Source organism: Anser cygnoides, chromosome 21 (assembly GCF_040182565.1).
Source record: "Anser cygnoides isolate HZ-2024a breed goose chromosome 21, Taihu_goose_T2T_genome, whole genome shotgun sequence".
Taxonomy (NCBI): Eukaryota; Metazoa; Chordata; class Aves; order Anseriformes; family Anatidae; genus Anser; species Anser cygnoides.
In genome coordinates this window covers 9389321-9528795 of record NC_089893.1, presented here as the reverse complement: position 1 = coordinate 9528795, position 139475 = coordinate 9389321, and the positions used below count along the sequence as shown (strand labels likewise).

Below are 139475 nucleotides of genomic sequence, written 5' to 3'. Positions count from 1 at the left end.
CACCCTCTTCTGCCTGCTCCACCTGAGCAGCACAGGGGCAACGGGGGCTGCGGTCAGTCCCTGAGGCTTCTGAGGCTTCGTCTCCGCCGCTCCTCGGTCCCTCTCTGCCCCTGCTCCCCGTGGGGTCCCTCCCACGGGATGCCGTCCTTCCCGAACTGAGCCTGCGGGGGCTGCCCACAGGCGGCAGCTCTTCAAGACCTGCTCCTTACCACAGGGTCTGTCAGGAGCAAACTGCTCCAGCACAGGTCCCCCACGGGCAGCAGCCCCCGCAGATCCCCTGCTCTTGGGTGGGCTCCTCCCCGGGCTGCAGCGTGGGGATCTGCTCCGTGGTGCCCGTGGGCTGCAGGGGGACAGCCTGCTGCACCGGGGGCCTCTACGGGGGAACTTCTGCCCCAGCGCCTGGAGCACCTCCTGCCCTCCTGCCGCACTGCCCTTGGTGGCTGCAGGGTTCTTTCTCTCGCACTTCTCGCTCCCCTCTCCCAGCTGCAGTTTTTTAGCACAGCAGTTTTCCTCCCCTTCCCCTCCCCCTCCTTAATTCTCCTCTCCCAGAGGCCCAACCAGCATTGCTCATGGCTCAGCTCTGGCCAGTGGCGGGTCCTTCTTGGAGCTGTCTGGAGCTGGCTCTGCTCTGACATGGGGCAGCTGCTGGGCTCTGCTCACAGAGGCCACCCCTGTAGCCCCCCCCCCCCCCAATAAAACCTTACCGTGTACGCCTAATGCACACATCCTGGAAACGTGCAGCTTGTGTTAGGTGGGTTACCCTGGTGAGGACTGACTCACCTCCAGCTTGGAGGACTTTGCTGAGGGAAGGTGAGAAACTTGGCTGTGAAGATGCTGATGCTGCTCTCTTGTACTGTCTTTCAGTTCTGTGATGGATCAGTGAAGGACTTGAGCCTGCCCAAGTCTCCCCAGAGACTGAACCCCACTTGTCAAGCTCCCCTTGTACTCTGGGCTGGCATAGACCAAGAGGAAACCAAGAAGCAGGTTTGTCTGCTACAGCCAAGCTCACTGTTTTGTCTCCATTTCGGGAGTGAAAGGTATTGAGCCTAGGGAATGCTGCTGGCTCAGATAAGCCTTGGGAGCAGCATCTGCTGGGTTTGTAAGTGCTGATGGTCTCCTGGGTTTTCAGCAAACCTACACAGTAGGTAGAAACCTACACAGTATCTGAGATCCAAATTAACACTGAAGTGTTTTAGAAGGAAAGAGCTTGGTTCATTTTGCCTTGCAAAACAAAAGCTGAAAGGTGTTGTGATTTGTTCTCTGTAGTTGCACGGGGAGGGGGCGGAAGACCTGCCAAAAATGTTATTTAAAAAATATGCTGGGGGGGAAAAAAAAAAGAAAAGAAAAAGAACAAAACCCTACTTTATCTTGTTTGGATATAAGGCTGGAATATAAAGGTTCCTACCATATCAGTACCTAGCAGGAGGGATAATGGCTTTCAGGCACAGACTGCGAGCCTGACACTTGCAGAAGCTTGGCTGTGCTCTCAGCTTGAGCCGCTCCATTTGGTCAGTGCAAGGCATGAAGTTACGTCCCTCTTGGCTGGCTCATGGGCCCTTTACTTGAGCACAGTAACTTTGCCTAACTTGATTCAGGAGTGGTCTAAGCTTGCTGGGGTTTGTTTGTGTTGTTAATGGGGTTTCGTATCTTACTGTAGCACGCTGAGGGTCTGATTTAATCACAGGGGCCAATCAGTCTGTGTCCAACAGTTTGGCTCATGCTAATGCAGGAGATGCAAAGGGATTGTTTCTCTGGGATGCCTAAAGAAAGTGGCTTCTTTTTTTCCTGCTTCTTTCTGACTTGAACATTTCTCTCATCTTTTGTCAGCTTCCTTGCAGTCTACAGCATAAAACTTGAAAGGACTTTGAACAAATTGTTTTTGTTCTTTATGTGTGTTTTTCTAACAAACTGATCCAAAAATCCGGTTGTGGTTTCTAGAAGGCATGACAGCAGCTGGGGCTTGTCAGGCTGTTGCTTCCCCCATCAGTTCCCTCTGCCCCTTGCTTTGTATCTCCTTGGCTCTGATCCACCTTGAGATAACTGGGTTTGCAGCAGGCTCTTCCGTATGGTTTTTTTCCACCCAGCTTTCTACACTTTCAGCCTGCCAATCTCTCCTGCGCCTTTATCTCCAGCTGTGCAAGGCTGTTTCCAGTGAACAGGACAGACATTCAGCCCAGAGCTCTTGGTATTGATGAGAAAATCCATGCCTTCCACTTTCTGGCATCGTGGAGCTCGAATAAACTGAATGCTGACTGTTCCCCATTCAGGTGGCAGGATCAGATGTGAGATTGAGCCAGGAGGTTTCCCCACCCTTGCTGCATCTTTGGGTTTAAGCTGAAGCCCAAACACTGAACCTCTCCGTGTGGTCCAGCTGTGTGAGAGCTGTGTTCCATGTGGGGCTCTCGGGTTTGTCTCAGCAATGAGTTTGCCGCCTCTGCAGTTCTGCATGTGATGGGTTCAGCTTGATGTCGTGCATTATTTATTGATTGATTTCTTTTGGAGATAACAGGATTTTGTGTAAGGCCTGCAAGTGGACCGTGGTGGATAGAAATTCATGCACTGTTGCTTGTAGCACTCTCCTCTATTGGAATGAAGTGGGGGGAGCTGTTTTTTTTTCTCGCCAGGAAAGTAAGAATTTAGGAATTTGTCAGGCGTCCCGTATCCATAAGAGATTCAGTCAAAGGGTGCTGGTACTAAGCTCTGTGATGCTCTGAGATGCCTTGGACTCCCTTCATCTCTCCAGCTTCTCCTTAGTCCTGGGATATTAAGGGACTTTTAAGGATCGTTTGGGGAAGGAGTGAGGCTTCTATCCAGACAACTATGAGCTCCAAAAGTCAAGCCGAGCATTGATATTACCTGACATTAGATAAGTCTCCTACAAGACATCCTTCTTAAAGTTGCATCTTCATTCCTACAGCGTCAGAATGAGTACCTGAGGTGCAAGCGCCTCTTCATGAATGTTGAGCGAGAGCAAGTGAAGGAGCAGCGGAGGCAGAAAGAGCAGCAGAAGAGGATTGCTAAGTGAGTATGTGCAGATGAGCAACACGCTCTCACTTTCCTTTTGCAGCCCAGTAAACAAAACACAAAGGCTTTGAGAAGACTGTCTTGATAGGAGGAAAAAAAAAATGTGATGAGTCACATTCTGACTCCTTTGCCACTTTATCTACTTTAAAAAAAATTGATTTTTTTTTTTAATTACGCAGTAAGAAATGGGAGTTAGAAATGTCAGGCTGAGAGAGGTATGGTTTACCAAACCACAGCCCTCTGGGGCACTGATCCCAAGACCCTGTGCCCATGTTCAGAAACTTTGGGGTGAGATCACGTTCTCATTAAACTACTTTTCTCTGGGATGTTTATGTCAGACCCTTTACCCTCATAACTATAAACATATATATGGCATAATAAAAAGATTTCTTAGCACTTGTTCCAGAGTTGAAAACTCCTTATCTATGTAAAAAAAAAAAAAAAAATCCTTATCTATGTAAAAGTACCTGTTCGCGTTTTGGTTGTTTCGTCTCCACTTAAGGAGGAGCTCTGCAATTTCAGACCAAAAGAAGAAAGATGCTCTACGCTTTTGTCTTTGACTCGCTATGCAAGAGCATCTAAAAATTGCATCTAAAATGATCCAATTCCACACCGTAATCACCTTGTTTTCTGACACTGGGTTTGCAGTGAGCAGGCTCTGTGGGAGCAGCACCGGTTTGTGAGGGCAGGATTTGGACCTCCCGTTTGATTTGATTTGAAGTGCCATTTCAAAAAAGCAGCGTAACCCAGATGCCACCTGCAACCAGCTCCAGCCGATCCAAGTGGACAAACCAGCAAGTAGAATAAATGAGTGAGCCTTTAAATGAAGGGCTCAGCATGCTGTGATGCATTGTTCCTGGGGCACAAGATCCTGGTGGTTGGTTTTTTTTGTGGCCATTTTTCAGAGAGAAATTGCAAATCTGAGGAAATTCTTCAGCCACATTCCTGAAACTTAAATTGGCGCTCAGAGCTTTGGAGACCCTTTCCTGCCCTGCAAGTGCTGGCGAGACACCAGGGACTTTCTAGTTAGTGATATCTTCTCCCCCCCTCGCCCCTTCCAGTCCCAGGGTCTCTGCTAGACTTGCAAGCTGCTCAGAGCATGTGCAAAAAAAAAGCTGGTTTTGCAATTACTTAGTGTAAAGCTAAGTTGGCCTTGGCCTTAGCTTCTACAGTAGAAGATTTATGGTGGTGTAGTTAAGGCTCTATTACCACTTCATTTAAAAGATGTTTTGGAGTTTATAACTTGACGAGAAGTTTGGCTTCGGTACTTTCCTTCTCAATGTGTGAGTACTTCATTCTCATATCTGACCCACCAAATGGAGTAACATCCTAAAAGTCCCATTCTATTACGCTTTCTTTCCCTGGCTTCTACCCAGCCTTGACTTTTATGAATGCCTTTTGGCAGTGATCAGTGTGTAACATATTATTGCATTTGTTACTCATCAGCAGGAATAAAATGGCAGATGCTTCGGTTTAAAGTCTTTGTGTTTTGTAATTGCCACTTGTCAAGGGAATGTGCTTTGCATTTTTGTGAATTATACAGTCCAGATTCCATGGAAGGGCTGGAGTGCCATTTAGGTGCAATGGAAATTGAGGCAATGGAGGAAGATTTGGTTAAAAAATAAAAAAAAAAAAAAAATTAAAAAAATCACCTCTTCAAGTCTATTTAGAGTAGACATGGGATCCTTGGAGTTTTTCTGCTGTACCCTGCACTCTTCTGCAGTCCTGTTAAGTTCCTTGTCATGGAAATTTTGCAAGGACAGCTTATGGTAGGATCCAAGCTGCCCTATAATCAGAAGATATCACAAGTGGGGTGGCTGGGTAGTTGGCCCCATGGACTGTTGTCCTTTGGGTGGATATAAAAGAGCCCAGGCACCGTTCTTGGTTTCAAAAGAATGGAAGAGAGCATCTCAGGAGCTTTTTTGGAGCAGTGGAGGTGCCACTTCAGAACAGGAACATGTAAATGTGGTGGGTGTAAATGTGGTCCAGCACATGTCAGGAAATGGGGCTCACGTGGGGAAGCTCCTTCCTCCTCTAAGGAAGCCCAGTGACAGTTGTCCGTGCCTGCAGGATTAAGAGCAAGAAGGAGAACCAGCGCCAAGTGGAAGAGCAAAAGATGCAGGAGATGGCTGAGCAGCAAGAACCCTGCTTGGGGGAAAGTGTCTGTGAAATCCTGGCCCACCTTGAACTGGAGGAGAGAAGGCTGAAGAAGATTAAGGAAAAGCAGCAGCGAAATAAGGAGTATGTGAGGTGAGCTGCCAACAACTGAGTCCTGGCTCCTTGTACAGAGCAAAAGTGAATGCTTTGTCCCTTGCAGGTATGTAGAAGCTCTAAGAGCTCAGGTGAAGGAGAAGATGAAGCTGTACAACATCGAATTGCCTCCCTTGTGCTCCTGCAGCTCTGATTTCTGGGAGTCCCACCCAGATACCTGTGCCAACAACTGTGTCTTCTACAAAAACCACAAAGGTAGGAGCTCCTGCTCTTCAAGAGGACTTAGCACAGACCTAGCAGAGGGCGTATGTCTGACTGCACTGGGAGAAATCAATCCTGGCCAGAAGTTCCTGTTGGTCCTGGGCTACTGTTTGCTGATACTGTGCAGAAAAGCTCATGGCTGCCAGGACTGCAAGCATACTCCAAAAAGAAAAGGGCCCTGCTGCTGGTAGACTGAACATTGTGTTTAACTAGATCTTCCTGTGCTGCAGGTACATCTTGTAATACTGCGCAGATGTGCCCAGCTGCTAGCTTGCATAGTGTAAGACTAGGGCAACTCAAACATGTTGCTCAGGGAAAAATCAGGTGTTCAGCTGCTCATTTTTAATCCCCTCTTCCTTTCTCTCTCCAGGGAGCTTAGTGGCATCCTCAGCAAAATGCCAGCCTCTGTGTCAAAGTGTTGAAAAATGCTGCTGTAAATATGTAGATGTGTTGACAGGGGGAGAGCCATGAGGAAAATACTGCAGAACGGGCTTGTTAAGGGCATGGGAAACCAGTGGCTTTTGGAGCTCTTTGCTTAAATGCTAGATCTGCACTTGGGGAGGTTGGTTGAAAAAAGGTGATAGAAATCATTATCTTTACACGAAAAGTGCTCTGATCTAGGAAAAATACCTGCCTGAGTAATTGGGAGTTATCTTCTAGGTGGCTTTGCAAAGTGGAGAAATGGAGGCCTTAAAAAAATCTCTGGGTTTCCTGCTTTGGCTGACGTACCACTCTGTAATTGGGAGTGTACAGACTGCCATACAGCCTGCAGGGTGCAAAAAAAGAATGTGGAAAACTACAGGCATGTTGATTAATCTTAAAAAACAGGTCTTCTCTCTTTGCTTTGCAGTAAAAGACAGAAGCTGCCCCCAGCTTTGGGCCATAGGTGAAACTCTCATCTCCTAACGCTGCTTCTCGGTTCTTTCCCTACTCAGCCTACAGCCATGCTCTGCAGTCTGTTGTCCTGTCCTGTGACCCCACAGATGGAAGGATTAAACTGCCCATCCGTGACCTCGCTGCTCTCTGCACACACCCTGTAAAGCACCAGTGAAGAGGGTGGCTCTGTGCCCCTGTGGCTCAGGGACTGGCGTAAGTAGGCATCGTGTCCCAGCATGAGAGCCGTGCCGTGCCAGAGCACTTGCTGCTCCTTGTGCTCAGGTTTAAGTCATGCATCTTTGGTTTTGCTCCCTTGGTGCGGTTGGCCAGACCAGGAGCACAGGGCGGCTGGCAAGTGTGAAGGGGCTGGTTGTTCTTGTGGGCTTGTTTAGAGGCAAGCATTTGAATTTTGGTGTTCAGCTGCTCAATAAACTTTGCAGCATGTGTGATGCTCTGTAGTCTTGTCTGCAGTGAGAAATGAGGAGAAACAAGGTGCCCAGGGTTGAGTATCGCATCGCCTCATCTACCGCTTTAAGCCACACTTCTGGGATCACTTGCAGAGTGTTTTGCCGTGGGTGCTTGGCCCCAGCTCCTGGCAAAGGGTGCGCATGCCTGCCGCCAAACCTTTGCCCGCCCTGATCGGTTCACAGAGGAGTGATCTTGGGCATGCGGCCAGCCCGTGCTGCAGGCACTAGCAGTGCTTGGGAAGCACTATGTGTGATCCAGCTGCTTTGAATGAAACCCTCCCCATCCTGAACTTCTTCCTTCCCACTCCCTTCTATAGATTTCCGTATCATGCACTCTGGCCCCTGCTTCTCAGGTCACGGGGCAGAGTAAGGTATGTATTGCTCATTTGCTTTCTTCCTGGAGAGGACCTAATTGCCCCCACCCAGAGTAGCACCCAATCCACGCTCCCGTGGCCTGTTTTCCTCTGGAAAGGAGCTTTGCCCTGGGAAAAGTCTGTTTAAACTCTTGGTGAGCATAGTGCTTTTCTGGGTGCTGCTGTTCTTGGGATGCTGGGATGGATTTGCTTTGACAAGGAGTCTAGTCATGGGGATGCTGCTCTGTGGTACCAGCATCGCAGGCTGCTCCTGTTGCTTCACTGGGGTTCTGAGCATCCCAAAACCCAGAGCATCCCAAAGAGAAACCTCGTGCCTGGGTGCTGTCAAAGCCACTGGTGCCCCTGGCACCTTCTGCTTGGTATCCTGCAGCCAGTGGGGAACATTCAGGTGCCAGGATGCAGGTGGGTGACCCCATCCGTCTCCACACAGTGCAGAGGAGCCACGGCCGAGCCCAACACTGCCAGACCCACTGATGGCACTGTTTTTCTCCTTTTCTTTGAAATCCAATTCACAGCCCAATTCCCAGGCAAAACCTCCACTATCTTCCTGTGAAAGCGATACTGTGAGTGCGATACTGTCCTGGACAGAGGTTGCACCATAACCCATCATTAATGCTTACTGCTTGCCACATGGGTGCTAGCTGACGGGATGCCAGGGTCATCGCAGCGTGGCCACCGCTGGGCACCCTCCTGCCACCTCTCCAATATTAACCCAGGCAGGAAGGGCAGGCGACCGAGCGCGCAGCCCTGCTTCCATGCTCTTCTCCCCAGGATTTCTGCTTCCGAGCATAACCCTGCACTGGTCAGGCGTGCAACAAACCCACGACCCCAAACCATGGTCCGGAGGTGGCTCATCAGCTTGGGGCTGGTGCTATTTATTAACCATGATTTGCGTCATGGGGAAGATGCCGGAGACATATGGGGCACTGAGAGTGGTTTAATGGGGTGCCAGTGCCTGGAGGGGACTTGTTGCCCTCGGCCGCCCCTGGAGCTGGGCTGAGGACATCACCAGCCCCTTCCTTGCGCCCTGGGGATGGGGAGAGGAAAAGGGACCCCCCATTTTCACCCCTCTGATGGGGTGCAGGGCCCCTGGCCAGGTGCAGGCTGCACTGGGGCTGAACTCAAGGGGATTGAGGTTAAATAAAGCTATCAGTGCAGCATCCTCGTGATCTGCCCCTTCTATCACGCCAGCTGATGCTGAGTGGTTCCACTTGCACCCCCACTGCTGTGAGTGGGAGTCTGGAAATCCCTGCAAATAAACTCAAAGCCAGCCAAGGGCAGGGCTGTAGGGGCCAAAATCAGGCCAGGGAAAGCCTTGCCCCCACAGCCACTTGCAGCCACGTGCTTTCTGGGCAGGATGGAAAGGCAAGTGGAAAAGTTGAAACCAGCATTTTCTGCTGGAAAAATCGCATCCAAGGGAAACTTTCCAGGTGCCTACCCACTGGGGAAAGACTCTGGCCCTAAAACAGCTCCTTGGGGAGCCAGTGGGGCAGCTCATCCTAAAAGGCTGCGAGTGATTCAGCTTCTGAGGGGTCGGGGCTTGGCTCCAGCAGCTTTCCTCGTCCCACGATGCCCAACTCACTTCTCCCTCTTTCCAGCTGCTCCAGCTGCCTGCGGGGCTTGAAGCTGATTTTTTTTTCCTTTGTTGCCAGAAGTTGGGTGGGAGCAGCCGCTGCTTTTGGTATCACCTCCTGCAGCTCCTTGTCGTGGGCATCCGCACCCATCCCAGCTGCTGCTTCCAAGTTGAGGCTCCATTGGACATGGGAAAGGGATCTGAAAACCCCAGTGCCTGGGGGCTGCCTCCTCTGCTGTGGACAGTGACTTTTCTTGGGTTTTTCCTTTGGCCTTTTTTGGTTGTCCTTTTTTTATTTTTTGTCCTTTTTTTGTCCTTTCCCCTCTTACTTTTTTTTTCCCCCTCTTCCATCCTTTTTATCCCATTTCATCCTTTTTTGCTCTTATTTCTCTTTCTTGCCCCCTTTTTTTAAATCGTTTTTTCTTTCTTTTCTTGTCCTTTCTCTTTTTCCCTCTTTCATCCTTATTTTAGTCCTTTTTTTTTCCATTTTCCTTTCCGACCCTTGTCCTCTTTTTCCTTTCTCGCCCTTCTGGCCTGTCTTCTTTCTCACCCTTTGTCCTTTACTTTTCTTTCTCGCCCTTTTGTTCTTTTTCCTTCTTTTTTTTCTTCCCTTTTCGTCCTTTTTTTTTTTTTTTCCCCTTTTTCCCCCTCCTTTTTTCCTCCTCCCCCCTCCCTTCCCCCCCCCCCCCCCCAGTCCCTCAGCCATTTCCCAGCCCTTCAGCCGCCCTGGGGCTGCCCTCTCGGGCCAGGCTCCGAGCGGCCGGCTCCTCGCCTCCCCTTCGCGATGCGCCCGCGGCTGCCGCAGGGCCCCGGGGGCACCGGGGGCAGGCGCGGGGCGGGCGGGGCAGGCCCGGGGGGGCGGCGCCGGGGCGGTGCCGGGCGGGGAGCGGCGGCCCCGGGGGCCGTAAAGCCGCGGGCGCGGGGCCGGGGCAGCTCCGCCGCCGCTCGCCATGAGGGCAGCGCTCGCCCCCGGCGTCCGCCTGCTGCGCGCCCTGCCCCGAGACAGCCGGTGAGCGATGGGGGCTGCGGGGCACCGGGGGACCGGGGCCCGTCGCGCCTCGCCTCGCGCTGCCCGCGGCACGTGCCGGGAGGGGACCGGGCCGGGGGCCGGGGGCCGGGGGGGGGGGCTTGGCCGGCGGCAGGGGGAGCCGCCCCCCGGGGAGCCGCCGCCTCCGGGATGCTGATTTCGTTCCCGGCGTGGACGTGCTCAGCCCTCGCAGCCGTCCCGCCGGTGCCGCGCCGTGCCGTGCCGCCCGGCCGGTGCGGAGCCTGGCCCCGGTCTGGCTCCGTGCCGGGAGCTGCCCCCGCCGCGGCCAGCTCTGCCGCCCCCCGTCCCCCCCCCGGCTCGCTCAGCTGCGGGAGCCGGGACGTGCGCGGAAAGTTTCCCTTCCCCTTTTTCTGCGGCCGCCGGCAGCGCCCCGATTGGCCTTGCGGTGCTGCCCTGCGATTTTTATTCTATTTACAAGCAATATTATTATTAAGCTATTTATTTTTTTTATTTTTGGGGGGTGGGAAACAGCGATTTCTCTGCGTTCCCAACCGCCGCCGGCCCCCCAGAGCAGCGCTGTGCCCCGGCCCTGCGGGGCCGCTGGGTGCTTCTGATTCCTGCCGCCGGCGCTCGGAAGAAGAAGCGAAACTGCGAGGAGGAGCAGCACCAGCAAAAGACCCCCCCAAAAAGCTTTTAGCTGGTTGTTTTTGGGTTTTCCTCTGGGGCTGGAGTGAGCCATAACGCTCCTTGGGCTGGGATCTCCCAGCCGAACCACTTGTTTCCGTTGGCTCTGCTTGGCGCAGCATCCTCCAGAGACCCCCCTGTCTCCGCGTTCACCTGCACACCGGCGCACAAGCCCCGTGTTTCCCCGTTTTCTTACATTTAATTGGAGCAAACAGGAGGGATCAAAACGGGCAGTTCCCCCCCGGCCCCGCTTCCCCCTTCTTTTTTCCATCTCAGCTTCAACAAACGCCGCCGGCAGCAATGTGAGTCAGCCGCTGCTTCCACCCGTGCCCCCGCGTGACACCGGCAGCACTGCCTCACCCCGCGGTGCTGGGGGGAGGCACCAGCCCCAACCCAGGCAGTCGCTGGCGATTAGCTGTAATCCCACTGTTATCTTTAATCCTGATGAAAATCCCAGGGACGGGCTTGGCCATGGGACCGGGTGCTGCTCTACCCTGGGAAATACCTGTTGTGGAGCAGAGCCAGTTCAGCTCACCCATCCTGCGTGAAAGCTCCCACCATCCTTGTGTGGTTCGGGGGGCGGGGGTGGATTGAGGGGGAACTGAGCGGAAAGGACCCTGCTTTTCTTCTTTTCTGTGCATTTCAAAGGAAGACCCCCAGGTCTCCAGTATGGGTTAAATAAGAGCAGCGTGCATATATCCAAAAATTGCATTCACCTGATAGGATTCATCCTGGCACCTCAGTGGTCCAGGTGGCTCTCATCCCCCTCATGTCATGTTTTCTCCAAAACGCATGAGATTTTTTATTTTTTTTTTTGGAGGGGAGGGGAAGCTGGGTTTTGTCAGCTGGGACAGTTCTGGTGTCCCCTGTCCCCATCCCACCAGCCCTGACCCCTCTGCTCGCTCTCTCCTGCAGTTACCGGGGGCTGACGCTGGTGCTGACCTTCCTCTGCTACACCAGCTATCACCTCTCCCGAAAACCCATCAGTATCGTCAAGGTGAGTGATGCAGCATACCCGCCCCCCCAAACCCAGCCATGGCAGGGCTGATCTCGCTCCACTTGCTCTGTGTCCCCCCTCGTAGAGCCAGCTGCATCCCAACTGCTCGGCGCTGGGCACGAACCCCCACAACGGCTCCAACAGCACCACGTGGTGCAGCTGGGCACCCTTTGGTAAGACTTGGCCTCCCTAATCCCCCAAATGCACCTGCATCTCACTGTGCCCCCCCCCCACGCTGGCTCTGTCCCTGAAGCCGGGGGTTGTTTTGGTCATTACTGCGTTGGGCTGGGCGGGCAGGGGGGTGCTCATTAAGCTGGTGGCAATCAAGTGGTGTGCTCATGCCCAGTGCCCTGGGCCAAAGGGCAGGAGCAGTGTAGTGGATGTTGAAATCGGGACTGGACTGGGACCATTCCCCTGTTCCCAGCCCTACTGTGAGACCCCCAGGGAAGAGGATTTTGGGGTGAGGACAAGGACGGGGATGTGCCTGAGCCCTAACATCGTCTCTTTTCCAGACCAGGACAACTACAAGGAGCTTTTTGGTGCACTGGACAATGCCTTCTTGGTGGCCTACGCCATTGGGATGTTTATCAGGTACCCGGGGGTCAGCTCAGCTCCTCTGACTCAGCCCAGTGCCCACCAGTTTGCACCAGTCTGCTTGGAAAGCTGTTTCCCATTGGGATGGAGGTGTGCAAAGAAGAAACCAGCTCTTCCCTCTCTCCACAGTGGCATTTTCGGAGAGCGGCTGCCCCTACGGTACTACCTGTCAGGGGGAATGGTGCTGAGCGGGCTCTTCACGGCGCTCTTTGGCCTTGGCTATTTCTGGGACATCCACGTCCTCTGGTACTTCATCATCGTGCAGGTGTGTCCCAGCCTTGTCTCACTTCAGGAGTGGGAAGCACCCAGGCATTTCCTCCCCGCTCAGCGTAGGCGCCGAAACTGCCGGCCCGGTTTGGTGAGCGCCAGGCACGCCTGGCCACCACTCCCAAATCTGCTCCGGGAAGGATGCAAACGCCCCCAGGATTGTCCCACTGCCTCCTTTGGCCACGGCACAGGGAGAAAAAAACACCCAAACCCGCGTGTTTGCTCTCTCCCTGCCAGGTCTGCAATGGGCTGGTGCAGACGACTGGCTGGCCGTCCGTCGTGGCTTGTGTTGGGAACTGGTTTGGGAAGGGAAAGTGAGTGTTTGTCCCTGTCCCTGTCCTCGCTTGCACCCGCTCGGCGCTGCTGACCCCACCGCCTTGTCCCCACCAGGAGGGGTTTGATCATGGGCATCTGGAACTCACACACCTCTGTGGGCAACATCCTGGGCTCACTCATCGCGGGCGTCTGGGTCTCCTCCGAATGGGGCTTGTCCTTCATCGTGCCCGGCATCATCATCGCTGCTGTGGGCATCGCCTGCTTCTTCTTCCTCGTGGAGCGTGAGTGGTGGCAACGCGCGGACACCCAGCACAGTGCTGAGATCAGTGGCACCGCAGTTTCTGTCTTTGTCTGTCTCCGAGGGTTTTGGTGACCCCAAACAGCGATTTCCCATTGGTGACAAGCAGGGATATATCCTCGCTTCAGCACTAAAAGTGGAGCAAGCACCACAGGGATGCTCAGCATCCTTTGGGGTCACAGCCTGGCCGCCTCAGTGCCATTCGCTCCTCATAGCCTGCCCAGCTCAGAAACATGAAGGAGGACCCCATGCTTTTTACCGGGCTGTTTTGCTGCCAGGGATGCGGGTACCTGGGGGTGCAGCCCAGCACAGGCAAGCAGCTGGTGCAGGGCTGCTCCAGCGCTCCCAGGGATGCCCTTTTCTTCCGGCAGATCCTGAGGACGTCGGCTGCAGCCCACCTCTGCATCACGTGAGTCAAATCGCTTCCAGCCTGCCCTGTCCTGGGCTGGGGGGGTTGGTGGTTCACAGCAAACAGTGCCAGGGAAGTAGGTTCTCGCTGGCCACCAGCTCTGTCATCCAAGCTTGTAAACCCCTTGGTGTTATGTCAGAAATCTGAGCGATGTTTGACTGCCGGGGAGGATGCTCATTGCATTGGTGCAGGCATCCTATGGGCCAGTTCTCGGCCTGAGCCGTTCACATCCCAGCAGCAAATCTTAAGGTTTCAGCCCTGTGCAGCGACCAGAGCTGCATCTGCTTGCTTTTAGGTGATGTCAGATGAGAAGGACCCTGAAGGGGTGACCTCTGATGATGGGCCACTGGGTGCCTCAGGCCACAGCAGCGCTGAGAGCTCGGAGAGCCCCAAAGAGCCGCCTGAGGAGCCCGAAGCCATCAGCTTCCTTGGGGCGCTCCGGATCCCTGTAAGTCCCTTGCTCCATACCCTGGTGGCAAAAAATTGGGGGAAAAAAAAGCTCTCCTGATGTCTTCTTCTCTCCTCCCAGGGCGTGGTGGAGTTCTCCCTTTGCCTGCTGTTTGCTAAGCTGGTGAGCTACACCTTCCTCTACTGGCTGCCCCTCTACATCGTGAATGTCGGTGAGGTTTGGGAGGTGCTGCAACAGAGCCAGGTGGAGGGAAGCCCTTCTCTGCACCCGGCCCCTCACCCAGCTCCTCTTTCTGCAGCGCATTTCGGTGCCAAGGAAGCCGGGGACCTGTCCACCCTCTTTGACGTCGGGGGCATTTTAGGTTTGTGGTATGGCTGGGCAGAGGAGGGTTGGATGGGGATGGGCTGGGGACAGTCCTGCCTTTCCAGGGGCCTGATGGAAAGTCCCCTTCATAGGAGCACCGCAGCGAGGTCTATTCCCTGCCTGTAGCACTCAGTGGGTACAAAACACCCCTGGCTTTAATTTTGTCACCCAAGTGACCATTGCAACACCTTTCCCTGGGTCTCTCTTGCTCAGGCTTGCCTTTTCCTTAAATGAAAAATACATTTCGCAAGCATGGAGGAGAGCTGAGCTGAGTGCGGGGAAACCCTCGGCAGGGAGAAAGAGGCTGTTCATGGATAAAGCAAAGCTCTTCACTCTGATGTTCAGATATTTAACGTTGGGGGATCCCACTCAGAAGATGGGACAAAAGAGCATCCTGACACAGCAACCCATTTGATTTTGGGCTAGCCCGGTGTGCAGCTTTCCGCTGTTTTGCCCTTGGGACTGATGCCAATGACTCCTTTTTCACAGGAGGGATCTTCGCTGGGCTCATCTCCGACTACAGCGGTGGCAGGGCCACCACGTGCTGCGTGATGCTGGTGGTGGCTGCTCCCATGGTTTGTGTCATGTTGGGGACAAAGCCTGGCCACGAGGGCCCCAGGCAGCTCCTCTCCTCTGGCCCCATTGTGTCAGAGCCACTTTTCCCCTTCCTGGCACTGGTCATGCATTTGGCTGGGATTGATCAGTGATTCCCGGGGTGCACATCCAGACCTGGGAGTTGTAGAGTCCTGAACAGCTGGAAAAACATCCTAAAGGGATCTTTTTCCTCCATCCTGCTATAACTGCGCCCTGTCTTAAAGCCCAGGCAATGCTGTGGCAAAGCCTTGGGGGCCAGCTGAGCCAGTCCAGCTTCTGTCGCTTTGCTTTGCACCCCAGAAGCCCGCAAACGCAGCTCCCATGCTGAGAACCAGAGCACCTGCACAGAGCTTACTTGGCTTCGCCTCTGCAAAACGCAGCTCATCAGCTGTAACCGCAGCCCAGCTGGCTCGGGGCTGGGGGCCTGCTCCTTCCCACAGCCCCTCCAAAGCTGGCATGTGCCGAAACACGGCGCAGCCGTGGGACACGATAGCACCAGTGGGGCAGGTCAGCAGCTGGCGAGCCATACCAGGCCATGAATTGCAACAGACCCTCTGTCTAGTGTTCTGTCTGGCAGGCAGACAGCGGGACACGGAGCCAAGCCTGCATCTCTCCGCCCCCACCCCAGCTGATGCTCGCCCCTTCCCACCCCATGTGGCAGCGGGCTGCAAGCTTGGCACGGGGCACAGCCATGATTCTGGTGCCCGGTGGGCTCCTGCCTTCTCCATCCCATGCCCTGGGTGCTGCTCCAGTGAAAACACTCGGGAAAGTGGCTGGGATATTCAGGAGGGGTTTGTCCTGTGTCTGTCTTCCAGCTGTTCCTGTACAACCGCATCGGACAGACCGGCATCGGCACGTCCGTAGGTAGGAAGCTCCTTGGTGCAGTGGCTCCCATCACTGACAGGCAATGGGGCAAGAAGCTGAGGACCCTCCTGGCTTTATTTCTCCCCTGGGGATGGGATTTGGAGAAGGAGGTCCTGGATGGTTGTTTGCTACCATTTGGGGTACCGCTTTGCTACTTCACTGGGGAAAACATGATATAGCGAGCACCGTGTCCGTGCACAGACCAGGGACCGCTGGGGACAATGCGCCCAGTGTCCTGGTGCTCCCTGCACGCAGACTGAGAGCATGCAAAGGCTCAGCTTCCCTCCATGTGCCCTGGCTCTCGGCCTGACCCTGGGGCTGTCTTGTTCCTCACAGCGATGCTGATTGTCTGCGGCGCCCTTGTGAATGGCCCCTACGCTCTCATCACAACGGCGGTGTCAGCAGATTTGGTGAGAGTCACAGGATTTTTGCATTTTTAGCTGTGTTCCCCAATGCTTCCGACTCACGGCAAGGAAGAGCAGGGCTGTCGTGCCATGAGATTTTTTTCCCTTCAGTTCCTCACCTCCTCTGCCACATGACTCCACTCCTGTCCCCTTGCACATCCGTCAAGCACAAACCCAGTGGAAATATTTACTCGTAAATCATCTGGGAGTGCTGCAACGCTGCTCGTGCCAGGAGTCAGCATTCAGTCATCCCGTCCAATGCTGGAAATTGCCAGCACGAACGGCACTCGATCTGCTTTTCTTCCTTATGCCTTGCTCCTCTCTCCCCACAGGGAACCCATGAGTCCCTCAAAGGAAACGCGAAAGCCCTGTCCACCGTCACAGCCATCATCGACGGCACGGGATCCGTGGGTCCGTGTGGCTGAGGGGTGCTGAGTGCCTGTTTCTCCGGGCGCTGTGAGGGGGTCCTTGTCCCCTCTTGCCCTTGTTGGGGGCATCCCCTAATGTGCCTTGTGCCCCCTGGCAGGTGCTGCACTGGGCCCACTGCTGGCGGGGCTTATCTCCCCCACAGGCTGGAACAATGTCTTCTACATGCTGATTGCAGCTGATGGCCTGGCTTGCCTGGTAGGTCCTTCCGAGAAGGTGCTGCAGGGGTCCAGTGCAGGCTTCAGCCCTGCAAACAGGACTTTTCCCAAGGAAAAGCCTTAAAATGCATCTGCCGGTGATGGCACCTCACTTTTCCTCTTGCAGCTTCTTGCTCGTGTGGTGGTCAAAGAGGTACGCGGGTGGTGCGGCTACATGGCAAGGAAGAGAGGGTACGTACGGCAGGGCCTGGCACCTGCGCTGCTCCGGACAGACGTTTGCTACCCCTTGCTGTCGCTGCTGCACCTCCATGCGGGTGCCGTGCCCCAAACAATTCCCAGGGCCATGTCCCATTCCTGTGGGGACAAAGACATTGTGGGGGCATCATGGGGGAACTGCAGCCGGCCGTGTCTCACAAGGCGCTGAGCGCACCCTACTTGTGTCGTTGTAGCTCTAGCGTGCAGCTAACAGAGTCAGTGCTGGATGGGAAGTAGCTTGGTGTGAGTATCGCCAGCCGCCCCCCGCTTAAGCCCCCAGAATTAAATGCAAATGCGAGCCTGATTTGTCCTGATGTCTAGTTTGGCTCGGTGGGGTCACGAACAGCTGCTCTACTGACAGCTTTACAGCCGAGGAGGCAAAGGATCACACTGCAATGGCCAGGGAAGGGAGTGTGGGTGGGCATGCAGCAGGTCCCCATCTCCAGATGACTTGTGACACGTTAGCCCAGACGCCTGATTAGCAAAACATTGATTAATGCACTTGAAATGACCGATTGATAGGCCAGCATGCCCACCTATGCTAATGAGCTAGGTTGTGCAGATTCTGAGCCTGCTAATCAAATCTGTGGCCAAACCACTGTGGGGAGGGTGCACACAATCTCCAAATCAGCACCGGCCATCTCTAATTGCCACCAAAACCTGTTTGTGAGCACCAATGAGGAAGGGGCCCAGGCCCCGCGAATGTTCGGTCCTTTATGTCTTGTGTTTGCAGGTGAAAGAGCAATAGGCTGGGCCATGTGCTACGGTAAGTGTGGCCCAAATCTCCTGCTCCAGCCTCTGGTGGAGGGCTGTCAGGCTGGTGCCAAGGCTGGTCAGGGTGAGGCCAGTCCCAGCCATGCTGGAGCCATCCCTGCCTGCACCGCAGCCCTGCTGTTTCATGCTTCAGGAGCAGCCAGCTCGGCTTGCAGCAACTCTGCGATGCCTTCTGGCCTTTGGAGAGCGCGTTGCCTCCAGAGCAGCTTGCAGATGTGGTTTTTGGGCCACTTGCACTTTGGCTGGAGACAAAATGGTGGCTGGATGCCCTCCTTGTGCCTGCTGCTCCTGGTGGTGCGGACGGGGCAGGGGTTCCCCAGCACAGCTGCTTTTCCCTTCCTTCTCTCCTGATGCCGCGGATGGTGGAGGATGCCTCGGTACCCGGCGAGCAAGGCCAGGCACCACGCTCAGCCACTTGCTTCTCTCCCGCAGGTTCGAGCAGTTTTGATGTGCCCCCGCCAGCAGCCCTGTGCTGACAGAGGGAGGAGAAGCCGGGGCAGGCCGGCAGCGCGCCATTGCCACCACCACGCTGGCCCTGGGCCCGTGCCGCCGCCATTTTGCCTCAGAGGGAGGAGCCAGCCGGCCGCTTTTCCGGGCCAACTCTGCGCCATCGGCCATTTTATCAATAAAGAGGTGCGAAGCCTGTGTTGCTGCTCCATGCCCTTTCCACCCCATGGCAAGGCTTGGCCAGATCTGCCTGGAGCCTGGGGTGGATCACATGTACCAGCGCTCGGTATTTCAGTATGTCGGACCAGGAGGATGGCACCCCAGCACCTAGAGCACCGCCTCACCGACAGTGCCTCTTATTCTTCGTAAAGGACATTCCTAGGTTGTTTGCTGAGCCCACATTAAGCTGGTTTTGCTCCGCGCTGCTCAAACAATTCACAAAAACAACCACAACAAAAAAAAGCATTTTTCTCAATTCTGCCATTTAGCTGACAAAAAGGGACCGGGTAGCCAGGCATCAGGCTCCGACGGGTGGCTCCCCTTGTGCTCTGTGGCTGCTCTCCCTTGCTGCAGTGCAGGAGGCTGTCGGTCTTTGTTAGCCACCTCCTAATTAGAGGAGAAGTGCAATGGGTGCAGGCCTCTGTGTGGAGGCAGGTCCAGGAGGCCTCATCAGTGCTGCCTAATTAGCGCAGGGGCCAGCTGTGCTGCCAGCTGTGTGCTCGGGGGGGCTCCACCTTTGGTACACGAGGGGCGATGGCAACCGGCATCTGCCATGGGCTGACGTTTGCGTGCAGCTGGCGGCTGAACTCCGGTCAACTTCACCTCCTCGGATCTCAACCCAAGGAGAAAACATCTGGGCCCGGTGTTCTTTTATTAAGTGCTGATTTCATCAGCAGAGGGGAAAAAAATGGATAAAAGACGAAAAAAGACCTGCGGGCCAGTTGGACTGGCTCCCCGTAAATCCCTGGTGTGGGAAGCGGCAGCCGGACAGCCATGGCCATCGCTACGCACTGGGCCCCGGGCAGCCGCGCTCACTGCTGGGGCTCTGAATGTTCCCCCCCAGCGGAGAAAATGGGGACGAAAAGTGCTGGGGCTCACAGAGAAAAGCTGCTGCCGAGCCGGGCCAAGAACAGTTGTTTCAGTACACATGGGACTACGCTTTTCCTTAACAGCCAGCCACATTGTGGAGGAGGACAGGGAGGCTCAAAATACAAGCTTTAAACAAGCAAAAATCCCACAAGCAATTCCACAAGCTCTGACATACACAGGGGGGCTATTGCAAAAGCAAGGTTTTTTTCCTTTCTTTTTTTTTTCCTTTTTTTTTTTTTTTTTCCCACCTCCTGCCCTTTCTTGCAGCAGCCTGTAGTTTTTCTGGGATGAATTTAAGTTGGGCTGCGTCCCTCTCCAGCTGGGTTTGGAAAATTTGAGCAGCCTTGGCTGCGGCTCTGGCAGCGCTGCTGAGAGTGAGACGAGAGGGCGGACAGCCTGATGCAGTTTTCAACAGCATTCGTAGAAAACGGAGCCAAATGCCAAAAATAAAACAGATTTCAAAGACCAAGGGGTGGGTGGGAAGCCAGGGGCATCCCCTGGGTTTGTCCTGGCCAAAGCCAATTTCAGCATCACAGCAAGGGCTGTGCAAGCCTGCTGCCATCCTGCAGCTGGGAGGAAATACTGTGCTGCAAGTGAGCTCATTCAGAACCTCCCCGCACCCCCCTTTCTGCTTTCGACCTGGGAAAAGCAGGATTTTATGGCATGAAGGCTCTCTGATGGCGACGTGCTTCAGGCACATGTGGGGAGCAGTCACCATGTGCCCTTCCACAGCTGTCCCCATCCCCGTGTGCTTTCTGTCTGTGCCGCCAGCGTCCCGTGGCGATGCGGAGAGGTGTGCCGGGATGGGGCCACGCGTGCTTCGGAGGGACACCGGCTGCAAAGGTGAGGAGGTGGCTTGGGCAAGGTCCGTAATTACCCATCCAAGGAGCAGCCAGCAGGCGCTGAAGGGCTTTTTAATTAGCAGCCAAAGGCAAAGCGGGATTCAGCAGCAGGAAGCTGAAGTCAGCAAAGTCAAGGTGGAAATAAGAGGCCGGTTTTTACCAGTGAGGGTAATTAAATGCTGGCAGAGCGCAGCACGAGGCATGAGGAATTGCCATCACTCAAGGACCTTAAATCAAGAAGAGCAGATTCTCCAGCAGACACTTGTGCTCCCTTTGGCCTCGTTTGCCGCCCAGCAAGGAGGGAGCAGCCACCCTGAGGATGCCCCTCGGCTCGCATGAGCCCATGGCAGCCAGCTGGGTACCAGCATCCCCACGGCAGAGCATCCCTGCTCATTTCTACTGAGCTGGGCAGACAATTCAGTGGAGGAAAGGGCTGTTTTCCCACCTGACCTGCAAGCAGCTTGGCAGCCCTCCTCTGTGCGCACAGAATCTAATGCAAACATCCTATTTGGCACGGAGGGAGGGCTTCTCTTGGTGGGATTTAGCATGATTCTCCTGGATGGGGCTGGCTCCTGGAACACGGAGCACCCAGTGTAATCAGCCTGCAAGAGGAAAGCCGGGAGCATTTGCTTGCGGTCATGGGAGAAAGCTGGGCTGGAGCAGGGCTTCTTGACTGTAACATCTTCCAGACTCCCAACGTCTTCGCCAATGACTGAGAGGTTAGGATTTAAGCCAAAACCACCCTCCTGCTGCACTCTTAATTGCAAAATAAATAAATAAGTACATAAAAGAGGGTGCTAGACAGAGGTGGCCACGTTTTCAAGCAATTATCCTCCAGGAGCTGGAGGTTTGGGTGGGGAACAGCAGCAAAAGACAGCATTTGAGGCTGCTTGGAAAGCAGCTTCAGTTCATACCAATTCCTTGACATGGTCCTTCCTTTCCCAAAAATAAACAGGAACTGTCTGGAAAGCCCTTGCGCGGGGGTAACAGAATTGTGTTGCTGCGCCCAGAATAAATAAATATGCAGAAGGCACCCGTGCCGAGCTCACCCAGCCCGATCTCCCCCTCCGAAGGGGGCAAGGGGTGAGGATGGAGCTCAGAAAGCCTCACGGGGAGGCTCCCACCAGGAGGTGAGAGGGCATAGGATTGTTTCTCCAATTAGCACAGTTCTGGGGGAAAGCACAGAAATGGCCTCCACAAGTCAGGGCCACCTCGTGCCTCCTGTGCGCAGCTTTCTGGTCCCCCCAAAATACCCCCACAGGATGAGCCTTTCAACCAATTTTAGTTAAACTGGATGATTGAGGCGGGGTGGAAAGCAAATATCTTGCATTTATTTACGCCAAAACTCTAGGAAGCTTCACGCTTCTACTTTTTGGTTTTTTTTTTTAGAGCTCCAGCTGCTTTTGCCACAGCTTTCCCCTTTGTCGGACTCGAAGCCTGGCAAGCACAGTTTGCCCCAGCGCTTTGCCAATCAGCCCCCTGCTCTCAGACAAGCGTGGGGAATAAAGGCACAGCAGGCAGGGAGCTGAGGCGAGCTGTGAGGCTAACTTCATGTTCACAAATGTTATTAAGATGATGAATTAAATATGAATTTTGTTTCAGGTGTAACTTCAAACTCTCCAAGAGACTTGATGTGCTTGTGTTGCATAACTGCTTGGCGTGTTCCTTAACATGATAGCTTGAATACTTTCGACATCATCCTCAGTATAAAAAGGGATCAAGCATTTACAAAACTCAAAAAGTCAAAGCGTAGAGCCCCCTCTCTCCTTTCTTGGGTGTAGGGGCACTTTCTGCAGGTGCAGTGTTGTCCCTGAGCTTGTTAGCCTCAGCTAATTAATCTTTCATGTCCATGTAGCACTTTTTGACAGCAGGCAGGAGACGGCTGCAATGCGGTCAGTTCTTTTATTGTTGTTGACCACCTTGAGTTCAAAACATAAAAAGGCAAAAAAAAATCAAAATGGAAAAAAAAAAAAACAAAAAACCCACAAATGGATAGGGAGCTACGTGTTTCTCACCTTCTGCCCATGTCAGCCCCGAACATAGCATGGGGCTGTGTTTTGTGGCTTCAGCCCTGGGCTGGGAAACGGGAGCACTGAAGGCTCCTCGGCACTGCTGCTGGACACAAAAAGTGGTTCCCTCCCTCCCGCCAGCTACCAGCTTCAGCTGCAAAACATGAGTGGGGTTTTTATGTTGCGGGATAGCAGAAGCTGGGAGCCTCCGGTTCCCAACGCAGGATGACAGCCAGGGCCTGGCAAAGATGCTATTATCAGCACGGGCCCCAAAAAACAACAGGGGTTCTGGTGGACTGTCAGGATTGCTGAGCATGGGCAGGCGAGACCTGGCTTTCCTCTGCATCCTTGTGCAATTTCAATTTGCCCCATTTGGCATTATTTTGCAGGTTGTTCCCGCCCTGTTCCAAAGCCTCGGGTTTTTGGTCAACCAGCAAAACCTTAGCTTGAATTTCACTCGACAGCTGTCATCCCCTTGCACCTGCCATTTCAGAGAGCAGGGATTACTCCCCTGTTTCAAGTCCCTGGCCAAATGAAGCCAGATCGTTTGGCTCCTTCCTCGGGAAGCTGGAATGACGCAGGAATGGTGCCGACTGCAGGGACAGCAGAGGAGTACCCAGCCAAAGGGACCATCCCAAAAGATCCACAACCACACACGGACAAGCTAAGCTTCCCCAAAACCTCGGGAAAGGGCACTCGTTGGAGACACTGACACCAAAAGGCTGTGAAACACGACATTCCTGTGAAATAAATAAAAACTGAGCCAGGGGTTCTTCAGAAAGTTTTATTAGTCTTAACATTAAAAAAGAACAGTAACAAAACAACTTGGGATATTGACTCACTAACTCCCCACCAGTCTCCTATTTTATTGCCATGAAAATTGGATTTCCTCTTCCATGCTACCAAAATAAAACAAAGCAAAGAACCCCAAATCCTAAGTTCTCTTGAAAAGTATTGAAAAGCCAACAAGGAGTTAAAAAATATTGACCGAAACCACCCCAGGCCTCACAAATCCATTGTTCAGGCAGAAACTGGCTGGATCTCTGAGTTCAGTTCTCTTTACCTTCTGCGTTTCCCGGTTTAGGCTGAAAGCAGAGGGAAATTGAGAAGACCGCTCAGTGCTGCGTCCCGCAGCTGGCTGCCACCCGGACCTGCTGCTGTCCTACCCTGAAAAGGTTTCTCACACCATTTCTGCTCTCCAGTGCCGGGGCTTATCTGCCACCACCTGACGCGGCATCTGCGCTGGTGGCCTCACCTCCAGCTGCTGCGCAGCGGCTTGGCGTACACTGGCTCTGCGAGGTGGTGAAGCAGCAGAAAGAACAGGCACCCGAGGAAGACCAGGGCCATCACAGCCAGGAGGATGAGGCGGCCGATGAAGAAGGTGTCCACGATCTGCGGGGAGCGGAAAAGCCACACGTTATGGTCCCGGTCCACCCGTGGGCCTGCGCAGTGGCCTGGGAAAAGAGGTTTGCAGCAGAAGGCTGGCAACCCAGCCCCACACGGAGCTCTCCTTCTGAAAACGGGGAGGAAAAAAAGAGGTTAAGAAAGGAAGGTGCGAGGCAGGGTGAGACGTAAGGAGAAGGCTGGTCACGACATCGGCAAACCAGCTCCTCAGGGTGCCCCCGTGCTTTGCGTCGCCCCCACGGCCCCGTTTTACACGGCCCGGCCTGGAGCTGCTGCGGGAAGCCTCCTGCAGCCGACACAGTGTTTTCCTGCAGCACGTTTCACTCTTTAATTAGCCAACTAGCAGGGTTTCAGTGCAGAGAGCCCAGCTGGTGTATTATCGGTGGTCAGGACGCATCCCGAAGACCCCAAAAACGCCTTTCCATCCTCGCCAGCCAGGCGGGCGGGCACGGCCGCGCCTTCCCTGTCGCAGCCCGTCCGCGCGCCGGTCCTGCGCGCGGCAGAGGGAAAACCACGAGGATTCGTGGCACGGATTGACAGATCGCTGCCTAAGCAGTAATTAATCCGCATTAATAACGGCACAGAGGAAATTCTGCCGAAACTGTCACGGAACCGCGCGCGGCCCAGGCCCTCGGGCAGCAGGGCCGGAGCCTCGCAGGGGGCCGCGTGTCGGGCGAGGCACAACCGTGAAACTCGCCCTTTTTGCCCCAAACCAGCCTCCGCACGGGCTCTGGGCGCCTCCCACGAGAACCGGCAGCGCCCGCAGGCCCGGCGGGGACGGCTCTCCGGGGCCGCTGCTGCCGGAAACCGGCAAAAAGGGGGAAAGGGGCGAAAAGGGAGGGGGGAAGACAGGGGAAAGGGGGAAAAAGAGGGGGGAAGGGGGGCGAGGAGCGGCCGCCGCTCTCCGGGGCAGCGCTGGGGCGGGTCCCGCGGCCCGACTCCGCCTCACCTCGGTGCCGGGGGGCGGCCCCGCGCCTTCCTCCTCCTCCTCCTCCTCCCGCGGGTACAGCAGCAGCGCGGCGCTGAGCAGCGCGGCGACCACCGGCACCGGCAGCGCGGCCAGCCTGCGGGGAGAGACGGCGACGGGCCTCAGCGGGGGCTCCGCTGCGGGCCTCCTCGCCCACCCCGGCTCCCCCGGCTCCCCCCTCCTCCGCCCCTCCTCACCTGGCGGCACCGGGCGCGCGGGCGAGCGCCAAGCAGAGCAGCAGCGCCAGCGCCCAGAGCGCCGCCAGCAGCAGCGCGCCGGGCCCCGCGCCCAGCACCGGCCCCGCCATGCTGCCCCGCCGCCACTTCTGCCTAGCAACCGCCCGCCGCTCGGCCAATCGGCACCGCCCGCCGCTCTGCCGACGCTTGCCATTGGCTGCGGGGCGGGGCGCGGCCGGGGTTTTCCCGCGCGGCCGGGGCCGGGCTGCAGCCGGGTGCCGGTGGCCGAGGCCCGGCGGCTGCCGGGGGGTCCGGGCCCAGCCGGCCTCGCTCGGGGGGCCGCTCGCTGGGCTGAGCGCAGGGCTCGGGTTTACAGCCCCAGGAGGACTCGCTGCTGCCCTGCAATGAGATTTTTTTTCCCCGGGTTTTACCCGCCGGGGCTTAGCCTCGCTGCCTGCTCGCGTCAGGGTCGGGCTGCCCTGAAAAACTGAACAGGGAAAGGGGGAACAGCGGTGCTGAGTGTGAATCTGGGTTAAAAAAGACGCAGAAGTAGCAGAAATCCAGGAGTTCCCTGGGTGACACGTCATACGTGTGGCTGTTTTTGCGTGGGGACGGGTTTTGGCTTTGCATCCAAACCCTCGCACCAGGCAGGACACGCCAACCCGGGGAAATCCTGGCACGCCAGGCACTGCTGACGTACAGGACTGATGGATTCCTGGCCCAGCGTATTGCTTACCAGTAATCAAGGTAACACGAAGCATTTACTCATTAGGCTCTCCAGCGATGCAGCACTTGATGCAGTAAATAAAGGTCTGCTGGAGTCAGACGCAGGATGCTTACAGTCCAGCAAAGCCTGGTGGCGAGGGGAACAAAATAATTCTCCATTACGGTTGCTATTGTGTAAATAGTATATTATTGAATAATTATATAAATATAATTATTATGAATTTGGAAACAGGCAATAGTTCATTCACAGTCTGGGGAAGGCGGTTTCATCGCCACAGGTGGATTTTCTTGAAGGAAATGTGGGGTCGTGGCGCTTCAGCAAAGGCATGAAGCGGTCCTGTGAGCAGCTGCTTGGTTGGGTCAAATGGAGCTTTGCAGAGAAATGCAATTTTCCAGCACTCAGGCTAATTAAACACCAGTCCGGGAGGGTGCAGAGGTCACCTTCCTTCAGAGACTACAAGGCAGGATCAGCTGGATCAAAGCTCATTTGGAAAACACACAAAAATTATTTGCTGGGATATAGGGCAGGTTTGAATCAAGTGGGTCTCTTTTGGGGGTGATAACTGCAAATCCGTGATACTGATCGGCTGCAGAGTGAGCAGCATCCTGCTGCATCCTACATAGCACTCGGGGATGCCTGCCAAAGGTTTTTCACCCGCAAAACTTCGTCCAAGTGAGTGTAAAATACGAAATACATGAAAACCTCTTCCCATGTGGGCCAGCGTGGTTCTACACTGCTTTTTGCCCCAGAACATGAATTTTTTGGTGGGAATATCCCACCCCACTTCATCCCTGGCATGACGGGGCCTCCATCTCCAGAGGAGCAAAATGCCGTCATCCAACCCAAATTACCAGTACCTGGGTGAGACTTAACAGCCTGTGAAATACAAGAGGTCGGACAAGGCGATCGAATGGTTTCCTCTAGCCTCAATGCCGTGGAGCGAGCAGAGCTGAAGGAATTGATTTAAAACTCCTTGCACTGTCATAAAACTTGCAGTTTTACAGCTCCAGCCCCACAATTTGGGCTGGGTTATCAAATATTAGAGTTGTGAGAAACAAGCATTGATGCAAGTAAGAAAATATCCTGCTCCTGATTTAAAGACTGGTGAATTGCTAAATATTTTTATTAGCAGCAAATTTGCGGCTTGCTGGAACTAATTTCACGCCCGGTAGATATGGAGCTTAAGCTGGGGATGGCGTTAAATTACTCTCTGGTGAAGGCGTTTAAGCCCTTGGATGGGGATGCTGCTGGATGGGAGTGGGTGCCAGCGCCCCTTTGGGTGGCTCCGCCGGGGCTGGGGGTGGTGGCCGGGGATCACCGGCGTGATGGGAAGCACGTCAGTGCCGTGAAATGCAAAACCCCATTTGCATGAACCTGGTGGAGGCTGCCCCAAGCCAGGCGTGCCGCAGAGGGAGCGGGGACTGATGCTTCAGGCCGGGAAGGTGCTTTATGTATTTTAGGGGTGAGCTTGGCGTATTTAGGAGCTGAAGTGTGATGCTGCAAGTGATGGCAGCCTCTGGTTCTGCAACGCCTCTGGAGGCAGAGAGGTCTTTGGTGGTGGAAGGACTGATGGCGAGGATGCTCACCCGTAGTCCAGCTTATCGCAGTGTGAACGGGGAGTCAGACCGGTTTAGGAGATGGACAAAGGGTGTGCTGGAGGGTGTTGGTTGCAGCAGGTGCTGAGCACAATGTGGGACAGGTGCTGGGGAGGTGGGGAGGATGCGGCGGGTGGCCCCGGGGAGCCGGGAGCACCGCGGAGGCGGTGGGGATCTGGTTACGTCTATAAATACCCCGGGGCGGTGAACAAGAGCTATTTAAATCCCTGCCCCATGCTCCCCTTGCGTTTCTCCGACTTTGTGGACAACACGTCTCAACCGAGGGATGAGCTGCCCTTTTCCAAAGAGAATCACTAATGAAAGAAAGTTAAAATAATATAGGAGAGTTCATAATGGCTCCGGTGGGGATACAGCTCTCTCTCGCAGGAACCCGTTTCGTATTATCTTTCTCCTGCTCATGGCGGAAATCAATTTTAATAGCAGTGACAGGAAATGAGGATGTAAGACTTCAAACAGAACAAATCCTGCAATGCTCAGAAATAATAAAATGGGATATGAAGTCACTTTTTAAATAAAAATCTGATCCCATCTAGAGAAAACGTGTCTAAAAGCCCCAAAATGTCCTGGTTTATGGGACAGAAAGTGGTTCCTGCGGTTGGGTTGCATGCGTGCCCAACCTGAACCCAGAAGGTGGATGGAGGAGGACGGGGTGTCCTGTCATCTCTCACGATGGCCTGAAAAGTCCCAGGAGGGAGGAATTTGGCCACCTTGTGCCTTTGTTGACTATTTATACTTGATTCAAACTGAACTCCGTGCAGTCAGTTGCTTTTCAAGCACACATCCATACACAAAAGAGCTTCCTGATACTTTGTGCACTGAAGTTAAAGCAGCTGAAGGATCATTTCCCTAAAAAGCCCTGAGCAAGAAAGTCTCTGGGCACGCTTAGATGTCATCTCTCCCACCCTGGGTGATAATTTCCCCTGAAATTAACCAAAATCTGAGCTTGGACCCAAACCTCTTTCTGGCGTCCCTTTTTTTCCAGCTAAACCTCAGCCAGGGCATTGTCCAAGGATGAAGGGGGGAGAAGAGAAAGCCTCAGTCAGTCAGCATTCAGACATCAGCATGGGATGAGCTGCCTCGGCAGTGGCCCTGCAAACCTGGGGCTCTTCTCTGGATGCAGAAGCAGGTGTTCTGGGGCTCTACAGTTGCCACTGATTTGTTTATTAATTGTTATTGATTTTTGTTAATTATTGTTGATTTGATTATCAATCTCTGGTATTCTCTTTCTGCAGTACCCCAGTGGTATTCTTTTAATCCAGGGCTATTTTGTTTTTGGAGGTTTTCCTCCACAAGAAAAGAAGAGCTAAAATTCTAGGGAGCCTTACAAACCAGAATGAGCTTCCTCAGACGTGGCATTCCCCACAGCACTGAAGCACATCACCAGATGTTTGCGTTGCTGATTCCCACCAAGCAGAGAGCAGAAATGTGGTCCCTCCTTCCGTCCTTGCTCCCAGACCCCCTTGCCTTAGCCGGGCTGTTCCCGCAAGCATGAGACGGTGGAACCATCAACACCTGAAACTCCCCACATTTAACTTGAAGTGGCTCGTCATCATTAGTTCTTTTAGTATTCCTCATAACAGCATTAATCATGGGCCACTCATTAGACTTTAATGCACCTGTAATATGTTAATCCACAGTAATTCAATCGCAGTTTGGCATTAGGTGACGTCTGCTTGTTGGGGTCCATTTGCAGCACCGTGCTTTCCACCTGGTTTGTCAGCCAGCGACCAGGCACTTTGGCTGTACCTTCTATCTCCCAAAATTAAATCCTGGCTTTTCACAACCCTCGGGTTCAAAGCAGTGACACGGTGCTTGGCCAGCTCATAGCCGTGTCCCACCACGCATGGGCTACCCAAGGATGGAGGTCACCCACTTCTTGGGGACAGCAGGCTTTTCTCCTCCCCTCCTACCTGCGTTTGTATTGCTGATGGATGGCAAAACAACCATCAAGAAAAAGTAAATAAATCGTTTTTGCCACACTGTGACTCCTTCCAAAAACACACACTGGCTTCCCCATGTTCTCCAAGCACATCATTTTGTTTCAGCCCGGGGTTTTCGCACTTGGACCCAGAGGAAACACGTGGTGCTTTGGTTTTCTCAGATCCATCTGTGAGTCTCTGGGATAACTCCAGCAGCCAGGGTATGCAGCATTTAGGTGGTATTTAGCATACTTTTGCGTAACCTGTGCAAAAAATTAGAAGGTGGCTCATCAAGTGGCCACTCATTATTCCGGTGCGAAGGTGCATGGTCACAGGGGGCTGGGGGGGGCTGTAAAAAAGCAGATTCCAATCCCTGCAAACTTTTGTGGATATAATTTCAGGAGAGATCAAAAATGATACTAACCTAAGGATGTAAAGCTACTCAAAATTCAAAGTTTATAGTCCATCTGTCTCTTTGCTTCAGGGAGCCTGTATTAAATTTATTGCTAAATAAAACAAATAAGCCTAGCAAAAGTCAGCACTGAAATCTGCATACTCAGTTGAGAATTAACAGAAGTCTCTTGCTATGATGGCTGCTTCTCAATTTGCATCTTTAAGGAGTTGTGACCAGTGCGTCTCTCGCGCCGCACCGCGTCGCTGCCCCGGTGCAGAGGGACGCGGGTGGCGGTGAGCTCCCGCCACGGGCCAAACCCAGCCGAGGCGGGGAGGGACCCTGAAACACAGCCAAAAAAACCCTCAGGCTGAGCTAAAATCTGCCAGGCTGCGGCAATGCAAAGCTGGCTGTAGCGTTGCGTGGAGGGGAACCGCGGCCAGGCAGCCAGGAGACCCCGAAGGAGCAGCGAGACTTTATTACGGCTTGAAATTAAACATTAAAAAGGAGCAAGTTGGCAGTGGGGATTTTCTAATAAAAATGATCTCGCCTGCCATTTATCCAGCACTTTCATCCGGAAGGACCCCAAAGTGCTTTCCCAGCTTGACGAGACATCATTAACCCCCGGCCGGCTGGTGCAGGAGCAGGCACGGCGGCCGTTTGAAGCCATTCCTCTTCCTTGTGCCTAGGGGTTATTGATAAAGCTCTTCCTTCTATCCCCCGTGCACTTATCTATTAGTAGCTGTCAGGTTGGAGCAGCCGTATGTTCCGTTAGGAGGCTATTTAAAATGCACCGCGGCTTCTCGTGGTTTGTTTTTCTGCAGCAAACAATGCTGCTGCGTTGGTGCTGTAAATCTTTTTGGTTTACTCTCCCCATATTCCCAGGAAAATCATGAACGGAGATAAAGATAACGTAGTTAAGATGAGTGCTTATTCAGCGGGGAGCTTAAGTATCGCAAACGGAGGGAGATCAGTCTTAACAAAAATCCTCCATGAGCTGAGGTCTGAAAACAGGTGAAAGTTGGGGAATCCCTTCATTTCACCTTGGATAGCGCTGTACAAGAATCGGTTCTGTCCGTGTTCCTGGCAGCACGTTGGTTTTAAGGCTGCACCAGACAGCGATGATTTTTTTCCCCCTTTTCGTGAAACACATAACTGGAGAGAGTTTGGAGAGATGTGGGAAAGTGTGTGTGTCCTGAACGCCTGCATCTCAGAAACCCAGCACAAACCCGGGGAGCTGGGAGGCGGGCAGCACACGGGCAGGGAGCTGGGAGCAGCACCTGCTGTGCAGTGGGGGCTGCGCTCTCCGTCGGGCTCCCTTCAGAGCATCCTTTTACTTATGAATGGGTTTCTGAGCATCCTTTATCTCGCAAGCAGCTTGGCTTGCCCCTGTGCTCAGGAAGCAAGCTTGCAATTTGGGGATGCTCTCGTGTCTCCTTACCCCCCTGCCACACATTACCGGGCTCATCATCAAAACTCGTGTTGTTTTTAACATCTATTGTTTAATAATTTACCCTGCTTTTCTCTTATATATATTTCAGAAGGTTTCAGCAGAGAGCCGTACGCATTCATTTCCCATAGCATCCTGTCACAGTTTTCTTTGAGAAATTCAACACCAGCCCTAATGTAATCTTGGAGAGAGAATTGAATTATTTATGGCGGAGTAGTCAAATGACTGAGAGTAAAATGCTATACTTGGTGTAATTTGTTTTCTCCTGAAGCCAGTTATGTAAAAATGTAAATATTACAAGTTATCTATGTCACTGCTCTTGCCAAATGTTTAATATTTTAGTAAACTTGCTCCAAGTACTCTTGCCACTTTGCAGAAGGAACTTGGTGTGCTCTTGAATAAGTGCTGATTAGTTTGCTCTAATTGCATATTTACAGCTTCAAGTGCACAAAACACAGCCTCAGTGCGGGTACACGGCACAACCTCCCCACTTAGGGTGTCAAAAGAGGGTTTAATTTCAGGGAGGTTTCCACCCCCTGGTGTGGGATGGGGATGGGGAATAAGGCATTTGATCAAGGGTTTTGTGTTTCAGGGGGTTTGGGCTCCTTTTCCAGTAGCAGCAGCATCAGCCTGTGGCGGGGAAGGTGCCTCTGGGTGTATTTGATAAAAAGCTGATGGAAATTTGGGTGGAGGAGAAAAGATCTGGGCTGGGAGCTGGAGAGATGCTGGAGCAGCAGGGAGAAGCGGGGTGCTACCCAGCTTGACATCCCAGCAGGGATGCTGCTGCATATCCCTGTTCTCACCAGGCAAATCTGTGGGTCCCACTGACAACAAGATCAGGGGTGACCTGGTACAGCAGAGAGGCGCTTTCTTAGGGAAAAAAATTAAAAGTTTGAGCACAGGCGCCATTTAATTTACGGGCAAAAAACACGGCAAGACCCAGTGGCTGGAGGTTGAAGCTAAGCCAATTCAAATGGGAAATCAGGCGGGGTTTTTAGCAGGGATGATAATTAACCTCCGGCAAAACTCTCCAGGGAAGATGTGGCTTTTGCATTTGCAGAGGAGAAATCTAGGCCTGGCCACGTTCCTGGAGGTTGCTGTAGCTCAGCAAAATAAAACCAAACCCTCTGCACCCCCGTGGGATGCTCGTGGTGAGTTGCTGATGGCATCAGAAGAAACGTGTCAGGAGCAGCAAATAACCCTGAAATATTGGGCAGTCGGTGAAGGGGCTTAAGAGATGCACAGAGCGGAGCTGCTGGGGAGGAGGGGGGGTCTGGAGGACCACAGGGGTGGGAGGACAGGCATGATGCCGAAAATGCGGGATGGCTTTAATTGCCTTTCCTACGCATCCATTTTGTGCCTGCTTTTCATCTCTGTCTGGCAAAATAAGACACGAGCGTGGTGATCCTGCAGCCCTCTGATACCTAACGAGTGCTTTATGTCCTCCCCTGCGCATCTATCCCGCTCAAATCAGAGTCTCCAAAGACCGAAATATTTTTCGCCTGGCCCTGAATCTGGCTGAAACAAGGGAGGACTGAAGACAGCTTTATGGCTCCTCGTCTTGGATGGCTCTCGCGGAATAGCAATGAGGGCGGGAAGAGCATCCAGCTCTGATTTACGCAGCGCGCGGAGGTCTCCGTTGTATTCCGGGCCCAGAACAGCGGGAACTGGTTATAAATCACGGCCCCAGCGCCCGCACGGCCGTACCCACGGTGAGCGGGGCGAGGGGGATGCGCGCTGGGGTGGCACCCGTCACAGCGGCACGCGGCGCTTCGGGAAGAGCTCGTGACGGCTGATGTCCCGTGGGTGTCGCGCAGGGCGCAGGGTGCGCAGCCGGCCCCTCGCTGACCCCTGCGCTCCGCTAGCTTTGGGTTCCCCGCAGCTGGCCCCACAGCTGGCGCCCCCAGACTGTGCCGGGCGCTCCCCGGGGAGGCTGCGGCCGGCGGGGCCTGGCTCCTGCCTCCTGCGGGCCTTCGGGGCCCCGCGGCGCCCCGGTGCCGTCTTCGGGGTAATGTGGGGCCGTGCCGGGCCACTGCGACGAGCCTAGAGCCAAATAACCAGGCTATTGCTTGCTTTGGGGCAAAACCCACCGGTTTTGGTTCAGGGCTGGGCGCGGGGGCTGCGGGGCCTCGCGTGGGGAGCGCGGGGCCAACGCACGGGCAGGGACGGGAACTCCCGTGAGGGGGGACCGCGGGGGGGGGGGCGGGGCTGCGGGGGGGGGGGGGGGGGCGTGGCGAGGAGAGGGCGTGGCGTCGGGGGGGCGTGGCCTAGCGAGAGGGGCGTGGCCTAGCGAGAGGGGCGTGGCCTAGCGAGAGGGGCGTGGCCTAGCGAGAGGGGCGTGGCCTAGAGAGGGGCGTGGCCTGCCGGGGGCGGGGCGGGGGGCGGGGCTCGGCGCGGCGGGGGGCGGGGCGCGGCGGGGCGGGGCGGCGGGGCGGGGGCGGCGCGGCGCGGCGGCGGGGCCGGGCCGGCGGCGAGCGGCGGCCGCGCTGTCAGGCCGGTGTCAGTGTGATGAAGATTGGCGGGCAGGTAGGCTGTCATTCACCGGCGGGCCGCCGCGCGGGGGCGGGCGGAGCCGAGCCGAGCGGCGCGGACAAAGCGGCCCCGGGCGCCGGGGCACGTGCGGCGGCGGCGGCGGCGGGCATCTCCTCCGCTCCCCCCCCCCCCCACCTCCCTCCGGTGCGGGAAGTAACTTGCCGTTCCGCAGCGGTGCCTCGCGCCGCCCCCCCCGCCCTTAGCCCCCCCCCCGCCCCCGTTCCCCTCCTCCCCTCCCGGTGCACGGCTCGCAGCGGCGGCGCGTGGCCGCCGTGCAACGCCGCGGAGCGCCGCGGGGGCCGCGAGCAGCGGGGGCACCGGCACGCCTCGCACCCGGCCGCCGTCACCCCCCCCGTGCTCTCCCCCCCCCCGCCCCCCCGTCCCCGGTCGGCCGCCGCCGTGCCTCCGGGAGGCTGCGCTTCGCCCCGGCCCTTGCGATGCTCTGCAGCCCTCCGGCCGGCCGCGGTGCTCCCGGTTCCCCCGGGGGGTTGCGGTGTCCTTGGGCGGGGGGGGGGGGGGGTCCGGTGTCCTCCCCCCCGCACTCCGGCGGCTGCGCTTCCCCCGGCCGGTTGCGGTGCCCGGGGGGGTCGCGGTGCCCCCCCGGCCCGTGGCAGTTCCTGCCGGGGGTTGCGATCCGCCCCCCGTCGCGGCCCCCCCCGCCCCCGCGCTCCGGTTGCGGTGTGAAGCTGCCCCCGCAGGCAGGGCAGCCCGGCGGCCGGAGCCCCCTCGCCCGGAGGCGCCCCCTCACCTCGGGGAGCCCCCGCGGAGCCCCGGGGCCGGGGGGGGCCGTGCCACCCTGCGGGGCCGAGCCCCCGCAGCATCGCGCCGCCGGCGTCAAACCCGCCTGGCGCGAGCGGACCCCACGAGCCCGCAGGCCCTGGGTCGAAGGGCAAAAGCGGCGTTTTTGCAGCTTTTTGCCTTTTTTTTTATTATTATTTTTAACCCCCCCGCCCCCACCCCCCGCGCACGCACGCTCGCGTCCCCAGGAGGCCCCAGAAGTTTGGGGCACCCCCGCCAGCTCCGCTCTTTGTTCGGGCTCCGGCCGCGGCCCTCCGGCCTCCCTCCGGACCTCGCCGCCGGCCTCGCGGCAAACGCCTCCCTCCCGCGGGGAGCCCTCGGCCCGGCGGGGTGTTTGCGAGCCCAAGGTGGGGAGGTGAGGTTAGGGCCCTCGCCACCGGGGTTGTTTTTGGCCGGGGTGCGGGGGCAGCTGGCTGGGAACGGCTCCTCTCCGGCTTTTTAATGGGTTTCCCTCCCCGGGGAAAGCTCTCGCACGACCCGACCCGACGCCAGCTTCGGCGAAACTTTCCCTGCTCCGTGCTCCTAAGCGTGCCTTCACACGTCTCGGGTCTCGTTTCTCGTCCCTTTCAAACCAAACAGAAAAAAGCCCTGCCCGGGACCCCCCGGCCGCTCTGGGGCTGTTTGCGGCTCCCGGGCTCAGCCGCGGTGGTTTGGGCAAGGAGCGAAACAGCGCCCGGGGCAGGGGCGCGTGGCAGCCCCGCGGAGCAGATGGGCGAGAACGTCGGCATTCCCCCTTATTTTCCTCCCCCCACTCCCCCCCCCATTTGTTTAAGTCCTCCTGCTGAGATTCCTTTATTATTTAGGGGCAAAAGTTAATTGATCAAACCTAATTACGGGTGAGATTAATCCGGGAGCTGGTGCCCACAAGCATCAGCATCGGTTGCGGAAGGAGCCACCATCGACTAGCCAGATTCTGTCCAATTTTGCACCTGAAACAGATTTCCTCCAGCTTTGCCGTCCCCTGGAGCCCCCACTCCCTTTACCATCAGCCCCCACCAGCACCCAGGGTCTTTTGGCCGGGAGTGGGTGGGAATGCCCCAAACACTCAGGAAAACTAGGAGGAAGCGGGGAACCGCGTGCCCGAAGCCGCTCGCGCGTTTCCTTTGAGCTCCCTCCTTCCCTGCGCGTTTGGGGGAGCAGCACCATGGGCACGCGTCCCCTGCGTTTATGGTCACAGCAATGCTGGGGACCGATGGCGAGTGTGGCCAGGTTGCAACTGGGAGGATGCTCGACATCCCCACTGGGCTTGCAATAAACTTTTTAGCTGCTTAAATGCAGCTCCCTACTTCATTTTTATTTTTTTTATTTTTTTTATTTTTCCCCCAGGAAGGGAGATAAAGGAAAATCCCCACTTTTTTTTAAGGAAATGCAGAAAAGTCGACGCAGGTAGGACCTGCATTCTGGGTGATGCCCATCGATGCCCACTGCTCCGCTTCACCTCAGGAAAATGCATCTATTTTAACATTACCAAGTTTGGAACCGCTAACACTAACAGGACCTCCCGGTGTAGCTTTTCTTTTTTTTTTTTTTTTTGCCTTTCCAGGGAACTTTCTAATGGCTAAATGGTTTCTTCGGGTTGATCGACCACCAGAAAGCTGCTGCTTGCCTTCACCTCCCATTCCTGCTCCGGGAAGCCTCCAGGACGGATCCGTAAGTCCCCGAGCGATGGCTGATACTCCAGCGTAGGTGAGCAGCGGCGCGGTAGGCTGCACGTGGGGTCGTATCGCAGTGTGCTGGGGTGTGCTCCCCAGCTATTCTCCTCCCTGCCCTACAACACCCTGGTGGCTGCACTGGCTAAAAATAGTTTTTAAAAGACAGGATCGTACATCTGGGTGCTGGCGGGCAGGTTGGAAGAGTTGCACAACGGCAGGCAGAGAGCCTGGGGTAAAAATAGGAGGAGCTCAAACTTGTGCTGGAAGGGGAGACACTCATTTAAAATATCAAATTTGAGTTTCTTGAGGCTGAGCATTCTTTCCCCTTTCTCCTGGCTCTGGATGAGACACATCTTCCACGAGGTCTTTCTTTTTTTTTCCCCTTGCAGAAATACCAAACATGAACAAAATGCATTTTCCTAAAGTTTCCCGAAGTCTGGCATGGCAAAAAGCAAAATATTGTTGGGTTTTGGGGGGAGAACCAGCTTGGCATCACAGGTGTTGTCTGAATGGTGGCTGGGGACCACGCGGAGGTGAAGGCACCGCTCCCTGCCATCCACTCGCCCTCTCTCGGTCTAATTCCTGCTCTTTTGGTGGTGGTGGGATAAGGCGCTGGATCCAGGCGTGCTGCCTGCAGAGCTGAGCGCTGGCGTGGTGTGGTATTAATGATATCTCAGCTGCGAGGGGCTTCTTCCAGACAGCCACTGCTAACTCCTGGCAGCTTAACCCAAGCAGAAACCGTGTGTGTTTTTAATGGTTTGGGGTTAAACTCTCGGGGTTGGAGTTAATTTCATGCGTGCTGTTGAGTGACTCCATTCCGGAGCAGTTTTGCAAACAGCCTTCACCGAGCTGCTGGTCGTAACGATCGCTAGGCTGACCGCGGGAAGCTTTTACGGAGAGGACTAAATACGGAGCAGCTTTACCCCTAATGAGAATTGGAATTGGAATCCTGTTAGGAACAAATGCCCGTTAATTAGAAAAAAAAAAATTAACGGCGTCATCAGACCAGCCAGTGAAAGATTCCTCCTCAAAATAAGAGCACGGAGGGAAATGATTCTGGTCCTCGCGAGTGACTGGAGCAGGGATGCAGCGCTGGCCGTGGAGGTGATGCTCCAGGTGATGCACGGCACAAAACCCCTCGGGAGAGGCAGGCGGCAGGGACCTGGGGTCGCCTCCGCGCAGCTGGAAACCTGGCGCGAGCTCGGCCAAGCAGGGATTTGCAGCTGTGTCAATAAGATGAGAATTTGGCCTTGGCTCTGCTGGGCTGATCGCGTCTTTTTTTGTGTTCCCTCTTCACCGCCTCTGCCAAGAGCGCGGCGGTGGCGGGTGAAAATAACCTCTTGTTAGTCTCGAACGTTTGCTGATAAACTTAAATTAGCATTTGTTAAATATTTGCAAGCGTAGCGAGATGGAGAGCTGTGTCTGGCATATTAGAGTGATTTTTTTTTTTTTTAAAGCCAAATAGTGCCTTTTTGGTCAGCATTGCTGGAGCGTGATGCTCTTTGCAGCTAACGAGATGCAGATGCTTGCATCCAGCTCCAAGGGGCCAATGCCTGCGACCCTTCCTCGACTGTGCCTTGAGCAGAGGAGCAAAACCAGGAGCAAAAGTAGGCTGAACGGACTCAAATGTTCGCCTTGAACTGGAAATGCTTTCTGTGCCCAGCTGGAGTGTTTTTCCCCTGGTGCTTCCATGCCTTTTAGCATCTCGCAGTGCAGATAGGCGGCACATAAAATCAGAGCGCAAGGGGGTGGAAATGCAGGGGAAGGGGTGCTTTGCAGGGACACACGGCTCCCTGAAAGACAAAGCGCTGCGTCCTGCCAGCACACTGCAAGCCCAATCCCACCGAGCCCCCAAAAACGGGGGAGCAGCGAGGAAATGCCCGGCCGCCCCGTCAGTTGCAATGAAATACGACTTCAGCGCATTAGGAAAGTGCCACCAGTCATGTTATATGTGTAGCTTTCAACTTTAATAAGGTGTTGCAAAAACTATGAAAATAGTTATAACCAAAACCACATTTTTCGGCGAGCACCAGCTCTGTTCTCCCATTCCCCGGTCACAATGTCTGGCTTTGTACCCTCAATAAAGCTGTTAAAGCCAATTGAAAAATGGCAGCAGGGCAAGCGACGGATTTGGGGTTAATCTACACGATGTGGATATCCGAAAATCGCAGCCTTATTTTGAACCATTTTAGACGACTCATATTTTATTTTGTGTCACTGCTACGCGTTTAAAGAATGCACATCAGAAACAGGATTCGGAGCATTAAAATCGCATCGCCCCGCGTTGGGAAGCTGACCTGTAATTCCAGAAAAATAGAATGTTTCGGTGTCTGCAGGAAGCTTGTGCCGTGCGATCAGCTCTGTGTTATTCCTCATTTTTTTGGGAGGCAGGACCGGTCTTTTTAGATGCATCACTTCTAGGTTTGTTGGAAGGCGCTTTATAGCTTTATAAAGCCCTTAAAATGTTTTTTAAACACTGCTTCCAGCTTATAAGGCTAGTTTTAGAATAGCAATTACAAGCTCCCTTATCCCCAAGCAAATTCCCACTGTGATGGTGTATGTAAACCGGTTTAGACATTTTTAATGCTCGTGAGCAATAAATTTGAACGAGGAAGCAAGCACCTCAGCCCGCGCAGCTGAAAGACGTGCTGTCCTAATTTATGTGTCATATAAAACTCCGCCAAGTTGCCGAGCGGTGGGGGGAGTTTTATATTTTTACAGTTTTAAGCTCTTAATTTTTCCGTGCCTGTCCCACAGCGAGACTTGTTGGTGTGCTTTGTGCTTTTCTTTTTCACTCCCCCCCCCCCCCCAGCATCTTCTTGCTGCCTCTTAGTGGCGGTGAGCGAGGCCGTAGCACCCTGATCAGCCCCGGGTCGCTCCCAATGAACTGTCCGCCCTCGTCTTCCTCAGTGGAGCCGCCCCTGGCCTCCTCCTCCTCAGTCACCCATTTCACACCCCCACCCCCCCAAAAAAAACAAACAAACAAACCAGAAACTGGATCCCGAGTGCATTAATAAAACAACAGAAAATATATCTCAATCCCAAGGAGATCACGTTTGCACAAAGTGTCCGGAACAGCCTTTAATGCGTTTGTGCAGAAATTGCTTTCCTTATATCCTAGTGACAGAGCCGATGTATCTAACTATGGCAATTAATTCGGCGGCATAAAAACCAAAGTGGGGCGTTCTGTCCACCGAATGTGTCCGTGCCCATGCCAAGGCCCTCCCTTTGCTTCGGAGGGCATTTGCGCCTTTAAAAATAGCATTTAAAATGCATTTTGAAGTTGTCCGTTAGATGGAAATGGCACTTTTGGCAAATATTTAGCAGAGCATGTGAATGCAGAAGCTGTTTGGCTCTAAGCAAACGCTCTATAAATTGGAGCACTTTGTCAGCCTGACAGCAAAGAACAAACTTAATAAACGGGATCGGAGGGTTGTTTTCCTGCACGGATCCGAGCTGTCAGCGCGTGATGGGATGGGTAACACAACTGGGATCAGGAGGCAGATTTCCGTGTGTGGCCTTGATTGAATTAATCTGGTGCAAATTTACCCTGTGAGCCTTGCCTGTGTTTCCCTCGGAGCTGGACACAAATGGTGCGGGTGGCTCTCAGCGCCCCGACGTCGGCAGAGCAAGGTGAATCTGATAACTGCGATTCTCCTAATGAGCCAATAATTAAAACTCCTATCAGCACTGCAAGCTTGCCCCACTGTGTCTCCACCTCACTCCAGGGATGCCGGAGTGATTTTAGTGATGCTGCTCCAGGGATGCTGGCATGATTTTAGCGATGCTCCTCTGGCTTTCGGGGGTGACTCTGGCCAAAACTGGTCCCCGTCACAGGCGCGTTCCCCGTTCCCCATTTTTCCTTGGTGCAGACCTCAGCACCCAAATCCCACCGGAGGGGCTGTCGCTTTGTACTGCCCGTGTTGGCTTTTTGAGTATTGCAGCCTCATCCACGCATCCTGGCGTTGGGCAACCTTCCCTGACATCTGACCTTACCTTTTCCATTTGTATGGGCTTCTTCCCTCCTCACCCTGCTGGTCTCCCTAGGCAGGATGCCTTCAAGGCATGAGGTCTGTTTTTTTTTTTTTTTTTCCTCCTTATTCCTCCACTTTTAAACATCCCAAACTGTTTGGCTGGAGGGTACATGTGCTGAAAGCAGCAAATCCTGCTGTTTCTCCGAGGGGGAGCAAAGTGAGCGGGCTGCTTCAGCGGCACGGCTGGCAGAGCACCTGGGAAGTGGCCAAGGTTATCTGAAGGTGGGCATCGCCTTGCTCCCCGGCAGCCTTCACGGTGGGATTTCCTTCGGAGGGGATAGAAATGTTCCTGGGGAGATGGGCTGTTATCGCCACGTGAATCGGAGCAGCGTTTTCGCTCTGTATTCGTTGTACCCTCGGAGGGCCCCGGGGCATCGTTCTGGTCCTGCTGGCTCGCAGGGCACATGTGTGATGAGCTGGGGAGGGCTCAGCATGCCCGGGCGAGAGCAGTGCAAGAGGGCACGCGGGGTGGGGATGCACCGAGGGGCTCCGTGACTGGAGGGGGAGAAAGCTCGTTTTGGGCAGCAATGGGCAAATTGTGTTAGCGCTTTCTGTCCCCAGGTCACACGTTGAATTTTACTGCAAAAAGGGAGCATTTGCAAAAGAAAGTGGTGGTGCCTCAACACTGCACCAAAGCTCTCCTGCAGCTTTTTAACCAGCAATGCACCAAACTGTTCCTTCAATAAAAATTGCAAGCATCTTTTTTTTTTGTTTGTTTTCCTTTTTTTCTTCTGTAACTGCTAGTCTTTTTTTCAAAGGAGGCCGCTCCCATTGGAGCCAAATTTAAGACCCAGTCTTCATCCTTCTCGCGGGAAACTTGCACAAATGCTGCGCTCCTGGCCAGAAGAAGAGAGATTTTCAGAAGCAAGAAAGGGATTTGGGAGGAGATTTGGTATCTCCCTGTGGCACGCGTGGGAGAAACTGGTCCTCTAAGGAGCTGTGAAACCCGCGGCCGGTCCAGCTGCTTGGCCATGCAGCGATGGAGGCCTGCACCAAAAGCAGCTGAAATGCACCCAAATTGGCACCTTGGCCTTTCCTTCATGACCACTGAGCAGGGAGCAGCGGGGGTGGGAAAGCTGCCAGGTGAGGTTTGCAAAGCCCTCTTTGCATAGCCCCCCCCTGCGACGCACCCTTTTCAGAGCCCACCCTTTTGCAATGCCCCTTTTGCAAACTCCTTTCACAACACCACCTTTGCAAAGCTCCCGTTGCAAAGCCCCCAGTGCAAACACCCCCTTTGCAAAGCCCAGCGTTTTACCCTAGGGGATTTTACCACCACCCCCAGGCTGGTGCAAGCCGGGGGCGGGGGGCAGCTTTGGCCCCACTCCAGCGCCCAGCCAGGACACACAGCACCCTTCATGAAACCAGACAGAATTAAACCCTTTGTTTCCTGTTCGCCGGCCGCTTTAGCCGAGGCCAGGAGCGCTCAACAAACCCGCCTTTGTGCTAATTTAATTAATCGGGGCGGCGAGGATGAGAGCGCAGGCTATAAATACCTGCTTCTTCCCGGGGGCGAGGGGACCAGTGGCCCCACAGCCAGCCCCCGCCGCGACGTTTCGCGTGGCGGGGCTGCATGGTGGTGGCACTTGGCACTTTGCTGATGCCACCGCTGGCTTGTGAAACCTTGGTTTGGTGGGAAAAGCATGTTTTTTGGGAAAAGTGCCAATGTGCCGCTATGAAGCTGTACATGCTCCGGGGATGCTGGCGGCTGTCACAACCCCACTCCCTCCCTTTCTCTTCCCCTCTCTTACCAATGCAACCCCCCGAAGGGAGGAAAATCAGAGGAATGCAGCAGCACAGCAGCTTTTCTGCTTCCCCCTGTTCCCAGTGCTGGCTCGAGCCTTCCAGCAACGTCCTGTTTTGTGCTGGAAAAAAACACCACCACGATGCATGGGTGCATGCTTCTGCCCTGCTTTTGCAGCGTTGCTGGTGCATGTGCTCTCAAAAAGCGAATGTTTAGCCTGAGTATTCAAATATTTGCAGACAGCAAATTTGGAATTGTGCACAACTGAGCAAGGCACGCTGTGTGCGGGGCCGCTGCTTCTGTTCAGGGGCTTGGGGAGTGCTGGACCCAGCAGCCTGCGGCTGCTCTCAGCGTTTTCCCGATGAGACGTTTGCCTTGCGCTGCTGGTCTTTACTTGCAATATGAGTTTCAGACTGCCCAGGCCCTTTGCAAATGAGGAAACTAAATCGTGCAAAATGGGACGAGTTCCCCAAGCTGCAGAAATAAAGGACAAAATAGCTTCAAGACTTGTTGCTGAGCAAGTTTTGGCTGCACAGGGTGACCTGAGTCTGCTACAAATGGTTTCTTAAGCTTATGAAGAACAGTTTTAAATCAAGAAATCCACATGGGGCTGTTTTAGCGCGACACTTTTGATGCATAGTAACCTAATAAGCATTGATACAGCTTTTGGAGTGCCGGGGTAAGTCCCAAGCTAAAGAGTTTGGGCTCCAAACAGCAAAATTCCCCACTGGATTGCAGCAGATGGCAAATAACAGCAAATCAGAGAACAGATAAAACTATTCCCAACAACTTTGCAATAGCAAAGAGCCATGCGGCAGCTGGACATCACATCCTCACTGTTTTGGGTAGGAAAACCCCAAGCGTACATGGTGAGGGACTAATCCTGCCTGAAAAGCAGCGCAGGAGGGAAGGAGAAGGCAGCTCGGGGCTGAGATCACAGCGAGGGATGCTCCTGAGGTGTCCAGAGTGAGTGTGTGATTAGACAGATACCTGTTCAAATGTTTCTTTTTCAGTTTTTTAAAGATAAAAGGGGCCTTCCGCAGCATGCAGGCTGAAAGATTTATGAGCGTTTCATGGCTTGAATAATTCCACCTGTGGGATCCCTTCTGCAATGCTGCCTTTTCATCTTGCAGAGGGCATTGGAAGCCTGTGAGGGCTGTCGAGAGAAGAGCCCCAAGTGATGCTCCAAGCCCCGTGGGGACCAAGCTGCTGCACGATGGGTTGGGAAATCCGCCTCCAAGCCTCTTTTCTAGACTCTTATTTTTGGGCACCTTCTCAGCTTCTGTTAGTTATGCTCCAACCCCCAGCTGGCTCCCATGGCACCAAAGAACGCCACCAAATGCCCCTAAAAAAAAAAAACCAAAAAACAACAAACAACATGAAGCTAATTCAGGTGCTGGAGCAAAGTCATCTTTTGGGGGCTAAGGGGTTAAATCGCACAGTTTGGGGAGGAATCAGATGTCCTCCCAAGCTGAGATTCACCACTCCCAGCTTCACAGTTCAGGGAACAACCTGCCCCTGCCCCATCCCCCTCAGCCTTTTAATTAGCTGAATTTCAGCGTTTGACCAAACCTAAAGCACTGCACAAGTTTGGAGCTCTTTTATCATTGCTCCGATGAATAAGACGCAGTAAGAAAAATTGGTCATAGAAACTCTTCGGGCATCTGGGTTGTTATATTTAACGCTCGTGCTATTTCTACAGTGTTTAAAACGGGAGAGAGTTTGCCCATTTATTTTAGGGTTGCATTCAACTGCTGGGTGATGTCACATGAAACCCAGAGAAATTGTCGGTGAAACAATATCTCGGTTGAGCCTCGACGGCTGGCTTAAAATAGCCGCTTCACGGCATGGCTGCGCAAGGGTGAGCAGAGTGGTGGCGGCGGCAGCGTGGCTGCTTCCTCCTTTGGGCATCGCCTCCGTTTGTTGCCTGGGATGAGTTGCCCAGCTTGGGCCCCGACCCGAATTTAAGGGAGATGACAATAATTTGGTCCTCAAAAGGTGAAATGTAAGAGGAAGGTGGTTTTCCAACCCGGAGCCTTTACTCCTGGCTTGATTTGGGGGAAATCACAGCAGCAGGGTGCTCGGACCGATGCAGTGGGAATAAGTTGGTGGTGCAGGGGGGGGTGCTGCACCCATTTCCATTTGGAGAGCCCAAATCTGGCAGGCTTTCCTTGCAGGAAAACTCTGCATCTCCCAGCTCGGCGCCTTTTCCCCACTGTGCACAGGGAGCTGGAGCATCCCCGGTCAGCCCCATGCCCCGCTGGCTCCTCGACCACAGAAGGCTGCAATTTGAGCAACCTTCCGTTGCTCCCTTGGCATTTTGGGGGAAGAAACGGCATTTTTCCCACAGGAAAAAGTAGCATTGGGCTTGTGAGTTGCTAACGTAGGGAGATACTCCTGCTTCTGCTGTCTTGGAAAAGAGTTTTTTTTAAACCCGTAGCAGAAGGAGTTAGGGATTGCAGCCTGGCTTGGTTGCTGTCAGAGGGGAGACCCTTGCAAAAGCCACGGTATTGCCAGCATGCTTTGGGTTATTAATAAAAGTTCTGTTTTTCCCAGTGTTTTGGCTTTGGGGTAGTGAAAAACACTAATTTTTCACATCACATCTCATACTTGAGATGTTTAAAAGCACTCGTGACGTCCCCGGCCTTGTCGCGTCTCTATTTACACAACCTCGTATAAATATTCCACATCCGCTTTTAATCCTGGTTTTCCTGGAATTTAAGGGCTTTGGTCACGCTGAAAGTTTCTGTGCAAAACTTCTTTGTGCCAGGCTTTTTCTCCACAAGGAAAGCAGTCTGTCGAGATGTGCATCTTCCCCATCCCTTCCCACAGGGAATATTCACACACTCATATTTTGTTCCAGAATGAGCCAAAGCCCACCAAAATGATTAAACCTTTACTGGGATGAAGCAGACCAGGACTCTCAGCCTGAAAAAAGGGTTGAACAGGAGCATGCTATAAAACTACAAATAGCCTAGGGGCTATCCCCCTATCCAGGGGATTTGTATGCACCTTCTTAGGGAGAAAAAGAGCTAAGGGATCCTGATGAAAATTATGGGCTGACATGCTTAAAAAGACCAAAAGAGGTATTTTTTCAGTTGTTTTGGGATCTCATTGAGCAAAAGGTTGGCTGGGTTAAAAACAACAATAAAAAGGGATTGGACGAAGAAATGCCAGGGAGTTGTTAACTGCTGGGGTATCACATTTGATATCAGACATCCTTCCAGGTAACATTTTCCTGCAACAAAATAGCATTTTCCTGGATTTTCTGGTGGCTGCAGTGTCTGTCCAATTTATTATTGTATTTAGGGTAGCATAAGAGGAGATTTTTTTTTTTGTTCTTATCAATATGCTGGGGGAATCTTTCAGTTTTTCTGGTTTGGCATGATAATCTTGCAAAGCCTCACATTTCCTCCTGGCATCCAGAGTGGCTGCAGCATCCTTGGGGGGAAAAAACAAAAGAAAACAAAGCGCAGCCTTGGGTACAGCCTCAGCAAGGCGTTTTGCTGTGACACCAGGCACCTTGAAGCTGCAATTGTAGCAGAAAGGCCCCTAAAAAAAAGACCAAACAAGCCCACCCACTCGTAGCTGTTTCTCCTAAAGGGCGAAGGATGCTCTTGTGATCTCCTCCCAAAATAATCATGGCTGGGTGAGCTCGGGCAGAGCGTGGCTGGGTTTGCACATGATTAACAGCAGCGTAAGCAATCTGCATACATAGCGAAGCCCCGTTGGTATTACATTATTCTATTAGAGTTTCAAAGCTGGTCTTAAGTGGACATGATTTCTTCCCATGGACCATTAATTTTGTTTTATTGCTGGTCTGATGGCCATTACCCTTTTTTGCCGGTGCATTCCCCCATTAGGTTTGTACAATTAGCAAAACACGCCAGGAAGGGTGTTGCACCACGCTCAGCATTGCAGCATGCTCCTTGCACCCTCCGGGCTGCAAAGCTGCTCTGAACCTTAAAATGCACATGGGAGAGGAGTGGATGCGGCCACTGTGCATCTGCTCGTGTCCCGCAGCCCAGATACCTAAATTAGCAGAGACCCTAATGTGGCACTTTAATTATCAAAGCAATAGGATGGTAACCAAATCAGGAACGACCAATACCAGCTGCTCAAATCAGCAAAGAATCTTGAAGTTTAACCAAATTAGCAAAAATTCTTTCCAGGCACCAAATTAGCAAAGCCCCTAGCATGGCACCTGAATGAGCGACGATGCTGGAGTGGTGCCCAGATCAGCGAAGATCCTTGCAGGACACCTGAATCAATAAGCATCCTGTCTGGGTACCCCAGTCAGCAAAGATCATCGCCAGGCACCCAAACTGGAGATTCCAGCAGGACACCCAAATTAGCTCAGGTCCTCTCAGGGCGCCCGGGTACATCTGGGAAGCCACAGAAGAGAGGTGCTTGCTATCCTCCCTGACGGGGCCATCTCCCACTTTGGCTGCTTTATTATTTTGCAGTTTTTTCTCCCTTAGTGCGGCCGGTGCCCATGCTCTCCTCTCCCTCTGGCTTTGGCTTTTTCTGATCCATCAGCATCAGGGTTTTTGCTCATGAAATACTTCCTGGCAGAAACCCAGCGGCGGGGTGCTGAGGTCCTGGGACCCTTCTCCAAACTTGGGCTTTTTCTGCACCTGCTTTTATGTATGGCTACAAGTGTAACCTCATTTCTACAGTTAAAAATCAGTAAAAACTAGCAGAAAGACTTCTCTCTGCCAAGCTGGTTGCTCCTGCCTCGTTAGAATAAAAACTAATTTCTCAGCATCTTTGGTGTCTGAGGCTCATAAGTGCTGTCTGTGTCTGGTGCCCATTGGTGGTTGTCCTTGCAAACAGAGTGCATGTACGAAATCTGATTTTCTTACAAAACCAAGTTTCAAAGGAAAAACTAGGAAAACTTCATACGGTTCCTGGTTTCAAAGTGCAATACCGCCCTTTAGGCAGCACTGAAAAAAAACCTTTTGCATGCAAGGAGAGTGCAAAATAGTTAAGTGGGTTTTGCTCCAAACTTGTAGCAAACTCAGATTGAAATCGGATGGTGGTGAGCAGAGCCCGAGAGGTGGAACCGTGATGAACTTGGTGAAGGATTCGAAGTCATCGCAGCCCAGCACTGCATCACCTCATCCCTTCTGGCTTTGGGGAGGTTTTTGGTGGCACCTGCTTGTCGCTAAAATAATCATTTCTGATGAACACAGCAGAGCAAGTTCAGCTTTGTAATCAATGAATATAAATAACCTCTTCTTTGAGTTGAATCTCTCTTCCTCGTTAGCCCTAATTAAAGCTGCTGGTTTTGCTCCTCATCAGTTAAGGGCAATGTAAACCAGGACATTTCCGTGCACACCGTTGGTGCTGCGGGCATTTACCAGCTGGGGCAGCTGGCCATGGGTATGCTTAGGGGCAGGGGGGCAGAACTACTGAATTCCTCTGCTTTTTGTTGTTGTTTTTTATCAAAAGAGTAAAGTTGGGTCTGCGGCTGCAGTGCAGCAAGGGTGGTATTTAAAACTTAATTAATCCCCCACCCCCCAGTTAAATCAAACTAAGAAACACATTGCAGCTGTGCAGAGGCAGGGAAAAGAGGCTTCGCCAGCAGTGTGGGGTGCTCTTTTAGCCCAGAAAGGGGACAAAAAGCATCTATGACTGGTGCTGGCCTCCATCCTTCTGCACGGGGCTGGTCCTGCTGCATCTTTGTGGTGAGATGATGCTGGTATTTTCTCTTTGATACTGCTATTTTCTCTTCTCTTTCCTGGGTGCCGTGTGGGGTCACCTGGCAGGGCCAGTATGCAAAGGGGGTTGAAAAAGCCTGATCTGCCTGGGCTTGAGAAAGCAACCCACTAACGAACGAAGTGTTCATTTTAATTAGTCCTTATTGATTGTGCACTAAGGTAGGCCTCAGAAGTTACCGGGTAACGAGCTCGGTGCGGGGCTGCAGGCCTGCAGCAGGCACTGTGTCCTGTTTGCTCGCCCGTGGCCGCATCCCGACTTGCGGCCTTCCCTCCCTGTAGCGCGCTGGCTTGGCCTGGCACTGGAAATGCTAAACCCTCCCCAGGCATGGCTGGACCTCGGAGTAAAAATAGATGGCTGGAATGAGGAGCTGAACAGCTCACGGGACGGCCGAGCTGGTGTCGCCTGACACCACGCAAGCAGCCGGGCACGCAGGGCGTTTTTGGCGCATTTCTTACGAAATCCACTCAGGCCTGGCGGGACGGAGAGGATGGGGTTCCCCACGGGGATGAAACCCTCCTCTGTCACAAAATGCCGGCATGTTGCCCAAGGTTTGTGCTCTCCGGGTATGATTTATTGCTGGGCAGTGACCTCTGTGCTCAGAAATACCTGGGAGTGAACCGCTCAGCGTTGCCCGCGCTGTGGCTCCGCGTGTCCTTCTCTGCTGCGAGTCTGCCTCCTCTCACAGGGAAGGGGGGGTGCTTTTGCCCAAGATCTGTAACGGGGAATTTGGCTTCGTGGTAATTTCTCCATTCTGCAATGCCCTGGCAGGGTGTTTTATTCCGACCCTGGGAGCAAAGAAGGATCCTGCTCCATGCCCTGTGGTTTTTGGGGAAGCTGTAGTCATTTGGGGACCGGCTGCCAGCTGGGCATCCCAAGAGGGTCAAATCCTGCACTTGCTGCCAGGTTATTGAATTGCATGGTTTTCCCCCACCCAAAACCGCTCTGTTCCTGCACGGGGGTGGCCATGAGCCCTCCCACTTTTGGGACCTGGCTCTCCCCCCCTCCGCTGTGTGTTGGATCAGATGTCACAGCTTTCCCCTCTCCTCTGATAAACATCTCCCCACGCAGTGTGGTTTTTGCTTTGCCCCTTGGGTTGGTGGCTGCTGAAACCTGAACTCGTATTTATTTATGTTCTTGCATGTTGTTTTCAGTTGGCTCCTTGCAAGCTGTGCCCGGCCCCTCCTGCAAGAGCTTGTGCTGCCCTGGATGCCTCGGCTTTGCCGTCAGACTCAGAGCCACAACTCCTGCCTATTTTGCTGCCAGCACCTTAAAGCAGCCAGGATTTAGTCCCGAGCAGAAGCATCCATGCATCACATGTGTCTTTTTTGCCTAAGCACGCAGGAGTGGGCTGCTCTGGCACTTTCTGCCCCTATTGTCCAGGGAAAACCCGGACCTGCTACCCTTCTCGCCCTGCGTGGTGAAGGAGGATTTCAGTTGTTAAAGTTAGGGGATGCTGTTGGCGAGCGGCGAACACACTGTTTGTAACACCTGCAAGCCTGTCAGCCATCTTTGGCTCCTGGGCTCCTGGTTGAATTTTAGCATCCTCCAAAACCCAAAAATCTCCCTTTCAGCCCTGCCACTGCAGAGCCCCTGGCTGCATCCTGAGCCTTGGTCCCTCCATGCCATGGTCACATGCCGTGCTCCAGCCGCAGGGGTTTCACTGAGACTTAAATGGGATTGCTTCATTACCCACTGCTGCTGTAGCTCGGCCCTCGCTGGCATCGGGTGGGTTGTTCCTTGAATCTAAACTCCCTTCCAGGAGCAAAAATGGCAGCAAAACCCTTGTTGTATGGCAAACCTTCAGCTTTGGCAATGACTGCCACCAAAAATACATTGTTATTATGTAGGAGCTGGGGTGCTTATTTACTCATCTTTGCACCAGGAGAGGCAAATATCCCCAAAGATACTTCTTGGAAATGATGAATGAGGATGCACATCCTGAGGGGACGATTTGATGTTTCAGTGATGGATACAAAAGCATGAAAGCTCCCAAATTTCGGGGTTTTCCCCCCATTGGCGGGGCTGCAGCTGTGATGTTTCAGCTCTCCTCCAAGCATTGCTTGGGAATTTGTTGTGGGCGGGCGGGGGGGGGTGGCATTGTTACAGTAATGCTAAAACCTGGAGACAGAGAAGTCAAGAAGTTCCAAAGACAGGAGGTTGCTGGGGCACATTGGCTTGGCCACAAATTACCCTTCTGCTACCGGTCTTGGAAGAAGTAGCTTTTTCCCCACTGCCTGTTGACGCTGCTGGGAGATGTTTTGCTTTGAGGAATTTCTCCTTTTCCCCTGCCTGCATTCGGATATATTGTTGGGGGCAAGCAGCCTGCTGCCGCCACGGGTGTGAGGGCTCTGGCAATTACCGTTGAACAAGAGTCATAAAATGAAAAGAAACGCCTGGCTATATATAAACCCGGAGTGTTCACAGGGTACCTATTTTTATGAGTTTTTTTTTTTTTTAAAAACGATCCTGGAGTACTTCCTGGAAAACGGAGGCATGAATTGATGCTTTTTATAGGTCACTCCATAAGACACTAATAAAGCGAAAGGTTAAGAGAACGGCCACGTTTCTCTTCTCTCCTCCTGCCGGTTGTTAGAACATCAGATTTTAAATCATGGGGAATTATGAAGTGCGGCAGATTGTGCCAGCGGCTCTTTGAGCTTTCCCCACAGTGCCACGCGTCTCTGGGCCGTGGGGCGGCTCAGCACCGTCCTGCTCGCAGGTGGCCCTGGGGACAGGAGCAGAGCAACCCCATTTGGCAAAACGCCAGCAAGCAGAAATATTTTCTAAATCTCTTTAAAATAGTGGGAATGAGGCATTGCCGTATGCAGGGCTCCTAAATATGTGTTGTTTTGTGTTTTTTTTTTTTCCTTTTTTGTTGTAGTGGTGGAAAAAAGCTACATAAAATAGCATTGGGTTTGTGTGTGCCACCCTGGGTGGTGGGAGATTGCCAAGGCGCCTGAGGCACTGAAACCAGGCTGGGATGTGAAAGGTCCCCGTCCCCTGCTGTGCCCCAGAGGGGCCCTGCCATTAACCCCCCCAAACCCATCCTCGTCTCAGCCCCAAAGAGGTGAAATGGAGCCGGCAGGAAGATGAATGAAGCCAGTGAGCTGTTGGAGCTACTTTCTCAATTAATGGCTTTGTTTAATCATACCCCCTGTCCAGAGGAGTATTGTCTTACGGATAATTTCGTTTGCCTAACGAGATTTTGCTAATTAAATCTCCTTTCGGTCGGTGTGGCTCTCCCTGCAGGATAGGGGAATGTTTGTGAATCCTTCTCTGCTGCTGGCTAAATAAACCTTTCCACTCCGCTACCAAAGAAAACACGGGAATTGCAGTATCCAAACACTGGCTTGCAAATTAATTAGCTTTTGCAACCCTGAGAAGGTGCTTTGTTGCATGCGCATCCCCAACTGCAGGGCAGGAAAAGGCAGGGATGCTTGGCCTTGCCTCAGGTTGCTCGTGCATCTGAGCTGGATGCCTTTGCTGTTGCAAACTGTGCATCGGAGGCTTATCCAGGGCTGACAGACTGTGAAAACCCACTGTGGGGTTTTGAGCCCCCAAAACAGTCAACCAGCTCCAAAATTTTGCGTGGGTATTGGAGCAAAAGATGGGTGTATTTCATCTGCTGCGTCTCGGCGGTGATTGCTCCAACACTCCCAGCTTGCTCCCTGACACCTGGGAGAAATCTCAGCCCTGTCACAAAGTGGATCTAAAAAATATAAGTTTGGAGAAGGAGAGAGGTGTGTCGCCTGTCCTGCCCTGGATGGCAAGAGATCCTAAAACAGGATCTTCTGCAGCGTTTTTGAGGTGTTTTAGGGCTGACGTGGAATCAGGTCCCATTGCAATGCAAGTTTTGGGACAACTTGCATGAAAAACCTCCCAGCTTTGAATCTGGCACCTATTTAGCACCTGGTTAATCACCATTAAACTACTTGGCACTTGCTGCATTTATGCTAATAGTGACCCAATTAAGCAATAGTCATTACCTTGCACTGTCACTCAGCTAAATCACTTTCCAGAGAGACAGCCCAAGAAAATCACTGTCCCTTTAGCTGGAGCTCCAATGAAGAAGAATAAACTATATTAACTCAATATATTTATTGCACAGCCTCCTTCACATTATAGCACTTCTGACTTGGAGCTGATCACACCGATGGCAGCTGAGCTGCACCAAGCCCAAATTACACCCAAATTATTAAATATATTATCTCCAAACTAATCATTCAATTAAAAATCCCCCTGGCATCACCATCCAGTTGGCAAGTGCAGGGGTGCACCTGGACCAGCCCTGATGGAAGTTTGTTCACAAACTTTCCTGATCCCAGCAAATCCAAAGGGATTTTGCCCGGTTGTCTCCTGGGGCATGACCTCTGGAAGGGGCATTCGTCAGTGAAATTTCATCTGTCAGCACCAAAAGCTGGGGCTGTGTGAACGTTCGGTGCCCTCTTGGATGTGCTGTTAAATAAGAAGAAAGAACAGACTTTTTTTTACTCTTCTGCATTAAAGGGCCAATGCTGCTCTTACTGTTTTTTTTTTGGGGGGGAATTTTCCTGTAAAACAACTTTCTGTGCATTTTCCACAAGTTTTACATGATTCTTCTTCAGTTTGTGGCTTTTCTGGCTGCTTGGCGTGTTTCCTGTGCACGCTCCCCACACACTGCCAGGCACATGTGCTGCTGTGCACACGTGCTCTGGTGCGTGCTCCCCCGCACACTCCCATCGCCATGCTCTCTCTGTGTTTGCTTCTTGTATGCTCCCATGCACGCTCCCTTGCATACTCCCAGCTTCTGTGTATGCTTCTTTGCATACTTCAAGCTCCCAGGTACGCTCCCATGCATGATCCGTGCACATTTAGGTGCACATTTAGGTGCATGCTTCCATGCATGCTTCCAGCTCCTGTGCACGCACGCTCTGTGCACCCTCCATGCACACTCCTGTGCACGATCCAATGCACACTCCCCACATGCACCACATCAGGCTGGCCCTTCCCTTCTTCACCGTCAGTGAAATAAAAAGCTCCAAAATAACCCCCTTTCCTCCCAGTTTGCAAGAGCTTTGTCTGAGGTGTTGCTGGCTGTACCAATTTTCGTGAAATTTGTGGGGAATTTGTTACTGTGGGGCCACATCACCCAGCATGGGCAGTAATTGCACAGGCAGAAATCCCCGCTCACCCTCATCAGCAGTCTTTGCCATGGAGGCATTCTGCAGCCCCCAAATAGTTCTGCGTGCAGCCTTGCGGGATATTTAATAATATTTAATAACGTGGCATTGTGGCGTAAACATTGCCTGTGGCTTGTCAAAGGCAGTAAACCTAAAAAAGTTACAGGGAGCACAGGGAGAATGGTGATAACCCCTTTGAGAGGCAAATAATTGGCGACCGAGGAGAAATATGGAAAATGAAAAGAAAAAAAAAACATTTATGTATATGTATATATATTAACGAAACATTAACTCTCAACACGACTTCCATGGGAGCCAGGGGTAGGATGGGGGGGACGCGTGGCTGAAAATCCCACCATAAGTAAAAAGAAAAGAAAATAAAAATGTTTTATCTCTGATCTCTTTCTGTGATAATGATCTTAACTGATTTCCGAGATGGCAGTATAGCTGAAGAAAAAACGTGCATGGTTTTTAAATGAAAGTTGCCTCGGTTGGCAACCAGAAGAGGAAAGGTCTGTGTAAATACCGCCTGCCCTCTGCAAAGGCGTCAGGGTGTTGGGTTGGGAGCGCTGGGTTTATGCACCAAAAATACCTTGAGAAGGTGAAAAAGGTGAAACGGTCCCAGAGGGCTGGAGCGGGGACTTGGGGGATTTGATTCCAAGGGCTTAGATGCTCCCAGCACGGACCTGGGACCCAGGCTTTGGTTGGCTGAAAGAGACAAAACCTGAAATTCCCTACCAGTATTTCACCCGTATTTGGTAAAACGTTGCAATAATAAAGTGGCATCCTGCTTGGCCAACTGAAAATAGGGAGGAAGGGGGAAAATTCGCCTGCTTTCTCTGGGAGCGCATCCACACGCGTGCCAGAGCTTCACCTGCCCAGCGCCCTGCGTCCTATGGTGCCAGACCCAAAATCACAGCTGGGTTTCACTGTTTGATTCCAAACTGTGTAAATATATATTTATATTATTTTAATAGATGTATTTTTTTCCAAGAAGGTTTTCAGGGCAGCTTTTCAAGTTGTACAGTGTTTCCGATATTTATTTATTTATTCATTTATTTGTTTATTTTGCCATAAGTAAATGGCTTGCATAAGATGGCTTGCATAAGAAGCAGCGTGGCCAGCAGGGCTAGGGAGGTGATTGTGCCCCTGTACTCGGCTCTGGTGAGGCCGCCCCTCGAGCGCTGCGTTCAGCTTTGGGCCCCTCGCTACAAGAAGGACGTCGAGGTGCTCGAGCGAGTCCAGAGCAGGGCGACGAGGCCGGTGAGGGGTCTGGAGAACAAGTCTTACGAGGAGCGGCTGAGGGAGCTGGGGGTGTTCAGCCTGGAGAAGAGGAGGCTCGGGGGCGACCTCATCGCTCTCCACAGGTACCTTAAAGGAGGCTGCAGCGAGGTGGGGGCCGGTCTGTTCTCCCACGTGCCCGGTGCCAGGACGAGGGGGAACGGGCTCAAGTTGCGCCAGGGGAGGTTTGGGTTGGGTATCGGGAAGAACTTCTTTACCGGAAGGGCTGTGAGGCGTTGGGACGGGCTGCCCGGGGAGGCGGCTCGGGCACCCTCCCTGGAGGCCTTTAAAAGACGTTTAGATGTAGAGCTCAGTGATGTGGTTTAGTGGGGGACTTGTTAGTGTTAGGTCAGAGGTTGGACTCGGTGATCTTGGAGGTCTCTGCCAACCTAGATGATTCTGTGATTCTGTGATTCTGCAATTGTGTATGGTGCCTTTGGGGCTGAGCAGCAGCTGTAATGCTTGGGAAGGGAGGGGAAGGTAAATCCCGTGTCAGGTACTCAGCAGCTTCTTCCTTCTTGCAATAAGCATTGCCGAGAGTGACTTTTAGGGGACAAGCCCTGCGCTCAGGGGGAAGGGAGTGGGGAGGAGCACCAAACCCCTTCAGAGGGGTCAGGGTCCCCAGACGCCTTTGAGACCAGTGCAGCTGCAACATGCACATGAGCCCCGATAATGCTTTGAGGTTTAACCCGCGTTTGTGCCTTTTGCACCATTTTCCTGCCTTGATGAAGCGAGTTGCACGTTGTTCCTGCTGGCCAGGGTCATTAGTCCAAATCCTGAGGAAATCCCTGGCTGTAATCTGCAAATAAGAAGCTGGCAAGTTTTGTTGTGCATCGGGAGCCTTTCTGAGAAATGCTTTCCTTGGCCAGGGGCCAGGCTGGAGCCGGGACCGCCGTGATTTCAACTGCTATTTCCATGCGCTTTTCTTCCGAGGACAATTAAAGGAATACGTGAGCGCTGCCTCTGCACCGGGCTTCAGTGAGAATAATTGCATTTTGTTTGTAAAGAGGAAAAACTCCACGTTATTTGATGGCATAGCACATCACGTCACCCCATGTCACTGCATCCTGCATCTCCCTGTCAGCAAAACTGCTTTTTAGGTGTCTTTTCTCCAATTTAAGCACCGAGCGCATGCTTGAGGATTCTCCCACCCTGGTGTGGCAACAGGTTCTTGCTCGTTGCAGCTCCTGAGCATCCTCCACCGGCTTCGGACAGCTGGCAAAAACACTTCCCAGTGGCTCAGCCCCACATTTTGGGGCAAAACATGAAGTTTCCCTCACTTTCCCCTCTTCCTCTCCGTGCTGAGCGCTTGCCACCCCGCTGTCTGTTTTTCCTCGCTGAGGTTCAGTTCTAATTATGTTGATTTTCTCCAGCCCACCCCCTCCTGGAAAGCTTATTAGGGTGAATATTTTTATTTATTATCATTTCGCCCAACTCCTGCCAGCATTTCCAATTACTCTCGCCGCTTCCTTGTAATTGTCTTTCTGTAATGGCTCCGAAACAATTGCGCTAAATGAGGTGTCTCCGGCAAGATGAGGGTTTCACTTCATTAAAGGCTAATGTATTCTCAGCTCCAGCTCTGTGGGGCTGGCATGGAAGGAAAAAGGAAAAAAAAAAAAAAAAGAAACAAAAAAGAGATTTAAACAGCTTCTTTTATATTATTGGGAACAACTTTCCCTCCAGGAGAGGCTTTTCGGCTTTTTTTGTGGGATGCTGGAATGGTTGAAGGGAAGCCTATGGAACAAGCAGAGCATCTTACTGGGGAAATGCCGACTACGGGGAGAAAACGGGGAGTTTTGGGTTGTGGAAGTGCTAGATTTTATTCCCAGCGACCACTGCACCAAAAAACCCTGCTTGCAAAGAGGGGCTGAGTAAATCCAGGAGGTTTGGTGCTTTTTCTCCCTTTCTGTGTGGTGAACATTGTATTTTCACCTGCATCGAGGCGTGTGGGTTTTCCCTTTCTCTGGGCTTACACATTCTATTTTTATTTTATTTTATTTTATTTTATTTTATTTTATTTTATTTTATTTTATTTTATTTTGAATAATTTTCCTCTAAGCTCCTGCTGGCTTGAAAAATCTGGCTTTTCCCCCTTTTTTTCCCCTCTCCCTCCTGATGGGAGATGCACAGATCAGCCTCGGCCTCACAAAGCAGCACAAGAGGATTTCCTTGTGCAGTGGCCAAGCCCCGCGCTGCGAGCCCTTCTTGCACGAAATAATAATAATTATTGCTGCAAAATATCCTTTTCTCTTAAGAAGTGTCATATTTGCCCAGCAGCCAAGGATAGACACAAAGCTTTTTGTTTCTTCAGCGAAATTTCAAGGCTCTCTGGGTATTAGTATTGAACCGGAATCAGATATTGTTATTCTTATTTATAAAAGCTTATTTTTAAAAACTTTTCTCTCATTCCCCCACTGTTTTTCCGTGTTTTCTTGTTGGTCCAATCTTGCAGTGAAGAACTCAGCATTTACTCTTTTGGAAAGTGAAGATGCTGGGCTTATGGTTTGGGGATTTTCTCTCAATTTGTAAGGGTCTTTCACATTATTTATTTGGGCCCTGATTCAGCAAATGGCTGAAGTCCTGCTCAGGCCTGAAGCACTCCAACCTGAGCATCGTTAACTCAGAAATGGGGCTTCAAAGCTAAAACTGAGCTAGAAACTCATGGGAAAAGCTTCCCAGTTAGGTAAAACACAGTCAAATCAAGTGTGTGTGGGGGGGTGTTGCTGTCTAAACATGGGTAAAACTCAGTTTGGAGTCACACTTCGGCTTTAATGATCATCATGCCTGCAAAAAGCTGCAAAAATGGCTATTTTTGGAAGTAAGCTGCAAGGGGATTCCCCAAATTGGGGAGAAAATGCTTTAATCTGGGGATGATGGGGATTGTTGAGGGCATAGCAATCAGAGAAAAACTGGAATTATTGCTATCGTGATTGAGTAGAAAAAGCCAAAAACTCCACCAAAATGCAGCGCCCAGGGAGGAATTAGAGAAAAAACACAAATGTTTGATAAAGAAGACAAAAACCAGCATTGAGACAACTTTTTTTTGCCATGTGAACAAGGATTTCTTGTTGCGTGAATATGCTTTATCTTTCTGTGTAATAATGGAACTCGTGAGAAGTCTGTATCCTTCAGGTTTTCAGTGCTGCACCAGATCCCCTGCGTGCTATTCCCATTCCCAGCCCGGGACTACTCGCCCTTGCTCCTTCTAAGAGATGAAACGAGAGAAAGTGCATTTAAAAACACATATAAGTTTATAAACTGCATTTAACAACACATGCAAGTTTTTCTTTTAAAAATAATCCTGAGTGACCTTCAAGCCTTAAATTTCATCGTCTTCCAGTGAAGTGCACACCGTGGGATTTTTTCCTAAAACAAAAAGTCATTTTTAGGGGTGCAGCCTTTGGAAAACTCTGCCAGCCTGTCAGCATCCCTAAATGGCTGAAGAGCATTGAAAACTTGGCAGAAAGTGCAAAAACTGGGGTTTGCTGGGGTTGGCTGCCAGAGGAGCACCCAGGAGGCACCCAGGCTTGCAAAAGTCCAGGCTGGCGTTGCTGTCCTGCACGTGCAGAAATAAAGCCGTGTCCGTGGCGGTGCTCGCCGGGGCAAGGAGCACTTTACTGCTGTACCTGCACGGAGCTCCACCGTGTGCACCAAAGCTCCCCCATTTGCCATAAATCTGCAATCCTGGCTTTGGAAAGCATGAAAGATGTTGATGGCAAAAAAATTGTGGCTGTAGCACTTTGCACCGGACAGAGCTGATGCAGCCAAGATGCTGCAAAGTTACCCCCTGCTGCCCAAAGCCCCTGCAATAAATAACCCCTTTGTGCACCCAGAAGGGGAAAGCACAACATCGACCAAGTGGGACCTCCGCTCGGTCGAGTTCCCGCTGGGGTGGCTCCCCTGGATTTTTGCTGTGTCCTTTCAGGGCTCCTTGCCGTCCAGCGGCCGCCTGGGCAGCAGAGCTGTGCCCCGCGATGGATTCATCCTCCTCCTCCTTTTGCAAACATCCTCACCCCTCTGGCACCCCTCCAACTTGCAGCTTTCATCCCCCCTTATTTCTGATGAGGTTACCGGTGCCTGCACTTTTCCACCTCCATGGAAGTGCCCAGAAAACAAACATAACCTCTTTTTGCATGTGCACCGCTTTGCTTCACCGGCAGAGCATGCAGAGGGAAAACAGTTGGGATGGTTTTTTGCAGGACAGCTCTGGTAGCACCTTTTTATGGCGTTTTCTTTCCTGGAAACACGAGTATCAGCTCAATCAGAAGCATAATTTGGATTTTATTTTGGGTGGGCTGCCGGGAGCAGTTGCAAGAATACTTCAGCGCAGAGCAAAGGCAAACCTGATAGTGCAGGGACTGACCAGCTGGAAGAGCAGAAATCCCTAATTGCTGAAAATCCTGAGGTGACACAGTGTGACTGAAGAGCTGAAATCCCTAATTATGGAAAATTGGGAAGTGAAATGGCGTGACCTTGCTTGCGCACTGGTGCGGTTCACCGGGATGAGTGAGCAGACGGCCAGGGATGCTCAGTAACTTGGCTGCACCAAAAGCAGGACAGACCTGGTGGCCATCAATCCCCAACTTTTGTTAGGCATCCCTCATTAAGCACAGAGCTTGTGCAGCCGCACGTTCACACCTCCTCAGCCCAAATCATGTCAGTTTTGCACTCACCTGCACAAAAAAGAAGCCTGGTGGGGTTGCAGAGCATCCAGCTCAGGTGCGCCAAGGGAGTGATGAGAAATGAGACCTTGCTGATATTTCTGTCAAACATCACTTTTTTTTAAAGTGCAGAAAATACAGAATTAAAGAGCAGATGATGGAATTTCATAATATGAGGGTTGGTTTCCTTTTTTTTTTTTTTTTCCTGGGTGTGTTTGTGGGGGGGTAAAGGGGTAAAGAACGTGTGTGTGTTAAGAAATAACTGGGCTCAATGAACGTGCCCTGGAGTGTCTGCCGTCACTGCCACAGTTTGGTGCTTACAGGTGTAAAAAAGAAACACTAGAAACACAAACCTTGGGGTTTTATTATGAGTTTGGAAACTCAGAATACTTTTTTGTTGTTGTTATTGTTGTTGTTTTTAAGTGCCACTGAGGACAGCTATCTGTTGGGAGAAATTCCTAAGGATTTGGTTGATTTTGGATTGGCTAGAAGCCTTTGAACAAGACTGAATATACCTCAAAAAGAAAAAAAAAAAAGAGTATTTAACAGCCAAGCCATGCATTTGGTCCAGAAATTATGAGCAGATCCCCTTGGTTTGTGTTTTGCAAGAAATCTGGGGAAGACAGCCAAATTTGTATTGCTGAACTTGTGCACCAAGTCTGTGTGCTGAGTTAAAGCATGGCAGCGAACGCATTTAGGGAAAAAAAGCAGGAACAGGGCTCGGGGTCTGGGGGAGGCAAAGTGACTGAAAGGCATGTCTGGAGCACGCAGGCAGCATGATGCAGACACACTGGGGCTGCCCTGAGCTCCAGAGCCAGGAGCGGGTCGGATGTTTTGGGATCTGAGATGTGCCAAAAAGCATCTCTGCTTTTTTCAGCTATTTCAGTCAAGCTGAGAAAAAATACTGCTGCCTCGAGAAGTGGCACTGTGACACCCTGTGGACTCATCCCCAAGCAGCTGGCAGTCTCGGGAGACATACAGATTTACATTTTTTTAATAGTTGTATGAAAATGGCGTCACAGCTTTGCTTCTATCCAGAGTCCTTGCGTCAGTCCCAGCTATTTTTGGTGTCCTCCTTGGTCCAATCCTAGCCAGCATCCCTGGTTTGATTTCACTGGGGTCCTTGGTTCAGTGCCAGCCAGATCCATCCTTGCTTTGATCCTAGCCAGATCTTTGGATTGATTTTAACCAGCAACTTTGGTTCAGTCCTGGACAGTATCTTTGGATCAATCCTAGCTGGGGTCTCCTGTTTTAGCTAACTTAGCCATCATTTTCTGTTTGCTTTTAGGTAACATGCTCAGTTTGGTCCTAGCCAGCTTCCTTGCTTTGACCCTAGTGAGCATCTTTGGTTCGAATGCAGCTAGTAGCATCCTCGGTTTGAAAATAGCCAGCACCCAGGGCTTGATGCTCACATCCTCGACTTAATCGTGCCCAGTGTCCTCGCTTTGGTCCTGCCCAGCATCCCCATATGATCCTTGCCAGAATCCTTCGTTTAAATTTAACACAATTTCAAGCTTAGCACTAAAGCTGCGTTTCTGCCTGCCACGTCAGGGGCATGCAGCCGACGCACCCAGCTCCTCCAAGCCCTCTCGGTTGTGCTGCTTCCCTCATTAGCCTGCTTTTGCTGCAGCGGGATTTGGGTTTGGCTGGGTCATTTAGCTTCGAAGGGGCATGAGCCTGTTGCGAAAAAAGCAAGGGGAAAAAAGGGGGACAAGAGACTCAATCCATTCCTAAAGCATCAGCAAGAGAGCTGAATTGGGGCATTTCCCCTGCCCATTCCCATTTTTCCAATGTTTTTTCACAGCTGTCCTTGTCCTGACAGACCTGAGTCCAGCTGCCTGGGCTGGGTGAGCAGAAATGCAGGTGTGTGCTTGCTCACTCCATGCTCGCTTCTCATCCTAACCCTTGCCCGGCATTAATGCGCAGGGGATCATAGTGACGGCTGCCACTGGTCCTGCCCATTTGTTTTTCCTGCCTCGAAGAGCTCAAAATACAAAGAAAAAAGGCTGAGCAAAGAAAAAAAAAACACACCTCATTTTGCATCAGCGAGTGAGAAATTGGGATGAGAAGGCCCAGCTCCTCAACAGAGCTGCAGCATTTGCAACAACTCTGAGACAGCTTGGGCCAAGCACATGTAATCGTGGATTTGCAGTGCGTGCTAAGCGATGCAAAAGCCATTCTGCTCACTCCATCTGGGGCATGCAGCCCTCTCCTCCCTGCTGCCTTTGGAGGTGGCTGCAAACTGTCTGCATGTTCTGCATGCACAGATAATTAAGTTGCATTTCTGCACATTGCTTACTGTTCCCCTGAACCAGCAGCCCTTCCCTGGGGAGTAATCTTGGGTTTTTGCAAGCCTCCTCACAGCACTTTCTTCATTATGCTTGGGTAACAATTTTAATTTTGCTATTATTAAACCTTCCCAGACGCTGCCTTATTATGTGCCTTTGAGCTGAAATTCCTGGATTGGGGACTCACATCTGGGCTTGTTCTGCAGATGCTTGTTCTCCTGTACAAAGGAGCAGACATTAAAGCCCGACATTGACGCGATTTTCCCCAGCTCCCCGGGATGTGCCTGCACAGGCCGGTGCGGGCACACCATCCCTTGGGAAAAGGGGCTTGGCACAAAGAGGAACCCAAAAACTTAATTTCATCCGAGGCAGGAACCGAGATGAGGTTTGGCTTTTCAGGTTGTACCCTGAACAAAAAAATAAAATAAAACCATCAGGGGGTTTTGCAGCAAAGCTGGGGATGCTGTGGCCACTCGCTGGGTGCACGTCTGCTCTTTCTCCCTGAGCTCATTTTGCCCTGGGGGGGTCCCAGTCCCCCTCACTGAGTTGCCAGGTGGGGAGAGGTGGATTTTGCAGCTTTTGCATATTTTTGCAATGAGATGCAAAACAAACAAACAAACAAAAAAACCAAACCAAACCCCAGCTCCTCTGGCAAGCTGCAGGGCGGGAGCTCTGCTTTCTGGGTTTTCCACCCCAGACCTCCAGGAGCATCACTTGTGCGTCTGGGAGCATGGGTGCAAACACTTGTGCATGCACAGGAGGACTTGGAGCAAAATATATATGGTTTTGTGTGCTAAGACACATGCATGATCTCGGCAAGGCAGGGAGGTGCACTCCTAGAGAGAGACACGTGCAGCTGTAGCCCCCCATATGCAGATCTCCTGATTTACACACAAACACACTCAATAACTTTCTTTTCTTCCCATTATCTCTAACCCATATACTCCAGGAAGTTTAATTTGTTCTCGCTAGTAATCACCATTAAATAGAAATTGTCTTTTTCTGTGTAAACACGTCATTAGTGAAGCTGGTTTCTGCAGGGTCCAGATTCCATTTTTATTAAAATGAAACACTTTTCGGCTCCTTACTGTGTCCGGAGATGAACAGTATAATTTTAACCCGTTGGGTTGGCCACAGATAATTGCGCCGGCATTTGATTGGGGCGATTAGGGAAATATCCTCTTTTCATGCAGAAGAATTTGCATTTTTCCCCTACTTCTCTAAAGCTAAGTCATGCTTTCGTACACAGCCAGTTTTAATGAGCATTATAAATCCTAATGAATATATTTTCATGTTCATTTTATTGGCTTGTTTTTATTACTGAAGGTCTGAAAAACAGGTCCGGTTAAAAACTGATGAAATGACTGCGCAGCTTGGGTTGCTAAAAGGCACCATATTTCTGCTCCTTTTCCTTCCTTTTAATGGGGATAGCGGTGAATAAGGGAAACCTCTTTTTGCAACCAGAAATATCCATTACAAGACTGGATTATTTTGGAGCACCAAAAGCTTTTGCCTTCTCGATGCAGTATCTCCCTGGAACAAAGTGTGTGCGGGGGAGTGGGAAGAGTTGGGGAAAAAAAGTGTGATTTTGGGCCCAGGGTGAGGGCTTCGAAGGACTCTCAGGGTTGCAATCTGGCATCATCCTTTTTGAACGAGGGCAAATAAATCAGAGAGGCCAACATATTTTGCCTTATGGTCCTATCCCCTTTAATCCCTCCATGTGCCTTTTTTGTGTCAGATTTGCCCCAAATCTGCTTTCTGCAGCCCTTCCCCTGTGCCAGAGTGACCTCTCGGCTCTTGTCGCGCTGCCTCTGTCTCTCATCAGGTACCTCTTTGAAAAGACGCTTTTTCCCCAAAATACCCCATAAAAAGAATGAAGTTCATGTGTTCATAAATCCATGTATAATATACATATAGGCAGTAATAATAGACATATATGAATACATATATAATACATATTATTATACATTATAATAAATACTGCAAAGAATGAAGCTCACATACATAAATGCATATATATAATACGCATATGTATGTACAAATAAATGCATATATACAAATGTATATTCTTATTACTTTACTTTATAATATGTGTAAAAATATTTCCCTTGTGTATATATATAATGTGTATAGATATACATTTACATATTTATGGGAATAAGGTGACCTTGTGGCCTCTCCCTTCCCGTCCTATCTGCAACAACCAGACCTTGATTTTTTTGGCTGTGGCACTAAAAACAATGCAAATCCATTACCAAGATGCTCCAGACAGGATACAGACCATTTGCAGTGCTTAGTTGGGCTCTGAATATGGCGTTTCCCGTTCCCATGCTACCCAGAAAATAGCATTTTCAGCTGGGGGGCACAAATCTCCCCAAAGCCAGCTCTCGACATCTTCTAGATGCAGAATCACCGGTGTTTTCTCGCTGCTGCACTGGGCAGCCATGGCTCGGTGACGCCGGTGCTGGGAGCCCATGTGAGCACGGCTTCACTTCCCCTTGCAGGCAGTGATTTTGGGTTATTTATTTAAAATCCCAGCCCCAAGGAGCATGGCCGGAGCCGAGGCTGAGCCACCTCACACTGTTTGCACAAGACCACTGGGGAACAGCGAGGGATTATGGGGAAGCATCTCAGCGAAGCTGATTTCAAGCTTTTTTTCACCAAACTGCTCCAACAAGCCTGCTTTATAAAGATTTTTTTTTTCATGCGGACAGACCTCCTCTCCCTGCTGGGAATTTTTTGGGAAAAAACCTTTCTTTTTGTGCATCGAGGCGCTGCTGCCCTTAAACTGCTCTTGCCTGCCTGGTTCCCGCTGTGGCCAGAACCTCGTTTCTGCTCCAAACTGGTGGCTTTGGGGGATTTTTCTGCACAAGGAAGGTGTCACCTGGGTAAGTAAATTCCTGCGGTTGCTTCTGAGCCCAGCAGAGCATCCCACTAACAGCTACAAATCATCAAACTGCCCCCAAACAGAGCTTTTCCTCCTCAAATTGCAACAAGACTGTGACCTTTTTTCTCTAGACAAATTAAATGATGAAAAAAAAAAAGCCAACACTTTTTTTTAAAACAAACAAACAAACAAACAAACCACAAAACAATTGTAAATAGTCATTTGTGGAAACAGCAGGGTGCTCTCACCTGGAGTTTTGTAACCATGACTGGGGGCATTTGAAAAACATCATTTCAGCTCAGCCCGAATTTTGCAGAAATCTTAACTTGCTTTATGGATGGTGAAACCAATTCAACACTTCCAACACAAATGCCTGCATGGATGAGCCCGTGGCCCTTCTGTTCAATGGTGCAAAGGTCCAGGCAAAATTACAAATAAAAAAATGCAAACAGACATTGCACTGCAAAGTCAAAAACACACACTTCCCACACACAGTACAGTATATTGCATTGGAAATTTGCAAAAATGCAAGCAAGTCCTGCTTTGCAGTTTCAAAGTCCTGCAAAGAAGCACATTGCATTGCACTGCAAAAAGAGCAAGCAAAAAATACAAGTGCATTGCATTGCACTGCAAAAAGGAGTATGTGCAGTGCATTTCATTGAAAAAGCCTGCAAACCCATTGCAAAAATGTGTTGCAAAATCTGCAAATTTTCATCTTCTTTCAAGTGCCAGAATAGAGCCGATTTATTGCAGTCAACAACAAATTAGTTCCGGTAAGTCTGTGTTTTTCTGAAGAGAGGAGAGAATTCCCTCTTCTGTTTCACCTTTGGAAACTCAAGTTTAATGATGGGAATCTTTCTTTGCACAGAGGATTAACCATGCCCCCTTTTAATTCATAATCCTTTTATTACTGTTTAGCTTTTGTTATGCGACCTGCTGCCTATCCTTTGGCTTGTGATACCAAATTTGTCACCTTATTATGAAGCCAAAAATGGTTTGTTTTCCTTTGAGCATGGTGTTTCTCCAGCTGGGGCTGAGCAGCTTTGCTGAAACCACCCCAAAGTTGTTTCTGTGTTTTAATAAAGCTGGCGGCTGAAAATGCTCAAAGCCATTGATGTTGCAGGTGCCGCTGGAAAAGTGGCTGCACTTGCTGAGCATCAGTGGTGCTGAAGCCTCATTGTCATAATTTAACAATTGTTAAGTGCTTGTGGTGTATTCTGAGCAAAGAACACCAAGTGTTATGAGTGGGTTTCTGGTTGAGAGGAAAGCGATGAATGAAAAACCCTCACATTGCATCTCTCGGGATGGCACCCACAATCCGGGGATTTTTTTTTATTTTTATTTTTATTTTTATTTTTATTTTTATTTTTATTTTTATTTTTATTTTTATTTTTATTTTTATTTTTATTTTTATTTATTTTTATTTTTATTTTTAATTGTCTATGAAACTCTAAATGGTTTTGGGAAACATCCAGCAGTAGGAAAACATCTGTAAGGCAAAAAGGGATGTTGAATCCTGCTGGATGGGTTGCGCAAAGCTCAGGTTCCTGCTCCAAAAACCCCCAAATGCCGATGCAAGACTGCGTTTTAAGGACCGAAATTAGTGCAAGGTTAATTCTGATATTTTCAAACTCTGGAGTTTATGTTCCCATGGCAACCAGTATTTTTATCCTCTTCGTTCTGCGCCCTTGTGCGATTGAGCCGTCGGGGAATATCTTGCCTCCCGAGACCCATGAAGGTGTTGGGGTCGAGTCAGAAAAAATAAATACATCCCTGCCTGCCAAAAAGGGCAGGAATTTCCAACACATCCCCTTTGCAGACAGCAGGAAATCGTCACTGTCGAGCTGCTTTTACCCTGCAAAGTCTTGTTGCTACTTGTATCTACTCACCAATGCTGGAGTGGTGCAAAAAGATTGGTTTTTACCCATTTCTCCTAATCTTTCAAAGCTCACCTCTGCAGCTTGTTGCGTTTTTTCCTGCGGAGACAAGTGGATGTCTCTTTGCTTACAGCTGCTGGTGAACACAAAAGTTAAAGTGGTGTTGGGTAAAAAAGTGGCCAAGTAACCAAAACTGAGGTGTTTCATTCTTTTTCTTTTTCTTTTTTTTTTGATGAAAAGATGTGCTGTAGTTAGGGTCACCTAGTTGAGTTGTCTGTGTTGCAAAAGCAACAGGAGTTAGAGATTCCCGAAAAATCCCTACGGGCAGTGAAAATGGAAAAGGGATTTTTCAGAATTTTGCATATTTGGAGTTTTGCGTGGCCGTTTCCATAGGAACAAAGGTCCGCAGGTGGGGGGAGATGGAAAAGGAGACAGAAAAGAAGTTTTTCAGCTGAGAAGAAGCTTAAAACCACAAGATTTGGCTCAAAACCAAACCAAACCAAAACAAAAAAACAGCGATGGGAATTTCACCCAAAAGCAATGCCAGGAATTTGAGCAAAATTCTGCAGCCAGACCTTGTGGTCTGTGGCTGAGTATTCCATGTTCTTCTGCTAATTTTTGAACCCTATCCATATTAATTAATTTTTAATATTAACATTCTTTTTCCTGAGATGGGAGGTTTCTATCATGCAATCCACGACGCTGAATTAAGTAAATTAAAGGCAGTTTCATGCTGTATTTTTCTCTCAACTGAATCAAACAATGCTGTTGGCATAGAAACAGCCTTTTGTGAAAAGGTCACCTGCAAGGAGGGTGTTTTAGGTGTAATTCAAGGAGATTAGAGGGGATTAGGGTATGCTCATATATATATTTTTATAGAGAGAGAAAGCATATGTATCATAGCATGCATATATATGTATGCATTTGTCCTCATGTGCGCATGCATGTCCCTATATATATATATGTGCATTTCTTTAAGGAAATATGATAAAGGAGCAATATCCAACTGAGCTGGAAGGTTTGGTAAATTAAAAAGTCTGTGATAAAGGTTTTATTTCCCCTTTTCTTTTCTTTTCTTTTTTTTTTTTTTTCCCTCACGTGTGGCAGGGCGATATCTACTCGAAGCGCTTCTCCTCTGTGTTTTTGCGCTTGGCTTTAATTAAACCTCAGGCAGGGCTGGAAAAATGTGGCGAGACGAGATAATTGCGCTATTCCCCGCGCGGGGCTTGGTGCCATGGAGGGAAAAAGCAAGGAGGAGAAATTTGGGGACAATGCTGTCAAGCCAGGGAGGTGATCGAGGATAGCAGAGCTGTGAGCTTTGGGCCAAACAACTTGCTTGATAGCCCCAAAACTCTAAAACTGCCAGCTTTCGTCCCATTTTGCAATGCTGCATTTTTCCAGTGAATGGGAAAAATCAGTAAAATTGATTTAATTAATTTATTTATTTATTGAGACGACCAGCCTGGATTGCTTTTCTTTGCTGTTTTTTTTTTTTTTTTTGGCAAGGAATTTTAAAGGTGAGATCACTGGAAAATGGCTTTTATATAGGATAGCCCCCATGTGTGTGTCCCCTGCAGCTCCTGCTGCTGTCTTCCCCCCAAATCCCCTAAACTGGTGCCAATGGGAGGGCGGTCCAGTGTTGCAAAATGAAGCATAAATCTTACAAAAAGAAAATGCAAAGGCGAAGTAATATTATTTTTCCAGGGTTTTCTCCAGTATTAAGTCCCTTTAACAAAATGCAGTGCGTTGAAAATAGCCGTGCCTGGTGGCTTCCTGCACCCACCTTCTGCTGGGTCCCTGTTGGGTTGTAATAGGAGAGAGAGGCACTGGAAATGTGGAAATAGCTGGGAAAAAAAAGGGTTCAGAAAGACTATAATAACAAAACCTCCATTTCTCATCTCTTCCTGCATATCTGTAACAGACCATGGTAGCAAACATTTGGTTCAGATTAGTTTTTGGTGATTACAGCTTGTCAGAAAATATTGTTTGCATCCTGCAGGAAATATTATGTTTTAACTTTGTTTTCATTCCAAGAAGTCAAAATATTGATTTTTCATTTTTTCAGGGTAAAATTCCAAAAGCGATTTCTGTTTGGACACATGGAAGCAAAAACTATCAGATCTGTCTGCAGACATGAAATGTTTTGACATTTTAAAATGTTAGTTTCAAATTGACATTTCAACTTAAAATAGCATTAAAATGGCATGGAGTGAAGCTGTTGATTCAAACAAAAATTAAATTTCATCGAGGCATTTTAGAACTTAACATTTTTCTCCATTCTGAACTCATGCTTTGGAGAAAGGAACATTTATTGCTGTTGATGCTCTTTCTGCCTTCAGAGGATGCCAGATGGGGAAAAATACAATGTTTCACCCTAGTTTTGCTTTCAAATAATCCCAGCCCCACTATTTGCCATTTTGGACCAAAAAAAAAAAAAAAAAGAGCTTTCCCCATGCTAAGCTAGCGAGACATTGGAATGAATCAAATGGCATCATAGGGATTTATTCATTGAAATTTTGCCTTTGGGGTTTGCAATCTTGCCTCAAGATTTTGCCTTTTTCCCCCTGGAGGAACTTGCTCTGCAGATGGATGGGGACAGCTTTTGATTTCCTGGGGTGGCAGTGGGGGCTCTTCCATTGGACATCTTTCGACGTGCCCCCTTTGGCAGGGAAAAAAAAGCAAGGAGTTTTTTTTTTCTACCTACGTGCAATATTGGATATATCACCGCATATTCCTCTGAGTGAAAAAAATATGCCGAAATAAGTCAACTGAAAAAAAACCAAACATGAAATAGCACTTGTATTTATTCCCATGTTGGTTGGTGGCCAAATACCATTGCCCGCCGGCTTTGGAGGTGGGCTGCATCTATTCAGCTGGGAGCAGCTGTGTAGGAGATTAGCCAATAATATCTCAACAGAGAGTAGAAAAGCTACAGTGAACCTCAAATCGCTTTTGCTCTTATTTATCCAAGTGCCTGCAGTTCCCATTTCAAGGTAAATAAAACGGGGACAAACACCAGAGTCGAAAAACAAGCTGTGTCCAGCGCAGGTGGCCATACGGAAAGTGCATCAGGCAGCGGGTTGGCTTCCATGGGTATGCAATTAATTAGTTGGCTGCATTTCCAATTCAGTTGTGGTTGTCATTTTGTTTTGTTTTTTTTTTTAGGTCCTATTTTGGGGCAGGTGCATCTGGAGGTTGGAGGGAAAGCAGACATCAGAAGTCCTGCATGTATGGGAGGGATTTGTAGATCATAGAATCACAGAATCTTGGAATATCCCGAGTCAGAGGGGACCCACAAGGGTCTTCAAGTCCATCTCCTGGCTCCATATAGGACCACCCAAAACAAACAGACCCTATGTCTTAAAGCGTTGTCCAAATGCCTCTTGAACTCTGACAGGCTCGATTCTGTGACCCTGGGGAGCCTGTCCCAGTGCCCGACCACCTCTGGGTGCAGAACCTTTCCCTAACCCCCAGCCTGACCCTCCCCTGTCCCAGCCCCAGGCCGTCCCCTCGGGTCCTGTCGCTGTCCCCAGAGCGCAGAGCTCAGCGCCTGCCCCTCCGCTCCCCTCGTGAGGGAGCTGCAGGCCGCCATGAGGCCTCCCCTCGGCCTGCTCTGCTCGGGGCTGAACAAACCCAGGGACCTCAGCCGCTCCTCACACGTCTTCCCCTCCAGACCCTTCACTATCTTTTTAGCCCTCCTTTGGGCACTCTCTAGTAGTTTTATGTCCTTTTCATACTGTGGTGCCCAAACCTGCACACAGTGCCTGAGGTGAGGCCTCACCAGGCAGAGCGCAGCCGGACAGTCCCTTCCCTTGGCGCCAGCTAGCAGCGCCGTGCCTGAGGCACCCCAGGGTGCGGTTGGCCCTTTTGGCTGCCAGATCATGGTGATTTGGGTGTTTTCGCTGGCGCCAATGGAGGGGTTGGGGCAGAGTGCTCTCTTCAGTGTGGCAGTGACAAGGAGGAGTCATGTTGTGGGTTGATGTGGTGTTGGTTAGAGAAAGGGCATTTCTGAATGCGAAAAGGTGATGAGCACCATGTGTCTGCAGCCAGAGATGTTGTAAGAAGGTTTTGCTTCTTCTCATGGTTCTTCCATCACCCCAACAAAGAAATGCAGAAAAATGCTTTGGGGGCACTGTTTTTGGAATTTCTAGTGGTGCCGCTTGGTATCTCTTAAGTGAAGGGAAATCCATGCTTTTCCCTGAAAGTCTCATTTTTGCCCACCAACTCCTTCTCCTAGACAACTCCTCTTCCAATAGAACAAAAACAACAACAACAACAAAACTTTGGAAACAGACAGCTCCTCTTCTTTCCACAAGTTAGGACAAGGAAATATTGAACAGAGAGGAGATTTCAGCTTTGGGAAAATTTCCATCTCCACCGGGTCCCTCAGTGGCTTTTTTGAAAAGATCCTCTCAAGTTTGACCAGAATTGATGGCCAAGGCTACAACCGCAGAGTGCTGTTTCCAGCCTAAATTGCCAAACGAGGTGATAAATAGTCTCTTTGGGGGGATTTCTTTTAATATCTGAAGTCACTTTATAGCAGTATTTGATTTTTATGGCAGTCTTTGGGCAGTTGGTTTGAGTCACGCTTCTGTGTAGCATAGCCACTGACACAGGATCAGCTCTTCTCAGAAGGGTCAGTGCGTTACTAATTGCTGCTGTTTAATAAATGCACAAAGAAATCTACATCCAGAAGTTGCTCACAACCATGCTTTGTTACTCTAGGCATGTGGGAAGCAGATAATCAATTTTCAAGAACTTTCAAGAATTTGCCTTTTTTCTTGTTTGGAATTTGACTAAAAATAGAGCAATTCTCAACTTCTATGGAAATAAAAGTACAGAATGATGATGATCTGGGAACATCCTAACATGAAGTTTCTGGAGTGTTACACTGCTAAATGTGAACTTTATAGCTTCCACTCATTTTCTTTGAATACTAATAACTAACAAACGCGGATCAACACCGATTAACGGGTCAACAGTGTGGGTTAACACCACACCAAACACTCTGCAGGGTAAACGCCTCATCAGCACTTATGCTCAAATTGCCAGATTTCTTTCTGATGGAAAAAATCCTGAAAATATACATTTTACCATGAGAAATGCCAGATTTCCTGGAACTGGATTTTTATTGAAAGATTTCTGTGGGTTTTTTTTTGGTGTGCACTGACTGCAGACATCAGTAATAACACCTTGCACTGAGGCGCACATAGCACATGCAGCTCAAATCTATCACAGGCTTACTGCAGGCTATTAATAGTTTATTAACTCTGTTTAAACTCTGCCTGAATGTTACTGGTGTGCCAAGTGTCTCTGCATAGAAATTATGAAGAAAAGAGCTTTTTTATAGAATTACAGAATGTGTCAGGGCATGTTTGCAACTGTGCCGTGCCCTGCATAGCCACATTTCTGAAAATAATGGTGTGCATATAGTATTTGTGAAGAACTGGGGATGTTGTCCTTCTTTTTGTAAGAACTGAAGTGTCACCAAAAAGAAATGCTTCCTGAAAGCTCATTTCAAGAGTTGTTTCTTGCTGAGCCAACCCAAAACCTGGGGTTTTGCATGTGCAACAAAAAGCAGGCTGAGGTTTGCATTTGCTGCTGCTTATATTGGAGTGACTCAGGTAACAGGAGATTGATCAGCCCCAAACTTCACAAATTCATTCCCATAAGAAGGAAAGAGAAGTTTTTCCAGCCCACTCCTGCCTATGGGGAAATAAAAGTTTGGGGAAGGGATTACAGATGACAAAAAAATTCTGCCACTGGAAGATTGGTGGGAACCTATAGTTTATATTTGCTGTCGTTGCTAATCCTCACCCATGGGGATCCCATCATTTGATCTCAAGCACTCCCTTCCTGCCAAACATGGAAAAAATACATTCTTTTTTCATCTCCCCACTTCACTTTGCTGTGATGTTTCTTTGTCTTCTGCCAGTCCCCGGGTATTGAGAGTCAAGCCAGGACATTAATATTGATGCAGACCTCAGTTATTAGGAGCCGCATTTCTGAGTGTGCCAGCAGCATATAAATACTATTACTGGGTAATTAGTGAGCATCAAGCTGAGTTTGGATCTAGCAGGGCTTAGTGTCCTACTTTTGTGGGGTTTTTCTGCATGGAGTTGTTGGGGTTTTGCCCCCAGTAGGAGCTGAAGGCTGGGTGGAAATCCCAGCTTGGGAGCACCTGGTTGTTCAGTGAAATGGGAAGAAGCAAAACAGAGGTAAACATGGAAGGAAAAAACCTTCCAGGGTTTTTCATTTTTGAAAACCTTGTGTATTTGAAGTGCAAAGTCATTTCCGAGTTTCTTATTCAAATTTTCCCATTTTTTTGTTTGCTTCTATCCCTTCTTCCCGGAATGGGGTTTCTTGGTTTGTATTTTCTCCTCCTGTGCCATGTTTTAATTTTGCTCCTGCAGTCTTGTAAAGTTTGAGAAGGCTTCAGCATCGCCAAAGGGCAAATGCAGCACTGCTGCTCAGCAGCTTGCTGAGGGCCAGAAATGTTGCAGATCTCCCAGCCTCCCAGAACAGCAACCATCTCATGCTTAAAAAAAAAAATGCAATGGGGAAAAATAACAATTAATTCTTGGGGGGGGGGGGGGGGGGGGGGGGGGGGGGGGGGGAGTAACATCCAAAACATCTGGGTTATGTTGGATCTGAAAAATAGGTGCTCCTTGCGTTTCCTCGCTCTCCAGCCTTTTCTAGACTGGGGACACCCTTTTATTTTACCCTCTCCTCCACTTCCTTCCGCCCAGCATATTCAGGAAGGGTTTTTCCACCCAAATGGAGACAAGGAGACAACACAGGTCCATGTCTCCGTCCCCAGATCCTTCGCTTTATCCCACACTGGTGCTGTTACCAGCTTCTACTGAAACACTGTGTGAATAATTCAGGGGCATTTTACATCTTTTATAGCTCTGAACTTCGACTAAAAGGAGTTTCGAGATGGTGCTGCCTGTGCAATAAAGTATGAATGTGGCTGAAGGCGAAAAACCTCAATCTTGCATGAGTGAAAAGGGACATGGATGGGGGGGGTGACAGCAGCGGGTGCTGGGGAAGCCTCTGAATGCTGAGAGCTCTTAGAAGTGGTTTAACACATTATTTTCATGTGTTGACATGGGTGAAAGGGCATTCGCTTGCAGGCTGGAAAGCACAGCTTGGCCCCAGTGTTTCCCTGACTGGGACTGTCAAGGGAAGTGGGGAGGTTTGGGCTTTGTCATTCCCGTGGGGAGCCAGCGGGGAAGTCAGGGCGGTGCGCTGCGTGGGGTGAATCGCTGCGGCTCAAAGCTCCAGGGGACAAAGCCACCTTCCTGCTCTGCTCCGGGCCACCCCATGTTACCACCCCCCTGGTTTTTGCAGCTCAGTCGCTGCTGTTCTCTAGTGTTGGGTTTCCTTCTCCATGGGGTGTTTGAGCCAAATCTTACTGTTTTAAGAACTCTTCATTGTTTGAGGCTTTTAATGCAGTTGCTGGGGGCGAACAGGAGAGGTGCAGCCTCATTAGCAGCGTGCTAATGGGTGCACACGTCCATGTCCCCTGCTTTGGGATGCTAGCACAGGACTTTTCCTTCAGGGGCTGGCTGCAGCCCTGGGGCCATGTAAGCACCAACATGTGGGCTTTGGCAGGCATCTGCATCAAGAAGCTGGAAGGATTTAAAATTCCTAACTAATTTCTTTTCCATAAAACAAATGAATCTTCAGAAGGGCCTTTTGTCGCAGCTGCTAAGCCATTAAATTTATCTGAGTCGTTTACAATTTGTGATGGGACTGTTAATGGCCTGATATGGGGATCAACATCACTTAAAGACATGGAAGTTGGTTTCTTCATTCCCCCTCCCCCCTCCCCTTTTTTTTTTTGTTGTTGTTGTTTTCTCTTTTTTCCTTTTGGTTTTTAAGTTGCTTCTGGATTTGCCCCAGAGACACAAAGCTGTGTTTGGAAAACGTCAGCTCTGTGTCCACAGCCCCTTTGTCACGCCAGGGCTGCTCGGGCTGAAAGCACAAACCACAGCCCACCCAGGGGGATGTGCCGCCCTGCTACTACTTACTGCTTCAAAGTACCTGTCCGTGATATGAAACATGCCATAAAATGAATATATTCCAGATGTCCCTACAAACTCCCATCGGCTTCGCCATCCACCTGAAGGCGGCTGATGTGGTGAGGCTTCTCAGCATCCGTCGCCTTGTTTGCATGGGGCTTCACTGCCCAAATGCATGGGCTGGTGGCTTGTTCGGCATCCCTGTGGCTAGCAGGGCAGTGGAGGGGGCTAGCTGGCCTGCAAGGTGATGGAGTGATCTCCCTTCTTTGGATCAGGGAAAGGGGTCTCCATCCTTAGGTTTCGGTGAGATCTTCATCCTCGTGGACACAGGGAACCTCTCCTTGGAAGGTCTGCATTCACACTTTAGGGAGGGTCTCCATCTTTGGAGTTTGGGGAGTCTCCGTCCTCAGGGCTGGGAGGGCCCACATCCTGGGTTTTGAGGATCTCCACTTTTGTAGTTGGGGGGAGTTGCCATCCTGGGAGCCAGGTGTACTTCTGTCCTTGGGGTGAGGAGGATCTTTATCCTTGGTTTTTGTGGTGCTCCATCCTTGGAGCTGAGGGATCTTTACCTTCAGAGTTGGGGGACCTTTTTCTTTGGGTTACGGGGATCTTCTTCCCTGAGGTTGCTAGAGTTGCTTTGTCCTTGGAGTTATCAGATCTCCATCCTCAGAGACAGATGTCCATCCTTGGATCCATCCTTGGACGATCTCCATACATGGGGATGGTGGCAGTGGTGGGATCTCCATCGCTGAAGGTTCTCCCTGCTCAGGGTTGGGGGATCTCCAGCCATGGAGGCATCTCCATGCTCAGAGGACCTCCGTCCTAGATCCTGGACAAAACCAGGACCCATTGCTTCCTCCATACAACACCCACCTTGCATGAGAGCCATGGGTGCCTGGCCAGGCTCCTGCCCTTGGGCAGCTGCAGTTTTGGTATGCAGTGAACCTGTATCTGTGCGCGGTGCCTACTTTGCAGCCAGCTTAGCAACCACAACCTTTATTTAAAAGCAACACAGAAAACACACAGGGCAAATGTTTGGTGTTGGATGGGGGTATTTTCAGAAGACAGGACAACAATTTCCTTGGTACCCTCAGTATTAGGGCCCAGTTGACTGGAAGGACCGTTTAAAAGCTGGAATACTGGTGGTGTGGAAGGCAGTGAAATAGGTACAAAGCTAGAATTATTATTCATAGCTAATACATTGCATGGCACTAATTAATTTTTAAAGAGACTCACTGGGGACCTCATTGCTAAAACATGATGTTTTCTCCTCCGGCACCATAACTGTTAACTCAAAACAAAGCAGAAGAAAGGAAGATGAACCTCAGCGCCCACGATACAGCATCGGAGCCGCCCACTTGTGAAGGGGATTTCTCCAACGGCCAAATCCTGCCACCGGGGTTGGGCCAAGGTCGACCAGCTACACCCCTCCAAGGGGATTTTTTTGGGGGCTGAGTCAAATCCAGCTTCCCTGAAGTGCAGAAATGTCACCTTAGCTGAGAGCATGCTCGAGCAAAGGGAAGAGCTATTTTTGGCTCAGCTCTCACCTGTCTCGCTTTAACCGAGCATGGCTTTCCTGAATATTTTTAGCCGTGTTTTATTACCAGTCTTGCAAGCCCCGAACCAGGGGATCATAGCATTGCACAGTTACTTGCCCATAGACAAGTTATTTTATTCAAATACTCTTTGGGAGTGCTAAGAACAGACTTCCCTGAACATACTTGTCACTGGCATCTAGCAGAAATCAACATCCAAATATATTTATCTGACATTTCCCATCAGGTGATGTGTGGAGTATTGCTCCTAACACAGCCAAAGTTGTAAATGCTTTATTTTTGTGTTTAACTATTCTTTTTATCAGGCTAGACACTTTTCTCACCATCCCCTTGAGTCTACCTATTAATTCCAGCACTTCCACTTTTCATCAGGGTGCATTCCTCCAAAAGAATGAGAATTTATCAAGCTTCTGCAAAACTGTTTAAAAAAACCATCAAATTTGATGGTTCTATTTCCACCCCCATGTTTATCTTTTCATTTAAAAATTAGGAAATTTGGTGGCTTAGGCCAAATCTTCCCTGCTAATGTCCAGAGCAGGTGATACCAGGGTCTGGTCTGAACTGGACTGGGGGCAAGGAATTATAACTGCAACATTGCAATATTATTATTTTTTGTTGTCGAGGGGAGGCTTTGTTGGATGCTGGTAGCAGCCCCAGGGTCATAGAGTGCTGCAATCACAAACACCCCCAGACGGGGTGATTTCTGTTTCCATATGGAAAAGGGATGTGGCATCTGGTTTCACTCCCAGCAGCTGGCAGCTTGAAGCCTGTGTTTTGCGTGGTGTGGAGTAAAGAGAAAATAAAGTGTCGAATTGTTTGGCATTATCAAGGATTTCTGCTCCCCAGGACTCCTGCATAAAGAGATGGAAATTTTAGCTGCTGGAGCCAAGAAACACACAGAAGTATATGAATTTATTACATTTTATCTCATTCCCCTGCAAACAGCGCTGGAAATGTCAAAAGATCATCTATTGTTTCATCATTTATAAAGAATTTTTGTTTTCTAGTTGTAATTTCTTTGATGCATGGCTGAGGGGAAAGGAAAGAAATTGGAGCAGGAGACGGCAGGTTGAATGTGCAGTTTGTCTGGCCGCAAAGCTACATGCATTTAAATTTCTCACATCCCAGTTTTTAATTTAACAAATGTAATTAAGGATGGGGTAGGTACTCGGATTATTCATTTACTCCAGATGGAAAAATTAAATTGAATGCAAATTCTGTAATCAGACATGAAGTTGAGAATGTCGGACGTGATGGGGAAGCGTCAGCACATTAATCGGACCACTTTCCCTAAACAGCCCCCAAATCTAGAGCCAGGGATTATTTGAATAATTGAGCTGGCATTTGATAAGATATCTGATTGCTGATATCTCCTTAAGATGGAGCCCTAATTGTAATTCTCCATCAAGAAGGATTAATCTGCGTAACAGAGTGCGCTGGGAATAGTGCAGTGTCAGGCTGCCTCACTTGAGTTTTGGTCTTTTATCGAGGGCTGCCATTCCCAGTAAGTGTGCCAAAATGATTTATCACTTCTCCTGGTACACTATACGTGAGATGGGAGGCCAACAGATATCATGGCTTGGCCGTGGGATTTCAAGGCTGCCTGAGTCCCAGTAGTGTTGCTCATAGCCTTGGGTGTTGGGGCTGCATTTTGGAGGTGCCTCCCATCCTTGCAGAGGGATTTCCTCAAGAGTTGCACCAATGTTTTAATGTCCATACTGAAGACTGCCTTCGCTTCCCTCTTCGTGGTGCAATTAAACCCTTAGTTACCTGCGAAACAGAGAAACAAGGAGAATTGCCCCCATCTTCAGAAGACCATGGACTTTGGACGTCCAAAAATCAAGACGTTGGACCATGACTCTGGCCACTATGCTGGTCATCTGATGGGTCACAGCCATCGGAAAGCTGTTGGGAGTGGATGGACATTGACTCCCAACTCAGCCTTGGCTGGGGTAGCAAGAGGAGTTTCTCCTCAGTCTGGTGGCAGACACCCAGTCACAATCATGGATTTCTTTTCTTGCATTTCCTCAGCAATTATGTATTCACTTCAGAGAAATAGCATTTCTGTAGTCTTCTTCACGACTTGCAGCGTTTGTTCCTCTTGAAACAAGACATGGCAGGACAGGGAGGTTGGGACAGAATTTGCTTCTTAAATCCCACACCATGGCAGATACTAGAAATAATTTTAAATGGTCATTGTTTTTCCTGAAAAAGATTATTTAAATTAAAAACAAAACAAAACAAAAAAAAACACTTCCTTCAATGTTGAATATCTGAAGTTGTAAACAAATAATGATTGCAGTCTTTCTCTCTCACTTCCTGTATCTAGCAGTAAATGAAAAAAAAAATGGCAAAGAGATAAAGCTTCAAAGATATCTTGTTTTGAGAGCATGCATATTGTGGAACAAAATGTAAATGAAATTAAAAAAAAAAATGGGGAGAAAACACTCATGAGCCCTACCTGTAGTTGCTAGAATTGCCCAGCAGTGAAAAGGGCAGCTTATATCTGTTTTCACTAAAGTAAAGCCAAATGCAGTGATTTCTTCCTTTTCTTACCATCCCACCTCCTCCTGTGGCTGGGTGCTAATATCCACTTCTGTTAAATGGGTGCATTAATTATGTCAGCAATGTAATTTTAGCCCAAGCGCATGCGTTCAGACAGTTTCTTTGGTCAGCATTCACGCTCCACAACCAGAAGGGCGTGATTTCCCCCCAAAACTTAAATCACTTGAGATGAGTTGGGTGTTATCTTCAAGGTTGCAAATTGCTTGTTTGCTCCTCCAGCTGGAGCTCTTAATTCAGAACAATTAGCATGCCATTTAAAACAGAAACAAAGCATATGGAGGTAATCCCAGGGAAAAGAGCCTGTTTGGTTTGGGGAGCCCCAGCACATTGCCTGGCATTTGCAGAACCGACTGCTTGGCTCCAGTTTGTCTTTCTTTTGACATCCCAGCTGAACTGGTGGGCATCATGGGGAGTGATATGGATACCTAGAAGCTTCCCCCCAAAAAAACATTGAGCACTAAGTTGAGTGATGCTTTCTATCAAAGCAAGAACCAACTTGGTCTCTCCACTGGACTAGAAATAAAGTGTTCATTGTTGGGACAAATTCACCATTGAGACAGTATTGTCACCACTGTGTCTAGCCCTAAAATATTGCATATTGACCACACCTGTGAATACTAGAATAGTGCCCAGCTTGCTTGACTAAACCCCTTTGCAGTGCTACAAAATGCCACTCCAGCTCCCTCCTTCAAACCTTTTTGCAGCATCTTTACAGGTACCTGCTATCTACTTGCTCAGGTTCCTTTTTTTGATGCAGGTGAATGACAAAAGTGTAAATCTGGAAATAAACCCCCCAAACTCTTCAGTGGCGAGTGAGCTCAACCCGTTTAATGAATTTCTGTGCCAAGAAACGAAGAGGTGAGCTACTTGCTTTTGTGCAAGGACATAAAGCACTTTGTTAACACTTTATTACATGAGACTGTGTAAAATATTGCTACACTGGAAGATGCTGCATTTTTGCAGTCTGGTGGCAGCTCTTGGGACAGTGCCTGCCTGCTTGCCTTCCTTCCTTCCTTCTTTCCATGCCTCCATCTTTTTTGTTCATATGGCTCACACTATAATTGTACAAAATTTGATTAAAAGCACTCAATAATTTGTTTTTCATGTGAAAAAGAAAAAAAAATCCAAATATTTTCCCTCAAGTCTTTGAAGGAATCAGCATTGCCCAACATGTATTGTATCACAGGAGTTTTTCTGATTCCCCCACAAATGATCCGTACATCTTCCCGATGTGCTTTTCTGCCCTAAAGCTGGCACTAGGGTTTTTGAGAAGTCCTGCAGCCTGAATTCCCCCAGACCTGTAGACAGTCAGGCTGTGAAAGCCACGCAGGTTGTCTTTAAGAGCTTTTCTGCAAACCCTTTCCTGCTATTCCCTGTCTGAGGATGGATGGAGGCAACATCGGCAAATCTGAATAACTAATCAGAGTCCTCATTAACCCCCCGCAGAGATGCTCAAACATTCACTTTGCTGTTTGTGAAGCAGAAAAAAAAAGGGGGGGGGGGCAGAGGGGAGAACAAAAAACAAAACAAAAAAAAACCACCCTGCATTAAAATTGATGTGTTATTAATCCCACTGTTCCAGACCTCATGGGCACCGAATTTTCCTCCATCTCGCCTGAGGCTGAACAGTATGGTGCCACTTCTGCAGGGCACTTTGACTTTCCATTATTTATCGGTGTGATGCTTTTGTTCCCCATGCCCAGATGTGCACACGTGCACAGGGGGTGGTTTCCAGTACTTCCATACGTGCCCCCCCCAGGATAATGCAAATCGCCTATAGAGGGGCTGGGCTCTGCTGGTAGACTCAACTGGCTCATATCCTGGACTGCGTCTCACCATGGTGCTGGGTGCCATGGCTTCACTGTTGTGCAAGTGCAGAAATATTGCATGCATCTTAGCATGTTTTAAATCTTTTTGCTCTCTTTACCATCTGAGCAATGAAACAGGTTAGGCCTCATCAGGTTTAGCCTGTGGATCTGGGGAGGTGGAAGGATGAAAATGCCATATTGCTCTTTGCGCCTTCAAGCGTCCCCACCTTGCAGCTCTGAACCATGTTCGGAGGCTGCTGAAGTTAGAATAGAAATTGCACAGCTGGGAAAAAAACACACAAATCAAAGGTTTTTTTGCAATGCTCCTCATTCCAGATTGCACTGGCTGTTGGAGCTGCATGACTGTGCTTGGGGAGCCATGATCACCCCTTGGGTAAGGCTGGAGCTCCTAAAAGAGTAAACCTGAAATTTGAGCTTTTATACTGTTTTGCACGTATACAGGGTTTCTCTGGTTTTCACCACGGATGTAGAGTTTGGGGCCGGCACAGCTTGCAACAGACTCCTAAGTGTAGAGTGGGTAATAAAAATAATTCAGCAAAGCATTATTAGGGGGACTTCACCGTTTGTTATTTTCACTCAGGTCAAAGGAGCTGGTATTAAATTTGTTAAAAACCAATAGCTGCAATTAAACAGCACCGACCTGCTGACATTGGAAGCATTGTGATCTGCTCACCCTGGAAGCAAGGCAACTTGCCAGAAAACATCTTCAGTCAGAGCTTAAAAACCCTAGATTTTTTGCAAAAATCCTGGAATATTTTTTTTCTAACTAAATATCATCTTAATTAGCATTTCCTTACCCTTATTTAGATGTTTATTAACAGAGATGCTCTAGCGGACCATTTGTTTGCAGCCTGGGTACAGGCTGAGGTCCCGGGATGCTGATACCTGACCTGGGATCCCATCTCCGCTGTTGTATGTCATTCAGGTTGGGAAGATGGGGATTTAGGGTGTTTGGGGGATTGCCATTGATGCAATCCATGCAATGACATGATGCAGTCATATTATTGCCATTGACAGGTGTCTCATTTGTAACCCTCCTGCGGATGCTCCGTGTGACAGTGGGTACCCACGACACCGTGTGTCTCAGCAGCTTGTGTTGCCTGCAGTGAAACATCTTGGAGAGGCATCCCCTCCATTCCTCCTGCATCAGGAGGACTTCAAAGGCCTCTGCTAAACTTCAAAGGATGCGTTTTGAAGTTGCTGAAAGTGTGTGCTGGCTGAAAAAGACTTATCTCCCTTTGCAAGGGTGTTTGGAGAAATGTTGCTGGTGGGGTTGGCTATTTGCGCTCTTTGTGACAGGGACAAAAATTGCATCTTTTGTGCAGAAACTACACAAACACTGTGTTTATGTCCTGTCAGTGCAGGTACATGCAGCATCCGAGATCTCAGCCCTGATCACCTCCAAAGAAGAAAATCTGCATCGCTGGGGACTGCAGAGTCTGCCATAGCTATTTTAGCACTAGCAAAGCCCTATTTATCTGCTCCTTTTCTTCCAGTTCTCATGTTTTGTTCCTGCAGCAAGCCCAGATGACAAAAGTCTCTCCCATGGGAGGAAAAAAGACTCTACAGGGATGACAGATTGCTGCAAAATACAAAGTTTTTGTAACACTGTCAGGACAAATCCAAAGCAGGTCAAGTCCTGGGTCCTTGACGGGTATTTGGCGTCAGCCCTTGCATGCTCTTCCAAGGCACGAGCCCATTGGTTTTTTATTTCTGATCGTAAATATCCTTAATGATATTTAAGCTGCTGTTGCAGTTGGAGAGTTTGGGAACTCAAGACCCATCTGAGTGTTTAGCATAGCCCAGATTAAGTCTCTAAACCTTTTGGCAGGACTTACACGTGCCTGAGGAGTCAAGAGGCTTCTTGCCCTTTCTGCTCCTTCACCAAGGTTTCCATGTTTGGAGGTTTTGGGTCCAATTTCTGGATGGAAGAAGAAGGTTTTGCAGCAAGAGCGGACTCAGAACTGTGTGCTCAAACAATAGTGTTGGGAAGTCAGATGGTGTTTTGGGAGGTTGGGTGGAGAAATCACATGCGTGATACTGAAACACTCTGTACAAACAGCTATTTTGCATTATCACTGTTGGGCTGTTTCTGCCTGGTTTTGCCTTGAAATCACCCACTTGCTTCCAACATCTGGAGGCCTCAATGTCGCCGAGTTTTCTGGGAATGGCACTTTCTGTGAGACCTTCCCCATGGCCCCTCCTCTTCTGTACCCTTGGCTGCAATCGTGGATACAGTGTGTGAAGGCACGAAAGAGTGAGTGCTGTTATTACAGGGGACTTGGGGTAGAATTACAACCAGAGGGAATGGCTGTCGTGATTCTCCCACCAGGCGAGGTGCGGCTTTCTGCCGGTGACGTGTTGAAGATGCGTACCGCAGGCATGTGGTGCAGACTGGAGGAGCTCCCCAGTGGTGGTGTGTGGCACGGTAGATGTACTGGGTGGATCCTGAGGATCTGAGGAGTGCTCCACCAGGTGATACACACCCAGTGCATATATCAGATGTATACTGGAGGTCCGAGGAGTTCTCTAGAGGTGATGTGTATTGAGGCACATATATCAGATGTACATTCAGGATCTGAGCACTGGGATGCAGTGCATCAAGGGATGCTAGACATATGTTGGTGATCTGAGGAGCTCTGTACCAGGTAACATATATCGAGGCAGACAGACGTATTGAAGATCTGAGGAGCTTTCCAGAGGTGGTGTGTATCAAGGGATGCAGATGTTTAATGGAGATTTGAGGAGCTTTGTAGAGGTGTTATATATAGCATGGTAGATGTATTTGACATACATTGGAGATTTGAGGAGCTCTCTAGTGGTGATGGATATGATACATATTGGGACATGTATCAGATATATATTGGACATTTTAGGAGCTCCAGACCTGTGGCATGTATCATAGATGTATATATCAGACATATATTGGACATCTGAGGAGCTCTCTAGAGGTGATTTATATCAAGGTAGATATATCAGACATATATTGGAGATCTTAGGTGATATTTATCACCTAAGATAGAGGTAATATCTAGAGGTGATGTATATCTGTGTATATATCTCAGAGATCTGAGGAGTTTTGTCTCCTACTGCCTGGTTTTGCCTTGAAATAACCCACTTGCTTCCAGTATCTGTTGGAGGCCTCGATGTTGTCCAGGTTTCCAGGAATGGCACTTTGCTCACTTTTTTTTTTCAGAAAACACGCAAAAGGCATTCATGGCCATGCCAGTCATTACTCAGTCCAACTTTTTGTCTGACGTGAAGGTTTTAGGCAACACATATCTTTTTCTTGATTTTGGTGGGTCTCTGGTTACTGTCTTGCCAAGGACTAGCACCAATTTGCCAAATTTTAAGTTGCCCTTACAGACCTTCTCCTGTGTTGTTGTTTTTCCCTTTCCCTTTCCCTTTCCCTTTCCCTTTCCCTTTCCCTTTCCCTTTCCCTTTCCCTTTCCCTTTCCCTTTCCCTTTCCCTTTCCCTTTCCCTTTCCCTTTCCCTTTTCTTTTTTCTTTTTTCTTTTCCTTTTTAAATTTTTTTTTCCTTTTTCTTTTCTTTTTTTTTTTTTGACATGGGAAGCACTGCAGAGAGGGAGATCTGTGAAGGCATTTAGTGAGATAATTAAAGCTGAACTGAGAAATACAGTAATTTGCAGACATGCTTAAGTGGGTTAGGCAGCTAAATCCCATTTAGGCACGGAAATTTTGCCACTTGATCTGGTTGGATGGACCTAGAAATCCCAATCTCAGCCTCCTTAAAGACCAGATCCTTGGGAGATGCAGCATCACCTCTAACATTTGTATGGACTTTTGCTTATTAAATAACCTCTTGATCCAGCTCTCCTTGTTTTTGAATTAATGTTTTTTTCCTAATTCACGCTGTCTGAGCTGGAGTGTAAAAGGCATATTTACACTCAAGCAATGATTATAATTAACCCCAGGGATGGTGACAGCCAGTGCAAAACAGGGGCATGGCCAACAGCAGCAGCAGCTTCACAGCTTTTCCCCTATTTTCTCCATTTCAGACCCAGATCGTACTGCTAATCCACTGTGAGATCCCGTGCCGGGGGTTTGCCACCACTGAGGAGCAGCAAGGGACAGGACAGGACATACTGGCAGATATTCCTTTGTGGATATACTGGCAACAAGCACGTCTTCATTTTCCAGACACATCTTGGTTCGCCCCCTAAAACTCTGATTTATTTTTGCTCTTCCTTGGAGATGTCCAGAGCTGCCTGGGCATGTCCCTGGGGTCTGATCTAGCTCAGCCACTGGCCCAGCTTTCCCAGGGGGGAAAGCTTTTCCAAGGGGCTATTCCCACCTGTATTTTCCTTGGTTCTGCTTTCTGCCCCGTCCTGCAAAAAACATGCTATAAGAGCAGACTTGCCTATCGACGATGGCCACAGTGGCTTCACTGATGATGCCAAAGGACCTAGCACAGAAAGCTTCATCCTCTGCTTAATGTTTAATCTTTTCATTTCATTGTTTTCTTTCAGTATTCAATATTTCACTGTTTACTTTCCCAGGTTGTGACCCATACCCAGAAGTCTTGCTTTTGGGGCTGGGGGAGAACACCTGAAGGACAGCAGCTCCCTGAGCACCCCCCAAACGGTAAAGTGGCTTCATTTTATATTAATTGGGCAATGATATGTATTAATTGACTGGGACATGGTGAGTTGTGACCTCAGTGGGGCTTTATTTGGGGGATTTCTGCTCTTTTCTGGTACCCCTGTAATTATGTTGCCTCTTCCCTTCTTCCATAAGCATTTAGAGGGGGATTATATATTTTTGCTGAGTTTTCTGTTATTTATTTTAGAAATCAGGCAGTGCAGGGAATCTTGCTTTAAAGCTCAAGTATTGAGAACACGTTGTTAAAAGCCATAAAGCCATGGCTAGCCTAGAGTAAAACACAGATTTCTATGTAAAAATACCCAAAATATGGGTGTTATCACTGCAAAATATTGGCAGATCAGTAGGATATGGAGAAATGGTCACCAGTTAAAAATAACTTAAACACAGAGCTTAAAATAAGATGTACATGAAACCAAGGGTCTCACAGTTCTTTAGTCAGCCCCAATCACTAAAATTAGGGCTTGACGGAGTGACAAATGTGTTTGCTCTGTGCCAAAACTGTAAGCACCCGGAGGGTGACAAAGAAAATAAATCTTGGTTGGCTGCAACTTTCCTCCTAACGGAGCAAAGAGAAATCTTTGGTCGTTAACAAAATAGACTGAAAACGGAGGTGCTCCTTTTGAGTTGTGTAAATGTCCTGGAAAGGTGCTTTATCTCTTCCTAAATCAGTGAAGATTAGAGTGGGAGCATCTCAGGGGAAAACCCCAAAGCTATTTCTGTTCTTCCAGCTCAAAGTGAAGCTTTACTTGGTTTGCTGCATGGCAGAGCACAGTGCAAGACCTTTGGCTTCTTTTCTTTGAGTTTTGCCTACTCTGACAGCACTTTTAATAAATGGCAGCCAATAATGGCAGGACTATTTTCCCTGGACTGCCCTTTTACCCCCAGTTTTCACCAGTGACCTTCCCTCGGCCAAAAAAATGGCATTAAGTGTGTGATGAAGTGGCTGAATTTCTCATAATTCCAGATCAGATGTGGGTTTGCCCCATTTCTATTAAAGGTGCAGGTTGGGTTGACCTTGAAAACGCTTCTCTGGTTAATAATGAGGGCTTGGGGTCACCACATGGACTTCTTTTGGGGGCGATCCTCCATGCCTTGATGCTGTTTTTGCAATGAGCATTTTGATGTGAGCTGCCTGGTGCTTATAGGGCTCAGTGCCCTACAGTGTGCTTTGGGGACGTTGGGTTGCTCCTCTGGAGGAAGCCAAGGCTATGGAAAACATGAGCACATGCCCATGGAGGACACAGCCTGGCCTCCAGCAAGGAGGCCAGACCCAATATATGCAGCAGACTGTGGCGAGGGCATGCAGACATATCCCACTGAAGGTACGGAAAGACATGATGCTGAGCGCATGCTTCGATACCTTCTGGAGCAGAAGGCTGATGTTGCTCTCGGCAGTTAATGATAGAAATTATCTACTCCAAAACCACCTTCTGAGACGGTGTTTCCCCTTGGCCCCCATGCTTTCCAGGCACAACCCCTTTTCCACTTTCCTCCTGAAGCCTGCACAACTGTAGAGATGCAGCTCTGAGGCCAGGTTGTGCCTTTTTTCACTGTACAAAAAAAAAATGGCACATTTCACACCCTAAACACTTCGCAGTCTTGTTTTGTACACATTTCATTTATTGGGCTGAGTTCAAACCAGGCTTTTTTCATATGCTATCTCACATATTTTGGGGTCTACCATTTAGAGTAAATGGAGAAGAGACTGTATTAAATATCAAACATGCTTAAAGGAGCTCAAAACTATTTGTAACTCCCTAGTTAGCTGGAGACTGTATAAATCACCATGTCATGTCTCAAACTGCTCTTATGTCATGAAGGCTGGAAATATGGGGAAAGAAAAGCTTTCAAATGGGCAAATGAAAGATATTTAAATTGGGGCAATTAATCTAGTGGCTCACATCACAATCATTGATGTCTGGGTTGAGTTTCAGTAGCAGAAGCTGCAATGTATTGGTTCTGGGACATGGACAGCACTCTGCTGATGCCAGAAAGCCTGGAATTTCTTTTTGTCAAGGAAAACCTCACTGTGTCTTGTGGTCTGGAGAGCCATTTCTCATCAGGAATTATACAGTTACCAAAAAAAAAAAAAAGTAAAAATCCACACCCATTTCCATGGGGGAGGCAAGACAGGGAGAAGACGGAGAGCTGCAGGAGAGGGATGTGAAGCAGAAACTCAGCGAGTTGGGAGCTCTGATTTATCTGCCATATGGGAAAGAAGAAAACAGCCGGCTCCAAAGGGATTTCTTTCCCTCTCCCAAAGGGAAAATTCACAAGCGTGTTAGCAGAATTTAGTAAGAAACAAGGCAGCTTTGAGTGAGGAAAGGGTTTTATAGGTGTGCCATAGCATTACGCTGCTTTTGGTGCTTTCCACAACCAGGGAAATCTTTGCTTTGGTTCCTGTGCATGTCTCGCCGCCCGCATTTCTGAAGTCAGGGTAGGTGGGCTGTTTTAATCCAATTCCTGCAATCTGACCAAAAAGTGGGTTTCCACTGGCATTTACTCATTGTAATCATTCACAGAGGTGTTGTGAGATTTGTGTGAAAACTGCAAGCATGGACACCCCAAAAAGGTGTTACTACAAACTGCACTGTCACTCACGGGATGTTTATGGGCTGCAGCAATGGTTGCAAAAAGCCATTGCCTGTTATCTGCTCCTGACTGCGTAGTTTGTGGTCAGATCTTTGCCAGGATCTTTGGAGCATCAGGGTTGGCTTTTGCACCAGTGCTGGTATGATCCATGCTTTGCAATGTTTGCGCCGGCTGAGAAATTGGTGATGGACTGCAGGATGGAAAAATGTAGCTGACAGTTAAACTTCTGCTGAACAGGATTAACTTTGACCTCCAAAAAGCTTTGTGACAAGGTCTGAACCTGGCTGGGACTTTGGGGTGAAACCTTCCCATTTTGGGACTGGTGTGGGATCAAAATTTGGTGTTTGGGTGCTGGAAATGTGGCTGCGCAGCAGTTCCTCTGTCATGGGATTAGCAGGTTGCAGTCAAAAGTGAAGTGTGCAAGGCAAGTTTTGAAAGCATCGGGCAAGATTTTGATCATAAATTATTCACAGTTAATTGCTTGCAGCGAAGAACTGTTAGAAAATTAATTCGCTCCCTATTTTTGTTAATACTCTCCAAGTAATCAGAACCTTTTACCGGACAATTCATGTCCGGCAAGAAGAAGTGTGCGCATTTTTGGGATCATCAGCTACATTTCACTTCAAAGGCTTTCAATTTGCCCTCCGAAAAAAACTCTCAATCTGCTCTTTTGGGAACTTTTGCTGGGCTAGGGGCTGTATTGCCCAAAATTCAAGTATTTTCATGTTACTTTGAAGAAGCCTCTTTGATGTTTCCCTGTGCCAGCTTTTTTTGGAAGGTGCTTTAATGGTCTCCCTCTATAAAAGTAACACTTTAAAATGTGTGTAGGTATCTCAGCTCTCCACTTGAAAAAAGAACAAAGTTGTTTAATGCTGCCGTTCAAGGTACATTAACCTTGTCTACTAAAGCTCTGACTGGCTCTTGCAGGTTTTATTCTTGTGTTTATGTTGCAGAGATATCCCTGGAGCATTTTAGTCGGCAGCGGGGATGGGTATCTTCGGAGAGAAGAGAAATATTTAGCAGTAATTGTTGTTCTCATCAGAAATGCACCACAGCAGCTCCCCCCTCCCACACCTACTCCTTTCCATGCAGCTGGAGCTGGGGGCGATTTGCAAATGCAAAACGTTCTTTTCCCCGCCAGGGGAGAGATTTCCCATCCTGTGGGGAAGTCGGTTGGTTTTCGGCAAGTGTTTTTTGGCATCCCCAGCAGTGCAGCGTGTCCCTCTCCCTTTTACTGGTGCTTAAGTATCAGTCAATAACTTTTCTAGGAGAAGAAAAGGAGTTTATCATGAAGAAATACCAAATCCCAACCTTCTTTAGACCATGGCAACAGCGGAAGCCCAGGCTTGGTTTGTCATTTTTTTTTGCATTGGGAAATAACTCAATAATGGGATGTCAGGAATATTTCAAAGGTCAGCATTTAAAATATATTTTATATATATATATATATATATGTATTTGCTGGCCTAGTGCTATTTCTGGCACATATCTGTAATGAGGCATCATGCAAGCCCACTTGGTACAGAGGAATCATGAGAATCAACTAAGAATGGGTAATATCTTGAAAAATGTGTTTGTTCCCCATTTTTGACCATTTAATACCATCAGGTGTGTTTTTAGTGAGCTCAGGGTGGCAGTAGGGGGTTACTTTAACAGCTTGTGAAAAGATGGTGTTCATCTGCAGCTGGAAACTTTTGCTTTCAGGGAGATAGGTGAATTTTGACAATGAAGGTTGGCGGCAGGGGGAGGTTCAGACAGCAGATAGAAATTCAGTGTTCGGGGGTGGAGAGTCGCTCCCGATTCACTTTACAGGCAAGCAGAGGGATGCTGTCACCCGCAGAGGGTGAACCTGTCCTCGCTCGTGCTTCAGAGCAAGATGTATAGTTCTCTGGAGGTTCCTCTCCCTTCCTGTCAGCCGTATTTCTTCATTTTAACTTTTATATACACATATAATGAATGCATATATCATAAACATCAGCATGCGTAACCCCTCTGTGAAGACAGTGGCATAAAAAACTTGTAGCCCCTTGCGGAGCATGACTAACACACCATCGTTGCGAACCTCCAGTTTAAAAAAACACCTTTTAGAAAGGTAATCTTCCACTAATACACTGAAATACCTTCCTGTGGCTGGAAAAACACAGTCAAGTACCTTGAATAATTTTGCAACTTTGGGAAGAGAAAGGGAAATGCATGAAAACCTGGCTTTATGGTTTTCCACTTTGAATCCTCACTTATGAATCACATGCTGCAGGGGAGAAGCTGTTGAATTAGCTGGAAAAAATGATCCCTACTTTCCATTGGTTTGGAAACAACAGTTGTATCTTGCAAAGCTAATATTAATGTTATCCACAGAAAATGGTAACGTGGAATCCAACATGTTTTTTTTCACATTCGGTGCTATTTCTAATACAGTTTTATAGCAATTCTGCTAATCGCGCAGGTCAGGGATTATTTCCTCTTCACCTCCAGGATGGCAGACGACTGTTGGCGATACTCGGATTTTTTTAAACATTTTGAAGCATCAGCGGCCACTGTGAAAAGATGACTTCTCAACTCATTGTAATTATTTTAATTTGAAAGAGGAGATAATATATGGCTGGCAAAAAGCAGCCTATAAATCTTTCTGAGCTGCGACTCTTTTAGGTAGACACAAGCTCTTCGGGAAATACATTTCCAATTCAATGGCAATGTTTCAGTGGTAGCTGAAATATTTTTTATTTCATAAGGAAATTTAGGATACTTTGATCTCAGGTTGCTGCCAAAACCTAAAGTACTGCCCCTTCTGGAAATGAAAAGAGCATTTATTGACTTTATTGCTCAAAAATTCTCTGCTCCACATGATGCCCTGTGAGGGGGCTGCAATTACTCTTGCCCTCGTCGGCTCCCTGAAAATTCACTGATCGCCCAAGATGTGACCATTTGCTTGAGCTGGTCTGCAAGGTGTTGGTAGGGTTGGGTGTTGCTCTGTGCATCCTCCCGTTTCTCTTTTCGTCATCTGGATGACTATAGCAAAGAGCTCACTCACTTAAAATCATTTGGGGGGGGGGAAAGATGTTAAAAAAATAAGGATTAATGCATAGTATAGCAGCTTTTGAACCGTCCCTGTACTTAGAAGAAGTGCCTCGCTGCCAGTAAATCTTTGGGGCTGCAGGAAAGTGCTGACAGCTTTGCACCGTTATCCCAAGATTCATGGCTGGGGGCTCCCACACAAGGCACCCGTCCGGCACTTCCCGTGGGCGCCAGCCACTTCCCCGGATATTTACGGCGCCCAAGTGCATTTGTTTCCCTGAGATAAATATACCGCTATCAGCAACAGCTGTCTCTCATTTTTATCCCCTTTTATATTTGGCTATAAGTCCTATTCTCCAAACAAATCAACGCCCTTAAAGCCTCAAAGAACGGCTTGATTTAGTGAGCAGGTTAGATGATATTCAGCAATTAAATTGGGCTCCGGACTGCCACCTTCTGGGAATATATTCAGCCAAAAAGCCCGCACCCTGTAATAAATTGCGGCCTGCTAAAGGTAGGCTTGCTCCAAGCATGAACAATAGATGCTAAGCAGGGTTTTTCCCCCAAAATATCCGTCTCTGGGTGTGTGTTCTATTTTTTTAGCCTCCCACCAAGATGTCTGGACTGGCAGAATGCTGAGCTCTTTGCTTTTCTCCCGGCTGCAGCTATTTCTGGTGAGGCCATTTCCCCCAGGGGCTTTTGCACTGCCTCTTGAGGATGGGGATGCCTGAGCCGCAAACCGAATTTTAACATCTGACCCCACAGATTCTAAGCTGCAAGGAGCCGATAATTTTGCTAGAGGAAAAAAAGATAAAAAGCATCATTTCAGGACTTAGACTCAATGATCCTCATGTGTCCTCTCCAACTCAGGAGATTCTATGATTCTAGGGTTTTAATCCCATAAATACAATAGCCGCCTTCAAGATGTTTGTGTCATGCAAGGACCCCACTCTGCCTTCCCAATGCACAGCATTTTGGGTGTGCTCTCCTAATAAGCTATTCGTGGGGCACCATACTAGTGCAAAGTGTGTGATAAGTAATTACACATTGCTTTTTTTTTTTTTTTTTAATTATTCATTCAAAACAATAAGGGTGGTTGACACTTGTGCCATGTAGACAGCACTCAGCTTTCCACATGGGCATGGCCACCTGTGCTCTTGGTGCCCTGTGGTTCCTATAAAGCCCAAAGCCTCATGAAGAAGACTAGAATATTGCAGATCTACCGCTGAATGACTGTGGGGACTGATCTGAAGACTCCAAACCCACCTCTGCTCTTGTGCCCTGGGTGAGAACATTTCTTCCCGCAGGTCAGCGTTGCACTGGAGAAGCAGCTCTATCGCTACTTACTGGTAGATCCGTTGGCAATATCAGAGGACTTTGCATGGGGCTCCTCTCCAGATGAGAAGCCAGCACAGCTCAATGACAGGCAGAGCGACCAGGCGAAGCCTTTGAGAGATATCATCTCTGACAAAAATGAGCTGTGCCTTGTTTTGCAGGGAGAAATGCACCTTTGGAAGCTCTGGGGAGATTTCGCCAGGTGGCTTTGTGAATTTTCTCAATACAGAGCTCAGAGCCTCAGAGAGGACCCAGGATGGTGGTGGGTTGCTTTTTTTTTTTTTTTTTTAGGTTGGTTGGCTTGTTGTTTGCTTGCTTGTTTATTTATTTATTTATTTTAGCAAGTTTATTGGCTTGATTTTTGAAGCCACCCTCCATCTGCAACCAAATCATAAGAAAAGAGGCATTTCTGAGCAAAGACCTGCTTCTTTGGTTGCTCTTGGCCATCAGGTCTACCTTGGAGATAGTGTCCAGCCAAAAGCTCCTCTGCATATTTGTCCCGTCCCAGTGTCTCTCTTCTTTGCCCGTTGTCATGGGGCCTGAAGATATCTCCAAAAAAACTCTGTTCCATCCTCTCCCCCCCCCCCCCCCCCCCCCCCCCCCCCAAATAGGTATGCATTTGCAGAAAGAACGGCAACTTCAGGAGAGGTTGAGGGGAGAGCATATCTCAGCCTGCCCCTGGCTTCAGGAATGTCCATTTGGGGTGTGCAACCCTGTGCAATCAGGATTCTCTCCCTAGCTCAAATCAAGCAAGGATTTGAATCTACTTTCCTCATTTCTGTGTGTTCAATTGCCATGGGGTCAGTCAACTCAACATAAGAGGCAACTGGGTTGGTCAACCCAACATCGGATACTCAACATAAGTTGAGTGTGCAATGGGTTGAGCATACAGCATTACTCCATGGCGGCAAAAGGCGAAGAGACATCATTTTTTAGGTTGTTCTTTTTTTTGGTATGTAGTTTCAGGAAAGAGAAGACTTTGCATTTTTGACTTCCCTTCCCACTTCCCAAAAGGAGGAATAACTGGAAAAGGGAATGGAAGTCTCCATATAGGCACATAGCTATAGGAGTAAGGGGTGGAAAGCAAAGCCCTGGATGCACCGGGGTTCACATGGGGGAAATCACAATGAGCTCCACCAATTGCAGCCATCATTTCCAAGAGCTCTGCTCTCACCTGGCCACTCCCCAGGGAAGGTCACCTCACCAATAGCCCTCTTCACTTTGCCCTGGAGGCATTTCTCATCCAAAATCGCAGATCTCAATGAATCATCAAGTTAAGGGTCATCAAGTCATCTTGTGTTTGTTCCAGGGACTAGCTGGGGGAGCACTGTGTGCTCATGTGAGGGATGTTACCTCTCCTTTCTGTCTTTTTTTTTTTTTTACTTTTGGGAGGGTTTGGGGAACAGTTTTCCCCTTAATCCAGCAGCATTTCTCTTGCCCTCAGGTTCTCGATGTGACTCCCACCCAGGATGCACCATGTCTCCCCGGCACCGGCTCTGACGATGATGGCCACCCAGACGGTGCCCCCTCCTCCCTACCAAGACACCCCACAGGTGAGTGTCCCCCAGCACCTGTGCCCCCCCAAAAAACTCTCTGTAACCCCCAGCCCAGCTCATCTTCCCATGCATTATTTACCCTGCCTTGCTAAATATGATCAGTATAAAATATTTCATCCCAAACTCTTCATTTTGGAGACTGGCAAAAATGAAACCCCTCTCACTGCATCCCAGGTTGCAGTATTAAAGGATCTGGGGAAAACCCCCTTGTGTTTTTGTTGTTGTTGTTTTTTCCCCCATTTTTTGCCTCATTTTGGGGTTGCAGGGTTTTCTTGGTGGCATTCTTGGGGTGTGCGTCTTGCCTCTGTTGATGCAATGAGTGCCCCCGTCAAGTCCAGTCTCCCAGTGCAGTGTCGATATTTTGCAGTAAAGTGTCTTTTGAGGCAATTTGAATGGCATTTTGATTGATTTTACGGCACTTTTGGCAATCCGTCTCAGGGAAAAAAAGACTTCATCTACAATGTTGCTCCAAGGGGTCAAATAACCTCCTTTCCAAGCGTCATTACAGAGTTAGCTATTATAAGAACAGGAATTTGTTCCAAGAGAAACTCAGACGGAGCACCCCAATGTGCTGGATGTGGGGATTTGGGCTTTACTGAGGTCAGATTTTGGGGACGGTCCCACTCCTCACAGCCTACTGCAAACTTTTTGGGGGTAAATCCATATTTCTGATTTGGGGTGCAGTGACCATCTGCAGAGACTGAACGTGAATGATCTGGATGAAGCACTGAACTGGCACCATGTTTAAGGCAGTTTTTTAGGGCTTTTATGGGAAATCATTATTTTTTCCCCATTTTGAAAGGGGCATTTGCTGCAAAGCTTGGCCCTGCTGTGTTTCTCCACCATTTGTATCCCGGTGTCGCTGCAAAAACAGAAAATCCCCCCCAGGAAAAAAAATAGAGACCGTTCTCTGCAAGTAAAATAAATAAATTGCTGCCTTGCCGTGAGTTTTACGCTCCCCCGAAGCCACCCGGGCCTCCTTTCTGCTTGTCTCCTTCGGTGGGAAAAGGTCACTTTTGCAAATGACGCCTCGGTGGGGCTTTTATGGCTCCTCCAACTTCTGTGTCATCATTTGCTCGCTCCACTGCTCCGCTCGGAGCTTCTTTTTTTTTTCTTTCCCACTTTCTCCTATTTTTTTAGTGCCTCTCTGTCGAAACGCAGTGCCTTTCTCGCTTACGCAGCAGGGAGCAGGGACACCGATTTAGTCCTAATGGGCAATTTAAGGGACTTTTAAAATAGCCGAGCTTTTCCATGGCATCCTACAGAGACATCCCCTATACCTTTCCCTGTCCCTTCTGCGCCCCCATTTTCTTTTAAAATGTTGCATATGGGGGCCCTTGGGACCATTGCCATCCAAACACCTTCTTTTTTATCCTATTGAGGGGGTTGCTCAAGCATTTTTTCTTCGTTTTAGGGAATTTAGAGGAAATGCTGCTGTGAAGAGCACTTTGTGTTGTTTTTTTGTTTGTTTGTTTTGCTTTGTTTTGTTTTTCCTGTATGCTGTGGCTGCTGTGATCTCTTCACCTGAAAATGGAAGGATTTGGTATTTCTTGGTTTTGGAAAAGCAAATTGCATGTTTATTCCTCTTCCCAAAGATGGGGCAGAGATGGGGAGGTCAGTGGTAAATAAGAAAACAAGTTGAACCATCAATTACAAGAGCTACAACCAACATTGCAAAGCTCCCCTCACCAAGGGGACCATCCTGGGGAGAAAAATACTAAAAAATGGGTTTGGGGGAGCTTTGCATTAATATTGTTACTGCAGAGGCCGTGCAAGCAATCAACCTCACTGTCGGAAACGTGCAAAAATGAAGAAGTGATGGAAAAAGCTGCCTTTCAGAGGAAAAATATGCTGTAATAATCACCTGGTTCTGCTACCAGCATATAACACAGAGCGTAATTTATACCGTGATCACGCTCGCCAAGTGACTCTACCTGTTGGAAATAAGGAGTCTGCATAAAAATCCGTGTGTTTTCCATAATAAATTAAAAAGAAAAAACAACAGAAAGTCATCAGCCATTTCATTGTCAAAACTGGACAAATATAGCTAGCAAAAAGAGGTTGTTTTAAAAATACATTCTCATTTTCATCACAGAAAATGATGAAAGAAGGCTTGCCCTGAAAAAGTGTTTTGTGGATGGTGTCTGATATATCACAGACAAAAACAGAAGCTCTACTGTTGTTGCAGCTTAAAAATTGGGTGGAGATGTCAATTTTTCACTAGGATCAGTAACACACACACACACGTTGGGTGGAGATGTCGATTTTCCCTAGGATCAGCCTGACACACACACACACGCCGGTGTCCTTGGCACATTTTGGGCTCGGAACCAGCATTAATGGCATATGGATTTCACGCAATTACACTGAGAAATTTCACTGTGAAATGCTGATGAATAAGGTAAATAATGCTAATTTAGCAGGTTGCCTTGACCTGAAGACTTTCACCGTGGTTGCTTTCAGGACTTGACATACTATAGGACTACTTTGACCGTAGTTTTCAAAACTGTGAAGCAAAAGGGATTGCTGCAGTTACCTGTGAGACACCCTGGATCACCGACAGGGAGCCAGGCGAGCAGCCACTGGTTCTGGCAAAGCTTTTTCTTCCTAAAGAACCAAAAAAAGAGGAATATAATATAAATACAAATATAACTGGGAGGTGATGCAGCAAGTGATGCTGCAGAAATCCCTGATGCTCCCTCAGCTCAGAATTCACCCCTGGCTTTAACCAGGAGTCTTACAAAAGCACAGGGATATTTTACATTTTTTTTCTCGTGCATATTTTCGGCTGTTTTCTGGAAGGAAAAAAAAAATTGCACTGATGCAGCTTGTGTGGGAAACTTGAGCATTTACTGGGCAGGACATCTCAGAGGCGAGAATGCAGGCACGACATCCCTATCTGCATTTTTTCTGTTTCCTGCACTTCTACCTAAATCCAGACCCTTTTTCCCAGGTTTTCCTGCATTTTCTCCCCATTTTCCCACCATGGAGACGCTCATGCTCCTGGGACGGAAACCGGCTGCATTTTTCTTCCCTTCTTATCCCTGTAAAGCCCCTTTCAGCCGTATTTTTGGCTTCCTCCCTGCCCGGCACCCCCATCCGTCTGCAAACACTTGCATTGGAGCAACCTCTCCTATTTTTTTCCGCCAACTTGGCACGGCCGGGCTGTTCATCAGAGGTTGCATTAGGCGCGGGGATTATTTTCTTTAGTCCAAGGTGAGGTAATGGCTTCGAAACAGCCGCAGAGGAGGCTTTTTTGTGAGTAATAGCCCAATTAGTTGCAGACTCAGCTGCAAACAGCCAACTTGGCAGGATTTTGGGGCTCCGACTGCCGGCGAGGACACGAAATGGGCTTCTACGTCCCAGTAAATGAATGTTAAAGTAAAAAAGGGGAAAAGGAAAAAAAAAAAGCCATTTCCCCCCCAAAAATGTAAAGTAATTCTCAGTGGAGCTAGCAGGGAGGAAAAAAGGGAAAAATGAGAAAAGAGGAAGGGGAGGTATTTCATGGCACAGCCAGAGTGCCGTGCAAATGCAATACTTGCATTTTGGTTTTAGTTAGAAATTGGGAAAAAAAGAAGACAGAAACCCAAACTGATAGGGTGAACCCCACTTTTTTACCCAAAACCATGTATTCTCCCAGGGGAGAGAAGACGGAGGGAAATCAAGGCAGTCCAGCAGCTTACTTCTGTGTTGGGAGCATTCGAAATTAAATGGTGCTAGGCGACTTTACAGGAGCCAAACTTTGGAGTTATGAACAATAACAGTGATTAACAAGAGCCGTAGCAGCAGTGAAAGGTCAGGCAGGAGATATTAAAGTCAAACATTTTAGAACCAATGGGTGCCGCAGGTTGGGCCCAACGTGGGTTTACGCAGCTTTTAATCGAGGTGAGAAATCTGCTTTTCCATGCCAAGACCCTGACTATAAGGGTGAGTTTCGCTGGAGACAACTGTGGGCATCTGCACATATACACACAAGTCTTTATATACATATATAAAATACTTAGCAAGACACAGAGGTTTCTTTTTGCTACCCAGCTTGGTGGAGGATAGAAGATTTATGGAGGAAAACGGGCAAATGCTAATTTTTAGAATTTCAGCATGAGAGCAGGTAAAGCATCCACTTTGTGCATTAATTTTACACTGGGATTTTGAGTTGAGAACTGGACAAGTTTGGAGAGCTGGGGGTGCTGATGCATTTGAACCCAAAGAGATCGAACTTCTCCCCCAGGTTTTTTTTTTGTTTTTTTTAAACTGAATCTTGTAAAGCAACATGTTGCATGGTGTATGTCAGACCCATCTGCAGTCTGGCAGGAACCAATGCAGATTTCTCTAATGCAATGTTAAGCTTAGATGGAAATTACCCTTAAATGTGTGCACAAGCATGTGCAAATAAGGAAACACATCCTGTGCACATGGGCATGGATGTTTTGGGAGTGCTTTGGGGATGATGCTGGGAGGATGTGAAGTGATTTGCATGTGTGCTGGTGCAGACTCGTCTCACATATTAAACTCACATTTATTTAACTAAAATAATTGCGCACTTTTTAAAAGCAAGTCATTAGTTAGCAGAGCCATTTATTACATAGCAGACATAATTTTAATGGTAGATTTTCAACCCTGGTGCATTGTGCGTCCCGTCCCAGCAGCCTTCTGGGGCTGCATCGGCAATAAAGGCAGGTGATTTGAACCAAAAAAAAGTTGCTTTTCTGTCTGGCTGCTTGCTTTGCTAAAATGACTCATCCCTGGGCTCAGCACACCAGAGAGTTGGAAGAGGCTCCCATAATTTTTGAAGAAAGCAGACTGCCTGTGTGTCTAGAGACTCACACCTTCTTGCTTTGAGCAGCCTCTGTTCAGTCACGAGACAAATGTTGCAGCTGATTTAATCAGGGACTTCTGAGTGCTTCTGCGGAGAGGAGGTCAGAGCACCTGCATTTCCCCCTAACAAATTACCCCCGTGTCTGCTGTGCTCATGGTGCACTGAGGAAGACATCAAGCTTTCTCCCTTGCAGGTCTGACTGTATCTCCCCCATGAAGTGGAATAAGTGCTAATCCTGCTGCCAAACTCAGCGATGCTCAAGCTGGGCGACGTGAGCAGGAGAAGTGCAATAAACCCCATTTTTGTGTTTCTTTCCTTCTTCCTTTCCTTCCCCCTTCCTTCCTTCCTTCCTTCCTTCCTTCCTTCCTTCCTTCCTTCCTTCCTTCCTTCCTTCCTTCCTTCCTTCCTTCCTTCCTTCCTTCCTTCCTTCCTTCCTTCCTTCCTTCCTTCCTTCCTTCCTCCTTCCTTCCTTTCCTTCCTTCCCAGATGACGGCCACAGCCCAGCAGCCCACCAAGGCACAGCCTGTGCACCTCACCACCACGCCAGCGGCCGCCACCGCACCCGTGCCCACTGCAGCTGGTGACCCCCAGGCGCAGCTGGAGGCCGACAAGCGAGCCGTCTACAGGTGATGCAAGCCAACATCAGTGTGCATTAATTAATTAGTGCATCACTGAATGCATGATTTCATTAATGCATTCCTTAGTCTCGTGAATGCCTTGAGTCAGTAATGCATTGATTTAACGCATTGGGTAATGCAGCAACTCACTGATGCATTAATTATTATAATGCATTACTAACCTGCTAATATTCAAACACATTAATTAATGCACAGGTATGTGTTCATTAGCAATTAGCTCCTTTCTAGCAATAATAGCTATCAATAATATTGCATAGTGGTGGAGCTTCTTTGTGGAACTAGTTTTGCAGCACCATGGGATCCCCTGTGTTCAGCAGCACCTGTCCCCCCTGAGAAATATTCACCTCCAGAATACCCAAATCGGATGTTTTTTTTCAAAACTCTGCGATTTGAGGCAGAAAAAGCACTCAGGAGGAGCAAAGACAGACATTAACCTGAAACATGCAGTTTGTGCATCCATACAGTGCTTGGGCGACTATGCCTTGGCCCCTCCAGTCTGCTTTTTTGTCACTGTGGGTATAATAATATATCATACTATAATGTATACAGCAATGTAGGATAATTGTACTAAGTAATATAATCATGCAAATAATATAATAAGTAATGTAATTATATATGATATGTAATTAATTACAATATTGTAACGTATACAGTACTTGTATAACAGTAATGTATAATCTTATAATATAATAAGGCTTATATAAGGCTTAAGGTTAAGAGTAACCCCCAGTTAACTGCCAAGGCTATGGTTCATGGATGCGTGGAGCCACATGGGCCCTGTGGGGGGTTCTGGGGGCACCTGAGCCAAAACCTGCAGATTGGAAGTTAAGAAATTAAAATATTTCACCTCCAAATATTCACATATAGTGAGTCCAAACGGCCCTGAAAGGGAAAGGGATCAGTGAAGAAAAAAACACCTTTTTTCTTTTGCAGCTCTGCAATGACTTTCTGCTGGGTTAAAGGAAGGATTTCCACGGCATTCATGGGTGTGGTTTTATTGCAAAACTGAAAAATATTTTGGAGGTTTAACAGCCTTAATTTGATGGGTCAAAAATGCCATACATGCCATTTTGGGTGTATTTCCTACATGGGAAAGTGGTGACAAAATTGCAGGCGGCATCTTGGCTGGTCCTATGTGTAGACTCAGCCATCCAAACCCAGGTGCTCATTTTTTGGTACCAGCCACAATTAGCCCCAGAAGTATGTTTTTTTGTATAAAAGAACACTGAATGAACCGGTTTTGCTGCATACATGGCCTGTGGGGTTTCAGCCCTGTGCAAAATCTGAATATTAACCTATACAGTTTTCATGTAGAGTATGTATATGTAATTAGATATCAAATAGGTGTTTTAGCAGCTGGCTACATGCCACGTTCCCAGTACTGCATCCTCTACCGTAAGCAATGGATTTTTGTTAATTTTCAGTAATTACACAAAGGCAGAAGGCAACGGCTGTACACATTGGTCAATCAACTTGGAGGGAAATCGCCAGGAAAATGCAACGGGAAATATAAAAGGCGATGGATGAGTGGCCGCTAAGTCACCACCAGGTTTTATGCTCTAGCAGGAGTCTTATCACCCATTAAAAAAAAAAAAAAAAAGGAAAAAGGAAAACTAATCCACCCCCTCCCTGCTTTGTGTGGTGACAGCCAAGCATCTTTGTGGGGACTGGTCCCCAGCAACATCACTTCAGGTTTTGGACAAACAAAAGATGATGTCCCAAAGAAAGGGGCACTGAAAACTGCCCTCGTGAGCTCTGTGTGCTGGATTTCCAAGCAGGACAAGCCCATGCTTCTTTGCAGCCTGTTTCTTTTTTTTTGGAGAAAAAGAAAATGAATTTTGGCGCTGGGGGAAAGAATACGAGTGCATGTTGTGCTGTGCTGCCCTCCCTGTGCCTGCGTTGCAGCCCCGCTGCCAGCTCGCAGGCAGCACCCTGCTGAATGTGCGAAATTAGGCCATTAGAGGAATTCATTTCTCTTTATTAGCCCGTGTCAAATCCTTTTTATTAGTGGCTGCGAACGACCTCTCTCCTGCAGGAAAATGTCAGGCCAGTTCAGCCCTTTTATTTGCTCGATGCCACTGCGGAACAAGCTCTTCTACTTTTATTCCCTCTTGGCTTGGGGTGGGCACAAATGGGGTGGGAAGGCAGGCAGCTGAGCTGAGTACAGACCTCATTTGGGGCCAGATCCGGAGGATTGCCCCTCAAAAAAACGGATTTTTGCAAAAGCAGATTCTGCCAAAGCAGGTGTTTCTACCCCCAAACTCTTCCCAGTTCCACAGGGCTGAATCTCTGCCTCCATAACATCTGTGGTGTGGAGAATACCCCTGTTTCCCCATACATCCTGGATATCCATCCCATATTTCACAGTGAGGGTGGGATCCAGATGTAAAATGCCAAAGCCTCACAGTGCCCATACCATTCCCCTACATTTGGCAGCCACAGGAAGGCTAGAAATGCAGAAAACTGCATTTTTTTCATGCAAAAGGAAAAAGAATTTGCAACAATTTAGCACCCAGCTCATGGCAGAAATCCAAATTTCACTGCTCCTCAACACTGTTCAAAAAGGGGCCTTCGTGCTCTCCCTTAACCTGCCCCTGGGGGGTTTGCAATTCCACCTTTGTTTTATTTTATTTTATTTTATTTTATTTTATTTTATTTTATTTTATTTTATTTTATTTTGTTTTGTTTTGTTTTGTTTTTTATTTTATTTTATTTTATTTTATTTTATTTTATTTTATTTTATTTTATTTTATTTTTTATTATTTTATTTTGTATTTATTTATTTATTTTATTTTCCAGATAAAAATCAAACCATCATACCCTCAGCCACATTGCCTCCCCATCTTGCCAGCACTGCAAGAAATTTGTGAAGGTCAATCATTAATACAGAAGAGTACAGGGATGCTGGTGATGGCTTTAATCCCTCTTGGTACCTGCAGATCCTCAAAGCAAAGGGGCTACAAAATGCAACTCCCCCACCAAAAAAAAAAAACCAACACAATAATTTCACTCACTAGCGCAGGGTGGGTTCATGCCTTTGCTTCCTCATTGGTTTTTGAAATGGCATCTGCTGCGAGCCATGGGTTCATAAGGCCAATAATTCATACCACGGCTTGGAATTTGCTGTTCATATCCCTCAGCTAAGCCCCAGCGGGGTGGCTGAAATTATGGAATTATTGCCCCCCCAGACCCTCCCCATCCTCTCCAGCCTTGGCAAATCTTGCATTAAACCGGGATCAGGCCAGATTAGACCATAATATGCTGCAGTATTAGCAGTTGCAAATGAAGACTTAGCCGAGGGGTTTAACCCCTTCGCCTGACTCTGGTTTGGAAGAGACCTGCAGGAAGCCTGGAATTGAGCGGTAATCATCTCTCCTTTGGGCCAAAATTGCTTTTTTCCCCAGCACTTTGTAGAGCTGTATGTATTAGAGGCACCCCCAGAGTACTTTTCTGTAGGAGGTGAGACCAGGAGGCAAACCCTGCTGCACTGGGATAACTGGCGTGCCCTTGCTGCGCACAGGAGGAACAATCCCTGCAGCAGCCTTTTGCCTTCCTCTCCTGAAAGTTGCCTCCAATACTTCCATATTTTTAAAATTGCACCACTGGAGGGGCTCCCTGAGAGCGGCACTAACTCCTGGTCTTCATCACCTGCTTTGCCACGTGTTTTGGTGCAGCACGTATATTTGCATTTTATATTGCGTCGATTTAGTGTCACTGTTAGAGCTAATTGTGGATTCACAAACAGGAAGGCAAGCCTGTTTTTGAAGGGGGTCTTGTGTTGAGAAAGAAGAGGGACTTGGCCCAACTCCTCCTTTGTGTGCGGACACGAATGTGCTCGAAGAAGGAGAAAAGAGCCCTCTCAATGGGGTAGCAACCCATGCAGCAGAAGCGAGTGGTATCTGTGGCATAAACAGACGTCATGGGTGTGTAGAAATGCCAGCCCTTCCCTGCCCATCATCTCCAAATGACCCATATTTTTGGGTGCCTTTTGGCCTGGATCCCAGTGCAGATGTCAATTCCTGAAGCACGAAGACATCGGGATGGCAGCCAGTGCCAAGGCAACTGCCCCAAAGCCAAAGCTTTTTGCCCATTGCAAAACAATTCTGAAACAGACGACTCTGGTGCAATGCTGTGAAGCACCAAGATGTCAGGAGAAGCCATGCCTAGAGGAGAAGATGGTGCATTTCGCAATTTTTAATTTTTATTTTTTTATTTTTATTTTTGTAAAAGGTCTAGAGGGACCACAGTCAGTGTTGGCTTGGGAGTGAGGTTTGCAGTACCAGGCTCTTACAGGCTGGGAGGGAACAGATAGGTGGTGTGGGGTAAAAGCAGATGGGGGATCTAAAAGAAGTTGACATTATGGGGGGATCTTCTCTGTCCTTCACAGGCACCCGTTGTTCCCGCTGCTAACGCTGCTCTTTGAGAAGTGTGAGCAGGCGACACAGGGCTCTGAGTGCATCACCTCGGCCAGCTTTGACGTTGACATCGAGAACTTTGTCCACCAGCAGGAGCAGGAGCACAAGCCCTTCTTCAGTGATGACCCCGAGCTGGACAACTTGGTAGAGGGGGCTGAGGCTTGGTGTATGGCCTGGGGGGCTGAGGAGGGGGTAGGGGTGAGGAACGTGTCACTGGGGCCTAACAACTTGGGGATCCGATTGTAGCAGTGGCCACCTTGGCAATGTTCTCCATAGGCCCTGAGAGATTTTTCTCCAAGACCTTCTCTGAGACTTTTTCTATAAAATCCTCTGCAAGAACAAACTCCAGCCCAATTTTTGACTAGTTTTCTTGCACAGATACCACAGAATCAACGCATCTGGAAACAGCCAAGCTTAAAGGCTGGTTTGTGCCCCTAAACCAGCAGTCTTTGCAGGAATCGCTCTTTTTGGTGTAGCGTGTGATACCATCTACCTTCTTGTCTGTCACCACCTCAGCTCACTCATGAGCAGCTCTTGTTCAACAAGCAGGGCAAAGTAAGAGTTTTTTTCCAGAAAAGGAGATGCATATCAAAGGTTTGGGCCACTTTGGGCTGTTTTTGGTACTTTCCCCACAGTAGCAATCTACATTTCCTACCAGAAACATTTCCTGAGAAGACTGTGCTTGGAATGGAGCTTTTCTCTTGCAGGGACTTAGGGTACATCCCCAAATCCTATTACTTTCTACGGGAAGCCTCCATACGTGGTCTCCATGGCAGGCGTGTGGGTTGGCATGACCGCAGCACTGTCCTATCACTCCCACCCAGTGCTCCGCAAACAGGTTTTATGGTCAAAAAGAAATTTCACCCGCCTGAGATGATGCAAAGAGCAAAACTCCTTCTCTGGGGGATGGCATGGCCCCTGGGACCCATTGCAGAGGGATTTCCACCAGAAAAGAAGCAAAATCATGCAATTCACAAGCAGTTTGTCTGATGACCTGGCACAACGGAAAGAAGAACAAGCAATGCACATCCAAAACAAGTGCTTTCCTAAAATAAAGTATTTTCAAAATGGATTAAAATACTGCATCTTTTGGGCCAAATTTCAGCTCATGGAGGAGAGCTTTGTGAGATCCCTAACTCCAGACTGGCTTAGCCCCTCCAAAAATTATGGGCTGTGCAAAGTTCTGTTTGCAGATTACTGAGCTCATTTTGTCATGTCTTACAGACAAGAAAAGAAACTGCTCTGGGACAAGTGACAAAAAAAGCAACATTTTGGATTGTTCCGATGTAGATCCTTCTTTTAATGTAGATGGCTTCTTTTAATAAAAAAAAAAACAACACACAAGTGATGGGTTTGGGGTCATAAATGTTTCATTTGGGAGCAGCTCTTGCTGCTGTGGTGCAATTTGCCTGTGGCAATTTTGCACCAATCCCATGTATGTCTTGCAGCACTAGATATGTCTATATTCATGTGCACATATATGTGCATATATGTACATGTGCATATATGTACATTTGCCTTGTTTCTAGGACATGTATATAAATTATATATATATATTCTGACCCAGTCCCCCAAACTTCTCCAAAGCCATCCAAATCCCTAAGTGCACATGGCCTCCAGCAAGGCAGAGATGGATGGGGATGCTGAGGAAGGACCACTTCTGTTGGTGGGAAGCACCGATTGGAGGGGATTTCAGATGAAAACGTCTTGCAGTGCTCAAAACTCAATATTTCCACCTGTTCCTGAGGCAACACTCTTGCCGGGCTTTTTCCCATCCAAAATCTGTTTGCATTGTCTTTTTTTTTTTTTGTATTTTTTTAACGCCACTGATTCCCTGGAAATCAGTGGTGGCAAAGTGGGGATGAAAAGGCCAGCGGCATTAGCTATCATTAGAATAAGAGTCATGTATTCCTCGCTGCCGAGATGCACATAATTAGAAATTAGAAAAAGGTCAGATCTCACCATTATCAACTCAATCAGCTGCCGAGTGCCACACAGTCAATTAATTCAGCATCTGTATTTTTTACAACCCCGCGCACGTACGCCGTCGGACTGTAACTCTTTATCCGGACAGATATACGGCGCAGCGGAGCAGGGACATAAAATGAGACCCTAAGCAAATGAGCTGAGATAATTGAGAGATTTATTTTTTATACATATATGTGTCAGGTCTTCTTGCCTGTGCCCTTGAATATTGACTTTCATGGCCATGAGCCCCGGGAGGATGCGGAGAGCTGGGGCGCGACGCCTCCACCTTGCACTTAACCTGTGCCAAGTACAGAGGAGGGCAAAAACACAGAAAAAGCATAAAAAAGGGAAAATTTCTGGCCACACCAGAAATTTGTTTGCAAACCAAAAATTGGCTTTCTCCATCATGGAGCTGCTACCTGAGTTTGGCCCTGGATTTTTCGGGATGTTTCCCAACCTCGGCGACTCACAGTTTGTAAAGATGACCACTAAAATTTGCAAGTTAAAAACACCCTTTGAAATGCAAAGACTCTTTGTTACATAAAACTGGATTTATTGCCCCGGAGTGAATAGCTGAAATTTTATATATTATGCAAGATTTCAAACAGCGGCTGTAAAACTTAAGGTTTCAGCTTGGCAAGAGGAATGTTTCATGTGTAAATTTTTTAACGTTTATGGGGTACGTTTTAATGAGGCCCAGGCTTTGCACCAGCAACAGCTTACGGCAGTGCTGCAGCCCCATAATCTTGTTAGAAAAAGTGGCCTCTGGAGAATAACCAAACATGTTCCTACATCCAGGGCTTTGCATCAGACTTTTTTTGGGCATCGGGAGAAATTCTCTTGAAGGCAATGGTAATTTTTGTGAATTTTCACCTCTTGGGATTGCAGAGATAGCAGGGGTGTGGAGGGAAAAGAAATGCAGCAGTGAAGAGGGATGGGCTCTGGGATGGACTTCGGGTGAGAATATTGATCTTTTTGGCTTTTTTTGGTTTGTTGAGAAAGGAGATGCTTTAAACTCTGCCATTGTGCCCGTGCGCAGATGGTGAAGGCAATCCAGGTGCTGCGCATCCACCTCCTGGAGCTGGAGAAGGTCAACGAGTTGTGCAAGGACTTTTGCAACCGCTACATCACCTGCCTCAAAACCAAGATGCACAGTGACAACCTACTCAGGAACGACCTGGGGGGGCCCTACTCCCCCAACCCCTCCTCCATCAGCCTCCACCCTCAGGTAACACCTTAAAATCGCCTGCAATTGCCATCGTTGCACGTTGGCCAACATGCGAGTCACATGAGGTTTGGGGATTGCTCTGCAGCTCCCGTGGGCTCCAGGAAGTTTGTTAAAATCCATCCCAACCTGAGGAAAATCATTTTTAAAAAAGGTATCTTGCTCATATCATGCAAAAATTGTGACGATTTTTTTTTACTTTTTTTTTATTATATAGTTTTGTGGTGGATTTTTCTCATGGCCTTTTTGTGTGCATGTATGTGTGTGTGTGTTTGGATTTGGCTGCAGCCCCAATGCTTGCAGCTCCTGTTGCAATGCGAGGACTTCTGCTTAAACTCCTATTGCCGCAGCAACAACATGCACAGGGAGGGAAATGCACAAGCCGTGCAAACGCATGGGCAAATGGACAAGAAATTTGCATTTGTGCTTTGCAAGTGTTTCATGAAAAATACAGTTGTTGGTGGGAGGGACAGAAACACCTCAGTTTTCTCTGCCACTTCCTCACTCCGCATCGTCATCTTCATTTCAAGGTAGCTCAGCAGATTTTGGGTCTCAAGTGACCCTTTTTTGCTTTGCTGCTCCAGCACTCCCTGCAGTCCATGCTCAGCATGATCAAGGTCCATACCTTGGTATTTTTTTGTATAATCTGAGTTTTAGCCTGGAGGAGAAAACAGCTGGTGCCTCAAGCACAGTGGGAAAGTACAAGGAGATGCACAAGAACTGCAGAAATATCAACTGAAATAACCAAACTGAAAAAAGCCACCACCTTGGTGGCTTTAGGGACAACACAGGGGATTTTACCTTAATATTTGGAAGAAAAATTGGGCATTGCTTGGGTATTATCTCTTTCCAATACTGATTTTTTTTTGTGGGAAAATGACACTTGGGGTTGCACAATCCCCCCAGAAATAACGGTAGCCAACTCAAAATTAGCCAGAAGGTTGCCAGGCACCTCTTGGCACTATTCCCCCAAGGGAGGCAGATGCCAGGGGCTTTTTATGGATTTTCAAGGCACTTTGAAGGTGGTGGAAAGGAAAAAAAAAATAGTCATTTTTAGCTGCTTAGCTCCAAGTACTGCACAGATCAAAACTCCTGGTGTGACACTCGGGGCCACTTTGTTTCCCCAGCACAGGGAAGGAAAACATGGAAAAGTTTTATTTCTTATTTGGGTTTCCTGAGAGCACCAAACCACTTAATCATTGATCTAAAAAACCAGCTTCTCTCTATTTTCTAATAATCTCTAGAAATGGACTTATTATCCCTTCACTGCTTTATGGTAGCATTCCTTATGATCAAAATTAGCAAGACACTTGCATAAAAGAGAACAATAATTGCTCAACGAGCATCTCGTTTGTAATTTATTAGTTTCTATTATTGTGCATTGCCATGGCAACAGCTCGCATCCCGGGTGATGAGAGAGATGTTAGATATGAGCCGACGAAGCTCCCGGTCCCAGCAAATGGAGATGCACGTTTTTTATCAGTAATTTTCATGAAAATAATAAGTGAGGGAGTTAATGAGATGGAAAGCCGTCCTGTGGCTATTGTGAATTTTTTTTCCTCTCTTCCTTTTTTTTTTTTTAAGTGTTGATCTAATTAGAATGCATCGGTCAGGAAAAGTAATGAGGATTTAGTGCCTCACAAAGAGGTGGGGATCATATCAGAAAATTAGCACAAGTCTTTGGAAAATAATCAGGCCCATGTAGAGGTGCTGCGCACCTCGGATTTCTGCAGTGCTGGAGCTGCCCCCATTTCCCTTCCAGGCAGGACAGGAAAGTTGAGAAACTCAAGTGAGGCTTTGGAGGCAGTTGCTAAATAAATGGGAACGCACCCAGGAAAAAAAACAATTGGAGGGAAAACGCTGCAGGATTGTCACACTGGCTCAAGGACAAAAGGATTTTCAGTGGGCAACAGCAGCTGACATATCCATGGTGACAGCCCAGAAGGAGCCACCATCTCATCTGGTCACTGAATGAGGATGACATTCCAGTGTCGACATAAAGACAATTTTTTTCCAATTACCCAACTCAGCAACGTCAAGTGCCTGAGTGCTTCAGCTCATTGAGTGTACTTGAATTGAGCATGGATAAAGCTTAGAAAAACAACAGTGGACACACTTTGACTTGTTAGTATTAGGTCAGAGGTTGGACTAGGTGATCTTGGAGATCTCTTCCAACCTGGATGATTCTGTGATTCTGTGACTTTTTGTCCATCAGCTAGGTCTTAAGAGCTGGGGATGCTCCTGAGAACTGAAGAACTGTGGGATCTGTTTAAAAGATGGCAAGTGGGATAATTTTGCTAATTATTGTTCTATTAATCTCACACCAAAGGTAGGTAAAACACCTAAGCAGCTACTAATTTAGGATTTTTTTTTAATCCAAATAATGGAAATTTGATTAATTGATGAGGTTTCTCAGGAAATAGGTTTTCTGAGAGCATGGGAGGGACATCAGTCATTTTGTGAGGAGATACACCAGGTGAGTTGTGAAAGCTTGTGCAAAGTTTTTGACCACATGACAGGCTGCTTAAAAAATGATGCATATGCCATAACAAGGATGTCAACTGAAACTGAGAAAACAGCAGACGGAACCGTCAAAATGCCACTGTGGAAAACTCGCCGTTGGATTTTCCTGTTGTCTCTGAAAAAGAGAGCTCATGGCTTGGCTTTATGTGGGCTTTCTAATATGAAAAATTCAAGAATTGCTGGAAATGCAAAAATGCCAGAAGATGATGAGAAGATGAGAGAGAACCTGGACAGGTGTGTGATTTGTAAATTGTGCAAACAGAGGTGTTTCCTCTGTTGCTGAAATCTTCTCATGTCCCTAAGTTTGTAGGTGACTCCTGGCATTGACCAACTTCAGGTGAAAAGTTTTTTCCTGTGCAGTGAGCCTTCCCCAAACCTTTGGTAACTTAATGATATGTTTTACCCCATTTACTCCATTGCTTTCTCATTTGCTTGCAAGAAAAAATACACTGCAAAACCAATCACATTGGGAACCAAAGCACCACCAAGGAGGTTTAATTTCGATTACATCTTCTGGTTTTCAGTCCCTGTTTTAAGTGAGAATTGCAGCAGATTAGCAGCATTTGTATGGGCATTGCCAGGGTGGCATTTCTTCTTGTCTTCCTCCTCAACTTTGCTGATGATTGGAGACTGGTGGTTGGATTGTCCTGACTCAGTGAAGTTTTTTCTGTATAGGCCTTATTTTATCCAAGTTTTGCCAGGTGGACATGCCTTGATTTCACAGTTATTTAAAACCAACATATTTTTATCCCCATCCATCCACCCATTCATCCTTGATAAAGCCCTACATTTCCTGTGTTTGAGTTTGGCCAACTCTCCCTTGGCAGACTCGTAGTTGTCTTTTTTCTCCAACTAATCCAGATTTTCCCCAGTTCAACTCAAGAACAAATAAATTTCACAAATTTAGGAGGGGAAAAAAACTTTTATGCATGTGTGCCACCCAAAAATAAATTGCCATATCATGAAGCACAAGCAGTAGGACAGCTTTGCAAGTGCACTTACTCTTGGGCACTTGGCCTTTGACACTTGCCTTGTTGTGAGAAAGAGGTTTTTTTTGTTGTTCAATGCAATATGTACCAGGTCTGTTTCCTCATTAAAGTACTTTTAATTTGGAGAAGGCATGTTTTGCTGTAGAGTTATAGAAGGTTGGTGCCAAGATGTATCTGCAGAGACACCTAGTGATGCATTTTTTTACACTCAAGTGTGAAAATTGCCAGAAACATTCCAACTTCTCTAAGTCCTGAAATATAAAACATTTTCCAGTACAACAAAGTAATGAGCATAATGTAATTTGGCTGAACAATTGCAATCCAATGCAATTAGTGTGTGAAATAGATATTTAAAATTTTCTTGGAGATATCTATATTTATTTTAAGGCAGAGCCTCCACTTCCATTGGGTACTCTTGGTTTTACAGTGCTGATGTAGAAACACCATGAAATTCTCTCATTCTTTTTCTAATAATTCCTAGTATTCATTTCTGGACACAACTGAGCTAGTATTTTGGGACAACTCTCCTTTACACCACCAAAATATCTTTCCAGGGAGGGAAAAATGCAATTTTTGTCATCATAAAATGCTGCTGAAAATGGCTATGAGCATTATGTCTGGAGTTGGTAGTTTCTCGTTCCCACTTTCAGCTATCCTGAATTATTTCTTCCCAATGCAATTCCAGGAGAGGAGCTCTGGATGTCCCCAGGCTGATCCAAGTCTCCAGTCACCCCTTGCTGTATCTGACTGCTTCTCAAGGCGCTGCAAGGAGCCCATTTTGTTTTATATGACTACTTCTATCATGTTCGTTAGGTGGCCACTTACCAAAAACCTCATCACAGTGCATCAAAACTGACTGGTTTTCGCTTTCTGTATGTTAGGCAGCCCTTCTTTTTCCAAATTCCTCTGGAACTGGGGAAAGGATATAAAAAAATCACAAGTATTTTATGGTCCTATTTGCAGTCTTTTTATTAGTTTAACTACTAGTTACAAGGAATGTCTGGGATTCAAAGCAAAAATTCATTGTCCCGCAGCTGTTGCAGCACAGTTTCCAGGTAAATAATGTTCAAATTGTCAATGCAGAGGATAAAAACAACAAACTATGGAGACAGTGGTTATATTGTTTTGGGCTTGCAGAGGACAGTAAGTTTGATGGCAAAATTGGAGGGAAAAGTGGAGCAGGGGATTTTAACAGCAAAAGTATGCAGGAGAATCAGAGCTTATTCAGAAAATTTTCATGGGGAAAAAAAAGCAAAACAAGATGAAATGTGCCCCGTGCTGATGAAAAGCACTATCTCTGTACTGGCAGAGAGGGTGACTTTGTGGGATTATTCAGCATAAATAAATATTTAAGCAGGGAAAACCTTTTTAATTGCATGATGACCTGTCATGCCAAAAAGTGGTCTCCTTTGCAACAATTATTTTGGGGCACTGCAGTAGCATGATAGCTGAAACAGGAAAAGAAGGAAGAAAAACACCGTGTTGGTGATGTCATCATGATGTCATCAGTGATAACTTGGGGAAAAAGTGAAAAAGGACCGTGCAAAAAAATTAATTGATCTGTGTGTTCAAATTATCTCCATCATTTTATTGCTAGAAAGAGAGGCTCTATGGCTTTTTCTGATCCAACCATGTTTGTGTTGCCAGTGTTCTTGCACATCAATAGTCCAGAGAAATCCTCTTTTCTTAGACCAAGAAATAGGTTTCTTGAAGAAAAGCATCAAAATGAGGGGAAGTTTAAATAAGAAGATAGAAAATCCCTTCCGTTGGTATTTTGTTCAACAGTTGAGAAACAGTAGGACAACAGAGAAGTGAGACAGAATGGGAAAATGGGTCAAAAAGGGGGAGAAAAGATCCTATTTTTCTGAAAAAAAAATGAATGCAGTTTTATCTCAACTACAGCTGGGCAAATTATAGATATATAGCTGTCTCAGGCTTATTTTGAAAGGATGATTTTATCAATATTAATGGCATAACAAACGAAAATCTTGCACTTCCAGGAGGCTGTGGTACTTCGCCTTGTATTGCCTCATATCCTCCCATTGTGGCACCCTTTCCTCCCCAAAGTGTTTCATTAAATACTCAAATAACCAATTTGTGCTTATTCCAATTGCAGCTCACAGGTGAAAGCCATGCTGGAGCTGGGGTTCATACTGACATTACAGTACCAGGGGAAGAAATGCCCATTTTTGCAGAAAGTTAGCTTAAGGCTACAAAGAATTACGTCAAATGAGTCATATTATTATTATTTTCACTTTATTATTATTATTCTGGCAAGGGGAAACTGCTGATTGTTATTTTCTGGTGCTCTTATTGGAGACCTATGCTGTTTACATGCTTTTTTTGAAAGTTTAACTTCTTTTCTGAGCTCTCTGTGGTGCTTGCCCTGGCATTTAGGAAAAGCTGCTTTATCCAGTTCCAGCCAAAGGACAAAAAAATAAAGACATTTGTAAAAAGAAGATGACAGTGGGAGAAATTGCTTCTCATCGTCTAGTGTGTACTGCTTTTCTTACTGGAAATAGTGGCTGCACAAAGAGGGTGGGGCTGGTTAGACATGAAGCAAGAGTTTTGCAAAGTGCCATTCCTTATTTTTCTGTCTTTTTTTTCTTTCCAGCTGCGACAAAAGGAAAGCCCCCTTCCTTCTGCACTTTTGCCTGTAAAAAAGTCAGGGAGGAAAAACCAAAACCCTTACTGCATGCACAACTTATGTCTTCCCTCTTTTCGCAGGAGATGCTGCAGAGCTCGCCCGCGGCACTGCCGGCCGCGTCCAACCCCCCGCCAGGCATTGTGGTGCCCGCAGCCGCGCTGCCCCCAGGCAACCTGGCCATGGGCACAGGGAGCGGGTCGCCCGCCGTGCCAGGTAGGGCCAGCGGGGAGCACAGCAGGGGCCGGCTGGGGGGGTTGCGGCACCCCCACGAGCCCTCTCTTCCACAGGTGGAGCCCTGTACCAGCCCGTGACGATGGTGACGTCGCAGGGCCAGGTCCTCACCCAAGCCATCGCCCCCGGAGCCCTGCAGATCCCCAATGCCCAGGTACGGCCACCCCCACGCCAGTTCCATTGATTTACCCATTTTCCACGGCGATTTGCACTGCTGAGACTTGGCAGGGGGAAAGGAATAAAATCTCCCCAAATTCCAAAGGGTTCAACCCTTGGAGTATCCCAAACAAATCATGAGCAAGGAAGGGTGATCCAGTCCTTCTGCTGCATGCATCAAGCTTTTTTGTGGGTTCTCTGCTTATATTTCCGTCCCTGTACAAGCCCTTTCTTAACCCAGGTTGAGGAGAATTGCAGTGATTTCTCATAGGGGATTTTTGTGTAGTGTAAAAGATCTGCACCAAAATGATCCACCAAAATGTAGCAATGATCTTGGCAGATCACCCGCATCATCTGTCCCATACAGCAATGGAAAGGCTCCTTTTTTCCCTTTCTTATCATCACTTAATGGATTTAGGGTATTTTTTAGGCATTTGCTCTATTATTACTCCTTGTCTGATTAGCCATGCAGGGGTTCCCTGCTGTCTCTCAATAAGGCAATGATCTGGGGTAGAAGGACAACTTGCTGTCTGCACCACAAAGACTGCGTCATCTACAATCTCTTAAAAACCCCTGTAATTTCTCAGGAATTTAGGCAAAAATACATCAGTCTCTGCCACACTGTTCCCTGGGGGAAGATTGGCAAAGATCCCCCCGTGTACATTTTTCCTGCAACGTAATTGTAGGAGCCCGCTAATGCTATCAGAAATAAATGAATGTGGAAAAAAAAAAAAAAGAAATCCACTCCCCAGTAGGTTTTAATGCCTGCAAGGCCTTTTTTCCTGTTTCTTTCTTTAATATTTCACTGTCACTGGTTTGGATCTCGCAGAGAAGTCCTCTGAGGTATGAAAAACACACGCGCAGGGAATATTGGGGCAGGGAGAGAGGCCCGGACAAGCACCTCCGGATGCTCTTCCTGCGCCGCTGGCGTGATTTATTCATCTGGAGCCCAGGGGAATCACAGGGACCTGCCTGTCTGATGTTTAATTCATCCAGGAGAAGTGTTTTGATTAAGAGCTGAGAAAAAAAAAAAAAAACTTTTTATCTTAGCACTGTGATTTCAGTTCTTTCTCCATGACCTCATTAAAACTTTTCTTGCAGCTTCCCAATGTATTTATTTTTATTTTTACTTTTAAAAATAACACATTTTCATGCAATGAGCATGTTTGTCCTCATAATGGGAATAAGAGGCGTGATGATCAAGGGGTTAATGTATCACAGGGTTTTTATCTCGTACTGCAAAAAACAGTTTAGAAAGTTGTCTCCTTTTTTATTCTTTTGTTTTGTTTGTTTGAAGTGTCCTCCTTCTTAATTGCACATTGCAGGTGGTTGTGGCGTTGCCCCATGGTCCCTAGCTGGTGCCGCATTGTTGGGAAAAGGCCAATGCCCATTGCAAAACATTGGCAAATGGCACTGGGTGAAAAAATAAATGGAGATGTTAAATGGGCAAATAGAGATCCTGGTGGAAAATGGAATTTAATGGAAATTTTGAGTAACAGATAAGTTTGGGGAGTTTCTCACCACGATTTGTTTTTTTGTACTCACCACACTCCCATTTTGGGCTGGTTGTGCTCACTGTTAGGGTTCTTGATCACCATTTTCATCTGTATTTCTCTCTGTTCCTCTCCATGGCAGGTGAACCTGGATCTCACCTCGCTCCTTGATGGCGAGGACAAGAAGTCCAAGAACAAGCGGGGCGTCTTGCCCAAACACGCCACCAACATCATGCGCTCCTGGCTCTTCCAGCACCTCATGGTGAGCACTGCAGCCACTGGAATGCCCTGTAGGGCATACCAGGGTGACTGCATGAGGTGGGGAAAGGCTGCTTTGCAAGCTGGAAAGAAAAGAAAAGCAAACAAACAAACAAAATGAACAAATTGTGGTGGTGATTTGTCTCAACTTAGGGTATTTGGAGGCACAAAGTGGCTTTGCTTATATTTGGGGAGTATTTGGGGCATGAGTGTTTTCACCACAGGAGCAAAAATATGCTTTTTATGCCTTAACGCTTTGCATGGAAAAGCAAACAAAACCAAAGGGGGAAAAAGCCCAAATACATGATTTTCACCCATTTTTGCAGATGGGTGAATGAACATTTTGTACAATTAACAGTTCCAAAATACACTTTTCTAGCAAGCCAAAGGGGGCTGGCTGCAACAGCTGCCCTTGCAGATATCATTGTGGCACCGTGGCGACTGACCAAAATGCAAAATTAGAAAATCGACCCACTTTGGGGGTTGTCAGTGGGTGGACATGGACCTACATGGAGGGATCTCAGAGGATGCAACCAGGATATTTTCATGCAAGGAGACTGCTTGCCCACCCATGGGCTGGAAAAGGGGCAAAAAGCTAAAAATAAATCTTTTTTTTTCCTGCGTAATTGGGCCAAGAAATTATTTGGATGTCAATTGCAAAGAGTTACAAGATGGTGTCCAGGTTGGTGGGTGAGTCCCCCCAGGAAATGGCAAGATGGAAGATAGCCCCAAGGAGCACCTTGGGGAAAAACCTGTCTTGAAGGTGACTCATGACATGGAGCAGCATGGAAACTTCCCAGCCTTTTTTTATGGGAAATTTTGGATTTATTGCTTTGAGGACAAGGGCATTGCTGTGTTCGGCTGCATCTCCTGTGCTTTGGAGGGCTGAACTGCAGATTTGCAAGCATAAAAAAGACTTAGAAGACCAGAAGCTGAAGAGCAATTTAATTTTAAGAGACATGCCCGTGGATGGACATTTCAAAAGTTGGATCAAAAAGTTAAAAGAAATTCTTCTGCTACTGGGACAGTAACTGGCCAGAAGATGCTTCAGCTTCCTGATGGGATTACTCCATCCTAAATTCCTTCATGATCACTTATTTCTCAAAGCCCTTTCCTGAAGTTCCCTGGTGCAGAAGGACTAAAAGCCGTTTTGCAAATTTTTGCACAAGCCATTTTGCCAGGCAATTTTTGACCACTTGGGATGATGAGGATAGTTGGCACAAGGCGCTGCATCTTTCTGTATATCCCATCTTCTTACCCCAAGGGCACCAGCATCATAAATGATGTGGTTTGTAACCTGTTAGCAAGATACTCATCATTCTGTTGGGTTTGGGAATTTTGTAGAACCAGCAGGAGGAAGAAATGCTGGAAATAATATGCTGAAAATGCTGGAATGGATAACAACACCACAGGAAATGGCACCAGGAACAGTGAAACACCCCTGGGAAATCCCAAACGCAACCAGCTCTGGGAGCACTTGGCTGAGTTGGTACTTTTTAGGGATGCTTTTGCAAATAAAGAGCTATTTCTTTTTTTTCATTTTGGCATCCGTTATGCCCTGGTGAGATGGCAGTCTCCTACATAACTTAGGGTGTCTTTCTGAAGGAAATCACACCATTTTGGGGGCAAACAGATGGAAAAGTCATGTGAATCAATGTTGGGAAATATCCCTCCTTACAATGCTGGCTTGGGTCTCCAAAAAAAAGTCATGTGGGGCTGGCTTGATTAATTTTAGGGTTTGGAAAGGAGGATTTTAGCACAGCTGGGAAATGGGGGAGGATGTTGAAATTCTGAATGCTAGTAGCATCCCAGTGCAGACATTTCAGGGTGGTTTTCAGCACAGCACTTGCACCAGACATGGAGCGCTGTCAGTAACCACAGGTTTTAAAGCCCAAATCTCAAACTTACCAACAACTGTAATTAGAAGACAGTGGTGAAATCACTAAAACTAGCAAAAGTACTCCTTTCCTTCAAGGAAAAGTCTTGGAAAAGAGCCTTAAGGATACTGGGGAAACAGTGGCGCCTTCAATCTTGCAAGTTCAAGAAGCCACCAAACTTGGGGGGGGGAGGAATAAGTGCCTTTTTTTTTTTTTTTTTTTAATCCCCTACTTGGGGCTGCCACTTTGCACACAAGGATGCCATTTTGCTGCCCATCTTTTTTTTCCAGCACCCCTACCCCACAGAAGACGAGAAGAGGCAAATTGCCGCCCAAACCAACCTGACCCTCTTGCAAGTCAACAACTGGTGAGCACGGTGGTGGCCTGCACTGTTGTCCCACTGGTTTTGGAGATTTCAAGCTATTTTGTCTCTTCTTAATGTATTTGTGGGGGTAACATGGTTGGTTAAGGCTGACTTTTGGGCAGCACCACGGGTATGGGCTGCAATACTCATCTGCAATATCTCAGTGCCCTCTCCTGGCAAGCACAATATACAGCAGCCGGTATTTTCCCTCCTACAATTAATAGCTGGAAAAATTAGGACAGTGGCCTAACATGCCACAGACAAATGAAATGGGGTGGATGGCTTGGGAAAAAACAGCTTTCTGGACCAAGCAGCCAATTATGAAATGGTTTTATAGTGCAATTCATTGTTGTTATAGTTTCTACTCAAAATTGTTATAACAACTGTTATTTACTTTAATGGCCACTGTCTTCCTGGGAAAGGTTCATCAACGCCAGGCGGCGCATCCTACAACCCATGCTCGATGCCAGCAACCCGGACCCAGCCCCCAAAGCCAAGAAAATCAAATCTCAGCACCGGCCCACCCAGCGGTTCTGGCCCAACTCCATCGCTGCTGGAGTCCTGCAGCAGCAGGGTGGCAATTCGGGGACAAATCCTGACGGTAAGGACAAATCCTAATGGTCCCTGTTCCTCCTGGATGGGGTGGCTGCATGTTAAATTAGGGCCTGATGTTGGTAATTAAAGATTAAAGGAAAAAACATGGTGAAGGTATGGCCCATGCAAGAAAGTCCTTGCAGCTGGCCGTCACAGGTGCACTGACAATGGTGCCACTGCTACAGCAGTGTCATGGTCCCCATGTGCCAGGCACTGCCATCACCTGGGCATGGGAACGGCCCTCAGGGGTGACCTGCTACAGGGACATCAGCTGGGGTATTCCTGAGGTGCACAGAGAGGAGACGAGATGAGACGAGACGAGACGAGACGAGATAAAATGAAGAAAAGAGAAGATGAAGGAAAGGAGAAATGAGTAGAGAAGATGAAAAGAAAGAGAGCAGAGATGAGACCAGAGAAGATGAGAAAAGAGAAGATAAGGAAAGGTGGAAATGAAGAGACAATGAAGTGAGAAGAAGAGATGAGAAGATGAAATTCTTCACTGAGAGGGTGGTGAGGCACTGTCACGGGTTTCCCAGAGTAGCTGGGGGTGCCCCATCCCTGGAAGTGTTCAAGGCCAGGCTGGATAGGGCTTTGGGCAACCTGGTCTGGTGGGAGGTGTCCCTGCTCATGGCAGGGGAGTTGCAACTGGACGGTCTTTGAGGTCTCTTCCAACCCAACCCATTCCATGATTCTATGATGCCATGAGCCAAAGAAAAAAGACGATGACAGAAGATGAAAAGAAAGACTCATAGAATCATTATGGTTGGAAAAGACCTCCAAGATCATCTGGTCCAACTATCACCCTACTACCAATATTGCCCTCTAAACCATGTCCCTAAGCACCAGGTCCAACCTTTCGTTAAACATCCCCGGGGACGGTGACTCCATCACCTCCCTGGGCAACCCATCCCAATGCCTGACTACTCTTTCTAAGAAATGTCTCCTAATTTCCAACCTAAACCTCCCCTGGCGCAACTTGAGGCCATTCTCTCTAGTCCTATCACTAGTTACCTGTGAAAAGAGGCCGACCCCCAGCTCCCCACACCTTCCTTTCAGGTAGTTGTAGAGAGCAATATGGTCTCCCCTGAGCCTCCTCTTTTCCAGACTAAACAACCCCAGCTCCCTCAGTTGCTCCTCACAAGACTTGTGTTCCAGGCCCTTCACCAGCTTCGTAGCCCTGCTCTGGACGTGCTCCAGGCCCTCGATGTCCTTCTTGTAGTGAGGAGCCCAAAGCTGAACACAGCACTCGAGGTGCAGCCTCACCAGAGCAGAGTACAGGGGGACGATCACCTCCCCGATCCTGCTGGCTGCACTATTCCTGACACAAGCCAGGAGGCCGTTGGCCTTCTTGGCCACCTGGGCACACTGCTGGCTCCCGTTCAGTTGAGCATCAATCATCACCCCTGGATCCTTTTCCTCTGCACAGCTTTTGAGTTACTCTGCCCCCAGCCTGTAGCGCTGCATGGGGTTGCTGTGGCCAAAGTGCAGGACCCGGCACTTGGCCATGTCGAACCTCATCACTTGGCCTCTGCCCGTCAAAGGTGGAGAAGACAAAATCGAGAACAGAAGATTAGAAGATGAGGAAGTGGTAAAGAAAGATGAAGAGAAGATCTTCCCAACCACTTTGGACATCCTCTTGCTGAAAAAAATGAGTGTTTCCTGTTATTCAGCAAAGATGCATGAGCTAAAATGTTAAGGTTTGGACTTTGGGGGATGGCCGGATCAGGTGGGACACCCTACAGAGTATTCTGCATAGATACAGCTTTCCACTTGTGTTATTCTAGGTTGATGCACTTTTTTTGTCCTTTTGATGTTGGCTGGGGAGTCCTTACATATATATTTTAAATTTCAGGCCCACTTGGCATGGACAACCTGCAGCCCCTGTCATCAGCCACAGCCACCATGGCCATGCAGCAAGCCATGCTGGCGGCCCATGATGACTCCCTAGACGGTACCGAGGAGGAGGAGGAAGATGAGGAGGAGGATGAGGACGAGATGGAAGAGGAGGAAGAGGAGGAGGAAGAGCTGGAGGAAGAGCCTGGTGGCCTCCCAGCTGCACCCGGCACTGACCTCGGCTTGGACCACAGTGACTCGCTGGAGTAGCTCCCCCTGCACCCTCCTCAAATCATTGATGGCACCAGAAACACCCCCCCTCCCAAATGGCAAAAAATGGCAAGAACAGCAACAAATTGGTGAGAAAAGAGCAAATTGGAGGCACTGACAGGTGCCCTATCTGCCTGTGGGAGCACGGGGGCCACCACACCAGCGCGTGGAAGTGAAGGACATGCGTTTACAAGGCACATATTGTGGCCGGACTTTTTGTTTTGTTTTGTTTTGTTTTGTTGGTTTTTTTTTTTCCAAGTTTTATCCTTGTTTTCCCCCTTTGCCCTTCGTTTTTGGTGAGGAAAGCATTTTTAGTGGAAGATGTTATGCCCACAATGCTTGGATGCCATAGGGTAACACGTTTTTTTCACTGTGGGCTGCTGCATCCTCTTGGATTTCTTGGTGCAAAAAAAAAAAAAAAAAAAAAAAAAAACCAGGACTGATGTTTTTTTGGGAAGGCTTCCCCAGAAAAGATCACTCACAGGCATAAATATCAGCAGGTGGGAAAAAATTGCTGAGTGCAAATTCTGCTTCAGATCAGATTTGAGGAAAGTTTCACACTCTTGACCCACTGGATTGCCCAAACCTCCAATGTCGTGGCCATTTGGTGACTCCATACGTGACTTTCTGGAAAAGGGAGAAAGCTCCCCTGAACTCTTTAATTTATGTGCTAAACACCCATCAAATCTGGAAAAAAAAAACAAAAAACACCCTTTTCCTTAAGGGCTGAGACTAGATGCAAAGTTGGGCAAAACCTGCCAGGAGAGAGACCTTGCCAGGGTGCTTTGGTACCAAAAAGGAAAAAATGGTTTAAAAAAAAAAAATCCACATACTTTCACCCAAAGTTGAACAGTGAACCCCAGGCTTTGCCCGGGAGGAAGGAAATTCAGTATGGTCGCTGAAAAGATGATTTCTCCCCAGTATCATCCACCTGCACAGGAAAACATTGGGTTTCTCACCCCCAAGTGTCCTGAATGAGGTGTCAGGGAGGGCAGCTCTACAAAAGCAATTCATTTGGAGACTTTTGAATGGTAGTAAAAGGGCAAATTTTGCCTTAAAATGTGAGACAAAAGCAGCCCAGGTGACACAGGGGCTCTTCTTTGTACCATGGGGGGGAAACAAAAGTTTTTTTCTGCAGGTTCTTCTCCATAACTGCGGGGTTTGTCCTTCTGTAGTAAGGAAGGATTTGGGCGGCTGCAACAATTGCCATTTTTGTCCTTCTTTTGGCTCTTGAGGAGTTGAGAAGAAACAGCAGCCACAGAAAAACAGCTGCAGCAACAAAGCGATGCAATGGGCAGAAAAGCCTATTTTTCGATACTGATCTGGCGTGAATGTAATCCATAATTTCATAAAGGATTCATTGTAATTTAGTATTAATTCATGTCCATTTATTATAAAGTACTAAGAGATGAGGTTTTGCAGCTGTATTTTATTGTCAGCTTCTTCTGGGGGGGGGGCTGTAGAGGAACCCCAAAATGGGTGAGTAACCCCCCCCCCCAAAACAGGCAATTCACTCAAATCCCAAATAGGTGAATCTCCCCCAAAATGGGTAACTTGCCCTAAGCCCACAAATGAGTGATGCAGCCCAAAAAGGATTCCTGCTTGCACAACAGTGATGCACCCCCCCTTTAGGGAAGTGAGGCTTCCCTAAAGAGCTCCAAAATGGAGTGGTTTGCCCTCAATGTGAACAATGCACCCCCCAGATGGGTGACTTTCCCCCAAAATGCATTATACTCCTCCAAATATGCAATATGCCCCCAAATGGATGTCCCAGCCCAAAATGGATGATGTTTCCATGAAATGTGTTATGCTTCCTCAAAATAAGCAATGTGCACCAAAATGACTGAATGATGTTCCCCAAAAAGGAGGGATGTTCCCCAAATTAGTGATTTTCCCCAAAGTGTTCTTCTCAAAAAATGAGTTACTCCCCCCCAAAAGAGTGATGTTCCCCAAAATGTGTGACTCTCAAAAGCAAGTGACGCTCCCATAAATGAGTGAAACTCCCCGTAGTGCCTTCCCCCCTGAATAAGACAAGTTGACTCAAAATGATGGCTGCACCCCCAAAATAGAACATGTTCTCCAAAAAAGAAAGTACCCCCAAACTAGTGACTCTCACCCAAAATGAGCAACACTCCCCAAATCTGATTGGTTCTCCCCAAAATGGAAGCTCCCACCTTCTTCCATGTCCTAACGAGCACCCAGCAGCTCACTAGCCAAAATGTGCATATTTTGCAAAATGCTGAATATTCATGAGCTTCACAGCAGTTTCCTCCTTGGCATTTTCTACAAAAAGCATGTTTTTCTATCTAAAAGCTGCAAAACACGGTGAGCGTTGTAGGCAGGGAAAGAAGATACTGGAGGACAGTTGCTTAATTAATGAAACAAATTATTTATTTCCCAGCTGTGCAAAGGCGGGGGGGGGGGGGGAGCGTGGGGCAGGGGGGCCGCAGGCGACCTGTTTTCCTTGTGTTTGGCCCCCATTTTGGGGGGGCGCCGGGGTGGGGGGAGCTCAAGGGCAGCGCCACATCAGGTTGGGCAGAGCACTGCAAAGAGAGAGGCCGTGGGCGTTTGCCAGTGCACGGGTGTGCACAAGGCTGCACTGGGCTGCATGATGATGCACAAGCAGACAGGGGTGCACAACGATGGACAGGCTTGCACCAGGAGACACAAGAGTGCACTAGCATGCAGAGATGCACAAGGGTTTGTAAAGGTGTACAGTGATGCATGAGCGTGCACCAGGTTGCATGAGGACACATAAGTATGCGCAAATGCATGGGGGTGCACAGGGGAGCCCAAGCATACTTAGGGGCTCACATGCACAAGTATGCACGAGAGTGCATGAGTGTGCACCAAGGATGCATGAGCATGGGTGCACTAGGATGCACAAGGGTACACAAGCATGCATGAGTGCTGCATGAGGTTGCACAGCGGCTGCAAATGGGATGCACAGGGGATGTGGGAGGAACATGAAAGGGATGCAGGAGGAATGCACAAGGCATGCACAAGAGGTGCATGAGGGGACACAGGGGATGTGCAAGGGGCAGATGACGGTGCAAAGGGTACATGGGATGTACAACAGATGCCTAGCAGATGGGATGAATGGGGATGCACAAGGGATAAAAAGGAGGGAGGCACAGGAGATGTTCATGAAGGTGCATGAAAGATGCAGAAGGACAACGTAAGGGTGCAAGGGGGATGAAGGAGAATGGACAACAAGGGTGCATGAGGATGCATAAGGCCTGCAGGCCTTAAGCATGCACACAGGATGCACAGGAGACGAGTAAGGGATGCATGGGGATACATGAGGGATGAGCAGGGCATGCAAAAAGGATGCACAAGAGATGCAGAAGGGAAGTGTGGTGGATGCACAGTGGCACAAGCATGCACAAAGGATACCTGGGAAATGCATGAGGGGTGCATAGGGGATGTGCGGGATACGCATGAGGGATGCTCAAGGGATGCACAAGGAGAAACAGGGAATGTGCGGGGGCTGTACGGAGGATGCACAGGGGATGTGCAGGGTCAGCAGGTACCTTTGAGGATGTAATCCGTCAGCAGTGTGGGCACCTTCTCGTTCCCCTCCTTCATAGCAAACAGGACTGCGAGGGGGAATAGTGCCGTGAGCCCAGCCCCTGTGCCCCTACATGCCCCTCCAAAATTCCCCCTCTCTGTCCCAAAAGTCACCAGAGACACGGACAGAGTCTCCCACAAAGCACCAAGCATGGCAGTATCCAAAATGAGCATTTTTCACTCCCAATCAGCCAGTCTGGGGTGATGCAGAATGGGTGTTTCACACCCAAATTCGCACTTTTGTAGGGTGTAAAAATGGGGGCTTGCTGCAGATCAGCTGTGCTGCAGTGATGCAAAATGGGTGATTGTACCCCAAATACGCCAGGGCACAACAATGCAAAATGGGCGATTTTACTCCAAATAGGCCATGTTGGGGGTTGCAAAGTGGGTCTGCCACTGTGGCTGGACCACAGTGATGCAAAAAACAGCTGTGCTCCAAATCAGCCGTGCTGGCACAAAGCAAAAGAGGTATTTTCACCCCAGATTGGTTTTGTGGATTGCATCCACAATGCTGCACATCAGACAACTGTGCCCCAAAATTGTCAATGCTGCATTGATGTAAAATGGTGATTGTGCCCCAAAGCAGCTGTACTGCCGTGATGCAAATGGGTGTTTTCCCCTCAAATCAGCTGTGTTGCAATGGTGTTACATGGCTGATTGCACCTCAAACCTCCTGCACTACAACGATGCAACCAAAACTGGCTGTGTTACAACAATGCAAAAATCACAGGTGCTGCAGCAATGTATATTTGTGCCCCAAATCGGCCGTCTTGCAGCAATGCAAAATGGCTGATTCTGATGCAAAATGACTGCCCAAGCGAGGACTCACTGTTGGTGAGCATCTGCAGGTCCTCAACGGAGGGGGGCGATCCCTTCTTCTCATAAGGAATCACTGTGTTCAGGTACTGCAAAACAGAAAAAATGACCACAGAAACATCTTCATGCCACAAAACTATAAATTTTTGTTTATCTCGATGATGCAAATTGCACCAAATTGGCATGAAAGCACAAATGCAAAGTATGTCTGCAACTTTCCTGCAATCACATTTAATTTGCAGACATTTGGGGGCTATTGAATTATTTGGATGCTGCAAAAACTGCCCAAACATAAAGGGAGGATTTTGTGGATGAAAAAAGATGATTTTGCAAGGTGGATTTGCAAAGCAGGGAGAAGTGTGTTGCAAAGCTGTAAGATTAAAGAATATTTTAAAAGGGGAAAATGGGGTTTGGGGGATGCAGGGAAATAGGGTGTGCAAGAGGGCAGGTGAAAGGGGACAGATCTGGGCGATGTGGCGGGAAAAAGGCAGCACCTGCTTCTCGTTGGTGGCAGGGCCGAAGGTCTGGCGCAGGCCGGAGTGCAGGATGCTGGAGATGCCCTCCATGCTGAAGCGCTGGGGACGCGTCACCCCGTCACCTCCCGGGCACCTGCACGCCTCCCTCGGCACCAGTGTCCCCGTCTCCCTGACCCACATCCCTGTCCCCACCATGGCCTTGTCCCATGCCCTGCTGTCCCCCCTCCCCTCTATGCCCGTGGCCCCCCGTCCCCACAACCACCTGCCCCCACATCCCATTTCCATGTGTCCTCTCCATGTCCCATGTCCCCCCATCCCAGCATTCCCATCCCACCCCTTCATGTTCCCTGTCCCATACGCATTGTCCACGTCTCCTGTCCCTCATCCCATCTGCCCAACCTCATGTCCCCCCATGCCGTCCCTAAGTTCCTACCTCCCCAATCCCATGTGCCCCCATTCCTTCCCACGTGCCCCCATTCCATGTCCCACCATCACATTCCCACGTCTCCTGGATTGTGTCCAACCATCCCATCCCATGTTCCCCTGTCCCCACCTCCCCAGTCCCCATATCCCCACATCCCATCCCCACATGCCCCTGACCCATGTCCCCCATCCTGTCCCATGTCATCCCCATTCCATGTGCCCTCATCCCAAGTCCCCCCATTCCACATCCCTGTCCCATTTTATATCTACATCCCATCCCATTCCTCATCCACCTACCCCCATGTCCCCACCTCCCCTTCTCCTATATCACCTTGTTCCATACCATGTCCCCATGTTCCCACCTTCCCCTGTATTCCTCTTATTCCAAGTATTTTATGTCCCCCATCCCATCCCATCCCCCCATCCTCACCGCACCCTGTCCCATGTCCCCACATCCCGTCCCATGTCCCCATGTTTCCCTGTCCCAACGTCCCCATATCCCATTCCGACATCCCCAGGATCCCATGGACCCCCTTCCCATCCCATGTCCTCCCGTTCCCACATTCCCCCGTCCCCCTGCGTCTCCCTCCCACGGCCGCCGCATCTCCCACCTTCCTGGGCATGTGTCCCCCGCGTTCGGGGCGCCCCCCCTGCAGGCTCAGCCCCCGGTCGCGGCGGCGACGCCGAGCAGCCTCCCGCTGCTCCCGCTGCTCCCCCTGCACCGCCAGCAGCGCCCCGATGAACGCCGTCTTCACCTCCTTCTCGAAGGCCAGCTCGTCCCGCCGCGCCAGCTGTGCCACCAGCTCCGCCGACAGCGCCCGGCTCGCCGCCTCCGCCCGCCCTGCCGCCGCCACCAGCTCCCCGGCTGAGAGCTGCTCCAGCCCTGCTGCCGGCGGGGCGGTTAGAGACGGGACACGCATTGCACGACTGCAAAATGCACTGCACCATTAGTGACATGCACTCTGCAATTACTGGGCCGCCCAGTGCAAATGGTAAGATGTCCAGCGCAATTAGTGCAATGCACGGTGCGATACAGCAATGACCAGCGCAATTAGTGCAATGCCCAGTGCAATTCGGCAATGCCAGTGCAGTTAGTGCAATGCATGGTGCGATACAGCAATGTCCAGTGCAATTAGTGCAATGCATGGTGCGATTTGGCAATGCCCAGTGCAGTTAAGTGCAATGCATGGTGCAATACAGCGATGTCTAGTGCAATTAGTGCAATGCACGGTGCGATTCAGCAATGCCCAGTGCAGTTAGTGCAATGCACGGTGCGATACAGCAATGTCTAGTGCAGTTAGTGCAATGCACGGTGTGATACAGCAATGTCTAGTGCAGTAAGTGCAATGCACGGTGCGATACAGCAATGTCTAGTGCAACTAGTGCAATGCACGGTGCAATTCGGCAATGCCCCGTGCAGTTGTTGGTATGCTTGTTGCAATTAGTGCAATGCACAGAGTCAGTGATATCCCTGGTGCAATCAGTGAAAGGCATAGTGCATTAGTGAAACACATGGTGCAATTAGTGACAAGCATTATTTGAACATACACGACATTTAGTAAAATTCCACAGAGGCAATTAATGAAATGCACAGTGCAATTAGTGAAATGCACATTGAAACTTTTTTAATGTGTTGTGATTATGAAGATGCACAGTGCATTTATTGGAACACCCAACACTGTCATAGTACAATTATTGAAATGCCCAGTGTCATAAATTAAATGCCCAGAGCAATTACAGAGTTGCTTGGTGCAATTACTGACATGCATGGTGCAATAAATGAAATGTACTATGTGCAATTAGGGGAGTACACAGTGCAATTAGCAAAATGCCCGATGAGATTAATGAAACTCTCCATGCAGTTAGTGAAATGCATGCATGGTGCTTTAAGGGGGAAAAAACCTAGTGCAATTACTGAAAAGCACCAAAAAGTTTTCCACACATTATGGATGGTGCACAGTGCATTTAGTGGCACGGTGCATTCAGGGAGGTGCACAAAACATTCAGTAAAATGCACAGTGAAATCAGGAAAATGCACCATCCACGGATCAGAGAAGAGTCTGCTGCATGCAGTCACATGCATTGTGTCATGAGGAAAGTGCAGTTACTGAAATGCAGGATGCAAGAGCGCAGGACACATAAGACATTTTTGCAAAATACACAGGTTATTTAATGAACTGCATGGTATGTTTAGCAAAATGCTTGGTATACATGGAGAAAAGATGGTGATAACAGTGCAAGGTATAGCACATTTAATGAATGGCACAGTGTTTTGCAAAATGTTTTAGAGAAATGCACTACATGCATTTAGCAAAAGGCATTTAGTACAATGCACAATGCAGGAGATACTCTGCAAAATGTGTGGTGTGCTTGGTGACACACAGGGTGCACTTAATGCAACACTAAAAGCAAGATCTCCGTGGGCTTATTTTTTTATAAGAGCCCCCTCCTGACCAAACAGTGCTTAAACACTGGGTCCAGCCAGCCCTGAAACCTGGAGAGATTTGTTTGCCCAATTTGGTGGGAATTTCCCCCAAAAAGGGACTGGCCTGGGTCTTGCTGGCCGTACCTTCATGCGAGCAGTTGTTGTTGAAGGTGGGGGAGAAAGTGTGCAGCTCACGCAGGAGGATGGGCTCCATGCCCCCACCACCACTATCACCCTCTGCATCAGCCTCAGCTTCCTCCTCCTCCTCCTCTTCCTCCTCCTCCTCATCTTCATCACCGTCAGGGTCAGCCTCAGGGTCAGGCGAACTCTGCATCAGCTCCTCCAGCTCCTCGATGACCTGTGGGGCATTGTGCCCTCCAGTTGCACTTTGCACCCCACCTCATCCCATACCTGCACCCTGCACTTGTCCTGCACCTGCACCCTGCTGCCTGCGCCCTCCACCTGCACCGCACCATGCTGCGCCATCTCACGTCTGCACCACGAATCCTGCAGCTGCATCCCTTACCTACACCTGCATCCCGCTCCCTACACCCTACGTTGCATCCTCCATCCTGCACCCCGTACTTGTCCCCACACCCTCCATCTGCCCCCCAGTCCAAACCTGCACCTTGCGCACTACATGGGTATCCTGCACCTGCACTGTGCTGCCCATTCACATCTTGTATGTGCACCCTACATCCCCATCTGCGCCCAAACCCCACACCCCACTTCAGCACCCCCATTTCCAGCTCTGCATCCCACACATCCCATCTGTACGTCTGCATATGGCTTCCCCCTTGCAACCCACGTCTGTGTCCTGCACCCCTGCCCACAGAGAGGGGACAGCATTCCAAAATGATGGGATTTGGCCTTTTTTGCACTTTGAGCATACAGCCATGGGGCTGGGGTGGGCTGAGGCTGTCCTGGGGGATGCGAGCCCAGTGTTATGGGCACACTTGGATGTTTGGGTACCCACAGGGGCTGAGGGTACCTGCTCAGCCGTCAGCAGTGGCTCCTCATTGATGCCTGAGTCATGCTCGCTCCTCTCAGCAAGCTCCTCCTCCTCTTCCTTCTCACAAAGCTGCAGGAGACACAAGCTGGGTGGCCCCGGTGGCACCACGGACACCGCCTGGTGCAGGCACAGACACAGACATGGCCCCCACAGCTCATGGGGAGAGCTGCCAGGGAGCCACAGCTCTGGGGACGCGCTACCTGCAGGGTCTGCATTGGGGAGATATTGGATGGAGACAACGGATGGGGAGATGCTGGATGGGGAGGTAGGACAGGGAGACATTGGATGGGAGACACTGGATCAGGGTGTTGGATGGAGACGTTGCCTTAGGAGATGTTAGATGGAAACCTCGTTTGAGAATACTGGATGGGGACACCAGACAGCCGTGTGTTGGATGGAAATGTTGGACAGAAATGCTGGGTGGGGATGTTGGACAGGGAGATGATGTTGGACAGGGACTTCATATGGTGATGCTGGGTGAAAATGATGGATGGGGACAAGTTTGACGAAGATACAGCACGTAGAGATGTTGCATGGAGACATTGGATGGGGAGATGATAGGGAGATATTGGAGGGGAATGGAAGAAGCCAATGGATGTGGACACTGGATGGGGAGACATTGGATGGAGACATTGGACTGAGAGAAGCAGAGGGATGTCGGAAAAAGACGTTGGATGGAGAGATAACGAACACATCTGAAGGGGAGATGTTGGACGTGGGATGGAAACGTTAAATGGGGAGAGGCTGGATGGAGATGTTGGATGGGGACATTAGGCAGGGAGATGTCGGAGAGGGATGCTGGATAGGGGGGTGAACAACGAAGATGTTGGATGGGGAGACATCTTTTTTACTATCTTTCAAAGGTTATTTTGCTATTTTTTTAGCAGAAAATAAACCAAGAAATGGACTTTCTCCCACCTTCTCTAGTGACAGGTTGTGTGACATCCAAATGGGCTTAATTCAGTGGGTTTGGGGACATTTTTACTGCCCTCCCACAATCCCAAACACAGCTACTCACAGCACAAACTCACTACAAAGAAGTAAATGCTATTTTCTCCCTCCAAAATACACCACCTTACCCCCAGCTTAGGGACAGATTGGCAGGGACCAGGTTGCCAAACCAAGCACTTAATCTTGACCGTTTTAGTGCAGTTGTCATTGGTACTGCATGAAAGAACAGCCCCCCCAGATACACCATTTCTGGGTGGTCTGAAGCACCCTGTCTCAGCTCCTTCCCTGATGGTTGCTAAGCCTTGGGGCTGATTGACAACTGTCAATCATCACTGGGGCTCACGTGGGGACAGGAGGGTTTTAGGGTGTTAAGAGTGCCACAGCCATACCTGGGGGTCGGTGCCATCGGGGGCCTCAGCTTCAGGGTGCAGCCAGGGTCGGGGGGAGTCCCGGGGGGCGAAGCCATCAGTGAGGGCGTCCCAGACCCTGCAGGGAGGTGGGTGGTGAGCGGCAATTGCCAAAATGGCCCAAAATGCCCCAAAGAAGCACTGCGTCCCAGACAGCCATCCTGAAATGCCATGACGAAATGCCTCAAATGCAGCCCCAGAACACCCAGAAATGCCCCAAAATGATGCCTGGAAACAACCTGAAACGTCACTCAGATGCACAAAACATCCCAAAGCACCCAAAATGCTGCCTCAGAACACCCTAAAACATCCCAAAATATCATTCTGGAATACTGCCCTGAAATATCCCAAAGTACCCCAACACTTGTGATGCCCCCAAGACACTATTTTGTAACTTTACCCCCAAAAGGCCACAGCAATGCTCCGAATGATCCTAAACGCCCCAAAACGCCATCCTAAATCACTCCTAAATATCCCCAAATACCACCCCAAAACATTGCCCTGATGCCCTGAAATGTCCCCCCAAAAAATTGGAAGTCCCTAAAGCCCCAGAAATGCTCCAAAATGCTGCACTAGAACACTGCCTCAAAGCCCTGAGATGTCCCAAGACACTCTGAAAAGCCCCAAAGGATCTCAAAATGCTGCTCTGGAACACCCCAAAATGCTCCACAGAGACACTGCCCAAAATGCTCCAAAATACCATGAAATGCCTCAAAATGCATCAACCCAACCCCACCCAAATGCACCGAAATGTCCCAAAATGTCATTCTGAAACATTACGCCCAAATGCCCCCAAAAGCAACATACTCCAAAACGGCCCAAAGTGCCACCCTGCAATGCTCCCAAACACCACCCCGAAACAACCATAAATATTCTCAAATGCCCCAAAATGTTCCAATACACAACCTTTGAACACCCAGAAATTTCACAAAATGCTGTTCCGAAACACTGCCCTGAAACGCTCCAAAATGCCCCAAAATGCTGCAGCAGAACATCTTTGTATATCTTAAAATTCTATCTCTTAACAGCATCCCAAAGCACTCTCAAGTGCCCCAGCATACTGCCCTGACACCCCGAAACACCCCAAAATGCCACTCTTAAAAGAATCAAAAAATGATGTCCTGAAATGTTGCCCTAAAACTAAGATGATTTCTAGAATGCCTCAGAAATCTGTTCTGGAAGCACCAAAACACTGTTCTGAAACAACCCAAAATGCCACTGCTCTGCTCCAGAACATCTCCAACTGCCCCAAAAGACAACGATAGAAACGCAACACCCCGAAAAGCTTCTGCAACGTCCAAAATGCTTCAAAACTCCCCCAAAATGCTGTCCTGCATCATGCTGAAATGCCTCAAAATGCAGCCACAACACCCCATAGTGCCCCAAAATGCCCTTTTGAAGCACCCCAAACTGTCACCCTGAAAAAAAAACTAAATCACCTCCAAAACTGCCCTGAAATCCCCCCAAAATTGGACCTGGAACACCCAAAGACACTGCTCTGAAATAACCCAAAACTGCACCAAGTGACAGCAAAACTGTCCAGATTCACTGCCCTGATGCCCTGAAACCCTCCAAAACTGCCCTGGAACACCCCAAAACACAGCTGTGATACCCTGAAAACAAACAAACAAACAAACAAAAAAACCTCAAAGCCTCCCAAAATACACTGATTTGCTGCCCCAGAACGCAGCAGTGAAATGCCTGGAGCCACCCCGCAAAACAGCCCTGGAATGGAACACCCCAAAATTCATCTAACACTCCAAAATGAATTGAAACAGACAAAAAAAAATCTAGAAAAAAATATACGAAACATGGCCCTGAACATACCGCAAGTCACTCCACAAAACTGCCCTAAACACCCCAAACCACGGCCTTTATGCAGCAGCTGCCCGGAGCCCCCGGCCACCTCTTCTGCACCACTAACGTGTGCGCCCCACATTCCCCCGCAGGGCTGGACCGATTTGGCCCTATTTCACCAAAACAAAGGGTGCACGGGGAAAAGGAGAGGGAAGGTAGAGGGGAGAAAAAGGGAAAACGAAGAAAAGAGAAAAAAAAGATATATGAGGTAAAAAGGAGGAAAAGGCAGAAAAATGGAAAGGACAATGGGAATAAAAGACGGGAAATGGAAAGAAATGAGAAAAGAGGCAAAAAAGGGGAAAATGGCAAAGTAGAGAAAAGTGGGAAGAAAGGAAAATTGGGAAAATGGAGAATGAGGTTAGACAGTGGAAGGAGGAAAATGGGAAAAAGAAGGAGAAAAGGGATAAAAGGGAAAAATGGGGGGAAGGGAATTGAGGAAAATGAAAATGTAAGAAAAAAAGTGAGTACGTGGAAAAGGGCAAATGGATAAAAAGGCATGAAATGGGGATTAAGTGAAAAAAAATAGGGAAAACTGGATATGGGAGAAGAGGGGAAAAAGAGCTGAAAAGTGGCAACATGGGGAAAAAGGTAAAAAATGGGGAAAAAGGCAAGGTTAGAACACCAACCCCCATGCATTTTCCCAGGTCTTGACACCTCCCCCCCTAAATTTAGGCAAAACCAGCCATTTTCCCACCACGACAAACTGCAGTTTTAGTCCATTCCATCCAACACAGTGCCACATCCACACACATCCCAATTCCCCCTAAACCATCCCAAAACAGCTCGCCCCTCCCCAAATGCCCCCAGCCCCCAACCAACGACAAAAACATCCATCTTGGGAACTCATCTCATCCCCCTCCTTGCCTGACCTTAATTTTCCCCTTATTCATATATTTCACAAATCAATACACAAAAATGCACATTAAAAAAATATATATTCCCAGTTTTAGCAAAAATGCAACAAATAAGGAAAAAGCAAGTGATTATTCCCCAAATCTGCTTTTTTTTTCTGCTTTTAAAGGGACAGCACCTTGCAGAACCAGGCAAGCAATGGAAGGAGATTTCTGGGTTAATTATGGCAATAATTGGTTAATAATTAGTGGGAAATGGTGCCTTTAAGGCCACAGCCCATCCCCCACCCACGCACACAGGGCTCATTCAAGAGTGGGGAAAAAAAAGCCTGTTTTGCCCAAACTGACCCAAAACGACACAATAAGCAGCACAAAGCAGCACCGTGGGCCGGCTGCCGGCGACAGCGCGGCGCTCCCGGCACCAGGCCAAAACGCATTTTTTCTCTGAAAAACTACTGATTTTTCTCTGAAAAAAAAAAAAAAAAAGAAAAGAAAAGAAAGAGATTTGGGAGCTTTGGGGTTGAAAACAACCACTTCGCTTGCTGAAAAATCAGCATTAGGAACTGCAGCCTGGGGAATAATCCCAATTAAACACACACAAAAAATCCACTAGAAAGGCGTTTATAGACAAACACCACTAAAAAAAAAAAAGGCAAATTCTGCCCCCAAACGGCATTTTTGCAACAACAAAAAAAGGTTTTTACGGAAAATTAAGATTTCAGTGCAAATGCCACCGGTTTTGGCCAAATAGGCAAGGCTGGGCAGATTTTGCCCCAGATTCCCAGACTGGCTGCCCCGCCTTGGTGCACTGCTTGCATGTTGAAAGGAGGAGGCTGAGCCCTACTCACACCTTACTCTAAGTTTACACTTACCCACCCCCTGCTGCACTCACAAAGCCTGGGCCTGCTGTGGCCCATTGCAATGCCATATGGGGCACCCTGCTGTATGTACTCATAGGATACTACACAGCTACTCCAAGGTGTTGCATGATCATGCTGCAATGCAGTGGTGTGACTTGCATGCAGAGGGCATCTTGTGAGCATGCAAGGAGTGCATAGGCCCCAGTGGTGCCTTACTCATAGGATACAATGTTGTTACTCTGATGTACTGCATTAACCATGCTGCAGTGGTGGAGGCTGGTTTGTGTGCTGGGGCAGCATGTGTGCATCTCATAACGTTGCAAGGAGGCATGCAGGCCCAACAGTGCCCTACTCATAGGATACTACACAGCTACTCCACGCTACTGCACAGCTTTGCCATGATGTGAGGGGTTGGGCTGCATGTGGAAGAAGCCTCTCAAGGGTTCAAGAAGGCACACAGGCCCCAAGGGGGCTTACTCACAGGTTACTACACCATTACTTCGGCACACTGCATGACCATGCTGCAATGCAGGGAGCCAGACTCCACAGGGGTGCGGAGGCAGGCATCCCCGGGAGGAAGGGGCCTTACTCACTCCTCGTCCTGGAGGCGTTCCTCCTCCTCCTGCGCCTGCAGGCGGCCCCGCACAGGGGCCAGGCCCTCGGTGGCGGCGTCGTAGTTGCGGAAGCAGACAGTGAGCTTCTCATCGAACTCCTGCACCAGGTCCTCCATCGACTTGAAGCTCATCATCTCAGCTGAGAAGCTCTCCAGCTCAGCCAGCGCTGGGTCCGCAGTGCGCCGGGGGGTTCCCCCATCGTCCCCAGGCCCCTCCTCGAACTCCTCCTCCAGGCTTACCAGGGGTGCCTCCATCCTCCTTGCCCCCGCCTTAGCTGTGGGGAGAGGGCACCTGTGAGGCTCCTGCTGCTCAGGGTCACGCCAGCTGGGCTCCCAATTGCCTTTGCTTGCACTTTGCTGGCTGTAATCCCAGTACAGGGCTAGTAGTGTCCCAGGGGTAACAGCAGCATCCCTACAGCATCTTACTACTGTCTTCATAGCATCTTAGTAGTGCTATAGTAATATGCTGATTGTCTCTAAGTACTATCCCAACATAATTAGTAGCAAAGTATTTTAAAAGCCCCCAGAGTATCTTACTGCTACCCTGACAGTAAGTCAACAGTATCACATCACCAGCTTTATTACTGAACTTTTAGTATCTCAGTAGTATCCTCCTACTATATCACTAGTACCTTAGTAGTGGCATCAAAGTATCATACTAGTTATCAGCAATGTTCTGACAGTATCCTAAGCTCGTGTTGCCCCGATAGTATGCCAGAAGCACCTTACCACTACTTTTTCTCATTCCCTAGTAGTATCTCAGAAGTATCCCCCCTAGTAGCATCCTGACAGCATCCTAGTAAAAACTGAGTTCTGTACTGAAAGCACCTTATCAGTGTTGTGACAGTATCATAGCAGTACCCTGATTCTATGTCAGGAGCATCCTGACAGCATCCTGGTCATATCTTAATAGTGTCCTGAAATATCACAGTAGTACCTGATAGGATCCTAACAGTATATGGCTGGTATGTTAGCAGTATCCTGATAGTATCTCAGTAGTGCAATGTAAAATCCAGATACCTATTATTTTAGTGCTTTCTTGTGAATATTCTACTGATATCTCAGTAGTACCTTCACAGTGTCTTATCAACGTGCTGAAAGCATTTTTGTAGAGTTCCAATAATATCCTAGTAATATCTTAGTAGTGCCCTGACAGAATCTCAGTAGTATCCTGATAGGATTCTAGCAATAAATTACTAGTAGAGTCCTGAAAGTATCGTGGTGGTACTTTATAAGGTCCTGATAATCTTACTAGTGTGTCCACTGTATCTCAGTAAGATCCTGGTAGTATCCTGAGAATGTCCTAGTCCTGCCATATTATTACACCAAAAGCATCTTAACGCTATCATTTGTAATATCTTGAGAGTACCCTGAAGGTATGTTAGCACTACCCCAGTGGCACCTTCCTAATGCCCCAATAGTATTGCACTATCATCGCAGGAAAGATCCTGGTAATAATTCAGCAGTGTTCTGACAGCATCCTGGTTGTGCCCTACTCCATACAGCACCTCACTGGTGCTCTCACAGTACCTAGATAGCCTCCACATAGTATCCTGCCAGTACCTTAGTGCCATCCAGGAAGTACCCTAACGCTATCTTCACTGTATCCTAATGGCATTTTAGTAAACCCCTGACAGCATCTTAGTAGCATCCCATAAGTACCCTATAGGCACACACCCCTGTGCATGCGCGCACCCCCACGTCTGGAGGGGGGCACACCTGCACAGGGGCATATGCACATGAGGGTGCACCTGTGCACTGTGCATACATGTGCTGCATGCATTTTGGGGGGTGCATGAGTGTCAGGGTGCACATGTGCAAGGGGTACATGCACACACAGATGTAAGTGAGCCCTGTGCACATATGCACACACCTCCACGCACACGTGTCCCCATGCATGCACACACACACACCGCTGCATGCATTCACCAGGGACATGCACACCCCATGGGTGATGTTGTGCCTCAGACGTGTGCACTGAGCAGGTACCCCCTGTGCCTGCCTGCAGCTCTGCACACATGCAGCCCCGAGCATGCAGGCACAGTGCGCACATACAGGCATGGGGCGCACCCTTACGGGTGTGTGTGCGTGAAGGTGCATGCGTGCACAGTGCACATGCTGCATGCATGCTCGGGAGTACGTGCAAAGCGTGTTTGCACGCACAGGGGTGTGAGCACACACTGCACACACACGCGCCTTCCTGTGTGTGCACCACTGTACATGGATGCACTGCTGTACATGCAAGCGCTGCTGTACATGCATGCAGCCCCATCCCACGCACTGCACGTGTGCCCCGTGCACCCTTCACATCCACCCCCTTGTCTGCCCCCACCCCGAGCTCCCCGTTGCATGCACACGCCTGCACTCGTGCACTGCGCATGCACGCCCCCTGCCAGCAACCCCCCCCATACGTGCAGCTCTGTGCATGCGCCCCCTGCACGCACCACCCCCGATGCACCCCAAAACGCCTCCACAGCCCCAAATCACCTCCCCGTGCTTCGTGCCCCCCCTCCCCGCGCAGGGCGTGCGCAGCGCCCGGTGCACCACCCCTGCACGGATGCTGATGCGCACCGGGCACCCCCGGGGCACGCAGCGCCCTGGTGCCCCCCACCCCCGCGAAGAAGCCCCCCCTCCCACAACGCACCACGGCCCGACGCCCCCCCGGGCTGCACCCCCCCACACCTCGTGCACGGCCCCGCAACGCCCAACGCACCCCCCAGCCCCGGGGGTGGGGGCGTAGGAAAGGGGGCACCCCCCCATGCACCGCTGCGGTGCGAGCAGCGCCCCCCCCCCCCCCCCCCCCCGCGAGCTCGCCCCTCGATTCTCCCCCCCCAACCCCTCCCCGCAACGTTGCGCCCCGCAACGCACGCCTGCCCCCCGGGTGGGGTGGGGGGCGCAAAGCACCGAGCCGCACCCCAAAAGCAACCCCTCCCCCCTCCCCGCGCTTCCACGCAATGTCAACGCCCCGTGCGCCCCCCCACCGCGGTCACCCCCCCGGCCGCACCCCAAATCCCCCCCCCGGCCCGTGCGGCCCCATGAAGCCCGCACTGCCCGCAGCGCACCCCGGGGGGGGAGGGGGGGGTGCTCTGTGCCCCCCGTCCCCGCACCCACCTGCGGCCCCGCATCCTCCGCGCTCCGGGGGGGGTCTGGGGGGGGGGGCGGGGGACGAGCTGCGCACGCGCCGATCCGGGAGGGGGGGTGGGGGTGACGTCATCAGCAGCGTAGCCGCCCGCCCGCCCCCCGGGGAAGGGCAAGGGGAGGGGGAGCGGGGCCAGCAGAGCCCCGGCTGCATCCCCCCCCCCCGGCTTCCTCCCCCTCATCCTCACCTTCATCCTCACCCCCCCCGGCTTCATCTTCTTCCTCCTCCCCCTCCTCGCAGCCGCAGCAGAGGTCCCCAGCCTTTTGGGGGGTCGTGCACCCCCACCAACACGCGATTTTCGCCCCCCCCCCCCATATATACATTTATTTATTCATGCTCTTGCCCAAGCGTATGCATACATTGCAGCCATTATGAAAGCAGACCCAAAAAAAAAAAAGGTATAAAAACCGACGAGACAAAGAGGAAATAACGTCTTAAAAAATTCTCAGTGGTACAACCCGCCCCTTTGTCCTCAAAAATATCCCCCGAAAATATCCGGTTCTGCAAAGCGGCCGCATCCTCATCCCTTACAACCTTGGCTCAGCGGGTGGTGGTGCAGCAATTCCCGCACCCGCTCCGAGGTCCGATGCTGGCCGCAATGGCTGGCGGCAGCAAAGGTGGGTCCCAAGGGGGGCCGCGCGCCGTCGCTGTGCTTGCTGCATCCCGATACTCGTTTTCCAATCCCCTCCAGCAATTTTGCGGTGGTTTTTGTCAGAATTCAGCTGGAAATTTCCATCCTCCCTGCTGTCGACCGATCGGTCTTGCGAACTATTGTGAAGGTCTTGTGGTTTTGTTTGTTTTAAAAAATGGGTTCAAAACGCACTGAAAACGGAAGATTTTTAATGGGTTAGAAAATTCGGTTGCCAAGGTTTTAAGGCTATGGATGTGAGAGCTTGTGTAGATGACACATCACGCTCATGACAGCTGCTTGTCCTCGCAGAAGAGCTCAGCACACCAGGAGCACTGGCCTTTTGGGGAAGAAAAGCTGCATTTTCCAGTTCAACAGCTCTTTGAAGCACTTTGCCATGAGAAAACCAGCAAACCTCTGGGTGGTACAATGGATTTCCATTTTCCTTTCTCATTTCATGATTAAAGCATTGTGAAAATCTGACTATGTAAAGGACTTGGTGCATTTTATTTTTTCTGTTCTGTTCCGTTCGGTTCCATTCTATCCTATCCTATCCTATCCTATCCTATCCTATCCTATCCTATCCTATCCTATCCTATCCTATCCTATCCTATCCTATCCTATCCTATCCTATCCTATCCTATCCTATCCTATCCTATCCTATCCTATCCTGCCCTGTCCTGCCCTGCCCTGCCCTGTCCTATTCACTTTATTTTATGAAGTTAACCACATCCGTGACATCCCCTGGGAACTTCTAGCTCCAAGACCTTTGCTGCGCTAGCTTGTCCAGGGCTGGGGGTGACTTCTCGCTGTGTCCCTGTCCCTGTAACCTCACCCTAGCACGTTTTTTAATTCTGGTCACAGCAGCCACTCCACCAGCAGTTACACTGACAGAGTTTTGCTGTGAAACACTGTTTTGTTAAAGAAATCATTTACTGTTGAGAACCAGTCCTCTCCCCAGGTCTTTCCTTCACTGGCCCACCAGAGCCCTTCTTCGAGCACTTTGCTGTTGAAGCAGAACCCAGCAAATGCCACCAGACAAGGCCACAGACGTTGGCACTTTCACCCAGCTGTACCGCATGTCTCCTGCCCCCCGTCATTTGTGCCTCATCTTTCTTCTGATCCCCAGGAGCGCTTCCTGAGCGCCTCCCAGAAACATTTGCAGGCAAAGGCATGCACTTCAACGTGTCACCAAATCGCTTTCCATTCATTATCTCACCTGTTTTTACTGCGGCAGGAAGAACGAAGGTTTCTCCACCAGTACATGGCTTTTTGCCTTGCATAAGAAACCTCGAAAAAGGCTCCAAAATATTGATCATTAAGCTTAGGGAAATTTTGCGAAATAGTGGTTTGAATATGCGCAGCGTCATGCATCGCTGAAGAGACTGAAGCAGCTTGTCTCCGTCCCGGATGCTCATTGCTGGTTGTGGTGGCTTCACGCCATCATTAGCTCACGTCTTCAGGCACAATACACCGTTAGGGGAAGGGTTATGTAAATCCATATTTCAAACAGCCTTCTTGACAATTTTGAATATTTATGGCCGAATTCTTGTCAGATCTCATTAGATCATTGTTGCTTTTACCCCATCATGTGGCTGACAAAGATTTCCTCTGAGGAGAGAAGTGCCAGCTCTGCTGCTTCCTCACTGCCTGTCTGCACTGGCATTGTCAGTCGTATCTTCAATACGCAGTTCGAGGACAGTGTAGCTACCACTAAGAAACACGATCCGTAAATCCACCGAACACAAAGCACAGTGAGTCATAACAGGCTGAAAGCAAGCAAACCAGCAAGGGCACCACTGCTGTCCCCGCCACGCTGTGAGCACGAGAGCCCAGGACACCAAGCGCCTGGCATCCCACAGACCCCTCTGACATGCACGCCATTTTATTTTCTCATTTTTTTGATAAAAATTCAATACAAATAGGAGAACTAATATTTTCTTCCTGCACTTCCTTTGGATACCAGTGCTCTAGAAGATCTCTGGAGCAAACAATCCCCTTGCCATGGCTTAAAGCTTTCCCTGAGCAACCAGAGACCATTCAGACAAGCTCCAAAAACCCTTGCGTAGAGCTGTGAGGGCTCTGGGAGAGCAGGGTTAGGAAAGGAAAGGAAACCCCAGCTCAGTGCAGGAGGAGCTACAAGGACTGAGATGGAAGTTGAGCCTGAGAAGAAGCAGGCTGGGAGGAAGGTGTGTTAGTTATATTTTAGTTCTCACTGTTCTGCTCCCTTATTAATAAGCAATAGATTAACTAACCTTCCCTATGTCGAGCCTGTTTTGCCCATGATGGTAATTGTCCTTATCTCAACCCATGAGCTCTTCCGTTGCATTTTCTCCCTCTATGGGGACAGGGAGGAGAGAGTGGCGTGCTGGGCACCTGGTGGCCGGCCATGATCAACGCACCACAAGGAGCCTTGCTGATGTCTCCCTGGGTCTTGAGCCAAGGAATCAACTGCAAAGGAATCCGTATAGATCTAAAAAGTATATTTTTGTTAAAGGAGGTTTGAACTTTTCTACAGTTTAAAAATGCATTGGAATGGGAAAGAGAAGGTGGGAGATTTATCCCATTTCTGGAAAATGTTTACTGTAATTTATTGTAGGCTTCACAAATTTTAATGACTGACTTATCCAAAACAAGCTTTCCATATTTAATATTAATCAAGGTAAAACAGTAATAGAACACAACCCTCTGCTATCTTGTAGGTTCAGAAGTTGTAAATAGAAGAGCTCACAAACATTTACATAGAAATCTATTTAAAGAGATCTCCAGCTGCCATGGAAAACCTGATAGCACCCTAAGGTTGCTCTGAGTAGAACAAAACTCTTGCAGCTTAAA

At 48.9% G+C, this 139475-nt stretch overlaps 5 protein-coding genes and 1 long non-coding RNA gene across 23 annotated transcripts in view; 4 read left to right on the top strand and 2 right to left on the bottom strand.

Annotated features, from left to right (window-relative positions):
* The window catches only part of CCDC15 (coiled-coil domain containing 15), a 17032-nt gene extending 10211 nt beyond the window's left edge, over positions 1–6821 (top strand). The window contains exons 8-12 of the mRNA XM_066981286.1: positions 865–984; positions 2918–3021; positions 5095–5274; positions 5342–5490; positions 6432–6821. Of these exons, the coding sequence (XP_066837387.1) occupies positions 865–984; positions 2918–3021; positions 5095–5274; positions 5342–5490; positions 6432–6547 (669 nt within the window). The 3' untranslated portion in view covers positions 6548–6821. The remainder of the gene's footprint in view (positions 1–864; positions 985–2917; positions 3022–5094; positions 5275–5341; positions 5491–6431) is intronic.
* Positions 6822–9655: 2834 nt separating this feature from the next.
* SLC37A2 (solute carrier family 37 member 2) lies at positions 9656–18191 on the top strand. 5 transcript variants are annotated; one of them, XM_066981289.1, is made up of 20 exons: positions 9656–9795; positions 11374–11455; positions 11541–11628; positions 11968–12046; positions 12179–12314; positions 12554–12630; positions 12707–12873; positions 13262–13299; positions 13595–13747; positions 13829–13919; positions 14007–14069; positions 14561–14646; positions 15481–15529; positions 15866–15939; positions 16266–16344; positions 16460–16557; positions 16684–16748; positions 16967–17015; positions 17506–17538; positions 17979–18191. In XM_066981289.1, exons 1-18 carry the CDS (start codon positions 9737–9739, stop codon positions 17007–17009), a joined length of 1527 nt encoding a protein of 508 aa, XP_066837390.1. In that variant the 5' UTR covers positions 9656–9736; the 3' UTR covers positions 17010–17015; positions 17506–17538; positions 17979–18191. The 5 variants fall into 5 exon arrangements, with proteins under 5 accessions (XP_066837390.1, XP_066837388.1, XP_066837392.1 ...); XM_066981287.1 differs by having other exon boundaries at positions 13992–14069; XM_066981291.1 differs by lacking the exon at positions 16967–17015 and having other exon boundaries at positions 13992–14069.
* A 4512-nt stretch (positions 18192–22703) lies between these two features.
* Positions 22704–24642, bottom strand: TMEM218 (transmembrane protein 218). 4 transcript variants are annotated; one of them, XR_010826210.1, is made up of 4 exons: positions 24502–24642; positions 24287–24401; positions 23189–23387; positions 22704–23100 (listed from the first exon to the last, which is right to left on the bottom strand). XR_010826210.1 is itself a non-coding variant. In XM_048063264.2 (4 exons), the coding sequence occupies exons 1-4, from the start codon at positions 24609–24611 to the stop codon at positions 23049–23051; spliced, it is 414 nt and encodes a 137-aa protein (XP_047919221.1). In that variant the 5' UTR covers positions 24612–24642; the 3' UTR covers positions 22704–23048. The 4 variants fall into 4 exon arrangements, 3 of the variants coding, with proteins under 3 accessions (XP_047919221.1, XP_047919222.1, XP_066837406.1); XM_048063264.2 differs by having other exon boundaries at positions 23189–23325; XM_048063265.2 differs by having other exon boundaries at positions 22704–23387.
* A 7634-nt stretch (positions 24643–32276) lies between these two features.
* On the top strand, positions 32277–120024 carry PKNOX2 (PBX/knotted 1 homeobox 2). Of its 8 annotated transcripts, XM_066981297.1 has the most exons (15): positions 32979–33109; positions 35457–35599; positions 83214–83365; positions 83715–83799; positions 90921–91021; positions 92204–92312; positions 97618–97757; positions 102157–102328; positions 105192–105380; positions 111617–111749; positions 111824–111921; positions 113559–113678; positions 115842–115918; positions 116338–116516; positions 118362–120024. In XM_066981297.1, exons 6-15 carry the CDS (start codon positions 92229–92231, stop codon positions 118610–118612), a joined length of 1443 nt encoding a protein of 480 aa, XP_066837398.1. In that variant the 5' UTR covers positions 32979–33109; positions 35457–35599; positions 83214–83365; positions 83715–83799; positions 90921–91021; positions 92204–92228; the 3' UTR covers positions 118613–120024. The 8 variants fall into 8 exon arrangements, with proteins under 8 accessions (XP_047919212.2, XP_066837398.1, XP_066837399.1 ...); XM_066981298.1 differs by lacking the exon at positions 83214–83365 and having other exon boundaries at positions 35457–35563; XM_066981295.1 differs by lacking the exon at positions 83214–83365.
* A 957-nt stretch (positions 120025–120981) lies between these two features.
* On the bottom strand, positions 120982–136118 carry FEZ1 (fasciculation and elongation protein zeta 1). Of its 4 annotated transcripts, none has more exons than XM_066981299.1 (10): positions 135985–136118; positions 132854–133148; positions 128675–128771; positions 127314–127451; positions 126467–126680; positions 124509–124783; positions 123493–123573; positions 123012–123087; positions 122146–122211; positions 120982–121155 (listed from the first exon to the last, which is right to left on the bottom strand). In XM_066981299.1, the coding sequence occupies exons 1-10, from the start codon at positions 136085–136087 to the stop codon at positions 121139–121141; spliced, it is 1362 nt and encodes a 453-aa protein (XP_066837400.1). In that variant the 5' UTR covers positions 136088–136118; the 3' UTR covers positions 120982–121138. The 4 variants fall into 4 exon arrangements, with proteins under 4 accessions (XP_066837400.1, XP_066837401.1, XP_066837402.1 ...); XM_066981300.1 differs by having other exon boundaries at positions 124509–124780; XM_066981301.1 differs by having other exon boundaries at positions 127314–127403.
* A 101-nt stretch (positions 136119–136219) lies between these two features.
* On the top strand, positions 136220–137123 carry LOC136786726 (uncharacterized). The gene is made up of 2 exons (XR_010826211.1): positions 136220–136629; positions 136953–137123. It is a non-coding gene; the product is annotated as an uncharacterized lncRNA (long non-coding RNA).
* Positions 137124–139475: the final 2352 nt, after the last annotated feature.

Coding starts and splice junctions, on each gene's coding strand:
- FEZ1 (XM_066981299.1), bottom strand. CDS start 136,087: ATGACGTCACCCCCACCCCCCCTCCCGGATCGGCGCGTGCGCAGCTCG. Junction 128,772..132,853: donor GAACGCCTCCAGGACGAGGA/GTGAGTAAGGCC, acceptor ACCTCCCTGCAG/GGTCTGGGACGCCCTCACTG. Junction 122,212..123,011: donor CCTGCAGATGCTCACCAACA/GTGAGTCCTCGC, acceptor TCCCCCTCGCAG/TCCTGTTTGCTATGAAGGAG.
- TMEM218 (XM_066981305.1), bottom strand. CDS start 24,611: ATGGCGGGGCCGGTGCTGGGCGCGGGGCCCGGCGCGCTGCTGCTGGCG. Junction 23,447..24,501: donor CGCGCGCCCGGTGCCGCCAG/GTGAGGAGGGGC, acceptor CCCCGTTTTCAG/AAGGAGAGCTCCGTGTGGGG. Junction 23,101..23,188: donor CCGCTGCGCAGCAGCTGGAG/GTGAGGCCACCA, acceptor AAACCTTTTCAG/GGTAGGACAGCAGCAGGTCC.
- PKNOX2 (XM_048063255.2), top strand. CDS start 92,229: ATGCACCATGTCTCCCCGGCACCGGCTCTGACGATGATGGCCACCCAG. Junction 105,381..111,616: donor CCATCAGCCTCCACCCTCAG/GTAACACCTTAA, acceptor CTCTTTTCGCAG/GAGATGCTGCAGAGCTCGCC. Junction 116,517..118,361: donor TTCGGGGACAAATCCTGACG/GTAAGGACAAAT, acceptor TTTAAATTTCAG/GCCCACTTGGCATGGACAAC.
- SLC37A2 (XM_066981288.1), top strand. CDS start 9,737: ATGAGGGCAGCGCTCGCCCCCGGCGTCCGCCTGCTGCGCGCCCTGCCC. Junction 9,796..11,373: donor GCCCTGCCCCGAGACAGCCG/GTGAGCGATGGG, acceptor TCTCTCCTGCAG/TTACCGGGGGCTGACGCTGG. Junction 12,047..12,178: donor GCCATTGGGATGTTTATCAG/GTACCCGGGGGT, acceptor CTCTCTCCACAG/TGGCATTTTCGGAGAGCGGC.